This window comes from Mytilus californianus, unplaced genomic scaffold, assembly GCF_021869535.1.
Source record: "Mytilus californianus isolate M0D057914Y unplaced genomic scaffold, xbMytCali1.0.p SCAF_6, whole genome shotgun sequence".
In the NCBI taxonomy this organism is placed as follows: Eukaryota; Metazoa; Mollusca; class Bivalvia; order Mytilida; family Mytilidae; genus Mytilus; species Mytilus californianus.
Genome location: NW_026262712.1, coordinates 79,423,721 through 79,563,420, shown reverse-complemented (window position 1 = coordinate 79,563,420; position 139,700 = coordinate 79,423,721). Strand labels below are relative to the sequence as shown.

At 33.5% G+C, this 139,700-nt stretch overlaps 3 protein-coding genes and 2 long non-coding RNA genes across 8 annotated transcripts; 2 read left to right on the top strand and 3 right to left on the bottom strand.

Annotated features, from left to right (window-relative positions):
* The first annotated feature begins 2,481 nt into the window (after positions 1–2,481).
* On the top strand, positions 2,482–15,310 carry LOC127705413 (retinol dehydrogenase 13-like). Its single transcript, XM_052209717.1, has 7 exons — positions 2,482–2,642; positions 7,263–7,403; positions 10,013–10,204; positions 10,444–10,605; positions 12,442–12,564; positions 13,969–14,173; positions 15,001–15,310. The coding sequence occupies exons 1-7, from the start codon at positions 2,570–2,572 to the stop codon at positions 15,092–15,094; spliced, it is 990 nt and encodes a 329-aa protein (XP_052065677.1). The 5' UTR covers positions 2,482–2,569; the 3' UTR covers positions 15,095–15,310.
* Positions 15,311–70,300: 54,990 nt separating this feature from the next.
* On the bottom strand, positions 70,301–74,304 carry LOC127707002 (uncharacterized). The gene is made up of 2 exons (XR_007984691.1): positions 72,280–74,304; positions 70,301–72,109 (listed from the first exon to the last, which is right to left on the bottom strand). It is a non-coding gene; the product is annotated as an uncharacterized LOC127707002 (long non-coding RNA).
* A 2,160-nt stretch (positions 74,305–76,464) lies between these two features.
* LOC127707001 (RNA-binding protein RO60-like) lies at positions 76,465–117,190 on the bottom strand. Of its 4 annotated transcripts, XM_052211765.1 has the most exons (6): positions 117,145–117,190; positions 111,307–111,430; positions 105,071–105,194; positions 98,643–98,809; positions 84,691–84,957; positions 76,465–78,800 (listed from the first exon to the last, which is right to left on the bottom strand). In XM_052211765.1, exons 5-6 carry the CDS (start codon positions 84,921–84,923, stop codon positions 77,249–77,251), a joined length of 1,785 nt encoding a protein of 594 aa, XP_052067725.1. In that variant the 5' UTR covers positions 84,924–84,957; positions 98,643–98,809; positions 105,071–105,194; positions 111,307–111,430; positions 117,145–117,190; the 3' UTR covers positions 76,465–77,248. The 4 variants fall into 4 exon arrangements, with proteins under 4 accessions (XP_052067725.1, XP_052067728.1, XP_052067727.1 ...); XM_052211768.1 differs by lacking the exon at positions 105,071–105,194; XM_052211767.1 differs by lacking the exon at positions 111,307–111,430.
* Positions 117,191–119,576: 2,386 nt separating this feature from the next.
* Positions 119,577–125,812, top strand: LOC127706371 (RNA-binding protein RO60-like). The gene is made up of 2 exons (XM_052210948.1): positions 119,577–119,820; positions 123,993–125,812. The coding sequence occupies exons 1-2, from the start codon at positions 119,582–119,584 to the stop codon at positions 125,521–125,523; spliced, it is 1,770 nt and encodes a 589-aa protein (XP_052066908.1). The 5' UTR covers positions 119,577–119,581; the 3' UTR covers positions 125,524–125,812.
* Positions 125,813–131,042: 5,230 nt separating this feature from the next.
* LOC127706373 (uncharacterized) lies at positions 131,043–132,809 on the bottom strand. The gene is made up of 2 exons (XR_007984439.1): positions 132,598–132,809; positions 131,043–131,419 (listed from the first exon to the last, which is right to left on the bottom strand). It is a non-coding gene; the product is annotated as an uncharacterized LOC127706373 (long non-coding RNA).
* Positions 132,810–139,700: the final 6,891 nt, after the last annotated feature.

The following is a 139,700-nucleotide window of genomic DNA, read 5'->3' as shown; positions in this document are numbered from 1 at the left end:
CGTTAGTCCGATTATGTGTATCTAATTTACACCAAGACATAGTTAATACAAAACGATAGATTCCAATAATTCAGTAAAAAAGGGGGAAGCTTTCAGCAATTTGATCTTATTTTAAGAAAAAGTATGATGAATGCATGATATCCAATTATACTTGTGAAATGGCATATTGATATAAGTAGGTAAAAGTACTCGCTTTTTTAAACATTTAAAAAGCCTAGAAAGTTTTGTCTCACCGAAAAACTTGACTGACTAACAAAATTGTAGCAAATGCAGGATAACCAAGCTGGTAAAATCCACAAACAGGAACATTGCTCTTATTTGAATAAATAATTTCGACATCCCGTCATGCCAAATTTTAACTTGTGCAATTGTTAGACGTGATAATATACCGAAGGCTCAAATGTTTCCTGCAAGAATATTTGGTTTTAAAAGCTAATTTTGGGACGAATCTAGCTTGGTAATTCAATATTGCCTGTTTATCACTACCCCCAGTTCACTGCAGTTAGATGCATTGTTCGTAATACGTTGAAGGACTTCAGATATCAAATATAATACATTTACCCTATTTGAATAATTAAATAACAACACTCAGTTCCTATAAATACTTATGAAGGTATATATCGTGATATTATTTATTTTTTCGCTGTAAAAAATAACATGAATCGTGAATACTATTTACAGAATAAATATTCTGATTGACAATTTAAAAGGTATAATACTTGTAAAAAGTCTATGCATTTATCATATTTAATGCTCTATAAGAGGGCCGGGCTTCCTGCCCCTCCCCCCCAAAGAAAAATCCACCTCTGAACAATAGGTTTTTTGTGCAAGGTTCGTTATTCCCTTTATGTATTTCGTGGTTTAAATATCATACTTAATCGACAAAAGATCACATGCTGTCTAGTTTCTTTCAGATAGAATACTGAAGTAATTAAGGTAGAACGCATTCAAGGGGCCCTATTCAAGTAAGATAATCCATTATATCGCTTTTTAACGTAATGAACCAATTAAGGGCACTTGGAAGACATGATTACACACTTGATATATGTACATTCAGTAGACAAGGAGAGAGAGAGAGAGAGAGAGAGTAACCCACTGAAAAGTTTTTAATTTTATTTCATCAACCAAGTACAGATAAGATAAAGATAAGAATTTTATTAATCTAATCAAGAACCCATAAAGGGCATCATTTACAACAATATTAAGCACAATATGATTGGAAAAGAGAAAAACTAGATCCTAATATAATACTATCATATTATGGACAGGATCAGAGCCTTACACATCATGTGTCTTACATAACTATAACAATAATTTCATAATAATTAAATATTATTTTATATATTTTGTATCCACCTGGATCTTATTTCTAAACACTTAATTATATAATTGCCTAGGCACATAAGAGTTGGTAAATGCTCATTTGTGAACAGCCAGAAATATTTTTTATCCTTGGGTAATTCTTTAAAATTATTACAAAAACTGTTTACTTTATCCCATAATAATTTTCTCTGTTCGTTATATAAAGGACAACTTACTGTGAAATGGGTCTCATCTTCAATAGAATTTGGTCCATGTGATAGGCAGTGATGACATAGACGCTGACTTCTCTCTATGTATTTTTTACTATATCTATCTTTCTCAATTTTAAGATCATGTGCACTTATTCTCAATTTACATATAGCTCTTCTTATATTAAAATCTTTAATTGATAAATAAGCCTCCTTTACGAAGTCAGTCTTGAGGTTGAAATAATTTTCTAATTTACTATTACCTTGTGATAAGGTATCAGATCTTTTGACCACCCAAAATGTTTTAAAACTGTTACAAAGTTTACATTTTACAAATTTAATTAATTTATTGAGCTTTGTATTCAAATTTTGTATATCAAGTGATTGAAGGACATATCTCATAGATGAATACCAACAATTAATGTTTCCTGCATCTAAAATTTTATTACAAACATAAGCATCATAAAGTAACCCATCGTCCAATTTGTTAAGCCTGTGTACATATTTTACCATAGATATAATGACAGAAAAATAAAGAGGAAATCTTGCAACCTCTGATAACACTGCCAAATTTGAGGCTTTTTTATTTACACCAAGAATATATTTTAGATACCTGAAATGGGATTTTTCCAAATAATCATTTATGTAAATTAATTCAAATAGATAATCACTTTTTTTCTTGCAAGCAGCAGAGTTAATCTTAAAGGTACCCCAGATTTCACTACAATATAATAAAATTGGTTTTATTGTGTGATCATATAAATGGATTGCAGTATCAATACTTGGATTACAAGCTGACATGGATTTTTGTAGTTTAAATTTTGCCTTTAAGGACTTTTTGAATAGCTCTTCTTTCCCCTGATGAAAAGACCACTAGAAGTAAAGACTATCCCTAAATATTTATATCTGTTAACACATTCTATAGCCTCATTATCTAAACAAAGTGATTCCTTCAAAAATTTTCATGTATGTTAATCGTTTGCAGAACCCGGGTTATTCCCCTTTGCACAGTAACATAAATATATGTATAATGGTGTAAAACAGTCTTGTGTGTAGCAATGGATTACACGGAAGTTGTGCAAAACTTTGTTCTTGACCACAAAATAGGAATCAGTGTTGCATTAGGTGTTGGTGAGTTCAATTTGTTTTAAATTATTTCACATAGGAAGTTGTATTGTAATGTGTCATAGTTCAATAAGTATTAAGTTAATAACATAGTGAGTTTATTGATTTTTCAAGTGAACTATTACATTGTAATTTCTAGTAAACTTAAGTATTTAGAATATATAGTATTAAAGTTATGACCCTTCCCGACAATGCTAAAGACTACATGCAAGAAAGTATTGATGGAAAACAATTGTTTTATTTATGGAAGTACGATAAGAATAGAATAAGAATAAGAATAAGAATATTTATTGTTCCAATTATTTAATAAAGGACCCTTGATTGGCAGCATGACATACACACAAAACAATACACTAGGATTTTGTAAAAAAAAAATTTTTACATTGAAATGAAATATTAAATGTTCATATATTTATATATATAGTTCTAAACTACATATATTTCTTCATCTTATATAAATAATGTACATTTTATTCTAGGCAGGACCAGATCCATAAAATCATTACAATAATCATCGTTATTACATATATTACTTTACGTTTCGTCTAAAACTTAGTAACATAATTCCCTAAATATTTTAGGACAGACACAGTTTCATTATTAATTAACCAAACAAATTTTGCCTCATTTGAGAGATCTGAAAAGTTATGACAAATATTGTTTTATATCTCCTTGAAAACGTATCTCTCTATCATCATTGTATGCTGGACAACTAGTAATAAAATGTTGTTCATCTTCAACCGAATTAAGAGTACATTTCTTACAAAGCCTCTGATCTCTTTCTATATATAAAGTTTTATATCTGCCCCTTTCTATTTTGAGATCATGGGCACTGATTCTGATTTTACGAATATGGCACTTCTCAATCGAAAATTGTTTAAAGATATATAAATTCCTTTAGACAAAGAAGTTTTTAGTTTGAAATAAGTATCTAATTTGCTACTTTTTATATCTGTTCTTTTTGTTTTCCAAAGTTTTGTAAAACTATTACACAATTTTTGCTTAACTGACGATGAAAAAGTGAATCTTTAAATTTAAATTTTGAATATTCAGCTTTTTAAATCATAATGTATGGATGAATACCAGCATACGATATTGCAACTAAACATATTTTTGGTACACATATAGATATACAGTAAACCATGTTCCATATTTTTTATGCTAATAGATATAAGAAGATGTGGTATGAGTGCCAATGAGACAACTCTCCATCCAGGTCAAAATTTATAAAAGTAAACCAGTATAGGTCAAAGTACGGTCTTCAACACGGAGCCTTGGCTGACACCGAACAGCAAGCTATAAAGGGCCCCAAAAATTACTAGTGTAAAACCATTCAAACGAGAAAACCAACGGTCTAATCTATATAAAAACGAGAAACGAGAAACACTTATGAACCACATCAACAAACGACAACTACTGAACATCAGATTCCTGACTTAGGACAGGTGCAAACAATTGCAGCGGGTTTAAACGTTTTAATGGTACCAATATTTCACCATTAATAATACAACTGAAAAATATAAAGGGAATCTACCAAGTTCTCCTAGCACAGCTCAGTTGGAGGACCTTTTATTTATCTTCTTGGTCTTTTATCGCCCTTGAACATAGTATAGTGTCCCATGGATTCTCTTGGTAAATATTTGGGGTTTCTTACAATAATTAGCGATTCCATGGGAAATTTTTGACATTTTAAACCATTATGTCTGTTTGTTTTGCTCACACATGATTGTCAATATAATAAAATTATATGCGACTGTCATACAAGTGAGAAGTTTAGCTAGCCATAAAACCAGGTTTAATTTGGTATTTAATTACTACAAGTTTTCACTTCTTCGTACTATGAACATCAAAATTATTTCATTTTTCCTTAGATGCTGTTCTTGGACCTGTACAGGAAGTTTTATCTAGCACTAATTGTATATTTTTATTGTTGATATTCACCCCATATGTACCAAGTGTTTAACTTAGATTAGTTTTATTGATATTAAAGAAATTTCTTGGTATTCCTAAACGGAAGATTTTATACACACAGAAGAAGAAGTATACTTAACAACAAAATTATTTTCATTTACCTGTGTATAATATGACGCACGTTTCTTCAAAAGTGAAGATTTTCTATAAATTGTTTGAAATTTGTCAGTGATATCATACTTTTAACTTTGTTTAAACCTGTTTATTTACTTTTGACTTTAATTATTTATCCCTTGTAATTTTTTATTAACTGTGTATTTGCATTCAGGTGTCACAGGTCCAATTTATTCGTTCATTGTGTGTTAATTTACGTTTTTGATTGAGTTAAGCCTTCCAATTGATATTTTATAGTTTGTTTTTCTATGTTGTGATGTTATACTATTGTTTCAGAAAAGGGAGAAGGTTTGGTAACATTAAAACGTTTAATCCCGCTGCAAATGTTTGCACCTGTCCTAAGTCAGGAATCTGATTACAGTAGTTGTCGTCTGTTTATGTAGTTCATACGTGTTTCTCGTTTCTCGTTTTTATATAGATTAGACCGTTGGTTCTTCCGTTTGAATGGTTTTACACAAATAATTTTTTGGGGCCCTTTATAGCTTGCTGTTCGGTGTGAGCCAATGCTCCGTGTTGAAGGCCGTACCTTGACTTGTACTATGGTTTACTTTTATAATTTGTAACTTGGATGGAGAGTTGTCTCATTGGCATTCATACCACATCTTCCTATATCTAATTAATCCACCATTTTCTACATGAAGAAATACCTGTACCAAGTGAGGAATATGACAGTTGTTTTCCTTTTGTTTCATGTGTTTGAGCTTTTGATTTTGCAATCTGATAAGGGACTTTCCATTTTGAATATTCCTTGGAGTTCGGTATTTTTGTTATTTTACTTTTTATCATCCTAACATTATGAGGAAGAGGGGATCAATCTCCGGTCCTTCATAAACCTTATCCATAAAGATTAAAATGTAGTACCAAAGGGGGGGATTTATTTATATTATTGAGCATTATTAACAAACAACTTATCATAAACAGTCAGCGATAGTAATCTCTACGATATTTTTCGCCCATATGTTACCCATTTGGTACATTGTAACCATTAGCTTGAGAAAAATTTTATCTCATTAATGTTATATATAGTATTGCAATTTTGTGAGTGTGTTCTATGGCCGCGTTACCTTTTAATCATGTTAACGTGGAGGAGAAACAAACAGGTAAAACATATTTAACAGTTTTAAATTTAGTGTATGATTGTAAGGTTTGACAGGGTTTATCTAGATTTTCTCATATGGTGTTAGCTTGATAGTTAATAGGTCCACTAAACTGGGTTTTAGAATGGTTTAAAGAAGCCGGTGTACATGCCCGTCCAACAGGTTTCATTTAAACTTGACCCCCTTTTCATCATTCATTGGTCAATGTTAGTTTTTGTTATTGTATCTGTTTCTCAGATACAGTTAGTGATAGGTCACCTTTGTTGGATGTATAGAATGATTGTCTGATGTAGAGGACCGTTTGATAGAATTCATTTAACCGTAACCTTATTTTCATGGTTCTTTGGTTAGCGTTTAGGTATTGGATGACAAGGCCCGATACTTCAATACTATATTAATATGTCAACTGTATTCAGTGTATTGTACATGTTGTAGGTGTGCATATCCGTCTGACAGGGTTCATCTGACCTTCACCTCAGTTTCACTGATCATTCATTATGTTTGTTAATATTCTTTTATACTCATTTAAGACCACCATCGATCGTAAAGAATTTCAACATAAAATTCATTCATAATCAATAAGGCAGGCGAGACATTTCATCGTGTGCTCTCTTTATTCTGTTTTCATCTGCTAACGTTTTCTTTGACTAGCTAACTTCCTGTAGTTGCGAATCCATTTCCCCCTGCTTTCCAAGTTATGTACCGTCTTTTATTTCCTACTTTGTGATGGTAGTCCTTCTGTTGGTTGTTGGAATATGCAGGTTTTTTAGTTTAACGTTTACGACATATGATCGAGATAGGCAAAAAGAAAGGGGAGGGGTTGTGATCACTTCAATATGAAAATAAGTAGATGCGGAATGATTGCCAATGAGAGTACTTTCCACTAGAAACTTGTTAGACCCCCCACCACATTTTGTGGCTGTGCAAGTCAGGCTATCTGGACCATGTGTTGTATGTTGTTGTTTGTCTTTGTATGTACGTCTTTTGCGAAGGATTCCGGGTTGGTGGTTTGTGTGGTCGGTTCAATACTTTCAGTAATTGCTGTTACCCTTTTTTTTATGTTTTATTATATGAGTGGTGCTAATCAAGTTATATAAATGATAAAATCAAAAGAATCGTCACTATTTCAAATAGTCAAATTGTAATTGGCAAGGCAAAGATGGGGTTAGAGGACCCGATGGAGGCTTATAAAAAGTAAAGGTTAACGCATCGTCAATACTTAAACTTATATATTTCACTTTTAATGATATAAAAAGTGCTCACCACCCCTTTTCTAAATACTGGATCTGCCACTGTTGGGGCAAATTTACATAATGGAATGATGTAATAAGTTGGATGATATTTATTTTAACTTTTCACTAATATACAAAAAGTAGTGAATAATTGGTAATATTTCTTGTACAGTGCACTGAATTAATCTTAAATTTTCCGCATTTCATTTTAGGTGTTGTGTTATGGGGAATAAGGCGATATGTGAAGGGACCCAGATATTATGGGAAAAGGCGCATTGATGGTAAAACAGTAATAATTACTGGTGGAAATACAGGGATTGGTAAAGAAACAGCAATAGATCTGGCAAAACGAGGTAAAATGATAACATTTTTGGGGCAATTTTAAGCATACTATTTTATTAATTATAAATATCAAAATAAGAAATTTGGTATGATCGCCTATGAGACAAATTTACGAGCTCTTTAATAATATCACAGTAAAAATCAAGATGTGATATCCTGTTCGTAATGAGAATTCTTTAGGTACAGCTAAACTGTTTGGAATATACATACTGAGGAACACCACTGCCCCCTCCCCCCCCCCAAAAAAAAAGAATAAGCAACGAAACTTCGTCTCTGTTGTTATATATCTTTGTTTTAAGCATCCCGTGTGAAACTGACATATCCAAATCTAGAAAAGGGCACTATTGCTACATATATTAACTTTAAATTTATTTAAAGTAAGTTTCATAGGTTAAATTTCCGCCGGGTACGTTTTATTAAATTTATAATTTAAATGGAATCTAGACATATCTTTACTGTAATGTATTGCCGAAACGTACATATACGTTTTCAATTTTTGTCATCACAGTTACAGCGAGTGTAACACGCATCAGCGCAAAAATGCCAGATTGTGCCGACCTACTATGTGTAGATCGATAATACAAGAGATATAAATCGTTGTAGGTAGACTAGTCATGATAGTGATATTTATAATGGAGATTATATTTAGACAATTACAAGTATAGTTAAAGATCATATTAGTTAATTTAGAAGAAGCTTATTTTCAATATATGAAAATTTGTTACTTATATATAATATTAAGATAAGTAAATTGCAGTTTAACATGCTTGAACGATTAAAACCAGTTCGAGATTCGTATTTGTTAAACGGATTTTCGAAAGAAAAATCGCTTATTGATTTGGGGATGTACGGCGGACGGGCGGACGGGCGGGCGGGCGGCTGCCAAACAGTGTCCGTTCACTAACATGAAAACGCTTTGACGAAATCTTTTCAAATTTAGATATGTTGTTTCCTGTGACTAAATGAAGGTCAAGTTCAATTTTCACGATTTTAGGTGTTCTCGTTGTTGAGTTGTAGACCTTTCGGTTGCAAAAGTGATTCTTATTATATGATTTATTTATTTTGAGTTATTTTCCTTTGAATAGAAATGGTGTAATTAATAAGTAATTTCTATGTCATTTGGTCTCTTGTTTTTATTTTGAGTTATTTCCCTTTGAACAGAAATGGTGTAATTAATAATTATATAGATAGATAGTCTATCAACATGATCAATGATTGTATCTGTTCAATTGATTTTATTCAGGAGCTGTCAAACATTTCTTTATAACTATTTTTTTTAAAGTTGTGTGTTTTGAAGGTAGATGTCACGCCACAGTTGTTATGTGGTATTTTATTTTTGTTGTGATTGTTAATGTTTAATTTTAACTTGATCCTGTTTGGGGGTCCAGATTTGCAAATATCATTTTCATTAGATAATAATGTATTTTTATTCTTCCTATAAAGCTACACACAATTTGTATAATAGATTTTTACAATTAACTAAATACACACATTTATACATGTATGTGGATTAGGACAATGTATTTACTATTAATTTATTCATGCAATAATGTCCACCTTTTATCAAGATAACAAACATGTGGTAATTATCAACTAACAAAATTATAATTGTAGTGACAGATTTATTTTTGATTTTGGGCCCAGTTTTCAAGTTGGTCCAAATCGGGGTCCAAAATTAAACAGTTTTTTATTTCAACATAAATTAAATATATATAGGGTTCTTTCAAACGCTGAATCTAAACCTGTATTTAAATTTAGAATTTTTGGGCCCAGTTTTCAAGTTGGTCCAAATCAGGGTCCAAAATTAAACTTTGTTTGATTTCAACAAAAAATGAATTTATTGGGTTCTTTGAAATGCTGAACCTAACCATGTATTTAGAGATTTTGGATTTTGGGCTCCTTTATCATATTGGTCCACATTGAGGTCCAAAAGGTCCTAAATTAAACTTCGTTTTATTTCATAAAAAAATGAATTCTTGGGGTTCTTTGATATGCTGATTCTAACAATGTACTTAGATTTTGGATATTGGACCATAATAGGTAAATGTCCAATTTCAAATTTTTCAGTTCTTTGACCACATTCAATTTGTGTCACAAACCTATGCTATGTCAAATATTCAATCACAATCTAAATTGAGAGCTGTTTTAAGCTTAAATGTTGTGTCCATATTTGCTCAACTGTTCAGTATTCGACCTCTGCAGGAAAGTCCGGTTTGCTGTCACTCTGACAGCCTCTTGTTTTAAAATATGTTAACACATCCTACGATAATGCTGATGACGTTGCAATAATTTATTATAAACATATCAAAAGTAACAGCACTTTCTGGTATCTGTTGTTACAAAAGAAAAGGAATGATAATATTGTGTTGGCCATCATTAAGGGATAAGGAGCAACATAACAAGAAGTCGTAATGCATTATCAAAATTTGTAAAAATAAATATCCTTTTGTATTAACATCTACATGTCCCTTCTTCCATGTAATTTCCCACCTGAGGTGTTTAGCTAACAACCAGAATAAGATTTCTGGTTACGATGTTGTAAAAAAGAAGCAGTGTTAGCTTAGTATGAATATGTACAAGAACATTGTACTTGACCATTTTGAAACTGTTTACTTTTTAGGAGCCAAAGTTATAATTGCTTGTCGTGACATGACTAGGGGAAACAGCGCAGTTGATGATATTAAACGCATCAGTGGCAGCAAAAATATTTCTTTGGTACAGTTAGATCTGGCTTCACTGAAATCTGTCAGAAAATTTGCTGAGGAAATACACAGAACAGAGAAACGATTGGACATACTAATTAATAATGCTGGTAAGATTGGGTCTAAGTTTTTTTTCTGAATCAGTTGTGAATATAGTACATAATTATATTTTTATTCCATATGATGATAACTTGAAATGACGGTTGTGAAATACGACCACTATAATTGTAGTTAACAAATCGTTTAGTTGTAAAAGTATATTCGCAATACAGACATGACAGTATAAAAGCATCGGACTTACATCAATGAACCAATTACTTTATACTTACACGATTCTTAATGTATGCAGGCGTTATGGCTTGTCCTTACATGAAGACAGAAGACGGACTTGAAATGCAGTTTGGAGTCAACCACATTGGCCATTTCCTTTTGACCAACCTACTGTTAGATCTGATAAAGAAAGCAGCACCAAGTCGTATCGTTAACGTGTCATCCTTAGCACATGTCTTTAGTGAGTATTGATAATATATCATCATTAGCACATATCTTTAGTGAGTATTGATAATATATCATCATTAGCACATATCTTTAGTGAGTATAATATTGTTAAGGTGCTATCCTTACAGTACAATTGTAGCACATATCTTTACTGAGAACTTTTAACGTACGTGTCATCCTTAGCACATATCTTTAGTGAGTATTACTACATGTAACCTGTCCATCCATAGTACTGTACATATCTTTAATGAGTATTACTACATTTACGTGTCATCCTTAGCACATATCTTTAGTGAGTACTGCTACATGTAACGTGTTATCCTTATTACATATCTTTAGTGAGTATTGCTACATGTAAAGTTCCATCCTTAGCACATATCGTTAGTGAGTATTGCTACATGTAACGTGTCATCCTTATGACATGTCTTTAGTGAGTATTGCTACATGTAAAATGTCATCATTAGCACATATCTTTAGAGAGTATTGCTACATGTAGCCTTTCCATCCCAAGCACACATCTTCAGTGAGTATTGCTACATGTAAAGTTCCATCCTTAGCACATATCTTTGTTGAGAATAGCTACATGTAACGTGTCATCCATAGCACATATGTTTAGTGAGTATTGCTAAATGTAACGTATCATCTCTAGCTCATATCTTTAGTGAGTATTGCTACATGTAACGTGTCAACCATAACACATAACCTTAGTGAGTATTGCTACATGTAACGTGTCATCTTTATTACATATATTTAGTGAGTATTGCTACATGTAACGTGTCATCCATAATAACACATATCTTTGTTGAGTATTGCTACATATAACGTGTCATCCTTAGAACATAATTATCTTTAGTGAGTATTGCTACATGTAAAATGTCATCCTTAGCACATATCTTTAGAAAGTATTGCTACATGTAGCCTATCCATCCTTAGCACACATCTTCAGTGAGTATTGCTACATGTAAAGTTCCATCATGAGCACATATCTTCAGTGAGTATTGCTACATGTAACGTGTTATTCTTAGAACATATCTTTAGTGAGTATTGATACATGTAACATGTCATCCTTAGCACATATCTTTAGAGAGTATTGCTACATGTAGCCTGTCCATCCTTAGCAAACATCTTCAGTGAGTATTGCTACATGTAAAGTGTCATCCTTAGCACATATCTTTAGTATGTATTGCTACATGTAACATGTCATCCCTAGCACATATCTTTAGAGAGTATTGCTACATGTAGCCTGTCCATCCTTAGCACACATCTTCAGTGAGTTTTGCTACATGTAAAGTTCCATCCTTAGCACATATCTTCAGTGAGTATTGCTACACGTAAAGTGTCATCCTTAGCACATATCTTTAGTGAGTATTGCTACATGTAACATGTCATCCTTTGCACATATAAATAGTTCAAGTATTGTTAACGTGTCATCTTTAGCACATGTCTTTAGCGAGAATTGTTAACGTGTCATCCTTAGCACATGTCTTAAGCGAGAATTGTTAACGTGTCATCCTTAGCACATATCTTTAGTGAGTATTGCTAACGTGTCATCCTTAATATACATATCTTTGTAGGTATTGTAAATGTGCAATCCTTAGCACATAGCATTAGTAGATATTTATAACATGTAATTCTTAGCAAATACCTTAGTACTATATATTGTTAACGTGTCATCTTTTAAGTTAGCAAACATCTTGTTTCTATGTGGTGTTTGGTTGGTATAGTTTGTTTTACTGTCCAATACATTGGAATTCTTGTTAATATCCAGTGTATACATGTAAATAATCAGTCATTAAAATATCTTATAGTTCGTTAAATTTATGTTTTGTTTATTTCACTTTATGTATAGCTGGTCCACTGAATTTTGCTGACATTGCCAAAAGGGAAAAATATTATAATGCGGAAGAAGCTTATACACAGAGCAAACTTTGTAATATACTATTTACGAAAGAATTGGCATCCCGCTTAGCAGGTAAGAAGTTTAGCGAAACAGACTTAATATGATCATTAAAATCGGAACATTGGTTTTTTCGTTTGAATTGTTTCAGATTTTGTCATGTCGAGGTCTTTTATAGGTTACTCTACGGTATTGGTTTTGCTCATTGTTGCAGGCCCTACGGTGACCTATAGTTGCTTACACCCACGTTATTTGGACTCTGGTGGATAGCTGTCTCATTGACAATCAGACCACATCATCTAATTTTGACATATAACTACAAACAATTTAATAAAAATTTCAGTCGATAGTTTTGTGTTTCTTTTTAAGACAACCTTGCTTAGTCTTGATTATAGAATGGTAGATACTTTTGTTAAGTTAACTTGTAGAACTATGCAATTGATAAGGAATCTTTTCAAACGAGATATGGACATAATTATTTTGAAAAGAGTAGTCCTTGAGATGCACGAAGCTGTTGATTTGAATTCATCGTAAAATCTTTCTATTTTTATTGTTTATTTGCGGTTCTGGCAGCAATATTTCAAAACATTTGATCAGATCTGAATTCTTAAAAACTGCAATTTAATTCTGAAGATGTCTACTCTCATTCTCGGATTTCACTATCGAGGAAAAAGGACAGGATTGTGGTTATTACAATTGGAACATATCCGTGACACGAATATTTCATAAGAGTCAATCAATCCATAAACTTTCGAAAAGAAAGGGGAAAGATTTCAAAGGGATATTCAAACTCATAAGTCGAAAAAAAACTGACAACGCCATGGGAAAAACGAAAACCGACGAAAAAAACCAAACAACAGTAACACAAAACACAACATAGAAAACCAAAGCAGCACGTACGGAACTAAAACTGAGGGTGATTTCATGTGCTCCGAAAGGGTAGGCAAACCCATACTCCACATGTGAATGATCTCAAATTTACAACATGGAACCCTTGGTTAAATAGCTTCCTTGAAAGCAGCAACCCTCAATCAGGGACAAACAATGAGAAAAAAGTAGTAAAAATCAGTTGGAAAGAGTTTTACTCATAAGATCGGCACAAAGCAAAGAGTACTCGCAGTTACAGAAAGCTAGTGCAAGAAGTGCATGTTGGTCTTGAGGGTTTAAGAGTTGTTAATGAAGGGGAACTTAAAAAAGTGTTTCAAACGAACCAAATTTTGAAAAAAAGTGTTGTTCCCATTTTCAAACAAATCAAAATGTTGTCTTAGTAAAATTTGTATTTTCTTTATACCTTGACTATCTTTGTGGAGTTATGTTTCTTTGAAGAAAAACCAAAAATTATTTACCACAAATGAAATATGTTTCTTGTTAGTATCAACACTAATGGACCGAATCTGTTAAAAGTTCGTAAGAATGTGTATAAGTAGACATGTATTTATCATTGATATGTTACTATTAAAAATGTCTTTATAACTGTAGGTACAGGAGTCACAACGTATTCTTTACATCCCGGTGCTATTGACACAGAGTTAGGAAGGCATTGGAGAAGTAAACAGAGGCTTATTAGAGAACCGATTTATTTTATATATTCTCTCTTTACCAAAACTCCATATGAAGGAGCTCAAACTAATATCTACTGTGCAGTTGAAGAATCCTTGGATAAGGAAACAGGGAAATATTACAGGTATAAGATATATAATATATAGATATAGATAATGTCTGAAGCTTTTAATAGAGGCAGCTAATGCACTGTTAGAAAATGAAAGTTCAAACATGTCAAGGCCAAGACAACAGACCACTAGTACAGACTGATGGATGGAGACTTTTGATAAAATATAACTTGTTGATATCAGATTGGACAGTATATAGTCAAAATTCGTATTTTGGGACACCAGCGCCTACACGGATTGATTTTATATAATCTTATTCAATTTCCACTATAGGTTTCCATCAGGCACCATCAGTTTGTAGACTTTAACACCCACCGGACATTAAGCAAGCACCAATCAATCAATCAATGTAGACTTGAACTCTTTCGAAGTGATTTTTATCTGTTTAAAATTATTACCATTTACCGGAACATACTATGTTCGTTAGATAAATGAATGTAAGTTGCATAGAGTTTTAATTGGGTGGTGTACATCAAGATGATGACAGCATATCGACAAATGTTTGAAGGTAACAACAGATGCAGACCACATGTTAAAACACATACAAGCATTTTAATGAGTTGAAGGTTACCCCAAATCTACCCAAGCTATCCGGAAAAGATAACTGCATTAACAAACTAAACAGAATGTAGCAAACTGCCTTGTGAAATACTTATTACCATTTGAACTCTAAGATTCTTTTAATTGTAAAATGGAAATATACCATCTACAGTCAATACAATTTTGAATTATAGATATGTCGCCTTGTACTCAAAGACTGAAAGCATTCATTCAAACATGACTTTTTTGTGTATACATTTTTTAACATTATGATTAATGTGAACTGGTTTCATTGTTTCAGTGACTGTGCAGAAAAGGCTCCTTCCAAACCAGCTTTAGATGAAGGGGCTGCTAAGAAGTTATGGGAATTCTCAGAAAAACTTGTTGGTCTTTAACTGTAGAAAATCGATGGTGTAAATAGATACCTAGTAACCAATCTCTGGCACAAGAAGAAATGGAAAACAAGTGCATATAATAATGAACATACTGCTGAAATACCTCAATGGAAAAAAATAATAACTTTTATTAGCAATTTGCTAAGTAGGTCATAATAACATTAATTGATTTAATAATTTGTTGTGTTTTTTATAAACATAAAAAAGGATTTAGACTTTCCTTTTATATGTAATAAAACTCCTGTAGCACCTACATATATGAAAGATGCATGCCCTGTTTCCTCAACAAAAAACTCGATAAGTTTGATTGCATTATTTTTACTGTAATCTGTATGGCTCAGCGTAAGCTCTGGAATTATAACCTGCGTCCCTCTGTCTCATTTTTGTCTAATTCACCGAGTGGCACTTTATTTTCAGCATGTCTTGTCTGTTGTGTTATTGAACGACAACTTTGTCGTCTTACATAAAAATAATTTCTAGAAGTTGACTATCGAACGAGGCTTTTGAATTAAGTTTCTTAAACGACGAAAAGTTAGTTCTGTCCTGTTTTTTGTTGAGTAGTGTAGTAACTGTACGTCCTAACTACTCTAAGTGTGGTAGTTTATTATTGCTTAGTGACTAGTTGAGTACAGCGTATCTTGTTAAAGGGGTATTCACTGTGAATCACCGCCACCGGAAATTGGGTACCAACTAAGCGGAGATTAAGGAGAAAAAAAAATAAAGAAGGGAGACTTTGCCCACAAGACATGATGAAAATGAATAACCTTCAGCACAAAACGCCGGAAACAAATGAGTAAAAAAGCGAAAACGTATTTTTCACGCGGATAAAAATAAGCAAATAAATGATCAATCCGAAAAAAAAAACAAAATCTCCTGCCCCAAAAGAAGCAATTTGCAATGTCTGGACTCGCTATAACATAACATACAAACAAAATAATCTTTTATTCGTAAGCAATACAACTTATAGAATATACATATTACAAATATTCAATTACATCAGTGAAATATATTTACATTTAAACAATTAGTCAAATAATCATATCAGTAAGTATACCCATATAACAGCACAGCAGAGTATGATAAAATATAACACATATTAAGCATTTATAAATGAATTTAATTACGTACCTTCTCGGCCAGATATAAAAACTTCCCTAAATTGTTAAGTTCCTTTACAGTATGAACAGATAGCAGTTGTACGAGTTTAAAATTCGAAGGTTTTCTCCAATAATATGGTTTGATAAATTTCTTTCGAAGTTCATTATACTTTTCACATACTAAAATAAAATGATATTCATCTTCAATAACTTGTTTATCACACATATTACAAAGTCTCAGATGTCTCTCAATATTATAAAATCGACCAGTTTCTATATTCAAACAGTGAGCAGATATGCGGTATTTACAAATAAATGGTTTATAAATTACAGCATGATCTAAATAAAATTGTAACATGTTGGGATCAAATACATATCTATACAACATACATTTTGGCGAATCTTCAAAAAATGAGTTCATTTCACTATGAAAGCTACCCTTTACTCTATCTTTGAATTCAATTAAAAACAAATCCATATTTTTAACACCCTGATGTAACCATACATCCTGGAACCCATACATGTATAATATGTCTCTAATTCGACAGGCCCAGTTATATTTGTCGTTTGGTTTTTTATTACATCTCTCAAGCATTTCTTCATAACAGCATTTAAGGATACAGTTATCAGTACATAATAACTTAAACCAATATTTTAACATTCGACAATATCTTTCTATAAACATAGGGTATCGTCTCAACTCACAATAAAACATATAATTAACAGTAGATGCTTTCACCTTTAGTATACGTTTTAAGAATTTCATTTGAACTTGTTCGATATCATCACATTTGTGATTTCCCCAAACTTCACAACTATAATTCAAAATACTTGCTACATACGTGTCAAACAATGACAGCATAGTTTCAAAATTAAAACAGTCATCCTGCAATTTACTATACAAACTAAATAATGCTTTACGACCTTGGTTTGCTAATGATTTTTGGGTATATGTAAAATAACCATTATATCTAAATAAAATACCCAGATATACAAATTCATCACACATATCTATTGAATTTCCATTTAGATACCATCTCTCATTTGCTTTAACTTGACCTCTGTTTCTGAATACAACAATTTTTGTTTTTAAGCAATTAATAAATAAATTGTACTTATTAGAATAGACATTTAAACAATTAATCATCTTTTGTAAATCTTCAATATTTTCGCTGAACAATACTGTGTCATCTGCATACATAAGTAAATACAAGTTCAACATTTTTAACTCATAAGGTTGACATCCTTGACTAATAAGCTCTATTTCCATGTCATTTACGTACAATGAATATAAAAATGGGGATAATGATTCCCCCTGCATTAAACCAACATTACTATTAAAGAAATTTGAGAAACTACCATCAAATTTTACACAACATTTAAGTTTTGAATACATAGATTTTAATACATTTAATAGTTTACCAGTTACACCTAATCTAATAAGTCGTAACCATAATTTCATATGTGTGACAATGTCAAACGCCGTTTTATAGTCTACAAAACAACAATAAAATCTTTTACCAGATCTCAAAGATTTAGAAATTAAAGAATTGAGAGCGAAGATGGCATCAGTAGTACCATAACCAGGTCGGAAGCCAAACTGGGCATCTGTTATACATAAATATAAATGTAAATACACAGACAAGCATGTGTTATAGTAAAATGACGATTTTTCCAGGTCTGTTTGATTTCATGTCACAGATTAAAAAAATATGAAAATCATCTGTATAAGAATATTTTTTTGTAGATAGAATCAGTCAACGCAATGGTTTTTCCCTGTGGCTCTCTAGTTTTACTTTTCAATTTTGTCATTCCTTTCGTTTTAATATCATGCTAAGCACATGCGTCATCCATCTCAGCTAAGGATCAAATTGAAGATTGCATGAAGACGAATTCCAACTAGGATTAATTATTGTCTTGCAAGCCAATAATTTCATCAACGATGGTTTTTGTTTAGCTTCTTGTGACAAAATTGAACGAAACCGACTACTAATAGCGAAATATTGACAAATGAAACATCAACATTTTGTGATAAAATAGAATTTATCTCAAAATGCAACACTGCCGATCATTTTACTTACACGTACAAATCAAGCAGATGTTTTCATTTAATTAAGTTATCGATGGATTGATTATTGGTGTTTTGACGCCACTCTCAGTGTTATTGGCTTTATCGTGGATGTAAGTTTTTATTGGTGGAGGATGCAGGAGTGACTGGAGAGATCCACCGACCTTGGGCAGGAAACCTGACAATCTTAGTCAACAAAGTTGGTATACTAGTCACCAAAAGTGACGATACATAAGTTTGAACTCCAATTTATCATAAAATATAATAAATAGGAAAACTGTTAAATTATCCATTGAAAAACATTCATTTGCAATCTAGCAAATGCATATGATTAAAAGAATCTTACCAAATTGGAAAGTGAGAAAATACCGTGTTATTGAACACAGGGGTCAAATTTATTTTGCGGAAAATGATGACAAAAGTCGGCACTTAATTTCGAAAATGAGAATTAAGTATTCAAATATCTGCAAAAGCATTCAAAATTTTAAGCAGACCATGTTTAAGTTTAAAGTTTTAAGTTCTAACATCGATTTTTGAATTTTTTGGTGAAAATACGATTTTTGAAATAACAAAAATTGCAACAACAAAAATTCGCGTATTAATTGTCTTAAATAAATGGTTTTGATAAGAAAATAACACTCTGTAAATATTAGACCAATTGGGCAATTATTTACCTTGGTACAGTGTATCCATGCAATTTCATTATATATGGAAAATACATTGCCTTGTATTGTTTCTTTTGTTGACTAGTATAATAAGGTTGGAAAATTGAGAAGAATTTATTTGCTTTTAAGAACATAAATGCCTATTCAACCTGTACAATCTAAACTACTGAGTATGTATATCTTTCTGTCATTAAACAAGATCGGGCCATTGTTTGTTTGAAATGTCATACAATTTTTAAGGTGTCATTTTATGTTGATGTCAAACATTCAATGTTTTCTCTTGTATAACCATTATTTTCATATCGCACGGGAAGAAAACAACTTGTAGAGACCCGATTTATCATGTTAAATCAGATGAAAACTTGTATTTAAAGGCATCTTCATCTACAAACTAAGGAGATAAACGTGACTTGAACTACGTTTTACAAGTGAATAAATATAGCCTGAATGCATGGTAACACATGAATTACAGGAACTCCATCCAACAATGACTTATATACCAACAAAAACAGTTAAGAAAAAATCATAACAAATCATGTTCATGAACTTTTACTACGATAGAATACAGCCTTTGTTTCAAGGTTAGTAAACACGTAATATCCTAAGATATATCTACCAATTTTCAATGTAACTACGTCTTTTTGTACCTGTCCATTGTCCTTTTTCATTTTTTTTCCGTCTTGGTTTGACACAAAACCCACACACACTGAATTCAAACTTTGAAACACCACTGTAATACTTAAACAATGATAACTGTTCATGATTTGTTAATATTCCCGTGCCTACTATTTCATCAGAAAATGTTTGAAGTGGAATTAAAGGAATCCTAACTTGGAATAACAACTGGCCAAGTTCCTGTCTTTTTTCCTCTCCGTTTGGAGTTTTGTTTTTTAATTCACATTGAACGCTAGCCCATTTACCTAACGTTTTGAAGAGGGTAAGTTCATCAATCAAAATAGAATCAGCTTTCTGAAGAAAAAGTGTTAATTCTTCTGCCGTAAGTGACATAAAATTATTTTCTTTAACTACAGTTTCAAATTCAGTAGCTATTATAGACAAAGTTGTATTGTACACATATTTTAGCTGAAGTTGTTTCGAGTACCTAAAAACTTCAATGTAGTTAAACGGACGCTGTATACAGTCTTGTATTTCCCGTTTACATTGGTCCGCTAATTGTACAACCCCGTATTTTTCGGCACACTGAAAGATGTCCATTCGAGAAAACAACGACTCTTCTTTCCATTGTATGTTGTCAAGATATATAAACCTGGCAAGAAGGAATTTATTTGAATATAAAAAATATAGAATTACAAAGTCTTACTAAACATTGATTCAATTTTGAGATTAACAAAACAATGTGTGAGTGATAAAACGAAAGCATTTAAAATTTAATACAGTTATGTCATATGTTATAGATATTTCATATCTTTTGGATAGTTTTGCGGTGTTTCGTAAATTATACCATAGCTTTTGTTGAAACTCCCGGCAATAACCTCACGAGACGAAGTCGAGTGAGGTTGCCGAGAGGTTACAACAAAAAACTATGGTATAATTTACGATACACCGAAAAATTATCCCAAAAAATATGGAATATCAGTTTTAACCTATAGCATCTTTTGCTGTTCAAAATTGTATATTTCATATATTTTTGTTTTATTTACTTTAAAAATAGTTTCAGAATCATTTAAGTAACCCCTTTCGGGCCTTACACATAAAGCTCCGCCTACTTTCTAAAATAGGCAGGGGCTTCTGAAACAACGGGAAAAATCAGTTAGACGCAATTATTCGGCAGCGATGGATGCACATTTACATTGGTGACGGATAACGTTACAGACAAAAACATTTTGAAGGAATTAGATGTTCTGGATATAGACGCAAGAGACTTCAGATTTCTGATATTTTGAAAGATTTCTAGGATCCCAAATAAAAAGTTGAACTACAAAGGGTTATTTTTTTTTTAATTTTATCAAAATGTTTTAACTTTTTAATATCAATTTATAATTCTGAGGAAATTAATTTCACAAGAATCTTTATGAGAGTTTGGATGAACTATTCCACATTTTAATTTGTACCAGAAGCCCATGCAAGTCGTACATTATTTAAAAGGCATGTTGACTAGATAATTTAAACAAAAAATTAAGCTTCATTTAGAGTAACCAGACGCCATCTAATTTTAATGGTCCAACATCATTGTTGTTACTTAAGCAACTTCTTTAAAGTCTAGATGTCAGCAGTGTAAAACAAATCGGTAGCGGATCCATGATTTTGAAAGGGGGATCTAGCAAACCAACATTTGGAGTACTACAATGGAAAAGTCTATGCATTTACTATATATGAAGCTCCTCAAAAGGGGCGTGATAGCTATGGTATAATTTTCGGTTAGTGACATTTATACTCGGGTTGCATTCTCATAGGTTCCATTGTTCAGCTATAGGTTAAATACTACATAGTATATACCCCCCAAAATATGTACAATTAGACATATCCCAAACGACATAAGTCTTTTGCTCTTACTTCTTAACGCTGCGTTCATAGCAAAGAAGCAGCACAATGTCAATCAACAATTTTGGTACGACCTAAGAGAACAAAATCCGAAACAGCGACGACGTTGCTTTGCTTAACTTTCAATTCATAAATCAGCGTAGCGTAGCAAGACGACGCTACCACTTTTTCTGAGTTCGGATCGTGAATTGAACAAAGGACCTCAAGCGTTCGGATAAACACAATACCGTGAGATAGCCGTGGCTTTTACTTCTATCAACAATAGCGATGCCGTCGATAGCAAAGACGACACCGACAATAATTACAATTATTAAAACGTTAAAATCCATAGCCTCTCAATTGATTTGTAAAGATTGATTTATGTGTTTTGCAATAATTAGGTCTTTCCACTTTTCTGTGGAAAGACCTATTGTATTTGTTTTGATTATTAATTTTTTCTTCCGCCAAATTTTGTTCTCGCGTAAAATTTTTGTTTCGCAATATGTCGCTAAGATATTTCTTATATAGTAGCATACAGTTTAATCGCTTTTTATTTTCACACATTCTAAGCCGAACAATTTTCTTTGTAAGAGTTATCTCCCTATTCACTGTTTATCAAGTGTGTGCATCTCCTTGGAAACAAAAAAAGATATCGACAAAATTCTTTTTCTAAATTGTTCATCCTCAGAATGTTTTGGCTAATTTGGATCGAAGCGATCCAATGAGATCTTATAGGAGTTATCTACCTTTACCAAATAAATTTGTCGTTATGTTTTTGAAACACATAAACCGTAAGCCGTACAAAAAGAAATTGACCAAAATGTTAGTCGCGACATGATATAACTGGAAAGTTTTTGTCGAAATGGTACGCGTCATTGATTTAGGGGTTCCATGCCACTGAAACGGTAAAATGAACTAAATTGACTAAGTATAGCTTCAAACTTTGCAGCTATCATGATGTTTACATGCATCTTATCTTAATTTATCATCCTCGACCCCCCCCCCCCCCTTTTTGATTTTTTTTTTTTTTTTTTTTTTTTTTTTTTGAGGAATCCCATTTTGCCTTGAAGTTCAGTCCCGAACATTTTACTGTAAAAATGCAATCCCTCTTCTGTACAAACTTCTGAAATAGAAATCCATCCCTGCAAAAATCTGCTCCAATTCATGTATTTTCTGAAATTAATCGATAAACGTTTTGTTAAAATACTATAACAACAGCTTATTAGACAATAGCTTCCCTGTAAAATGAATGAAGAAAATATATTCCGTTAGACACGTGCGGTCCGCTTGATTGAGAAATCAAAATCAATGATGTAGAAATGGCTCCCAAGTTCGTAGATATTACTGAAATCCTACAATCAAATTTCTAAACATGCATTAAAATACAAATCTGTGCTCCCGTAAACATGTGTACGTAAAATGCATGCATGATCCGACATCAATGACCTGTAAATAATAAAACCAATAGTGATCGTGTTCGTCCGATCAATACACATGTGCTCTGTTCAACGGTATCCAGACATATATATTTGAGCGTCACGTGACTTCACAAACACCACCGCGCGCGCGGACCTAAAATTAGAATAAAACATTCCATATCCAAATATAGAAAGAGAAACTTCCGAGACAAAATGTTACTCAGTTTTTTCCTACAAGTTCAAACAAAATGCACACACAACACATAAAAGAAACTATGAAGTACGAGTTCCAGTAGAAAATAGAGAAATAAAAAAAAAAAAGAAGATGTAAGGATTTTGATTCATTAGGAAATCCTATGGCTGTCCGTTTGAGGGTGTGGGATGTCTAAGTACGCAGCCACGTCGTCGGTCAGAATATGGACGTTAGTCCGAGGCCTCGCATAGAGAGAGTGTCATGCAAACTTTCAATCAATCAATCAATCAATCAATCAATCAATCAATCAATCAATCAATCAATCAATCAATCAATCAACCAATCAAACAACCAACCAACTAATCAATCAATCTGATTAATACGGGGTCCAAGATCGCATTTGTTTCTTTTTCGCTTGTTCCAAGAGACCCTATCCCATGTGTTTAACTAGTATATCAGCCAACCAACCAACCAACCAACTAACCAACCAACCAACCAACCAACCAATCAATCAATCAATCAATCAATCAATCAATCAATCAATCAATCAATCAATAAAAAAAATCAATTAATCAAGTTTCGGAGAGGAAAGACCATTTAACAATTGTTTTTAAAACAATTGATTTATATTTCATGTGTTTTGCAATAAAAAAATGTCAATGACCAAAAAAACATATGAAATTAAAAACCAATTGTTCAGAGAACAATTGAAAGTCTTTCCACATCAATTTTCAAAGTTATTGAAAAGAAGCTAGTTCCGGTTTACTCAAAGTTAAAATTGGCATCCAATCATAAGTTTCTTCATACTGATGCGATAAATAAATGGTTTCTGTATACTTTTGAGTGAAATATGGGAGATAATGTATTACTTCCGGTGAAGTAAATGTCACTTCCGGTCTCATATGATAGCTTCTTTCACACTTATTCCAAAAATATATAGTTTCTATATACTTTTGCATGTAAAACAGGAGATAATTGGCCACTTCCGGTTTATCAAAAGTGACTTCTGGTCTTAAGTGATAAATTTATGTATTTATATTACAAAATATATGGATTCCGAGTACTTTTTCACGAAAAAAGTGCAAAATGGCTACTTCCGGTTTTCTCAAGGTCACTTCCGGTTAACATTTTCAAGGTCATATGCCACCCAACCTTTTGTATAAGGTCATATGGCTTTATAATGAACCAAGTTGAAGTAATAATCAATTAACCTTATAATTAGACATTTCAGGGGCACTAACTCTTTACTCATTAGATAGTTTTAAACCAATTGTAGCATATCTTCATTACAATAAAGCAAACATTTTGCACTTGTTCTTTCATATATATCTTTAAAAGTGTTGGAGAAATGCAAAAACAAGGAAAAGTCAAAATTGAGAACTTGACCTTGACCTTTGACCTTGACCTCATTTTCTAAGTTAGGACCCAGGGACCTAAAATAAAAAGATTCCAGGGTTATACGGTTTACGGTTTATGAGTTAAAAAACATACCGACAAATTTATTTGGTAAAAGTAGATAACTCCTTTAAAATTTCATCGAATCGCTTCGATCCAAATTAGCCAATAATTCCTGAGGATGTAACAAACAATTTAGAAAAAGAATTTTGTCGATATCTTTTTTTGTTACGAAGGAGATGCACACTAGATAAACAGTGAATAGGGAGATAAAGAAAAGAAAATTGTTCGGCTTAGAATGTGTGAAAATAAAAAGCGCATAAACTGTATGATACTATATAAGAAATATCTTAGCGACATATTGCGAAACAAAAATTTTACGCGATAACAAAATTTGGCGGAAGAAAAAAAAAAAATAATCAGAACAAATACAATAGGTCTTTCCACAGAAAAGTGGAAAGACCTAATAAATAATTAAATGAATAACAAATAAAAATACAATTAAAGTAAATAGAGAATAGATATATAAATAAATTAAAGCTGCTCAAACCAATTAAGCCATTTTCAAAGTTTCACTCACCACCAATTAAAAATAATAAAACAAATCGACAGACACATTTAATGTGATTAGTTTATATTAGTTTTTTTTAAATCTTTTTATCTCGATAAATGGTTTAATAATACACAGTTCAACCATTCAAAAACAATAAAATTAGTCTTCAAATAGATAACTATTGTTTGTAACTCTCGCCAATAACCATAACTTGATCATGCTAAATTATTAATAAGAAACGAGAGAAGTAATAGGGAAATGTTAAAAAGTTTTTATTTATATTTTATTACATTTTTGTCAAACAAATGGAAATTTTTAAATAACTTTAAACACACGTGTGCACGTGTTATGTCGAAGTGTTTGATAGGATGGTATAGTCTGTTAATATGGATAATTATATCTGTACATTTGCCCTTCCAAATATTCCAGTCATATTACAATTTCAATGAATTCTAAAATTTCCATTTGTTTGACAAAAATGTAATAAAATATAAATAAAAACTTAAATTATATATAGTCATGTTACATATACCTGACTCACACACTTGTGTAGTAACCGCACCACATATTCTTAATATGCATGTCCCAAGTGAGGAGCATGTAATTCATATTTTGTCGTTGATTTCTGTCTATCATATTTATGTTTACCTACGTCGCTGAAAGTGATATCCGCTTGACTCTCGTCTGTCTGTCCGTCCGAAAGACTATAGATATAAAACTTTCGTCAAAGTTTTCTTGTCTTCTATAAAATGGTTTAATAGTTGGTCTGCAGCTTGATAACGTTGAGTTAAAGCAAGTACGCAATTTTTACATCTGCCGTGCAGCCACTTCCTGTTTGCCGATCGTTTGAAATTTTACAGCACTCATTGTACAAGGACAATGTTTATTAAACATTTCTTGGCTCGTACTGATGGGAATATTGTTTTTGTGTCTGCAGCTTGATAATGTTAAGTTTTAACGAGTAAGCAATTTGTATATCCGCCATGCAGCCACTTCCTGTTTGCCGATATTTAGAAATTTTACAACAATCATTGTACGTCATCTTTTTGGGGTCTTTAATGAAAGGAAATGATCAGTTATGCTTCAGTATACATGTTATCTCAACCAATTGCATGCAGCGATGCAGGTCCAGACCTGGTTATTGTCTTGTTCGTTAATTGTTTTGTTATAAATCTTGCCGTTATTTTTCTCGTGTGAGCCATACAGTATCCTATAGTTACTTACTGTACATCGACGCCTGGTCCTTGGTTGATATTTGTCTGATTGGCAATTATACCACATCTCTTTTTCATATTATATATATAAAACATTTGGATATTTTGAATAAATAAATAAATAAATCAATAAATACCTCAAGAGTAACTTAAAAATGCTCGGTGAGCAATTCGTAATTTCAACTCGCAGTTCATTATTTTCGAATGGTCCTTTCAGCAGACTTTCTAGAAAATTGCTGGCGGTCGCAATTATAACTATATGTCCATGAAGTTCCAAATAATCATTCTCAGGAAACACAAATATTACATCAGAAAATTTGTTTTGTAAATATAACTTTCCTATCCGTTCTTTTACAGCCATATTTGATAATTGCTGTTTTCAAATGCAGTTAGTGATTGAAAATTGTGATCGATAGTAACTAGGAGATCAAAGCTAAAACATGCCTTTATCATATCGATTTGAAGCACTTGTCAACTATTTTAGACATGTGTTTATTTAAAAAGAAAATGGATAGATTCGGTATATATTCGGACTGGCCTGTAGATACTATGAACACTCGGCTTTCCAGAATTTGTGCAACTGACGAATTTGCAGATATACATTTTAGATTTAAACAGGGAATCGCAGAAAGGAGTTTACCTGGGCATAAGTTATTATTGGCCATTAGAAGCAATGTATTCAAAGCTATGTTTTATGGACCGATGGCTGAAAATGTAGATGTAGTTGATATAACGGACATAGAATATGATTGTTTTAGGACAATGCTGCGGTAAGAACGTGTTTACTTTTAGTATCTATTCTTGCTGTTTATCGAAGCATATCGACATGCCTTTCTGACCAGACCAGTTTTGTAACGGGTCTTTATTCCAAATAACCAAGAATCACTGTACTCAATGAGCCTGAATATATACTGTAGTAACTGGTTCTATCAAATGTTATGGTTGTTTGCACAAAAGTAAAAAGAGACCAAAGTGGTAATCAAAACCATAAATCAAAGAAGAGTAAACAGCCACATGACTGTAAGGTAAAAAAGGTGAAAAGACAAACATCAGTCCACAAACCACAACACAGAAAATTAATCAGAGATTGAGCATACTAAACCTGGAAATACCATGGCAAAACATGAAAGACGACGAAAAGATAAACAAGTCCATAAACACTTCAAGAACTGGGGGTAGCAGATCCTGCTTCACTTATGGTACCTGTATTGTTGCTCATGGTTATAAAAACATGTGGTAATGAGTCTCATTCTTTGATGTCGATGGAAATAGGACATGCCTGTGGTTACGACAATTTGAACACACCCGTGGTCATCTGTGACACATATTTCATAATGGTCAACCAAACTCGTAATGTTGTCTTTTCGAAAGGATGAACAACTTTTCCACTCTGAATCCTTGGTTCAATTGGATTACTTGTAAAGCAACAAACCTCTATCAAAGAAACCATGAAAGTGATAGCAAGCTGTGGAATGTATCAACTGGTAGATATATGCTTCGTATTCAGGCGCTGCTGGACTGTTGCTACAAAGAAATAGAAAGTTCACAATTGGAAAGCTACAATCATCCCTTTTTGTCGTAGAGTTTTATTATAAACCGACCCTCATTGTCCACTTTTAGATGTCAGTCAATATATTTGGCAGACTTACCTGTATCTGTGGTATCCTTTATTAGAAGTTCGATGGATAGATCCGTTCAACATAGTTTCCAAATTTTGAATTATTTAGTGAAAGGACATTATGATTTATATAGCAGAACGTGAAGTCAAAGGATAATGTTAGGAACATGGTTGGTTTCCGTAGGAATGCTCATTATTTGCTAAAAAACACTTCCTTCAAACGTATCAAATATACTGTCAAAAATTATCATTTTGATGATGAAAGTCACGGAGATTTTTGTGTGTGTTTGAATCAGAATGGTTTTTAATAGTGTGACTTATCCCTTTCTAAAACAAGATATTTGTATGAAGGTTTGGTCGTTCACGTTGTTTGCAATCAAGTAGGGCTGTCTTAAGTTTAGAATGGGGAATACTATTGATAAGGGTAGAGAATTCAACTGTTTTTATATATACTGTTGCAAGAGGAGAGACATTTAAATTGTATATACGCAAACAGATCTTTGGTATTTTTTAGTATCCACACCTGATTCACACCTCCTCTAGACAGATAGTTTCACAGTAACTCTGCGGCCCGGCTTTGGTTACTGATAAAATTGATGTTAGCAGTATTGAAAGTAAAGACATACGTGATTATGTACTTCTGGTATCCAATACAGTGAAGAAAGATCAAGTTCTTCATCTTTGGTTCCAACGGAACATACAATGTACAACAGACATAATTATGCGTGTTCAATATTTCCTCTTTTGTAAGTGTCGTGGTAGTTTTTGTTGAGTTTCCAAGTGAATTATCAATACCTTATTCCCTTATTAAGTAGTTTATGTTATACGATTTACACACATGTAAATGAATGTTGTTTGGAGCTTTATCTGTGAGTACAACATAGTAGTTTTCAATTAAGGTAGGATAGGGGATCAGCAAAGTTTAGGTCTTGAAATAGATGTCGCATGAGTTTTCATAGACCCAATAAGTTTGCTTTAATTCTAACTTGTATCAACGAATTTTAAAGTTGTGTTTCGAATTTTTTAACAAAGGCTCACGATATTTTGGTCTTTTCATTAGCACATTACGCAGAGAAGTATTAAGATCAGCAGTAATAACGTGGCTAGCCGGAATGGGAAACTAGGTGTAGACTTAATATAAAGTCGTCAACATTGAGGTCCTGCAACACGTGTTTATGATTGAACATTTGAATTGCAATAGGTGTGGTATAGGTATAAGATATGACATGAACAGTCTAATCTTTAAAAAAAGGAGGTATTTTCGATTGAACTTATTAATTATGAAGAATATTGCCTGAATTGATGACATCGAGACCTTTATAAAAATAGGGAGAGTTTTAGAAAAAAAAGTCGCCCCTCTGTTACATTGCTTTCGATGCAAACCGGTCTGAACAGTCCGTAACAGGCTATTTCCGATTTCACATTTTTTTTTGCTATGCCCGTGTTTGTAGGGATTTTTTAGATTTCAATGAACGTTATTTGTGTATTACTGGTAAATTATAAACTCAGGGATTTCCTTATCACAATTAATTAAACTTTTTACTAAATTCTTTCATAAATACAAAGATTGTGTTTGGAAATTCGGCTCAGTGTACCCGTAGAATTCTTATTTAAAGCGGGATACCACATCCTATTTTGTACTGTGACGTTGTTAAAATTTAACTGTAGAGAGTGGAGAAATATCGTAATACACGAGTTATTGTGGTGGAATCTGTTTCTCTAATGATTTTTATCCTTCCTTTTCAAAGATTTGCAGAAAGTTGTGTTCTCTGTATGTGACGTCATCAGGCATGGTCGCCTTTTTTCATGACGTCACAATAGGAAAACTCAGAAGAAACAAAAAAAAGTTGACGTCATAATTAAATTTCGACCAATCATTTGCCGAGAACAGATACTTCACTAGTCAGGAGAAATATTTTTCTCACACTGATCAATAAATGTGAAAATAGCACAAAAATTAGAGAAGTATACATCTAAACATGTGAAAACGTTATGACATACATTCTCCATCGGATAACCCATGGTTATACACACGGCTGTCAGTCGGTATATCGAGATCTGATCGTGAAAGAATACTAACGGTGGTCAAGCATTGCAATCGGATCTTGAAAGATCAGGTATTGGATCGTGAATGTAATTAATTGTAATTCTACTTCAAAATCTGTGGAAAATCTGCTGTATTTTCAAAACGCGGAACAAATCCGAAAAAAATTATGTCTGTCAAAATGATTCAACTCTGTCAATAACACTGTGCAATAAGATAAAGAAAATATGCAACACCTAATGAGAAAACACAAAAGGTGCAACACAAGTCTATGTGATTCATTAAAAAAACCACGTGTTTGTACCTATAATGGTTACATTCCAATATATAATGATATATTTCAAACTGAATCTTTGGTGTGTCAGATCGGACAGTAATATAAAAGGTTTTCTGCCCTTGAAACCGTTCATTTTGTTTTTATAAAACATTGAATTGTGTTGATTTTTTTATCCAAATTGATCGTAAAAGATCGGGCAACGCATTATCTTGATCGTGAAAGACAAGGCGTGACCAGACGGACGCAGCACGTTTGTCCTTTTTACCTGTTACACTAAAGGACATTTGCGTTTCAAACACTATGGACATTTGCGCTTTTAACTTTCATACACCTGAACAAAATTGACAAGACATTTGCGCTTTTTACCTATAACAGTTGTATACCTGTAATCTGTAGAAAATTTACCAAATTCATGGAAAGATTTTCACATATTCTTTGAAAGTTCTTCCGAACAAACGACACATTCAGAAATAAAATATTCGGGTAAACCAGACATATTATAAAAAAAATATAGTATACGTAAACGATCGAGAAAACAAAACTTTTATGGATAGAACATTTATTTTTTTGACTGAAATTCTTCAATTAGCTTTCTTATTAGTGGATTAAAATTGGAAACTATATTCCTCTTGTGGTTATTCTGTTGCATGAATAGTCAGAGGAACTGTACATCATAGTTTATCTAAGATTGTTTCAATTTGTGAAGAGCGAAATTTTATTTTTAAACCACCTGCTGTACCTGTTGAATTTTAGAAAGAGTCATCATGGTTGTTATAAGGAATTTACTCCCATCCACCCTCTTGGCGTGTTGTTGTTTTCATCTGACACAAGCATGATGGGAATAGCTTTTAGCTGTATATCAATGTATGAATGTTTTGTGTTTTTTTTTTATATTAAATGATTTTATATGTTATGTTGATAAAGCGAAAATTTCCTATTGAAAAGACGCAAATGTTTTTTTTTATTATTACTGCAAATGTCCTAAAAATTTAAGCGCAAAAAGTGCAAACGTCCCGCGCCGGACCAGACTTAATAATCAGAAAACAATATTTCTTTTACCAATTGATATATTTGCAACTAATTGAAGCGTGTAATTATTTAAATAATGTTAACGGACATTAATGCTTTCATTTTTTTCTCACTATTTTGTTAATTCAACACTTTTTCTTCTAAGTTATTAAAATAATTAAAACGTGTCTAGACCAGTAGATTTTCAAGATAAAAGGACCTGCAGGAGCCTAAATTTTTGAAAAGTAAAAGTATATATGTATCTGTAAGGCTTAATGCATCCGCCCTGGAAATGTATGCATGTGTATGCATTTTTTTGGTGTAAGGGAAGTTACCTTCAGTTATGAGGAGTGTCGTTCGTGCGTACATACTAGTATGATAATATTGGCTAATTTATTGTTTATTTCGTGGCTGTGCTGACATTAACTAATCAAAGTACTGAACTACTGAACATCGGATGAACGCAAGTTCTTGTGGATGGTCACAAGCACTTGTCTCAGAAAAAATCACATCTCTATCCCTGAAAGTGAGGTTAATGTACAGAGATATATTTTTTTCTGGACAAACTCGTGCGTGGATGATCAATAAATGACAGGGAATTCAACTTATATACTTATATATATGTTTCTAACGACAAAACATTTTCATATTATTAATTTATGCTCTAAAAAATATTTTTATGAGTATTTATTGAAGAAATGAATTTATAACAAGCGATAAGGAATGTTATTTTGCACTCGGTAATGTCCGCGTAGTTATAGATCTGTTAAAACACGAAAGTTACGTAAGTAGAAATCTCTGTGGCAACAATACATCGGAATGCCCTCACGGTCACCGCGATGTAAAAATGTACCAAGATAAAGTTATTTTTACTCGATTGTTTGATCAGTCTGTTCGCAATAGCTATACGTCATTGTACCAACTTAGTGGGGAAATTACCAATCAACATACCTCGCGATCGATTGTGCATGATGCCAAGCTTAAATTGTAATTAAGCCGACTAGGTTCTATTCTTAATCTTAAATTTGTATTATAAGATAATCAGATCCAATGGCATTGAACGATTAATGCCCTATTCACCAACAAAAGAGAACCGGAATGAGTTATGCAAATCCAATATTTGCTATACCAATTAAAAATATAAATTATCATATAATTGAATAATGTTTTGAAGTTTTCGTATTATCAGATCTTTCACGATCCTTTTCACGATCTTCAAAAAGCGGTACAGAGATCTTGCACGATCCAAAAAAATCATTGTTTTTGGAAATATTTTATTTTTTGAAAAATGTCTGATTATGCTAACACAAAATAACTTTAAGAACCATTTGATTTATTTAAAAAAATGGAATGACATTTTTCAAAGAAAACTTGTTTAGTTATTCGAATTATGAAAAAAATCTTGTTTGTTGACCTGTTTAATGTCATTGAAATGTCGAGGAGCAATCTGCCTTTTGTAGTTTTGTTAAAACGGTTCACATTTAAACTTTGATATTTCTCAGATACTGATCAGTAATAGTTATACACCGAGGGATAGGTGTGTCTGGATAAGAAACCCCGTCGGCCGGAGGCCGGAGGGGTTTCTTATCCAGACACGCCGTATCCCGAGGTGTATAACTAACTTACACCCCATTCTAAACTATATTTGTTAACATTGATTATTAAATAAAAAAACACGATAGCATATTTATTGACAATATCAAACCATAATTTATAAGAAAAACATTTTTTTTTACATGAAACCCCACTAGTAACCTTTCTTTGGGTATCTTCGTTCAAACTTTGACAAGTGAGTATATTTTACAAATGTCAAAGTTGTTTTGCATATTCCCGTTAAATCCATGTGCTAATATGGATCAGCAGGTCAAGGTTGACTGTTTCGTGTATTCTTATTACAAACAAAAAAATACATCATGCTCCTGGTATACAGTTGTCAATATGGACGGGTATAAGACGGACGACATTTTGAGTCAAGCGTTGGATTTGGTAGAAGAGACTACAGATAAAGGCAATGGTATAACCCAAAGTACTTACCTGTATCAGTCTAATAAAGGTAATCATAACTGTATTTTATATTTTACGATTTTATCAAAAACAAAAGCCCCCCCCCCCCTCCCTCTTCTCGAGAATAAACAAACATTCATATTCGAACATACTAAGGGATAGGTGTGTCTGCATTAGAAACCCGACTACCAGACATGCTCAACATACAATATTATATATAGAGGAACTCCCTTTAAGGGCAATCAGGGGCTGATCCAGCCGGGGGTTCCCAACTCAAGAGAAAAAGGGGGTGGGGGTTCCAACCATTCAAATGCATTGATCTTTTAAATAAAAGTCGGGTCCAACCCGCGAAAACCCCCAAACCCGGATCGGCCACTGGGTAACCAGGGGGGGGGGGGGGGTCCGGGAGTTAGAATCCCAATTTTTTTTTAAAGATCAATGCTTTAGAATAGAGAGATATGACTGGGATAAAAAAAAATTACCTTCGAGCAAAAGAGTATTTAAAGGATTATTTTTGTATTCCATATAGATGCTTATTGGAATTTCCTAAAATGTGTTTTTTCTTAATATCATGAAACAATTTGTAGTGAACCCTATTAGTAATTTCTTATGTTCATGCTATTTAAAAAATAATCAATTTCTATTGTTACGAATAACAATGGACTTTGTTTGCGGGATGTAGAAGCAGGGGTTTCCAGAAACCCCGCTCGTCACACCCTGTGGTCAAAATCCATTGTTATTCGTAACAATAGATCTATTCAATTTACACTTGTTTCAGAAATAGAAACTATGAAGTATAACAATAGAACTGGGGTGTAATAATGTTTACACCCCATTTCTATTGTTATACTTCATATTCAATCTGTATTTTTGTATGTTGAGCGTGTCCTGTCCTCAGATTTCTAATCCAGACACACCTATCCTCAGTATGTCCGAATATGAATGTTTGTTTATACTTGATAATAGAGGGGGGTTATAAAACCGTAACATAAAAAATACATTTATGATTACCTTCATTATACTGATACAGGTTAGTACTTTGGGTTATTATATTGCCTTTATCTTTTATTAGTCTCATCTACCAAATCCAACGCTTGACTCAAAATGTCGTCCGTCTTACACCCGTCCATATTGACAACTGCATACAAGGAGCATGATGTAATTTTTTTGTTATAAGAATGCACGAAACGGTCAACCTTGACCTGCTGATCCATATTAGCACAAGGATTTAACGGGAATATGCAAAACAGCATCTTTGACATTTGTAAAATCTACTCACTTGTCAAAGTTTGAACGAAGCTAGCCAAAGTAAGGTTACTAGTGGGGTTTCATGTAAAAAAAAAATCTTATAAATCATGGTTTGATATTGTAAATAAATAAGCTATCCATTCTTTTTCATTTAGTAATCAATGTTAAGAAATATAGGGTTTAGCATGGGGTGTAAGTTAGTTATACACCTCGGGATACGGCGTGTCTGGATGAGAAACACCTCCGGCCTCCGGCCGTCGGGGTTTCTTATCCAGACACACCTATCCCTCGGTGTATAACTATTACTGAACCATTTTGACAGACAGTTTTATTTTTTGTGAATTAGTTCGTATTATTCATTAAATTTGATTAGTAATTGACCTTGCATTATTATGTCTTCTCGATGAGTTTTGCTTCACGATCCTATACCAGAGCTTTCACGATCTAATCGCATTACTTGACATCCGTAAGGTATTCTTTCACGATCTTTTTTCTCGATATACCGAATGACACCGGTGATACAGGACTAACACCATAATATATATAAACGGTCTCAAATTTAGCCCAACAATGTCAGATCTGTAAATTTGCGTTATATATATATATACATGAAAGTCTAAAGATTTGCGGATATATGCATAAAATTAAGAAGATGTGGTATGATTGCCAATGAGACAAATCACCACCAGAGACAAGCTGACGTAGAACTTTACAACTATAGGTCGCCATACGGCCTTCTACAATGAGCAAAACCCATACCACATAGTAAGATATAAAAGGTCCCGAAATGACATAAAAATTATGTAAAATAACTCAAACGAGAAAGTAACGATCTGATTTTTTTAAAAACTATTTCATGATCCTACATCCTGTTGATACTGTGGACTCATTTATTTTCGTGGGTACCAATTTTCGTGGATTGAGGAAAACTTGCATTTTCCTAGATATTTAATTTCGTTGTTTTTGCAAAGTCTGCATACATTCCTTTAGAAAATGAATAATTCGTTGAACATTTAAATTCTTGGTTCTCATGTACCTACATGTACGAAATCCACGAAAATTATTATCCAACGAATAAGAATGAATCCACAGTACTGTATATTCATATTTTGAAATTGCAAAAGGTCATGCGTGTGTACTGGTTGATACTTTGGTCTGTTTTGTTTTATGTTAGTTTTTTTGTGTGCTTGTTACATGTTGTTATATGTTGAGCTAAGCAGTTTGCAACTGATGTTTAACGGTAATTCTAATGGTGTGCTGTAACACCACTGTCCCAGGTTAGGGGAGGGTTGAGCGCTGACAAACATGTTTAACCCCGCCACATTCTTTATGTGCCTAAGTCAGGAGCCTGCTGTACAGTGGTTGTCGTTGGTTCATATCTGTCATATTTCTTTTTTTAGTAGATTGAATTCTTATAAATTAGGCTGTTTCATTTCTTGTTTGAATTGTTTTCACATTTTTCATGCCGGGACCTTATATGTTTCTAATGGTTTTTTTTATTATTGAAGGCCGTAAGGTGACCTAGCTATCATTGCTTACATCCACGTCATCATATCTGGTGGATAGTTGTCTCATTAGCAATCATAACACGTCTACTTTTAAGCTCACTTGGCCCAAGGAGCAAATTTCACCAAACTTGGCCAGAATCATCATTAGAGAATTTCTAACTAGTTTAAAAATGTGTTCGATAACCCCGCCTCCAACCAACATGACTGCCATGACTAAAAATAGAACATAGGGGTAAAATGCAAGTTTTGTTTATTAACTTGAAAACCGCTATAAATAGAGAAAAATCTGATAAGCGACTTTTTATAGGAGTTATAATTGCCTTTTCTTGACTAATTTTAACCTTTTTCTAGAATTTTATTTATCTTGAAAATTGTAATAGATAGAGAGAAACATTAAATCGTAAAAATGATCAGCCTATCATCTTGTTTTTTTTTTCAATAAAAGATAGATAGACAATTTAAATAGAAAATAATATCAGCATGACAAGATTTACCAATAAGTCTATGGCCTAAAATGGTCAGACGACTCCTTTTCGGAGTTATGACCCCTTAGTGACGATTTTTACCCATTCCTAGTGATTTTGCCTATTAACTTGAAAAATAAAATAGATAGTTAGACACTTTAAATAGAAAAACTGATCAACAAGGCAAGATCTACAATAAATCAAATTTTAACAAAATCCTTAGTAGATGGGAGTGATTGATTATAAATGACAATGTTTTACCCTTTTCAATGTTTTGGCCAAAAACTAAAATAAAATAGAGAGAAACTGCAAACAGAAAAAATGATCAGCAACACAGATCAACCAAAAAAGAAAAGAGATTTTTGTCATGAATTCTATTCTAGTCCACAATGTTGGAGAGTTTCCATTGTTGAAGATGCACATAGACCTAGGTGAGCGACACAGGATATTTAGAGCCTCGCTCTAATTTTATTAAGCAATGTATGACGTGCAGTCTATAATGGCTGATATAGGATTAACAATCATATCTTTTTGCGGACTTTGATATAAAAAGTAATTTGTTATTTGGAAATGTGATTAAATACATAATCTTGACCTTTTTAAATTACAGTCCATTCAAAGAGTTATCACAGATCTTTTTTGGCTGGGTAATATTAGATATACACTCTTTTTAAATAACTCTTTATAATTTTCATGTTATAGGATAAAACAAGATAGGCTATTTATTAAGACTTAAACAAAGTAGTTAGATAGACATATTTTTTAAATAGTTAGATATCTATATTCAGATATTGCTTTGTTATGTTAAGACACTAAATTCTGACATCGGACTCAAGACTTCTTTTTAACTGAGTTTTACTGTGCGTATAGCTGTGTGTTTGTTTATTCTATATTGGCTAGAGGTACAGGGGAGGGTTGAGATCCCACAAATCAGGTTTAACCCCGCTGCATTTTTGCGTCTGTCCCAAGTCAGGAGCCTCTGGCCTTTGTTAGTCTTGTATTTTTTTTTAAATTTTAGTTCATTTAAAACCAGGTTTAATCTACCATTTTCTACATAAGAAAATGCCTGTACCAAGTGAGGAATATGACAGTTGTTATCCATTTGTTTGATGTGTTTGAGCTTTTGATTTTACCATTGATAAGGGAATTTCCTTTTAGAATTTTCCTCGGAGTTCAGTATTTTTGTGATTTTACTTTTTTTTTATATGTTTTGGAGTCTAGTGTGACGTCTATTTTCATTGAACTAGTACACACTTTTTTGTTTAGGGGCCAGCTCGGACCGCCTCCGGGTGCGGGATTTTCTAGCTGTGTTAAAGACCCATTGGTGGCCTTCGGCTGTTTTCTGCTCTTTGGTCGAGATGTTGTCTCTTTGACACATTCACCATTTCCATTCTCAATTTTTTTGGTTTCTTTTCTGAGTGTGTTTATGCCTTCTGTTATACCAAAATAATTAAAATGAGTGACTAAATTCTCGTTTGTTGATTTTATAAAACGTTTAAAACTGAACTTAATTCCTCTTCCATTTAACTATTAATAGATGAGTTTTAACCCACATGTTTATGTGTATGTGCAAAGCAAAGCATCTTGTCAGTGGTTGCCATTTCCTCGGTTAATTTGTAACTGGATATAAGTCGATTATGTTTTGAATTAAAAACTTACATATCCTCCTGGTAACCTAGTACAAAAAAAAATACGGATACTTTCCAATTCTATTAATTTGCTATTAGCATTTTCATTTATAATAAAAGAAAAAGTAAGGGGCAAAGGTATGTAGAAAATGTAAATAAACCATAACAAGAGGCTGTCAGAGTGACAGCAAATCGGATTTTTTAACATTTATTTGTGTCCTGGCATTTTTCAATATCACAAGGACCATACCTCCTGAACGGTAAAAGTGACAATCATCCATATTAAACTTGACTTCCATTTTGTCATCAGTAACAACATATTAAAATTTGAAAAGCTTTGGTTGAACGGTCCATGAGTTAAGCACGGACACGACTGGAAACACCATTTTTCAATCTTAAAAACCACAACTCCTGAACGGTGAAAGTCAAAATCGTCAATATCAAACTTGACCTCCATTTTGTCATTAGTAACAACATATTATAATTTGAAAAGCTTTGGTTAAACGGTTCATGAGTTACAGCACGGACACGACTGTAAACACCATTTTTCAATCTTTCAAGAACCATAATTCCTGAATGGTGAAAGCGAAAATCGTCATTATTGAACTTGACCTCCATTTTGTCATCAGTAACAACATATAAAAATTTGAAACGCTTTGGTTAAACGGTTCATGAGTTACAGTACGAACACGACTGGAAACACCATTTTTCAATCTTTCAAGAACCATAACTCCTGAACGGTGAAAGTGAAAATCGTCAATATTGAATAACTTGACCTCCATTTTGTCATCAGTAACAACATATTAAAATTTGAAAAGCTATGGTTGAACGGTTCATGAGTAAATGCACGGACACTGTTTGGCAGCCGCCCGCCCGGATGCCCGCCGTACATTCCCAAATAAATAACCGATTTTTACTTCGTAAATCCGGTTAAAAATGACAAATCTAACCACTGAAAATTGAGTTACAACTGTCAAATAGAAGCAGAAGAATTCGGTATTCATCAAAGATCACCGAAATATACGTTATAATGGGTAACACAATTATAACGAGTCACTCGTAAAAAGTTGATTAACAGATGTTTTTTGTTGATGTTGTTTGTGCTTTATTTAGACCCCTCTACCAAGAAATTTGTTTTACATGCACACGTATAAAAATTGCGGTTTTTATCCAACGCAATCATAGGTTTGAACGTTGTTTTCAATTTAGACTCATTTATATTTTTTCGTTTGGGCTTGTATTATATTTTCCTGAGTGTTTATATGATCGGTTCATCCTATTTCGACTTTTTAAAATTCAAGAGTCTATCCTAAATTGAGGTAAATAATATGGCCTTCCAAATACCGTTTCGATTCCTAACATCACTGGAGAGACATTAATTGTCGAAATCCGGATATGGTGTACAAATTTTTGCACCTCATGTTTGCGATATACCATCTTTTCCGCAAGTTTATTGTTTTCTGTTTGGTATTAAATTAATAATTAAGATCCATGTTACATCTGGTGATCAATTTATTTGGCAATCGCCAATGGCAGTCAGCAGGGTTTAAGAACATCAGTTGTTCGACCTGTTAGTCAAATGCGTTTTGTTAAAATATACTTTTCACTTTTTGGTCTTTTGGAAAATGTTGTTTGTGCTGTATTTAGACCCCTCTACCAAGAAATTTGTTTTACATGCACACGTATAAAAATTGCGGTTTTTATTCAACGCAATCCTAAGTTTGAACGTTGTTTTCAATTTAGACTTGTATATATACTGTTTTAGGGATGTGTATACAGATGACGTTATTATAACTGAAGCAAACTCTATTGATCTTCTAAAATCTGCACACAAATACGAATTTGAAGGTCTCCTGAGCAAATGTCAAAAATATCTACATCGAGAGACAAATATTGACAATTCTTGTTCAATATTTAGTTGGGGAAAGCATTTGGGGTTATCCAGCTTGACACAAAAAACTCTGGATTTCATTGTAGACAACGCTGACGATGTGTTTAAAACAGAAGGGTTTCTTAAACTGAGTAATGATAATTTGCACACGCTTCTATCAAGAGAGGACATCTGTGCCTTTGAAGAGGAAATAATAACAGCTGCATTACAGTGGGCGAAACAGCATTGTAAAGATAACAAGGAAGATATTAACGGACAAACCATGAGACAAGCGTTGGGTGCAGTGGTTTACACTTTACGTATACCTTTATTATCTCTAGAAAAATATACTGATATTGTTGTCAAGTCCACAATATTGAGTGAAGATGAGGAACTAGGTTTATACAAGTATTTTACTATGTCGAATAAAAACCTTGAAGATCTCTGTGGATTTGATAAAAGTCCTAGAAGCCGACTTTCGCTTTTCATTGAAGTAAATGACATTTTCAAAAAGAAGAAAGTAGAAAACATACATGTACTTGACTTCTCGCATATGGATATATCCAGACTACAAACCAAATATATAAGGCAAAATCCTACGAAAGGAGGACTATATCGTGACGGTATACCATCTACCTTAGAAATCAGAAAAATTCAAAAATTGTCGTTGCTTTCATCGGACACATTTTTCATAAATGCTGTCACAATTGTTTTGTCATCTTGGAGCTATTGGAAGGAAACAGTTCCAGAGGACATTGAAATATCCGGATCTATTCCAACGTGTAGAATTACAGTTAATGTTAACAAAGCTACACAGATCGATATCAATCGTCTTGTTGAAAAGAACGAAGAAATAGAAATATGTTTCTTGACCACCATTAACAAAGATGACTTTAAGAAAAGTGATTCAACTGGTTGGCGAGTGATTAAAATAGGATCGAACAAATCAGTTTTCATTAAGCTTGAAGGGAATTTTTCTATTGTTAATTCAATTGATATATCAGCTTCTAAGCTGGAATAAAGGGGTGAGATATATAAAGTAGTAATGTTGTAAACTTCTAACCAGTACTGTGTTTCTTCGTTAAAATTCGTGATTTCCAACAGGCTTAAAAATTAAAATTTATTTCAGCATTCACCACATTCTTTATGTTCTCAAATCTTTTAACGTTTTTACATACAATTTTGTAAGTATATGCTTTACAATTATAGACCAAATGAAATAAAAGTTAACAACTATTAGTCATCGTCCGGCCTTCAACAATAAGCAAAACTAACACCGCAAAATGAGGGCTATAAAAGGTTTCGAAATGACAAATGTAAAACAATTCAAACGAAAAAAACTAACGGCCTTATATATGTACGAAGCAATAAACGAAAAACAATTTTGATATACAGCAACAAACGACAACCACTGCATTACAGGCTCCTGACTTGGGACAGGCAAATACAGAATATGGAGTGGTCATAAACATGTTTCCTCTCACTAACCTGGGATGGTGGTGTAACAGTTCATTATAATAACAATATATAATAAACTGTTAACACAGAGATATGTCTCGCCTATTTGTTAAATGTTGAAATTAAAATTGCAATATTTTAACATGTTAGTTATGCAAATATTCAAAATCAATGAACCAGGACTGAAGGTACAGGGCTAAACAATCTCCATGGAAATGAGATGCGCTAATGCTAATACAACTGCATACCAAATACCTTTGACTTTTCATAAGTCGTTCCCTTTAAACAAACCTAAACACAAACATTAACTTGTAAACTATGTAAAAGTTTCAAAGTCGATGACTCATAATGAGGGGGTGGGGTTATATAATCTCCATGGAAATGAAACTTGTCAATGCAAATACATTTGCATACCAAATATCATTGACTTAACATTAGTGGTTCATCTTAAACTGACCTAATCACAAACTAATACATGAAAACTAAGCAAAAGTTTTAAAGTCAATAGACCATGACTGAGGGGTAAGGACCAAATATTCTCCATGGAAATGAGATGTGCTAATGCTTATACAACTGCATACCAATTATCATTGACCTACCACTTACGGTTCCCCTTAAACTGACCTAATCACAAACTAATACATAAAAACTAAGCAAAAGTTTCAAAGTCAATAGAGCATGACTGAGGGGGCTGGGCCAAATAATCTTCATGGAAATGAGATATGCCAATGCTTATACAACTGAATACAAAATATCATTGATCTACCACAAGTGGTTCCCCATAAACTGACATAATCACAAACTAATACATGAAAACTAAGCAAAAGTTTCAAAGTCAATAGAGCATGACTGAGGGGGCGGGGCCAAATAATCTCCTTGTAAATGAAATATGCCAATGTTTATACAAATGCATACCAAATATCATTGACCTACCAGTAGTGGTTCACCATAAACTAGACCTAATCACAAACTAATACATTATTGACGCCGCCGCCGTCGCCGACACCGGAAACAGCATACCTATGTCTCGCTTTTTGACAAAATTCAGTTGCAAAGGGTTTAACTCATCAGATCGATGCAAAGCACAAACAAATCCTAACAAAAACACAAAAGACACAAAGTAAAGATCTGAAATACTCGTAGTTACTGAAAGTTAGTTTAAAGCAAATAGCTTCTAATAAAACAGATAAAAAAACATGACATTGAGCAATGCCAAAATATAGGTACATGTATATATCGACAGATAGTATAACAGCATGAATCTCACTGAACCTCTAGAATAAATCGATATTCTCTGGAGTAACACGTTTTTCATCTCAGAATAAGATAATATAACACGTATCTTACTTCTGCAGTGAAATATGCAATACATATGTCTGGATTAACGACAGAATCATAATTAGAAACTCATAGCTTCACATTACGGGCATCATCTTGTCTAATGAAGTGTAGACCTTGAATTCAACAAGCTTGAGATACTTTGGGAAAGGAAAACAGCTATAAAAGCGCTGTTCCTTTTATTCTTTTGCGATTATTGTCTCGTGTATATTCATTAAAATTCCTTTTCCTGACCTTTTATAATTTGCAACATAAAGGTATGCTGTCGTAAGTAAAAACCTCCTAGTCAAGTAGTTACTGTACATATCCTGAACGGTTCATTTATCAAACATAGATTAATTATTTTTTTGGATGGACACAAAAGGATATGGTGCAATTCATTAAAAATATGACTACACGCACATAATGAAAACAACAGCAACAGCGCTTATATTGCTGTCCTTTATAAAAAAAAATCACAAGACGGCCTTCAATACTCAGGGGAAACTCTTAGGCCTTTTTAAATTTTACGATTCGAGCGTCACTGGTGAGTCTTTTGTAGGCAAAACGCATGTTTAAATCTGCTATCTATATTTAGTTGATGTAAAAGTTCAATACGACTAGTAGTACCGGTAAGAAATGAACTCTTTGCTGCATGAAGATATCTATCATGATACATGTGCCCCTTGAAGCTGCGGAGTATTATCAACACATTATAAAATAATGTCTGGCAAAGAAATCTATATATTTCAAGAGCTTGCAGCTGCTACTCAGACTTTGTAAAACGTCACCAGTGTCTGAGCAGAAAGTTGATGAACCAGCGGTATGTCAAAGAACGTCTCGTCCTTTTTCTAAAAAAGTTCATCGGAAGGTACAAAGACCTTGTTGATAAATATTCCATATCAACTTCACAAATAATACACGATGGTCTTGAAGTACAGATTTTGGTTACTGACGTTGTTTATCATCTTAATAACGAGTTATAGTATTTTTTTATTTGTCTATTTGAATATTACTTTAACTGTTTAGTCTATTGTTGGTGATATCCATTTGACGTGGCTCGGTACTTATACATCCCGTCATTGTGCTATGGTAAATTTTTGTATTCTTGTCTTTCAGTTTTGCTTATGTGCTTTGTCTATATGCCTTTTTGGGTTTCTTTGTTACATATTTGTTTGTTTTTATAGTGATTAAGATTATAACACAGTGTTGACTGTTGTACTCCTATTTTGACATTTTTACCTATTATGTCTGTTTGTTTTGTTCACACATCGTTGTCAATATAATGGAATTTTATGCGACTGTCATACAAGTGAGAGGTTTAGCTCGGTGCTTTGCTTTTGCGCCAATTGACATTTCATTTGCGCCAATAATACAGGTAAATAGTATAAAAAATAGTTTTATTCTAAAGAACAGTTTTTTATTGCATTTTAAAACATATTCCTCCAAAATTAGTCATCGTAACCATAATGAAAGCACTATGCACGTTCTTAATAAGAGACTTTTTATAATAATGTTAAAACACAGTTCTGTTATAAATTAACGAGATCATTTAACCTAAATGAAAGCACTATACACTGGAGTAAAACCAAAAGTTTGTTCTGACTCAAGACCTGTAAGCAAAGGCTCGGATGTACTCATGTACACTGGATAACCTATATATGTGATCATAAAAAAATACAGACTTATTTCCTCTATATAAAAATAAGGAGATGTGGTATGACAACTATCCATACCGTATAGTCGGCTTTAGACGGCCCCGACATAAAAAATATGAAACAATCCAATTCTGAGAAGACTCAAAATTGACAATGTCCGTCTTGACACCTCAAACATGTGAACACTATATAATTTTACACCTAAGTGACTCTCAGTTTTATATAAAAAAATGAGTTAGAACTTACTTAGACTCTTAAAAAACATTCTTATGCACGATGTAGCAATGAATATTCTAAAATTTTCCGCTAAATGTTACCTGTAAAATTGCACAAATGTAATTTTTATCTTTTGTCGCGAATGAAATAGCTAGCTTTAAAACCAGGTTTAATCCACCATTTCATACATAAGAAAATGCCTGTACCAGGTCAGGAATATGACAGTTGTTATCCATTCGTTTGATGTGTTTGAGCTTTTGATTTTGCCATTTGATTAGGGACTTTCCGTTTTGAATTTTCCTCGGAGTTCGGTATTTTTGTGATTTACTTTTTGTCAGTTATAACACAGCAATCTGACTGTTAAATACACAAACAAGTTGCTTTCTTTAAAAAAAGAAATGCAATCGTGAACCTAAATGCCTGTTTTGTGTATAAGATTAGGTAATTGTTAAATAAAGATGCATGATTTTACCTCATTTTTTATATAAGATGTAGATAAACTGACATGGATTCTTAATGAAACTTCTGTTGAATGTTGGGCATAATTTTCTTGTAACGAAGTCATTTCTCTATCCCTCCCATCCCTCCCTCTTCCGAAAATAACATTACAACATGCTAAAAAGGAGGCAACCACTGTATGTTCCATTCTGAAATGTTCTTTTGAAAATTAGAGGTAGTTTTCTGGCTAAAGTCGACATGTAAATGTAAAAACAGTCTTTGTTTTGAAGAAATTTAAAAAACTGAATCATGATTATTTGTTTTTGTAGCAAGTTTGAAAATAGTTCAAAACCCTAAGCTGTATTCTTATATGTTAATCCCGTACTAAAACCGTTCTGGAAAACCAATTACACGGGTTTATATGGTTTTGTCATTAGCTATCATATTCAAGATATGCTTGATTTCAATTTTAAAGGCAACAAACTCCAATCAGACATTTTGAGTAGAAACAATTTGAAGCCTCAACGTTATACTTGAATTAGTTTGTTCAAACAAATCTCACTTTTTCATTTCATAACATGTCCTTTTGTAAATTAGCCAAAATATAATGGAGTTGTTGATTTGTTGATTTTATACGATTGTGCGACAGACAGAGGAAAGCAGGAATAACAGTGCCAATTCAGTATAGATCATGTCCAGTACACAATTTATTCAAAGTACTGAAGTACTGAACATCGGATGACTGCAAGTTCTTGTGGATGGTCAAAAGCACTTGTCACAGAAAAAATCACATCTCTATACCTGAAACTGAGATTAATGTACAGAGATATATTCTTTTCTGAGACAATTTCGCACGTGGATGATGAATAAATGACAGGAAATTCAACCTCACCGTAATAACTATTATATTGTAGTGATACAACTCAGTATACACTGGTTTGTTGTTATATATTATATTAATATAACAGTTACATATATTATATATGATTTTCATCCATTTGTATATCATTCTATTATACTATTCATAAATAGTGCAGTACAAGTGCATGGTGGACACTCTTCTGTAAAAATTCGATTTTTCTAAAAGATTGGATATGAGTAGGCATTCATATTTTCCCGCAAAAACAATTACAGAGTTACCGGTCCTTGCCAGGATTGTCGCAAAACGTTCTTGAGATATTCTTCCGCATGCTTTAACACAATTTTTCGGTACGTGTGCATAGATATTATCAATGATTTTTTACTTATATATATATACATATATCTAACGACAAAACATTTTCATATTATTAACTTATGTTCTAAACAAAAATATTTTATCAGTATTCATTGAAGAGATGTATTTATAACAAACGATAAGGAATGTTAGTTTGCACTCGTTAATATCCGCGTATTTATCATGTTTATAGACCGGTTACAAACCCAAAACGAAAGTTACGTAATGGAAATCTAGGCAATATCAATACATCGAAATGCTCTCACGGTCATCGCGATGTAAAAATCCTGTTTTTGCAATCGCATGTCCGTTGAATACGAATATTGATAATAAGAAAAATAATTTGTTACTAAACATGCTAAAATGTGCATTTTTTTGCTTATGAATACAAACGTTTTTGTATCGCCTAATTTGTAAAGATATCGTTATATTTTTTCGCTAAAAACGCTCTAGGCCTCTTTGTTGATAGGGATGAGGGATGGATAAATACCCTGCCACGTCCGGTCTGTGTTTTTGTTTGATGTTTTTCTGCTTTGTATCGATCCGATGAGTGAAGCCTTTTTCAACTGATTTTTATAGTTTGTTCTTATTTTGTGCTGTTAATCCACTGTCCCAGGTAAGGGGGAGGGTTGAGCGCTCACAAACATGTTTTACCCCGCCACATTCTTTCTTTGCCTGTCCCAAGTCAGGAGTCTGTAGTTCAGTGGTTGCCGTTGGTTCATGTCTGTCATTATTGTTTTTTTTTTGTAAATGGTTTTGTTATAGGCCGTTAGTTTTCTCAATTTAATTGTTTCATATTTTTCATGTCGAGGCCTTTTATAGCCGACTATACGGTATGAGTTTTTATCATTTTTAAAGACCGTACTGTTGCCTATAATTTCTTACATCCTCTTATGTTTAACTTTGGTGGATAGTTGTCTCATTGGCAATCATACCACATCTCCTTATTTTTATATAGATCCTCTAAATTCGCCCATGAATACAGATTGTCTCAACTCCTTGAAAACAAATTGACGGAATTCCCAGAAACTTGCACTGATTCTTCTTCAGGTTGGACATTAGGTTGTGCACCTGCTACTTTAACTTTTAGTCTGATAGTTTGTGTTGGGAAGTGGTGGGGTGGGGGTCAAATACCACAAAGAATATCAATAGATGTGTCTTATCGTTTCATATCAATAGAATTATTCTAAGGACTCAAACGCATATTCATTTATGGACTGTTTCAATACTTTCTGCATTTAATAGGAACAATTTTAGAAACTCCTTGTTTGTTCGCAACTGTAAAAATTAATGCTTATACATATTCATTAGATCAATTAATTATCTATTACGCAGGCGGCCATAGAAAAGAACAGATGTATTTCGAAAAGACAGTAGGCATTTCCGGTATTCCGAAAGACTACAACATCATAGCCTGGGATCCTGGCTCACTGCTTGACCTATCGACGAAGTATTAGATTGGGTCAGGATGCCAGGCTATACAACATCAATTAATATATATGCGTGAACCCTTAGGGGTTCACGCAAAAATAATTAGGCAACCATAGTATATATCAAAATATGTGTTACAAGGAGACTACGTATGATTAGGGCAAGTAATTAGGATAGTTTGCATAACAATTTCAATAAAAGAAAAACTTTCTTTTCAAGAGCAAGAAAACAAAGTAACAAACAATAGAGACGCTCAATGAAAAATACGATATAACTTATTAACATATACAAGCATAACAAATACTGTAACATCTCAAGCGCGCAGAAAATATTAACATAACACAAGAGACAAACTTCGTTAATAAAACGAAAAAGAAAGGACACGCTGTGTCAATTCATGAAGAGAAAAAACACTACATTTTGTACATGCACGTCAAGAGAACCAAAACCAAAAGAACAGCGTTTTGTTTTGCCTTTCCTTCATCTCAGTCACAAAAAGATCTTCCAAAAAAAAAAACCATAACCCCCCTTGAAGTTAAATGGTTGTTCAGTATACTATAAATGTATTGTCCGCTGAAGTATTTAGTGGTAATCCTGATGTATTTTGATACATTCCCTAAGAGAGTCAGTTATTTTGTCTCCAATTTCATCTTTAAAGAGTAGTCTTGACAAAAAGATGTTTGTTGGCATCTGAAATATGAAATTAACAAATTTTCGTATGAAAATTCAATTACAGATAATGTAGATATATAACACATCGTAGTTAAGAAAAAAGTATAGAACGCCAAAACTGTCTTGTTATGCCCATTTACTTTATATGATGTGTACTTGTCATTATATGACGTGCAAACACTTTTATATGATGTGCAAATATCCTTATATGATGTGCAAATATACTTATATGATGTGCAAATATCCTTATATGATGTGCAAATGTACTTATATGATGTGCAAATATATATATAAATAATATAAGGGAAAATGCACATCATATAAGGATATTTGAACATAATATAAGTATGTTTGTACATCATATAAGTATATTTACACATCATATAAGGATATATTTGCACATCATATAAGTATATTTGCACATCATATTAGTACATTTGCACACCATATAAGTATATTTGCACATCATATAAGTATATTTGCACATCATATAAGTATATTTGCACATCATTTAAGGATGTTTGCACATCATATAAGGATATTTGCACATCATATAAAGGTGTTTACATATCATATAATGACAGGTGATATCATATAAAGGTAAATGCACATCATATAATGAAAATGGGCATAACAAGACAGTTTTGGCTCCATAAAAAGGCATAACATGTCAGTTTGCATATGTTTTGTATTGAAAACTTAAATTATTTGTGAAAAAAAAAGAATGCCTTCAAATGAAATAATTAAAAGAAATGATAACAAATTGTACTGAGAACTAAGAGTCAAGAAACAATGAATCTGAAAAAAGATTGTCGAAACTCTGAAGTCTATTTGAGATGTATGAAATTGAAAACTATTGAGATATAACCAAAACATCGTTCATGCATTAAACACAAATTATGTATAGTAGTATGCAAAAGAAAAAAAAATCGGGAATGGCCAATAACTTTATTTAGCGACCATGCAGGTTTACTAGTGTAGGCAAATTAAACATCCACATACAACATTTGAATTTTGTGATTATCTTGAGTACTTTGTTGTAGATATGGGCGTGTATACAGGGACAAAAATCCCTTAGAAATAAGAATACATCGCTGTCATATTGTTTTTATTAGAGTAGACGAGCAGTTATTCATCTTTACGCGTACGATGACTAGAATGTTCCCCCAGAGAAATGCTAGGTCCATTACGAGGAGGTTAATCAATAGATAGCACCTATTTTATTCAGTATGAAAATTAAATATTATTTCTATAGGGGTTAAGATACCAATCCGGATGCAGGTAAAACTCTGCGCGATGAATATAACATTAATAATATTGTCAATTTATAAATATGTCCACTTTAAATTATCCCGCAGGAGTTATACATGAAAATAAAATGCCATAGGTACTTAATCTAGTAATTTTACATTAATTTTTCAATATGATCGAGAAACGTTCAGAGGTCAGCTCAATGTCCTATTTTCACCTGCTGAGGTGCAACAAACTTCATGCTTGGTCGGTCTCTAAATGAGGATTTTTTTTAATCATAATGTTTTTATTGTTGTGTATTTTATCATTGTGTTCTGATTCTTATATGTATTCTGCCACAGACATAAAGCAGATTAAATATGACATATTTGAATCTAGACGATACGATCAATCCATTCGACCATCAAAAAACTTTTCGGAACCGACAGAAATTGATATCAAATTTTGTGTTCTTGGAATAAATGATATTGATGAGGTTACTCAAAAATTTGTGACCTCTGGCAAACTAGATATCGAATGGAAAGATGATTATTTAGATTGGAACATAACTGAATACAATAACATATCTTTCTTATCTGTACAACACGATTCTGTTTGGAGGCCTGATATCGCACTAAACAATGGACATTCGTCCACTGGAAATTTACACTTGTCAGAATTTGATATTATTATTTTCAATACGGGTCTGATCAAATGGACACCTTATAGTATTTTTGAGACAAAATGTGAAATAAATACTATGTATTTTCCGTTTGACAGACAATCTTGTGAAGTGGAATTTGTCTTGTGGACTGCATCTTCAATCGGATCACGTTTTAGAAAAGCTGAGGTGGAGGTTTCGACACTACATGTAGGGGGAGAATGGAATTTTGTCACTGTTGATGCGATTATTATAAACAAACGTTCGCTTCATAAGACTATCTTTAAATTCAACTTACAAAGAAAACCAGGAAAAGTAATTCTAGAATTTATTTTACCAGCAGTTATCATTTCTCTGATGGATTTAATGACCTTTTGTATTCCATGTGGAAGCGGAGAGAAAATATCGTTCACCACCACAATTTTCTTAGCATTTTCTGTCTACTCAACCGTGCTTACATCAATGCTTCCTGCAACCTCTTCTAACTGCATTCTAGGAATGTACCTTAAAGCACAGATGGTCATTGAGGCATGCATTGCAATTGTGGCGGCCTTACAGGTTCGACTGTTTCATTGTAAAAACGATGGTAAACTTTCAAAATGGATGTTAAACTTTTGTAATTTGTCGTCAAATCATAGAAGAAAACGTAAAATTCATGCAACTGACAGACGAGTATCGGTATATGAAAACAGGGAAGATAATTCTGGTAGTCAAGAGGAAAACAAATCCACTCTACACAATTTTAACTTTGAAGACGTTTGCCATCAAATTGACAGAGTTGCTGGTCTTGTTTTCTTCTGCATTTCATTTATTACATTCATTGCTTATTGTGTTATGATAGGTTTTGGAAATTGGCAAACATAGCTTTTATTAATAAAATTAAATAAATTGAACGACCGCTGAAATCAGTGAATGAAAACAATAGCATTATTAAAATATTAAATTATAACATGCAGACTGGCGAAGTAAGTGATTGTTAAACACGGTGAACCACGAATAACATATTATTACGTTACATGTATATGTTTCATTAGAATCTGTAAGTGCTATCGTGAAAAGGTTTTAAAAATGCATTGAAAAACAAATGAAAAGCTAGATATAACTCTTTAAATTTCATGGTTGTAGCATTAAAATGCAATTATAAGAATTGACTATTTCATTTTATAACTTTCTTGGGGTGTAAAAGCGTTGATCGAACCACATTTTGTATGAAGCACAGAAGCACTTCATTCTAAAAATGTGCACACGATCAAGGCTTCTACACCCCAATAAAATTATGAAAAGAAGCATTCAATTCTAAAATTAAAAACCAAATGTTCAAAGAACAATTGAAGGTCTTTCCACATCAATTTTCTAAATAATTGATAGGAAGCTACTTCTGGTTTACTCAAAGTTATTAATAGCGTTAAAGTATAGATTTCTTCATACTGATTCAATTAATAAATGGTTTCTATATACTTTTGCCTGAAATAAGGGAGATAATTGCCAACTTTCGTTTTAGAAAATGTCACTTCCGGTCTCATATGATAGCTTTATTCACATTGATTCCAAAAATATATAGTTTGTATATACTTATGCCTGTAATAAGGAAGATAATATGCTACTTCCGGTTTATAAAATGTCCATTCCGGTCTACTGGAAGTGTTTTACGACCTTGACTGGATATACATCCCTCGCACGGTCGGCTCAGTGCCCGAAGGCGTTTGGTGAGCGTTTAAATAATTTTGTGCCATCGGTCAGGAACTGGTGGAGGACGCCATTTTGGTAGGCCGCCATCTTGGTTTTGTGAGTTGTTTTGGTTTTTCTTTTGTTGACTATTTTGATGTTATGTCTTCACAACGGCTGCTTTCAGGGCCAGATTGGTCAGCTTGGCAGCCCGCTAACCTCGATGATGGAGTACTGGTAGATGAGTCTCGGACGTAGTATTAACGATGACAGGAAGCATTATCAGGACCAAAGTCGTGAGACAGTGAAATGGTGGTCCATCATCTAACACCTAGGATACAGCCCTCGGACGTCACTCGGCATACCACTCCCCCATCCAAAATGGGTTTTGGAGTGTATGTTGACGCGGGAATTAGCCCTACGCGGATTATAGCCTAACGTAGTCTGTACAGCGTTGGATTGGTTTCTGTCATCGAAAGAAGTAAGTCGTTGATCCATCCAACAGTAAACCCTCATCGAAGATAGCGGGTAAAGGAGAGCTGACCCAGCACGTCCGTTAAGTTGTAATGACTGAGACGTGACTCTTATCTTGAAGATTCCGGTCTCAAATGATAGGTTAACCTATGATCATTCAAAAAATATATGGTTTCTAGGTACTTTTCCATGAAATAAGTGCAAAAATACTACTTCCGGTTCACTCAAGTTCACTTCCGGTTTCCTTTTCAAGGTCATATGTCAGCCAACAGTTTGCAAAAGACCTTATGGCTTTATCATGTACCAAGTTGGAGTAATAATCAATTAACCTTAAATTGAATCATTTCAGGGACAATAACTCCTATTAGATATCATTGGATTGTTTCAGACCAAATGTATCATATCTTAATCACAATTAAGCAAACATTTTGCACTAGTTCTTTAATTTGTAATTTTAAAAGTGACAGAGGAGATCAAATAACAAGGAAAAGTCAAAATTTAGAATATGATCTTGACCTTTGACCTTGGCCTCAATTTCATTTAAATGAACCAAGGAACTCAAATCAATATACCTTAGGTCTCTATCACTTACCATTCATGCTATACATTTATATATCCCTTATGTAAAATACAGAAGGGGAAATAACTCTCATATGGAGTTTACGTATCGCTTCTGTCAAAATTGGACAAAACATCCTGAGGATATAACGAGCAATTTGGTAAAATAAATTTGTCGCTTTCTTTTACGGTTACGGAGGAGATGCATGCACAAGGAAAACAGTGTTCAGGGAAATAACTCCTACAAAGAAAAGTATTCGGTTAAGCAGGGTCAATTTCAAAGGCGCATAAACTGTTCGATATCATATACGAAACATCTAAGCGACATCTTGCGAAACAAAAATTTATCGCAAGAACAAAATTTGGCGGAAGAAAAAAAAATAAAAATTAAAAACCAATTGTTCAGAGAACAATTGAAAGTCTTTCCACCCATAAAGATCAATTTTGATATTGAAATATTAAAACTCAGTTAGATATATCATATCCAGCGTCAAATGATAGCTTATTGACACTGATTCCAAAAAGATATGGTTTCTATACATTTTTTTCTAAATAAGGGAGATAAATTGTTACTTCCGGTTTGAAAAATGTCACTTCCGGTTTTATTTGATAGTTTACTTGATACTGATTCCAAAAATATATGGTTCAATATACTTTTACATTAAATAAGTACAAAAAATAGCTACTTCCGGTTTACACCAGGTCACTTCCGGTTGGCTTTTTCATAGTCAAGTGGCTTGCCACGTAATGCAAAAAGTCCCATGGCTTTATCATGTATACATATGAGGTAAAAGCAAAGGTCAAAATCTAGAACGTCAATTTTACCTATGACCTTGAGCTCAATTTCAAGGTCATAAACCAAGGGCTTCAAATCAAAAGACTATAGGTCTTAATTATATATGGTTAATGAGTTAAATCACTATATGCTTAACTTTTAATAAAAGAGGGGAGAAAACTCCAATTTAATGTTAGCGTACCCTTTTAACCAAAATTTATGTGTTACGACATGTCGCAACTTACAATTTAGTAAAAATATGTTGTCGATATCTTATACGGTTTTTGAAAAGAATTGAAAATAAGCCAAAATCAAAATTTAAAATATGACCTTGACCTCTGACCTTGACCTAATTTTCTTATTTTTGGATCAAGGACCTCAAATCAAAAGATCCTAGGTCTCTATCACTTATGGTTTACAAGATAGAAATGCATATCACTTATATCAAATGCATAAGGGGAAATAACTCTCATATGGAATATTCATATCGCTTCGGTCAAAATAAGACAAATCATGCAAAGGATATAACGAGCAATTTTATAAAATAAATTTGTTGCTTTCTTTTACGGTTACGGAGGAGATGCAGTCACAAGGAAAACAGTGTTCGGGGAGATAACTCCTTCAAAGAAAATTGTTCGGCTTAGAATGGGTGAAAATAAAAAGCGAATAAACTATATGATACTATATAAGAAATATCTAAGCGACATCTTGCGAAACAAAAATTTTACGCGAGAACAAAATTTGGCGGAAGAAAATAATAATAATCAGAACAAATACAATAGGTCTTTCCACAGAAAAGTGGAAAGACCTAATAATCAGAAGAAAACCAATAGGTCTTTCCACAGAAAAGTGGAAAGACCTTATAATAACATGAATGATTTTATCGAATAAGCATGATAGTGGAAATATGAGTTTGCGAAGTTGTCTAATTTAATTATGCTAACCTACAGGCCTCTACAATAACTTTTTTGTCAACTTGTCCAGTAGGACAAGTACATACCAAAATTTACTTGTCCGAATGAAATTGTAACTTGTCCAAAAGAAATCTTAATAATAACCTTTTTTTGCATTTTAAGTTGATTCCAGGAACAAAATGAATTAAAACAATATAACAGAAGTTAGTTTTATATCTTTTGATATAATTTTCAAAAATATGAGTCGAGAACAACTGAATCTAGTCATGTAACAGGACTTTAAGGTTCTAGTTTTCATCAATGCCAAAGTCTCATCAGACTCTGCACATGAGGCACTGTCTGATAGGCCTGTCAATGTACACTCATTGGATTTGTATCCTGTTTTTAAGCTGAAAAAAAGTTTATTCAAATGCAATCAATAAAAACAAGAAGATGAGGTATGATTGCCAATAAGATAACTCTCTGCTAGAGACCAAATGACACAGAAATTAAAAACTATAGGTCACAGTATTGCAAGTATTGTTTTATTTTCTACATATGATCAAATCTGATTTTGTGAAATTTATGGTAAATAATTTCTTCATTTTTATTTAAAAAATATTTTTGTTAAAAAATTACTGGTTTGGTATTTATTATAAAGCAACAGAATCAAGGTAGGAAAACGAGGTACTGATTTGTCTTGGTCCCGAAATTTCTGTTGCCAAACTGTCTATTTATCATGTCTATTAAATATGTCTCCTACGGTGCCAAACTGTCTATTAAACTTGGAGCCGAATTGTTCAAAGCTGGAGACGAACTGTCTTGTAAAGTTATCCATCTACAAAGCGCATGGCTGATTCGGATCAGTAAGACTGGTTTCTGATAATAGTATGCCTTTTACCTGTTAAAAAGTACCTGACAAAGAACCAGTTTTCAATTATCGATTGCAAGTAAACATGTCAAATTAATACTTGTTTTTATCTTCTTTTTTTTGTTTTTTGTTTATAATTACTTTGTTCATCAAAGTTGGATTAAATTTATTTTATGCAGAATAAATTTACTTGTCCCATCGGACAAGCTTGATATAGCTTTTACTTGTCCGACCTTTTTTTCCTTCTTCTTCTTCTCTAAGTAAATTCCTCCGCTACGGAGCACCCGTGTAACACGGTAAAAAAAAAAGAAAAAAAGAAAGCCCTTATTTTCAATTAATATTGTTTAAAAACTTGGAACGGACTAGTTTAATATATATATACAATCCTTAAAAAACAAAATATATTGTTGTCCTAAAATCACGTAGTAATGTAAAATCTATTATAAAAATATTTACACCTACTATTTTATATACATTAAGGATAAAATATTGTTAGTTAAGATATCTTAAATGCACAGGTCTAAAAGGAGTGAAATAGATTTAATAGTAAAAACTAAAGGACATGCTTGAGTTTATTTATTTCTTGAGTAAAAAAAATAAAAAAAAATAATTAAAAAATAAAATAAATAAAAATATAGATTACTATTGAATGGTCTGGGATTTATCGTTACTATGTACACCACTAAAATTAATAATAACTATTATTTTGCTGTACATAATTTACATCGGTATTATTATATTATACCAGTTGTTCTACAGTTCAATATCCAAGTGGATTAAAGGAATCATAGAACATTTATAAAATCTAAAATATTTAATCTTCCACATTACCAATTTTGGCTTTTAAAAAACTAAAATATTGAATTTTCCTTTTTGTGTTACTTTTTCCATTTTAGTTTCCACTAAGTTTCCGTTTAAGATATTTATCTGATAATTAACTAACTTTATTTATTTTTAATTTCTAGTTTTTAGTCTTTGCACCCGGGGTCTTTTGCCTCAAACTGCCTTGCTACATCTATCCTTTTGTGTAATAATGTTCTTCCACAATGGAGGTCATAGCACAGTTTTCTGCTTATTCTTTCTATCTCTGTTGAAGTTTCTTCGTTGAGAATTAGAATATTTTCCCGTACTTTGCTTGAGTCAATAATTACTTGCATTAGTAATTCTTTGTTTCCATTGAAGTGTTCTTGCCACTTATTCTGGCCTATATTGCACATTATAGCTTGTTTAAGTGCAGGAAACACTTTTTGACGTTGTTCGTTTAATGCTGGGCATCTTAGTAGGAAATGTATTAAGTCTTCCTGTTCTATTTGACACAGCAGGCATTTTTGCTCATCACTATTTCCATTAAACCTTTGAATATGTTCTTGTAATAGGTATGTTCCTGTCAGAAACCTAGCTTTAATGTTCGCTTTTTTTTAACCTCGTATGTTACTGGAGGTAAGGTTCTCCATACGGGATGGGCTTCATGTATCTTAAGTATTTGGATGTTACAATGTTTCAGTGTGGATTTTTCTTCCATTTCTTTTTGTAAAAGGTTTGACTACTTATCTGCAATGCTCTTGTTAGTATCTTTTTTCCAACGGATTTTTGAGGGTAGATGTTCCTTGAATTCTGCTATTGATGGTAGATTGTAGAAATTCAGGATTTCTTGTGCTCTTGAAAAGAAGCTGTCAGAGTTCCCTGCATTTACGGTCATCTGTCGTTCCATTACATTTTTCAGCTTTGTGTTTTCTGATGCTAGTATGGAATACAAGAGACTCAACTGTCTTTTGTGCAACTCTGCCTCAATCGGAAGGGCTCCTAACAGCATATAAACTGCTGCACTAGATGTCCTAATTGGCAATGATTGGAAGCATCTGAGAGTTTTGAGGTGGAATTGCTTTAAATCTGACATTTGGGTGGCATTCAGTGATAGTACTTCTAATCCGTATAGCAGTCTTGGGAGCACATAAGCTTGATATATTTTGTATGCTGTTATAGGGTTTAGCCCTTCTTGTCCATTTAGTCCAACAGGAATTAAAGTATATAGTGTCCTCCTGGCTACACTGATATGTTCTTGTATATTCAGTTTTGTTTCATTCTTACTTGTTCTGATGATGCCAAGATGGGTTGTCTGTTGGTCTTCTTTTATTGGTTTTTCTCCCCGAGTTATAGAATGTTGTTGTTTGCTTGTTTTTATCCTCTCTGTTTTGATAAGTGTACTCTTTTCTGGATGAATATTGTAGCGATGCTGACAGGAAAATTTGTAGGCAATATTTAACATTGCTTGGATTTCTGTTTCATCTGTGGTCATTAATACAATATCATCAGCGCATAATGGACTTCCACAATATTCAAGACCTATATTTAATCCTAACCCTCTTCTTTCTAGCTCTTCAGGTAGTTCATTTATATATAATTTGTATAAATGGGTTGATAAAACTCCCCCTTGCCTTACTCCTTGGTTTATTGAAAATTGCTTGCTTAGATGACTGTTCCATTTAATTTTTGATGACATATTGCTGTATAAATCTTGAACCACTCTCCAGATGTCTGGTGGCAATTCATAAAAGAGTTTTTCCATAAGAATCATGTGGTGGACCACGTCAAAAGCTTTCTGACTGTCAAGTGTAGCTAGGAACATGTTCAGGTTTTGTTGCTTTGCATGGACTATGCCCTCTGAAACTATTAATGCTGCCATAATCGGAGATAGTCCTTGTGTAAATCCGAATTGTAGCTCTGATTGGTTGCTATTTAGATCTCTCATTTTGTCTAATAAGGCATATTCAAATACTTTCCCTAGGGCCGATGTAACAGTTATTCCCCTATAATTTGTTGGTAGGGTGGAGTCCTTTCCTTTTTTATGTACAGGTGTCAAAATTCCTGTTTTGAACACTTTAGGTATTTCTCATGTCTGCATAATGTTGTTAAATAGGGACACTATATTTGGGCTTATGCTTCTACCTGCATATATGAAATGTTTTGCTGTGAGTGAGTATTCGTCTGCTGTTTTTCCAGAGTTGAGCTTGTCTACTGCTTTTTTTTATTTCCTCCTCACTAAATATTGTGATGTTACATGTATCTATTTGATGTTCAATAATGTTGTTCATTAACTCTAGTCTGTTCTTGCTCTCCTGTAGGTAATCCTCGTCATAATGCTCCTCATTTGATGGAACTGCTAGCTTTTATAGTAGTCTGCAAATATACGTGACTGTTCTTCTGGATTCATGACTTCTTCTTCATTCCCATTCTTAATTACTTTGGAGTTTGCATCTTTGGGTTCATGCTTGTTTCTTCTGATCAGTCTATGAAAAGCTTTTGAATCAGGTTTATCCATCAGCTTGTTATAAAAGTTTTGTTTATCAATATGGTCTTCTTTTCTTATCTGTTTCCTCAGTTCTCTTTTATGTTTTTTCATTTCTTGATATTCTGTTTTTTCTTCATCCTTTGGTCGATCTTTTTGCTTCCATGCATAGAATGCTTTTTTGTTCTTTTCTATACATTCCTTTACTTTTGGCGAGGCTTTCCACTTTGGTCCTCGCAGGGCAACTATTTTCTTAACAACACTCAGTTCAGTAGCTTCCTGTAAAATGTCTATGATATTAATTGCTTGTTGTTCCACATCAGTTTCATTTGGTATTTCAGTCTTCTTCCTCACTTGATTTACTTTTTGTTGGTAATTTTCTATGTCTGTTTCTTCCCATTTCAGAATAGTTTTCTTTTTGCTTGTTGTGCTGATCATCTTTGTTTTCCCCTTAACGATCAGGTTGGTTTTTGCCTTTACTGGTACATGTGCTGAGCTGTTAATGGGATTTTGGTCCATAATTGTTGAACCCAGAAGATTACTGCCTCTGAAGTTCTCTAGGATGTAATCTATCAGCGAAGTGGAATTTCCATTATGGTGATAAAAAGTAGGTTTGTGAGCATTTCTAACTGTATGCTTTAGCTGATGTTGACTGCAGAAGTTCTTAAGCAGTTTGTCATGGTTATTATTTCTACTTTGCATGAGTGTTCCATTCAAATCCCCCACTATGAAGACATTGTGTGTTTGCTCATATTTATCAATCATTGATGAAATTTTATCCAGATGTTCTCTGTACTCTTTGTCTGATCCTGTTGCCATTGTTGGCATATAGCTATTAATTAGGATTACTTTAACTGGTTCAGATTGAATTTCTATGACTATTATTCTCTCTTCTTTTTCTAGCTTCCTGACCTTATGTGAGATTGTTTGAGGCCATATAGTTATTACTCCCCCTTTCCCCCTTCTTCTTTGTAGTTCCAAATCGATTAGATTATCATCAAAGCTTGATATATGATAGTCGCAGTCTGGCAAAATTTCTTTTAGTGCGACTGATTCATATCCGTGTAACCAATGTTCTTGCAAGCATAGAATTGAGTTTGTTTTTAAAAGTTCTTTCAGATATACCTTGTTACCTTTAATTCCCTCATTGTTCATTGAGACAATATCTAGCATTGTCTCAGTAGTATTTCGGTCTCCTGTCCTAGTTTTTGGATATCTGGTGGTTCCTTTGGTTGGCCTATTTTGCCTAAAAAATGCTGTTTTGGCTTTTCTTCTTCTGTTGAATGTTGAGGAGGGTTCATTGAAGGATGGTAAACATGTTGATTATTTGGAACTGTTATTTCAGTGTCAGGAGTTGCAGCAATTGTTGGTGTTTCTTTTAGGTTTTGTTCATCATTTAGCAGAGACTCTGGATTTGTAAGTTTATCAATTGCTTGGGTCAATTTAATTTCTGTTTCGGCATGCCTTAGAGGACTTAAGCTACCTTCTGAATTGGACTTTTCTTTTCTTTGCCCATTGTCGCTGTGTCTTTCCACTGATATTTTGTTGTGGTAACAGAGATTACTATTCTGTTGATAAGGTGGTGGTGGAGCTCTCAATAGTCCTTGTCTTATTAGATCATCTTGATGCACTGAGCTGTAGTGTTTTGGATCAATTTGACTGACTTGGTCTTGCCTTGAATGAAACTGGATTTGACCGTTTAAGTAAGATTGACCTTGCCCATTATCATAGGGATCATTTTGATGTTGACCTTTTCCAGAGTTGTACCCTCTGGTAACATTTTGCTGATGTTGTTCAGGGTTATTCCCCCTTTGATCATTTTGAAGATGTTGATTTTGTTCGGAGTAATACCCTCTTTGGTATTTTTGTTGTTGCAGATGTGGTCCAGAGTTAAATCTTCTCGGATGATTTTGGTGAATTTGATTTTGCCCTGAGTTATATGTATACCCTCTTGGATAATTTTGCTGATGTTGACTTTGCCAAGAGTTCAAACATCCTGGGTCATTTTGATGTTGTTTTTGCTTTTGTCCAGAGATAAACCCTCTTGGATCAGCTTGATGTTGGGTTTGTCCAGAGTTATACCCTCTTGGATCCATTTGATGTTGAATTTGTCCAAAGTTATACCCTCGTGGATCTGTTTGATGTTGATTTTTGTCCAGAGTCATACCATCTTGGATCATTTTGCTGATGTTGATTTTGCACAGAGTTATACCATCTTGGGTCATTTTGCTGTTGAGTTTGTCCAGAGTTATACCCTCTTGGATCATTTTGCTGATGTTGATTTTGCACAGAGTTATACCATCTTGGGTCATTTTGCTGTTGAGTGTGTCCAGAGTTATACCCTCTTGGATAGGTTAGATGTTGAATTTGTCCAGAGTTATACCCTCTTGGATCCGTTTGATGCTGATTTTGTCCATAGTCATATTCTCTCGGATCATTTTGACGTTTCTGGCATTGTTCAGGGTTGTGCAATCTTGTATCATTTTGATGAAATTGACTTGGCCTCAGTTCTTGATATATTCTAGCCTGTTCCATGGCATGATGATGTTGTAACTGGTTGTAATTATCAGTATGTCTTTCCCCTCTATGTGAATAAGTGGGATCTTTTTGAGACTGTATCATCATCTGAGTTGTGATGGATGTGTTAAGACACATGAATTGTACCATCTGACTTTCTAGCTGCTTTAGTCTCATATCAATCATTTGCCCATGCATTTCTTGTTTTATCTGTTTTTCAAGCTCATCTCTCATTTGATCTATATTGCTTCTATTCAGATTACCTTGTTCTATATTTGGTTGCCTATTCATGCTATAAATGTTATCTGTTGGCTGTCCATTACTTTGCATTATCTCCATGTTTTTCTTTAGTAAATCTATTGTTTTGTCTTGATTCTTAATGCGCTGTTCTAATGAGCTTATATAAGCTATCTGTTCTAATTCCAGTTTTCGGTTTTGCTGGTTTTTTGTGTTGGTTCTTTTACCCGTTTGTTTCTGGTTCTGTTTTTCTATATTTCTATTGTTCTCATATGCATTTAAAATAGCACCTTCCAATGGTTGTTTTACTGAGGTTTGCTCCTCCACAGGGTGCAGAAATTGTCTATTCGTTATGTCTGATTCTCCCTCAGGATGGTTACTATCCATTTGAATATGATTCTGTTCAAGGCTTGCTGCTCTCTGTTTTGTTTCTCTCTTGATATTATCCTCTTTCTTGTACAAGGCACTCTGAGTTCTCTCATCCTTGTCTAGTTCTATTATTGGTAAATCCAGGTTGGTTGTTTGTCGAGCTTCATTATTTTCACTCTTGTCTTCTATTACTATAGCATTTATGGGTTGCTGGTGTAACTTTACATATTTGGATGGTGGTTGGTTTATAGGAACTTGATGTTGATTGGAGTCTCTATCAGATTTCGTGATTGTGCTCCTAAAGAGAGCCTGGTCATTACACAGATCACAAATGTATGGTATGTCTGGATTAATCTTACGTATCTCCATTTCTGTAAGCTTTAGACAGGTGTAGTGGAACCATTCTTCACATTCGTCACAGGCTATTGTGTTATCTTCCGATTCTTCTCTGCATATTGGGCATTTGTAGCTATTCTCATTCTGTTGTTGTTGTTGGTCTTCACCTTCGTCAAATTCATCATCTTGTTGTTTTGGGTTCTTGTCAATTCCTTTATTGCTTGGTGCTGCTTTGTCTTTATGGTTTATAGCCTCTATTTCTCCATTCTGGACATTACAAGCATTTGTTATAGTTAGTCTCATAGTTTCAGCCATACTTCTGTTCAGCTCATCTAATGCAGGTTGTGTTTGCTGAATGAACTCTTGTATTGGCTCTAGTATGTGTTCTGTAAATATATTGATTTCAGAGCCATTGACTAAGATGGAATTATTTGTCCTGTATGAGTTTATAGTGCATTTTGATTGCTTCCCATAGGTTCCATCAGGCTTTTTTTTTGTATATCTTATAGATGTCTTCAACTTGCAGTCCCTTTTCTTCATGACTTTGGTGTAGTGTTGCATGGTATGCTTTATTAAAGGGGGTTGTAAATAGGTATGTCTTGAGTTTGGTTCTGAATACCTCGTATGCCGCTGTGCTGAGTTCTATATACAGATTTCCAGCTTTAAGATGCACTTCTAAGTGTTTTGACTTACATTTGTCTATCTTTTTGGAGAGAGCATGTTGTCTGTTAAGTTTATACCCTTTATTCGTTTCTTCTATTTCATGTTTATCTGGCGATGCCGGCCGTAATAAAGTTTTGGACCTTTCACTTCTACGTAGTGTTTTTGACAATTGTTTTTCATCTTGTATTGCCATGGCCATTTTATTCTCTTAACGTATGCTTTTTTAAGTTCAGGCTTCGTCGTAGAATGTAACTGCAAATGATCTATGCAAGTTATATTCTTGCTCGTACAGATTTTGTATAAGGATGTTTGTTATATCATGCCAGTTATACCCTTGCTATGATGGTATACTTTTGTGTTACTATTGGTCTAATGTTATTTATATATGACTGATCTAAGCTCACTATGGTATTACAAAGGCAAGTTATAATCTTGCTTTTCAAATATTGGTGTACTTGATTTGTCCTCTGGTACCGGACAATCGGACAAGCGTTATTGTCGAGCCCTGACCTATCGTTAATTTTGACTAAAAAAACTTGTAAGGACAGAAAGAAAAGATTTGGCAGAAGCTCAAATGGAACAAAGAATGTGTCAGGGAACAATCAGCAGGTGAGTGATTTTTTAATTCCAAACTGATGAAGTACACTTTAACATTTATTTGATAACCGCGCTCGATCGATAAACTCCCAACAAGTGGGGAAATTAAACCAGCACAATAAGAAAACTTTTGATAATCACAAATTGTAAAGCATTAATTGTATTTGTCATGTGTTACATTATTTGAATATTACTAATATGCATAAGTTGTAAAAATAAAAGAATTCATTATATTATTTTTTATAAGGACTCGAATGTCAATCAGACTGCTTTAATAATATTTATTGAAAAACAAACATTGTTCTCAAAAAGATATACGCACATCAAACAGTTCCAATGATTTAATAAAGATGAGACAATAATAATATTTCAGCCTTAATTAAGTTCGTGTTCTTCCAACAGTTACTAAACGTTAACATGTAGTATTGTCTGAAGAGCCGAGCTTACGATATAAAGCTCTTACATTTCTATAAAAGAGAGGCGGAAGATACCAAAGGAATATTCCAACTCTTAGTCGATGACAATACTCACAACGCCAGGGCGAAAACAAGAAAAAGAACAAAAGACAAACAACAGTATATAAAACACAACATAGAAAACTAAAGACTGGGCAAGACGAACCCAACCAAAACCAGGAGTGTTCTAAGATGCTCTGGAAAACTCAGAGGATATAAAACATACGATTTATATTGTGGTGTTCTGTTAAAATGTTGAATAGTAATTACTCAGTCTGTACCAAGGTGCGAGATAAGATACGATTTAAATGCGCATAAAAAACAACAACTTTTTTTATAAGTTTTGTCCATAAAATATTTCCACACCTTCGAGATACAATACAAACTTTTAAGTGGTTATTAATCAAACATGAATAAGTATTTAAATTAAATTGGTAATAACATAAATGTAAATTATGGCTATTTTACGAAATTTTCCTTTGATCTTGCTGACTGATAATTTCCGTTCTCAGCGGAGTCAAGTGATATGAAAACGGAGTCGAGTGATATGAAAATTATCGCTAGAAACTAAGGGAACACGTGCCGTTGTCAAGGAAATTAACAACGTCTTCATAAGTAAAATAGCGATAAACAGATTATCATTGGTCATCTCAACTCGATTGCTTTTCTCGCTTTCGCCGTACCGGCTCAAGCGAGAAAATCAATCTCGTTGAGATAACCAACGATAATCTATAATTATCATTGGTCATTAAAAATTTATCAGATATCTAATAGGGGGTTTTTAACGACCTTGCCTACCCATGAGGGTCTCGCATGGTCGGCATAAGTAAATAATCAAACCATCCGCTCTATTGAGACTACTTATTTATAATTTAACACCTATTTTCGATATTTAGGTTTGGTTTATAGATAAATAAAGTGATTATTCCTTAAATAATATATAATAGCAGAGATTGAAGATATAATACATTAAGTAATTAAATAAATATCTACTACTACTCCTCTCCCCATTTCTTTCATAAAAACGTGAAAAAAGATTATTTGACTTTTTGCAAATATGTATGTTTGCAATATCTTTTAAGCTTTAATTAAGTTTTAATATTTTAGTGTAAATTCATCAGACTGTTTGCACAAACAGGTTCAATACCTTTAGCTGTACATGTCTTCCAATGTTAAATTGCTTCACTAGGTTGTACATTTAAAACTATTTTCATTGTTTGCAGATTATAATGAGTTCATTGAATTATGAATCTACAATAATAAATTATTCACTAATGCATAGGAAAGTCTTTCATTTAGAAAACGGGAGATATGTTTTCATTGGACGAGAATGTGTGGGTACATTTGAAATGATATAAGAACATAATAAACAAAACTGTTCTCGTTCTAATAAGTTGACATTAAATTATGTTTATAAGAATAACTGATGGATTTAAAAAACAAAATACACATTTCGTATCAATTTCCGCCCACTTTATATGTAACAACTTTAAATGGAATTTTCACAATGTTGGCTGTTGAAAAGCACGACTTACATTTTTTTTCAAATTTCCAACACAATTCTATTTGTATCCAAAGAGGATGATCTGTGCCCTTTCCTGAACTTACAGATAGTATCCTTATGAATAGAAATACGATCTTTTCTTGCAAATCTATCTCTCGGATAACTGGACAGAAACCTGTGCGTCGACGGACTATGCTTTAAATTTCACAACGTCCTGGGTGACTCAGAAATCACAACATTCTTTTCAAAATTACCCATTCGATCACTTTGATCCATGATACAACTGAGTGGTGAATCAAAGACATGAATACACAATATCTATTTCAAGATAGAAGAAAACACCTTTCAGTAATACAATATCAAGACCTGAGTTGAACTAAGTTATTATGTGTTTCACCTAATTCTTAAAATCCATGTTCAATGGAAGACAGTTACTTTGAAATTAAGTGCGATGGTTTTTGATTGAAACATTTCTTTACTGAAAGGTAACAAATTTAAATGCAATTAGAGGATTAAATGGTCCGTCAATTATGTCTATGTCAAACTTTTAAAGCGAGATCTAGAAACAATCAAACAAAAAGACTTTAATCCAATAAACCCCTATGTCATGTATTTATACTCCTTCTATTTTTATAAGTTAAAACGCAAAATAAAACCAATTACAGTTGATTTGATACTTCTATGTACAATAACATGTACTTACTCTTTTATTATATAAAACAATCTGTCAGGTGGTGCTGAGTTGTGGTTAAAAACACCTTCATTATCATTGTGTTTCCTCATAACGTTGACATGTAATATTCCCTGAATTGTTATGATGAGACATATATCTCCACTATAAAGCCAAATGGTGTGTGCTGGTTGCAACTGTCAATAAAGCGATGTGTTTGAGAGTGTAAACCAATGAAACGAACAAAGATTGCGTGCTGATTGCAAATGATAATATAGCGTTGTGTGTGACAGAGTGTGAACCAATGGAATGGACAAATATTGTTTGTTGGTTGCAATTTGCAACGGACAATAAAGCTTTGTTTTCGAGAGTGTGTACAAATAGAATGGACAAATGGTGCATGTTGGTTGCAAATGACCGTACAGCGTTGTGAGTGAGAGAGTGTGTACCAATGGAATGGACAAATATTGTATGTTGGTTGCAACGGACAATAAAGCTTTGTTTTCGAGAATGTGTACAAATGGAATGGACAAAGGTTGCCTGTTGGTTGTAACTGAAAATAAAGCGTTGTATTTGCGAGTGTGTATCAATGGAAATAACAAAGCGTATGTGTTGGTTGCAGATGAAAATATAGCGTTGTATTTGAGAGTGTGTGCCAGTGGAATGGAAAACGGATGCGTATTGTTTGCAACTGTCACTATAGCGTTGTGCTCGAGTGTTTGAATGTACAAATGACAAAAATTTACGGACGACATCACGAGTTGGTTGATCGTTATGGAATATATGTTTCACAGATTAAGACGGATATGTTCCAATTGTCTAAACTACAATCCTGTCCTCTTTTCCTTGCATGTGATATACCGAGTTAGACTTATCACCGGGTTTGCACTTGCATGAGCAATACGACATTTGCCATATTTGGATCAGGATCTGCTTGCCACCCCCGGTTTTCGTTGGATACTGTTGCTCAGTCTTAAGTTTTCTATGTTGCGTTTAGAGTACTGTTGTTTGTCTTTTCGTCGTTTTTAGTTTTTTCCATGGCAATGCCAGTTTGCTTCCGACTTATGAGTTTTAATCATTTGACCCCTTTGGTATCTTTCGCCTCTCTTATGTAATGACACCAGATGACGTAAAAAAATGCCACAAGCAACTAAGTAGGTCCCTTTTCTGTAGATGGATGATGTTTACCTCAGTGGATTTGTAGTATGGGTTTCAAAAATAGAATAAAAGAACAGAGTTCCAATGTCCCCCGCGTTGCATATATTTTATCTATCCAAGGTACAAGCTAGGGCAATAACTAAAAAAAAGCACTTTTGTTTTGTTCTTTAAAACTTTTTATTAATATCTTAAGAGAAATGAAGACTTCAGAGCAAATGCAATGCGATTTCCATTACAATTAATATTTCCAAGGGGCATAACTCTTTAAAAACATTTGATCAGAACTTATTTTCGAAAGTGTCAGACATTGCTGATATAAACCTTTGATATAAGTTTCATAAAAATCTGGCAAGAATATTGAACACATGAGAGCGATAACATTGCAATTTTCCATATAATCAATATTTTCAAAGGGCATCACTCTTTTAAAATTAATTGATCGGCACTGATTTTTGAATTCTTCGAGAACATTGATGATATAAACCTATAATATAAATTTCATAAAAATCTGGCAAGAATTGTAGCTCATTAGGCAATTTTCCATATAATTTATATTTCCAAGGGTCATAACTTTAAAAAAAAATATTAATCGGCACTTATTTTTTAATTCATCCGAGACACAGCTAATGATTTAGGTTTCATAAAATTCTGGCAAGAATTGTACATATGAGAGCGTTATCGATGAAATTGTCCATAAAATGAATGTTTCCAATGGGCTTTTAAAAATTATTGATTGCCACTGATTTTCGAACTCGTCCAAGACATTGCTAATATAAACCTTTGATATAAGTTTCATAAAAATCTGGCAAGAATATTGTACAAATGAGAGCGCTATCGATGCAATTTTCCATATAATAAATGTTTCGAAGGGGCATAACTCTTTTAAAAATTATTGATTGGCACTGATTTTTGAACTCGTCCAAGACATTGCTAATATAAACCAGAGACATATATACACAGCGCTAACGATACAATTTTCCATAAAATTAATGTTTCCAATGGGCATAACTCTTTCAAAAAATATTGTATTTAGCAGATTTTATACAAGAGCTTCTCAAGAAGAGGGATAAGAAGCTATCATTATTCAATAGACTTATGCTATATAGGTGATGTTCTTTCACTGAAGAGCGCTAACAAGAGCGGACGGACGGACGCCCGGTATTTCCATGTCCCCGCAACGCGGGCGGGATACAATTAAATCAATCGGATAACTTCAGTAAAATGATGGAGGAAAATATAAAAGATAATCCAGAATACATACTTTAATCGTATCAAAGTAGACAGCACCGCCTACTTTATCGGACAGACGCATTGAGCAGAACTTGTACACGTGACATTGAAAGCTTAATGGGAATAGGAAGACTATAAACCAAACAGAAAGAAAGTAAACATAAAAATCTAGCAATATTGATGTCCTGTTCAATAACTTGAATCCTTTGGCACGTCATAGTTAATCTAAGTCTCTATCGCGTATTAGACATCTTATCTGCAACGTTTACCTGCTTAAATCCTACCACATTGTGTCGGCTTGTACCAAGTTAGCCTGTACCAAGTCAGGTTATCTAGACATTGTGTTGTTCTTTATTATGTGTCTTTGTTTGTATGCCTGTTGATTGGCATTTTTCACGAGTCGGGTGTTGGTGGTTGATGTGGTGTGTTGTACTGTGTGGTATTGTCGGTGATTCCTGCACCCTTTAAACCCACCTGGACCAGAGGGCCAAGTGAACTTTTCTTATCACTTGTTCGCCGTTGAAGGAGTAGACCCGGTAAGACCACTTTTTGGCCCCAAAATATAACATTTTTACAAATTTGTTAAAATGTAAACTTTTAGCTATTTATTGGAAAGTAGAATACTTCTGTTACATAGATATGGGCTGTTTCTGACAATACAATGCACATGCATCAGGTAATAGCATCATAAATTCATGTTATATTACTGAAATCTTCACAATTTTAGCATTAATTTGTGCTCATTTTAAGACGGTTTTTGTCTAAAATGGAAGTGGCCGCATTTGTGTTCAGTCATAATATTTAAATATATGTTGTATTTGATGATAATACATAACATATATAAAAGTTGAGACTGAACACGAATGCGGCCACTTACATTTTAGACAAAAAACATCTGAAAAGTGACGTTTTATGGCATATTTGATAAGATTTTTCATATTTAAGCTTGAATTTGAGCGTCTTTAATGACCAAATCAGTCCAAATCTTTAACATAAACTAATTGAATCGACTGTAGTAGACACATAAGTGTATAAAAAAAATGTCAAAAATCTTTCATTAGATGTACTTCGAATATTAGGCCAAAACTAGCCCTTACCGGACCAATATGAATCAAGTTTAATAAAACTTGACAAGTTTTACAAATCTGTCAGACGACCGCGCCTTTGTTTTGTTTTTCGTTTATATATTGTTTTGTACATAAATAAGTCCGTTATGCTCATTGTTAGAAGGCCATACAGTGACCTATTGAGTTGCTTATTTCTATGTCATTCGGTCTTTGGTGGAGAGTTGACTTATTGGCAATCATGCCATATCTTATTTTTTGTATGATAATGTCCAGTACGCCTCCTAAATGCAAATTATAACAAAACTGGTAAAAGAATTTGAAAAAAAAACATTGTTGACATACTGGGAAAGGAAGAATACACATACTTCGACGTTAAAGGTAGTTGACCCCTTGCACAAGTACTAGTATGTATATGAAGTGGTGCACTTTAAAGCATATTTACAGGTGCAGGTAAAATCAGGCTTTATATAATTACAGGAAGATTTTAGATGTGCTACGAGGTGTGTCTTGCATTCCTCCTAGTCATCAATGTCCCGTATATGTCCAGTGCCTGAAAAAATGAATTGGTACACAAGCGACGACAAGACAATACAATACAGAAAACAAAACATTGAGCAATACGAATCCCACTGAAATGGGTGAATTCCAGTACTAAGGAAGGGTCACGGATACTCTGGAAGGGTAGTCATTTTACTTCCACTGGTGTTACCCATCATGTTAAACATTTCAAGTAACATGTAGAATATGGTGGTAGGTTCCAGTCAGTGATGCTATAATCATTAAAAGAGGAAACGATTGTGACAAGACATGAACGATGTGAATGAAAACCCATTTGAATTTTTCAAAACTTTAATTAGATAGACATTAAAAAATTCTTATAATTGGAACAAATTTTAATTAGAAATGATCCAAAACACAAACCCTTAACAAAAGCAACTTTCTTTTAACAATTCATAATCTTTTATTGCATCATCTGAAAAATACAGCCATTTCAACAATTTGAAAGTAGTGTTATCATTTTAAGTTTTTATTAAGTAAAAAGTAAATATGTATCTGGGTATATTGATTTGATAGTTACAAATATATATTCTTCTTTTCAGGGGACGACAATTTGATTTTAAAAATGAATAATTTGGTCTGGTAAGAACTTCATATAAATGACTTTGCACAAGACAGGATAAAAATTAATATTCTGCAACATAAAACGCAGGATAGTTGATACAAGGGGGTGGGCGCAGGATGATATTGAAAATGATTAATTTGGCCTTGAAAGAACTGAAAATAAATGAATTTGCACAAAACAGGATAAAAATGAATACTCTGTATTCTGCAACATTAAATGCAGAATAGTTGAGTATACATATGTGTACAAAAGTTAAAAAAAATTTTGGCAAAGCAGAGCTGTGGGAAAAAAACTAGAGACTCTAAAGAGGCTGTGTCGCTCACCTGGGTCTATGTGCATCTTTCACAATGGACACTCTCCAACATTGTAGACTATAATAGAATTCAGGACAAAAATCTCTTGTCTTGTTAATCAATTTTGCTATATTAAGTGGTTATCATCTATCTATAATAGCTTTCAAGATAATCAGCAAAACAATAAAAATTGGTAAACATCGCCATTAAAGAACAATAATTCCAATAAGGAGTGAACTGCTTATTACTGCCAATAGACTTATCTTACCAAATCATATGTCTTGCTGATCATTGTTGCTTATTTAAGTTTCTTTAATATCGGCAATAACTGCAATAAGGGGTCGTCAAATGATTTCAACCGTATTCACTTATTTGTAGATCTTGTCTTGCTGATTACTTTTGTTATTGAAGTTTCTATCTATCTATTATAGTTTTCAGATATAAGACGTAAACACAAAAAATTGATAAAAATCTTCATTAAAGGGCAATAACTCCAATAAGGACTGATGATTTTTACCATGTTGACTAATATGTAGATCTTGTCTTGCTGATCATTCTTTCAATATCAAGTATCTCTCTATCTATTATAATTTTTAAGACAAAAGGGAATAAACTGTTAACACAGAGATATGTCTCGCCTTTTTGTTATTTTGATAATGCAAATGTTGAAATTAAAATAGCAATACTTTAACATGTAAGTTATGCAAATATTCAAAGTCAATGAACCATGACTGAAGGTACAGGGCTAAACAATCTCCATGGAAATGAGATGTGCCAATGCTAATACAACTGCAAACCAAATACCATTGACTTTTCATAAGTCGTTCCCTTTAAACAAACCTAAACACAAACATTATCTTGTAAACGATGTAAAAGTTTCAAAGTCAATGAACCATAATTAGGGGTGGGGTTACATAATCTCCATGGAAATGAAATTTGCAAATGCCAATACATTTGCATACCGAATATCATTGACTTAGCATTAGTGGTTCATCTTAAACTGACCTAATCACAAACTAATACATGTAAACTAAGTAAAAGTTTCAAAGTCAATAGACCATGACTGAGGGGTAAGTACCAAATATTCTCCATGGAAATGAGATGTGCTAATGCTTATACAACTGCATACCAATTATCATTGACCTACCACTAGTGGTTCCCCATAAACTGACCTAATCACAAACTAATACATGAAAACTAAGCAAAGTTTCAAAGTCAATAGACCTTGACTGAGGGAGGGGGCGGGGCCAAATAATCTCCATGGTAATGAGATGTGCCAATGCTAATACAACTGCATACCAAATATCATTGACCTACCACTAGTTGTTCCCCATAAACTGACCTAATCACAAACTAATACATGTAAACTAAGCAAAGTTTCGAAGTCAATAGACCTTGACTGAGAAGGCGGGGCCAAACAATCTCCACGGTAATGAGATGTTTCAATGCTAATACAACTGCAGACCAAATATCATTGATCTACCACTAGTGGTTCACCATGAACTAGACCTAATCACAAACTAATACATTGTTGATGCCGCCGTAGCCGCAGACGCCGGAAACAGCATACCTATGTCTCGCTTTTTGACTCTGTCAAGGCGAGACAAAAATGAAAAACAAAATTGTAAAATTTGTCATTTAATGGCAATAACTCCAGCAGGCAGTACACTAGATATCCCATTGATGATTGTGGCCAATTTTGGTTTAATTTGGACAGTAGTTTCAGAGGAGATGATCTTTGAAAAGTTAGCGGACGACAAAGACAGACACCGGATGCCAAGCGATGGGAAAAGCTTACATGGCCCTATGGGCCAAGTGAGCTAAAAAAAGGCATGCAACAGATTAAAATTAATGACCAATTCGGAAAAATCCTCCTTCAACCAACTCCCACTCAAATATAAAATGGTCATTCCCTTATTTCATAATCATTACAAAATTTTTGAAGAGCAATATTTAGTACAATGTTTGTATACAATTTTTCATCAAAAATTCTATATAATAATTAGAATGATTGTATTTGAAAATATTTGTAGTGTCAGCGTACTTTAGTATTAAGTTTATGTTTAATTAAAACAAGTCTAGGCAAATTATTAATTTTTGCTTGCACATGAATTGCTAAAAAAAAACTCTATCATGTAAAAAAAATAAATAATTAACAGTATGTTTGCTTGAATCATTATAATGTTTTATAATATATATATACAAGTTGATATACAAAGGAAAGCTGATCTGTTTTGAGCATTATGGATTAGTTTGTGCTCATAACATCCTTCTTCAAAAGAACAACATAAACAAGGAATATAAACATGATAAATGAATGCATGTTTGAATAACAATGAATAACAATAATAATATTTTTTTCAATTAAACGAATTCTACAAGATTCCATGAGAACTGCTTTACAATTTTTCTTCAAGTTTCAAAGAAGAGAGGAGAAAAATATGAGTCAATCTATCAGAATCATTTACTATGTATCTTCACTGGTGGTTATACATTTTTGTCTGATTGATTTAAAAGGAACACAGATCTCCAAACCTCGACTAGCCTCATCGTCTTTAGGACCACATACTACAAATCAGTGGTACACTGTAACAGTAAAAATTTGTTAGCTGTTGTTTTGCAGCAAACAATGTTGACCTCTGGATTTTTTACCATTTTTTTCTGAGCTCTTTTGTTTTCTTATATTTCTATGCAAAACAGAATTTACATTAAATATTTTTTTTGATGAAACATGCAGTGTTTTCTTTTATTGACTTATTTATTCTATCACATAATGCCTTTATCATTGTTTATCAGGTGTTCACGTTCATGAATTGAATGGAATTTAAACTATTAAACGTCTACATCTTACCTAAGGTAGTTTAAACATCTAAAGCAATAGACGACTATTAAATAATCAATTTCTTCAACCAAAGGTAATCAAATTTTTTTTTCTTCTTCAAAAAGCACGCATTCAGTTGAGTACAAATTTAAACTAGAGTATTTGATATATAAATAAACAGCTGTGCCACGAGTGCATGATACGCCCGTCGTCTTGTGTGTGAGGTTTTATGCAATAACCATAAATCGTTTCTGAGATACGGCGTGACATGTGAAAACCCCCCTTTTTTAATAAAAAAAATCAATAACTCTAAAATAAAATTTTGAATCATCACCAAAAAGTATACAGATCTTTAGATTAATATAATTAAGAAGTGTGTAAAGTTTTAATCAATAATCATAAATCGTTTTTGAGATACAGTGCGACATGTGAAACCCCCCCCTTTTTTACCAAAAAACTTGATAACTCTAAAATAAAATTTTGAATCATCACCAAAAAGTATACAGATCTTTAGATTAATATAATTAAGAAGTGTGTAAAGTTTTAAGCAATAATCATAAATTGTTTTTGAGATACAGTGCGACATGTGACCCCCCCCCCCCCCTTTTTTACAAAAAAACTCAATAACTCTAAAATAAAATTTTGAATCATCACCAAAAAGTGAAACCCCCCCCCCCCCCCCCCTGTTTTAGTTACAAAGTCCTGTAACTCAAAAAGTTTTAATCTTATTTTCACCAAAAAGTATACAGATCGTTTGACCATCATAAGAAACAACTAAAGTTTCATGAAATTTGGATAAGTCGTTCTCAAGTTACGGTGCAACATGTGGACACCGGACAGACAGACGGACAGACAGACAGACAGATGGACGCCAGACATTTGTATACCATAATACGTCCCCCCCGTCAAAATTTTGACGGGTGTTTAAAAACTGGGGAAAATGTTTTAACTATAAGACAATTTTGAAAAAAATTATTTTAAAGACAGTACATTTTTAAGGGATTCCCCTAGATCTATATCATGCGCTTTTCAAATCATCAGATTCACATAGATTTGTTTCTGTTTCTTATTTTTTTAAGTTGAATCTTATTTTTCTGTCATGTTATAGCTCAGATTATTTTGACCATAATTTATCAAATAATCTACAACATCCCTATCATTTTGCCAAAACAGTATGGACTTCTAGTAATCAATTGCGATCATCATTGTATCATTTAATATTTACACAACTGATTCTATATATAAACTATTGATGCGATTGTGAGCTATTATCCTACAATACATGTAGTTGTTACTACATTAGTTATTCATCAAGCTTTAACTAAATACTGGCATTCCATAAAAGAGAACACCACAACCATTTAGTCGAATACCAAGACCACCTTTTTATTTAATATTCTTGTCAAAATTGTCGGACCTACCCTATTTTATCGCACCTTGGATAAATTTGTGATACTATGATTGGTTTGAGGCCGTCAAATGGTGAAACTTAATGGTTCTGTATGGCGTAGAGGGTCAGTAGATTTCATAGGGGCATCATGGTGTCACATCTACTATTACAATGTATTATCATTATTGAATTTCATTGTTTAATTTTAACATTGTATACAAAACTTGGCACAAAAATTCCCCTGTGCGATAAATTCCTTATAAGGCTGGCCTACGGTCTCACTTCCGATGGATTTTACTAACCCTCTATGGATTTTTAGGGGGTCAGTAGCAAACCATGTAACTTTATATGTAAGGGTGTCAGGACCGACAGTTTCCGAGACCACTGATTGAAAGGTATTTTTATCAACCATTTCCCTTATATCATCAATTTGAATTCATAGCCTCACAACTATGAAAAAAAGTTAAACGTTCAAACAATGCAAGCAAAAGTGACGACAAAAATACAGTTATGAAAATGGTTCATGAATATGGTGAGCATCAAATCTGAAATTGGACAGTCAAGCTATAAAGTGGAAAATCTTACTAAAATAAAAAGTCTATTTATGGACATCATTGGCCAAACTCAGTTTACTTTTTAAAGATCTTATAATTACTTAGAAATGGGTTATTTCTGTTATTAACTTATAAATATGAGTCTCATACGGAAGACAAGTGTCGCCCTTCTTCATTTTTAATATTCTAACATTTTAGGTACATGTCTCAATTGCTGCAGTTGTTATTAAAAAAAAATGCCTAGAATTATTCAACAAATATTATGTTGCAAGTCTAAATTAACATATGGCATATAAGCCTTTTCAACAGATAAGGAATACAAATCCTTAGTAAAATGCAGAAAGTGGCAAAAGCTATACTTTAATTTTATCTAAAGATACCCTAAAAATAATTCTGTTTTTGCCCAAAAATTAAATTATAAAGATGGATAATGACAATAATTAATTAAGTTATTAGAATCTACTCGTGATCATTAATAAGTTGCAAATACATGTAACAAACAAAAAACATTTGCATATCACTTCTAGATCTGTAATTCCCAACTGATGGTTTCAAAGCCGAATAGTTCAGTTGGGATTTATGGCACTTTTAAATAAATTGCTTCGCTGAGCGCAGCTGGATACGACCCCAGAGGTCCAACCCTGAACAGTTGGGGCAAAAATGGACACAATATTTGAGCTTGATACAGGTCTGAATTTGGATTGTAATTAAATATTTGACACAGAATAACTGTAGTCAAAAAAATTAGAATTGGTTATATGATTTGAATTTGCTTTTGGGCAATACACTATGCTGTTGCAATTGACCCCCCACCCCCCCCAAAAAAAAAAAAAAAAAAAAAATTCTGAACCCTAAATGAAGAAAAAATTGCCCCCCCCCCTTTTTCCAAAAAAAAAAAATTCTTTCCCTCAAGATATGGTCATAATCTCAATTCAAATTTCCAATGGAGTTTGCAACCATAATTACCCATTTAAATACATCATAAAAGTCTTAAAATAGAAAATGACATACATAATCATGGCTAAAATTAATATATTAAATATTCCTTAATCAGCATTTTTAAAAAGTAACTAATAAAAATAAATTGACAGCTAATCACCTCAAGACAATACAATATTTCTTTATACATAAATTAAAAGCAGTGTAAGGGAGGTAGTCAAAACATAACATTGTACTTTTTTTAATTGTCCATTAACCAGGAAACCCTTGTTTTTCCCCCTTTTTTGCCCCTAATTCCTAAACGGTTTGAGCCATAACCCCCCAAAGCCAATCCTAACCATCCCTTTGTGGTACGGAAACTTGTGGTATAATTTCAGAGAGCTCCATACACCGTTCCACAAGTTATTGTCTGAAAACTAGAAAAATGCTTATTTGGGCCCCTTTTTGGCCCCTAATTCCTCAACTGTTAGGACTATAACCCCCAAAATCAATCCCAACCTTCCTTTTGTGGTTATAAACCTTGTGTTTAAATTTCATAGATTTCTATTTACATTTACTAAAGTTATTGTCCTGAAACCAAATGTCTTCGGAGGACGCTGACGACGACGTGATACCAATATACGACCGCAAATAAAAATGACAAATCTTCTCGTCACCCCTTAATGTATATCAATAAACAAGTCTTCATCAGCATGCAAAATAATGTCCCTATTCTCAATGTGTCTTTGTTGAGAATTTTCCACGAATTCCATGATTATTCCTGGTGTCATTGTATCAAATCCAACCACGTCGAGGTTGTGCACACTGTCCGGAGCAGCAACAGAGTATTTATCGCTGGTCATAGCAACGACCACAAATCGGTAGTCAGGGATTGCCATGTACTGTGTGTACTGTTTTAAAGCTTCTGCTGGGTGGATAAATCCACAACTTGTTATTGAATCAGTGAAAACCATGATTGCATCAAATTTCTTTCTCCCTTCTGCTGCCCACTTAAAAGCGACAGACAAGTCCTGCTTTGTATACTTTGATTCAGTTTCAGGTGGTCTTTGATATATCTTCTGCACAATAGATTGTAGGTCTTCTCCCCGATTAATTTTGGTGGTTAAAGCTTCTTCAATTTTGTTTGTGAACAGGATCACTTCTACATCTTCTGTTTGAATGGTTGAATACACCATGGCTGCTGCTGCTTCCCCAGCTGTTATCGTAGATCCACAAATACTTTTTTGCATATTCTCCCCTACAGATATAGCCATCAAATACTTCCTACCTTTTGGTTGTATTATTCTTGTATTTCTAATGAAAGCATTTTTCAGTGCCTCTGTGATCCTGTGAATAGGAGTCCATTCTATTTTATGATTTCTCTGTGCGCCCTGTTTGTAATGGTTCATAGCAATCAGTAGTGTCAACGGATGGATACGAGCACTAGCTAACTGCACATCATCACGAAGTCTGGTTTCTACAAGGCTCACCCAAAAGTCTGCTTCTGGTTTACCTTTGTGAATGTCTAAGCTCGTCATTTTGCCAAGATTTCGAATCATAGCTGTCATAGGCATCAACCGAAACAGGGTTTTCCAAACTTTCGCACTATATTTAAGAAACTGGTTTGGAACATGCTCCCAGCTCAGTTTATGAAGAACGATATATTCACATAACTTGTCTTCATCTTTCTCCAGGTGGCAATGTTTTGCATTATGTACTGCCATGAGAAAATTCCTTACCTCAGAAGCTTCTGTAGACATGGTAGAATCAGCATCTTCTACAGTTTTACCAAGCGCGTATTGCAAAGTCATCCGTATTGCTTTATTTCTCGATCGTACATGAGCTAGTCGTATGACATCTTTGTGGCTCCATTTGAATCGACGTCTGAACTTGGTTACAAGATAAGCAAGCTTCAATGGGTTTTTATGTCCATTACCATTTGCTTCACTGAAATGAGTATACCACTGACTGATTGCTTTACGATGTGCTCTTCCCCAACCAGACTCATGTCCGCTCATTTCTTCACAATATTTTATGAACTGAAACAAATGAGTAGGTATACGACAAACATCATTCAGTACACTGTAGGCAGCGTGCTTTGTACTAAGGTCATTTGATCTGGCACATACCGCTAATGCATACAATGTTGGGTTCTGTTTACATGCTCTATTTAGAACACTTACGTCCTTGATACATTTAACGACATCTCGACCTCGTCCAAGTTGGATCAATCTGAATCAGAATAAACCATTTGTAAAAAAATAAAATACTATTTAAAACAAACCATGTGATTATTATTTATATTTACGAGTGTAATGCAAATGTTCAACAATCCCCCCTTTTCCAATTAAAAACAACAAATAAATTGCTTTGCCGAGCATAGCTGGATACGACCGCAGAGGTCCAACCCTGAACAGTTGGGGCAAAAATGGACACAATATTCGCGCTTGATACAGGTCTGAATTGGGATTGTAATTCAATATTTGACACATAATAGGTTTCTGACACAGAATAACTGTAGTCAAAGAACTTAGAATTGGTTATATGATTTGAATTTATATTCAATTTTTTGCTTTTGTGCAATACGCTATGCTGTTGCAAATTGACCTACCCCCCACCCCCCCCCCACCCCTTTTTAAAAAAAAATAAAAATTTGAAGGATTTTCTTTTTGATTTCTGAAATCTTGAGGAGAAAAAATTGTCCCCCCCACCCCAATTTTTTTTAACCTCCCCCCCCCCCCCCCCCCTTTTTCCAAAAAAAAATTCTTTCCCTCAGTCAGGGTCATAATTTCAATTCTAATTTCCAATTAAGTTTGCAACCATAATAACCCATTTAAATACATCAAAAAAGTCTTAAAATAGAAAATGACATACATAATCATAGCTAAAACTAATTTACCTTAATCAGCATTTTTAAAATTATTAAAATAGTAACTTCTAAAAATGAAATGACAGCTAATCACCTCAAGACAATACAAAAATTCTTTATACATTAGTTTAAAGCAGTGTAAGGGAGGTAATTCAAAGTTGTGCTTGAATTACCTCCCTTACACTGTAATTTGTACTTAAGTAATTGTCCATTAACCAGGACACCCCTGTTTTTTCTCACTTTTTTGCCCCTAATTCCTAAATGGTTTGAGCCATAACCCCCAAAGCCAATCTTAACCATCCCTTTGTCTGTGGTATGGAAATGTGGTATAATTTCAGAGAGATCCATACACTGTTCCACAAGTTATTGTCATGAAACTAGAAAAATGCTTATTTGGGCCCCTTTTTGGCCCCTAATTCCTAAACTGTTGGGACCATAACCCCCAAAATCAATCCCAACCTTCCTTTTGTGGTTATAAACCGTATGTTTCAATTTCATAGATTTCTATTTACTAATACTAAAGTTATTGTCCGGCAACCAAATGTCTTCGGACGACGACGCCACAACGTGATACATGTACCAATATACAATTTTGCGGTCGTATAAAAACTGTATTATCTAAGCTTAAGCAACAACAGCTACAAAGAGGAGGTTGATTTTTTGCTTAATAACAAACTAGAGGCTTTAAGAAGTCAATAATTAGCACATTTCAAACCGATGGAAAAACTCATCAAAGATTATACAAGGCTTACAAATCAATACGCCAGTCGAGCATTTCTTCTAACTGAAGATCCATCAGTAGCTCAAGATTCAACACAGTTATAAATGAAAATCAATCGTGAAATGGAAGAGCTTAGAAAACCAAACATTTCAAAGGAAATGTGCCAATTAAATATGGCTATAAGGACATCTTTGCATAGGGAAAATAGCGATAAACAGATTATCATTGGTTACAATACTATGGATGGATAAGTAAAAATGATTAAGCCTCATTTCTAGCATATCTCATCAATATCTTAACCCTACCAAATAATCATCAATGCATTTTAAGATCACCTGGCCCACAGCACACCTTACAATTATTCCAACACAAAATATAGTTGACCTGATGCTTATGGTAATTATATTGAAAACAGACCAAAACACAAAACTTATCATTGACTAATAATTCTTATATGATTTGCGTATCTATAAATACTTGAATTGGATTGGTCTATTAGAATTTTTCTGTTGGTTTACACTTCAATACACCATGTTTCCGAAACTACTTTCGTAACCTTCACTGTGATATATTCATGCTCAATATACATGCATGCAGGGATCATGGGATTTTTTAAAATAAAAATACATATCAGTTGTTTCTATTCAAATTCATATATAACATAAAAGAAATATTGCATTAAAGCTTTGAAAATGTATAAAATTGAAATTCGTATGAAACTCCAGGAAATTTCACGAATGATTTGGCGAATTTACGTCATGGCAAAACACAACGTCATACGAATGAAAACTTTCAAGCGAAAGATTATTTCGTTACTTGTACGCTTCAAATTCAGATAATATCTAATTAAAATGAAGTTTTTGAGGTAGGTACTATTAGGTTTTAGATTTTGTTTCATTTATCAGACATTTATGTTTTTTAGAAAGTCAAGATGGCGGCTTACTCCTTAGTTACGACATGCCATTCTGCTTTTGATGGTAATTAAAGAAGCCATTAAACAAAAAATGATAATTAAAAATCACAAATGATTTGCTGAAGAATTATAAAGATAAAACACATTTTTTCTAGAGGTTATTGATGTGTAAACCGGGGCTCTTACTCACAAACTTAACATAAAAGTCCTTCTGACTTTTATTCAGTTTGTGAGTTAATCGCCCCAGTTTACACATCAATAACCTCTAGAAAAAATGTGTTTAATCCTATAATGAACCATGAAAATGAGATAAAGTTCAGATGATACTGACTAGACAGACATTGACATGATTGAGAAATGAAAAATAAAAATTCGTAAGGGTTCCACGGAACCCAGTGTCTCGCCTACTTTTTCTGTTAATCGCAGGCTTAACAAAAAATGAGGAAGTAAATCAATAAAAGTATTCCTCTTGATACTATCTTTTGATTGTAAGAAGCTTCTGTCCAAGTTTGGTAAAAATCCAGGATAGTTTATGAATCTAATAAATGTTTAAAAACTTTAACTGCAGACTGAATGTATTGTTAACTGGAAGAAAACAAAATTTCCTTCTAGATACTAGCATTTGATCATAAACAAGCTTCTGTCCAAGTTTGGTACAAATCCAAAATAGTATAAGAAAGTTTTTAAAATTTTAAAAACTTTAACCACAGAGTGAATATGTTGTTTCCTGGCAGAAAATCTAAGTCCATTTAAAAGTATAAAATATGGAAAAAAATGCATTTATTTTTTTACAAAATTTCCTTCTAGATACTAGCTTTTGATCATAAACAAGCTTCTGTTCAAGTTTGGTACAAATCCAAAATAGTATAAGAAAGTTATTAAAATTTTAAAAACATTAACCACAGAGTGAATGTGTTGTTTCCTGGCAGAAAATCTAAGTCCATTTAAAAGTAAAATAAGGAAAAAATGGATTTATTTTTTTACAAAATTTACTTCTAGATACTATCTCATGATCATAAACAAGCTTCTGTCCAAGTTTGGTACAAACCCAGGATAGTTTAAGAAAGTTATTAAAATTTTAAAAACTTTAACCACAGAGTGAATGTAATATTTCCCGGCAGAAAAACTAAGTCCATTTATAAGTAAAATACGGAAAAAATGGAATTTTATTTTTACAAAATTTACTTCTGGATACTATCTTATGATCATAAACAAGCTTCTGTCCAAGTTTGGTAGAAATCCAGGATAGTTTAAGAAAGTTATTAAAATTTCAAAAACTTTAACCACAGAGCGAATATTTGTGGACGGTGCCGATGGAATGTAGGATCGCTATGTCTTGCTTTCTCGACTTAAGTCGAAGGCTCGACAAAAATGAAGTCAATGTCAGATGAAACCCAGCTGACTGACATGTTGTACCCTTTACAATAATTCCATACACCACATACATGTATAGTTCACCTGGTGCTTATAAACTTATCTGAGAAACAGACATAATCATGTAACTTTAACCGTAATCAGTGATCCATGAAGTTATGAGAGGTCGAGGTCAGGTGAATCCTGTCTGACTAAAATGTAGAAGTTGCAAGGAAACCCAAACAGAAAATATATTAAACATAAGGTAGATCTTACATATGTTTGTCTCGCCTGTGATTTGAGACAAAGGGAATACTATCCAGCGGCAGCAGTGATGTAAACTTTTTGAATAAAGCTTTATATTTCAGAAGATAGAAGACCCGGATGTTTCATCCCGTATGATAATGCAGCTATTTTATGTTTGAAGTCCTTTGTCCTTGACCTCATCATCCTGGTTCAAGGACTACTTGAAAAAAAAATTATGGTGTGAATTTCTCACTTTTTATGAGTATTAGGATAAATATATATCAAGACTATCAGAATACTTCTTGTAGGAGTTATTTTACTGAAATGATGACTTTTATCAATTTTTTGCATTTTAGACTATCATCATGATTTCTATAATAGAAGAACTTTCTAAATAAATGGGGAAAGTGTCCAGGTGTCCGAGGGACACAGATGATGCCCCCGCTTGCATACATGTATCATATAAATTTATAAAGGGACATAACTAAAGAAAGGTAAAAGTGAAGCTAATTGATTTGAGTTTTGAAGTAATAAGTAATGTGTATAAGTTTCATAAAATTTGGTTGAGGTAAACTTTATAAGTTATAGAATGGAAAACAAAAATTCAGCAATTTTTCCTTTTTGTAAACATGGTAAAGGGGTTTAACTCTAGAACAGCTAAAGTGACACCACCAAAAATCAAACTTGATCTGTATTTTGTGGTAATAAGCATGTTGTTATTGTGTATAAGTTTCATAACATTTGGTGAAGACAAACTTAAGTATAGAACAGAAACGAAAAATTCAGCAATTTTTCCATTTGAAAACATGGAAAAGGAGCAAAACTATAGAACAGTTAAAGTGACACCACCAAAATTCAAACTTGATCTGTATTTTGTAGTAATGAGCATTGTGTATATTGTTCCATAACATTTGGTTGAGGCAAACGTAAGTAAGAGAATGGACACTTTTCGATTTGTAAAGGGGCATAACTCTAGAACTGTAAAGTGATGCCACCAAAATTTAAACTTGATCTGTGTTTTGTGGTAATAAGCATTGTGTATAAGTTTCAAATCATTTGGTTGAGGCAAACTAAAGTTAGAGAACGGAAACCAACTTTGGGACAGACATAAGTACCCTGTATGAATATACAGACAGACAAGGGTAAAACTTAATGCCCCAGCCCTTCCCTATGGCGGGGGCATAAAAATAATCACCATCAGAAATGGTCAGTTGTCCTCTAATTGGAATAATTGCTCTTTAATGAAGATTTTTACCTGTTTGATTGCATTTTTGCCCAGGTTTTTACATTTTCTATTTAAAGAGGTTAATCATGTTAATAGATTGAAATTGTTTACCTGAAAATGTGGTGCGAGTTGGTAGTCCTTAATTCAGAACAGTTTAATTCTGTTACTCATTAGCATGATTAGTGGGGCGAGTTGGAAGACTTTTAAACATAAATTGTTTGAAATTAAATAACTGCCCACCTACATTCCTACTGAGTCTTTGTTTGACAATAAAAATATTGTATTGTATTTGTGGGGCAATTGGGCATACCTTTCTGCAGCCATGTCAGCGGGAATTTACCAATACATTTTTCACAAGTCACAGTGGCGGATCCAGAAATTTTCATAAGAGGGGGCCCATTGACTGCCTAAGAGGGGGCCTGCTCCAGTCATGCTTCAGTGATTCCCTATATAATCAACCAAATTTTTCCCACAAAAGGGGGGGGGCCCGGGCCCCCTGAAACACCCTCTAAATCCGCCTCTGAGTCATGTAAGTGGGGAGAGTTGGCATACCTATATCAAACGGTATTTTACCTTTTTTTTCATAAGTGGGGCGATTATGAGTGGGGCGAGTTGTCATAGATTCATTTTTTGGAATAGTCCTAAAAACTGAACCAGCTATGAAAAGGGAGTTAATCGTAAAATTAAATACAATATAAAATAAGTAGAAATAAAAGACTAATAAACTTAAACCGATCAGCTTATTATTTCAACACTGATGTCTCTTGCTGATAATTTTATTAATGATATATATACCTGTCTATTGCTTGAACTTCTGATCTGGAAAACTTTCTGTGTATTGAATTAGCTTTGTAATACCCCAATTCAGTCCCAAGACATAGAAATCTTTTGAGTTTATCGATATCTGAAACCTCGAATACATATCCTCCAGCCACATTACGGATTTGTGAATATCCTGGCAGAGGTTCTGACTGGTCAGTAGGATCACCTTGCGGTTGTATCTGGGAATCTACCTCCATCTCGTCCATTTTGTTTTGTTTCCTTGAAGTCAACTGTCAAGACCTGTGAAAACGAAAGTAAAATATTAATTTTTATTGACATTTGAATTCAGCGATGTTTAAAAAAATATATAAAACAAACGTTGTTTTTTAAACAAACGAACAAACTAGACTATTTACGAAAAAGGTTGTACTTTAATTTAGATGTGATTGTGGGTATACGACAACTCGGTCCTAATCCATCTCGGACCAATTACTGTTAAAGTCTTATCTTTCCCGCAAATGTCTTTTCTTCTGTTAAATATATATATATATATGGAGACATATATGTATTTGTACTACATACATATCCCTGATATACATCATATATATATATATTATATATACATATATATAAACAAGTCTAAATTGAAAACAACGTTCAAACCTATGATTGCGTTGGATAAAAACCGCAATTTTTATACGTGTGCATGCAAAACAAATTTCTTTGTAGAGGGGTCTAAATACAGCACAAACAACATTTTCCAAAAGACCAAAAAAGTGAAAAAGTATATTTTAACAAAACGCATTTGACTAGCAGTTCGAACAACGGATGTTCTTAAACCCTGCTGACTGCCATGGCGATTGCCAAATAAACGGATCACAGATGTAACACAATGGATCTTAATTATATTAATTTAATACCAAACAGAAAACAATAAACTTGCGGAAAAGATGGTATACCGCATATATATATATATATATATATATATATATATATACCCGGCTGTCTATAATTGCTGGGTACATCACAAAGGGGCGGATCCAGCCATTTTCAAAAAAAAGGGAAAGGGGGGGGGGGGGGGGGGCTCCCAACCCAGGTTAAAAGGGGGGTTCCAATCATATGTCCCCAGTACCGACCGTGCGAGGGCTGTATAGCCAGTAAAGGTCATTCCGACACTGACAACTCGTACTCATTCAACTCGTACTCTTTTTATCGGTTCGTACTTTTACCAACTTGGATTAACTCGTACCCAATATTTTTCAGCATAATTGTGTTTCAATTATAAGTTATATTGAAAATCGTAATTACTATTTTCATTATTTAATTGATCTGCTGATATGATTTTTCTAAATGTTTTTGTTAAATCATACAGCAGAAGTCTTTAATTGTGAAGTAATGAATTCATTAGTTATCATGAACCCTTGTTGGTAAATAAAAATATACATTGTATAGAACATCATCTCAAGCATGAACTATCCATAGAATATTGGAAAAGCTGAGATATTTTTTTACTGATTTTCGGGTTAGTGGAAATAATTGCTTACATCCACTTCATCATATTCATATGAACCATGGCGGATAGTTGTCTTATTGACTGTGACAATCATAAACATTTGTACCTCATTTAAAGTTTATTCAAGTAATTGCACGACAAAGCGCTCACTCGCTACTAAAAGGTCTACAAGTCATCAATGATATAAGCTAAGGTCACTTTTTAAAATCAACCTGACCTTCATTAAGTCACAGAAAACAACATGTCATGATAAATTTGAAAAGGTTTCGTCAAATTGTTTTTAAGTTATTTCACGGACATCGCTATAAGTATCACTTGATGCACGGACACTGTTTGGCAGCCGGCCGTCCGCCCGCCAGCCGTACATCACCAAATTAATAAAAAAAAATCTGGTTAAAGTCATTCGAAATTTAATTGCTTAACTCATCAGTTCGATAAAAAGCAGTGAAAAAAACATCTAACAAAAACATACAACCGATGTGGCAGTGTATTTATACATGATCCCTCACAACTAAAAAGACCCAACTGAGATCAGAGAGTACTCGCAGTTACTGGTAGCTGTTTCGAAGTCAGAAACAACTAAATAAATCAATGTCTTGTATCTAAGACTTACATATCCATCAATACACAGCCAACATCCAATGGATATATAGGGAAAGACGTCGTTAACAGTCAAAGAAGAAATTTAGGTATTAACATATTGCAGTACCGTAAATGTCTCGCAAGTATCAGTGTATGTAATGTGCGAATCCAGAAATACCATTTTCACTGTATTAGCTATGAATTTCTGATGTAGAATGATAAATAAACAGACGACAAATTCATGATTTTTGAATAAAATACGAAATTATAAATAATATGTACTGTTTTTATAAATTCATGATATACATTGTAGGTAAGAGATGCGAATGAGTTTTCATCGCGCCTACATCCATCCAGGTGTAAAATTGATATACAAATAGATAAATATTAAGAATGGTTCACGAACAGAGCGTGCAAGAGATTTAAAAGCAGCAGTTAAGTTACATTTGCAAAAAAAAGTGTACCTTTTATCATTATTATTAATGTTGTATAACTTAAAACAGGTTTTATTACTTAGTTTGTTGATATTGATTTAAATTCCACTATGGCTGTTTTCGTTATGCGATTCATGTTTACTGTCGAATAATGATACTTGACTTTCATTTTCACTGTAGGGCGATTCTTTAAGTTGTATATGTAATGCATTTTCACAGAAGGAAATTAATTAATTTTCATCATATAAAGTCTTAATTCAGCCGATTCTCTGACAAAATGTATGAAGTCAGAAGGACTGATTATATATACATACTTTGTGAGTCCTATTAGCCTAATATTTTCACCAAAGACTAATTTAGTTTAAACATATTTTATTTGCTTAAATATGCAAAAGGGATGAGACACAAGTTAATCAAACTTATGAAGTCTTCTCCCATGAACAATTTATAACAATAGAATTTTTTACAAAGCATGCATGCAAACAATACATTGTATATATTGGATATGCAAAAGATGATGTGTGATGATGTGAATGGTTGTACACAATATACATGTATATGCACTTTAGTGTGCTGTATTACACAATTAGAAACCTCTTTGACTCTTTAATAAACTCATAAACATTCTTTAAAATTCTTTCATTTTCATCATTAGTTAATGACGAATCACCGGAGGTTAAGATGTTCAATTTAATAGAGAGTTCTCTGGTAACCAGTTCAGATCATTAGATAGTTTGATTCTTATATTCGTATAATTAGGACATTCAAAAAAGAAGTGAAATGAATCTTCACGCTTAGCACCACAGCTACAAGACAGATCTGAAATTATATTAACTCTGTTAAGATCATAATTCAAAAACGAGGCTGAGCATCTAAGTTGAGTCAAAATGATGTTGAGTTTACGATTGCCAAATTTATAATGTTTGGGTACTTGGGCTTTTGAATTCAGTTTAAGATTTTTTAATTCAGTTTTGAATTTACCTAAAGACTAATTAACGTACAGTACTGTTCAGTTAAGTATTCAATGTTTATGAAAACAAAGTTTTGTTCCTGACAGCATTGTTTATTTTTTATATTACATGAACACCCTGTGAATATTTTAAATAGACAGGTCTGTGAATTACTTGTAATCATCGCGAAACAACCATTATGTGTAACTCAAACTTGATTCAACTACGAATAAAGCATAATTGGTTGGCTCTTACACTAAATGCGACCGTGTATTTTGTGATTTGTTGTTGTTTAAAATACATAATGCGAATGAGAAACCCGTTGTTTTATTTTATTTGCAGACATTTAATTGAAAAACTGAACTCAAAATTTGGGCACTGTACGATATATTCTCATTGGTTTTTGTTTGCTTTCTTAAGTACCGTTCGTTGTAAATTCTTGTACTTTTCGTTGTGCGAAAGCCTATCAATATGCAAGGCAGAAATGTGTATGAAACGGCGGGACAAATTTTCAAAGCTTTTTCAAGAGAGTGCTTAACCTTTTCAAGGAAAATTCGTAATACAAATACGTTATTTTCATGGATGTTCTAATCTAGTATATTTTCGGATCAAATATTTGAATACGCAAGATATGAACGTGTATCACCTTAAAACGATGTGACGCATATCAACCGACCTTCGTGTGAGCTTGACCTTTGACTTCAACATCAAAATACTGAATTTTATTAGAAACATGATTGCAACCAGGCGCAATGAGTGGGCTTCTCTTGCTCTAGTAAGTTCTGTTTCACGTTAAACAAATACAAAACGTTTGTTGTTTTAATCTTCAATAGGAAATGTTAGAAATGTCAAATAGTTATAGTTGTTGCAAATGCTTGCTTACAATAATAAAAGATATGTATCTATACTACTGAAAGAAGAGACAGATTTTATTGCGCCGCAACTCCTCTAAAACCATACAAAGTCGGAAATATTTTTGATATGACGTATAAATGTAGTCAGTAATTTGTACTTCTGAGTTCCTGAATTTGTCTTTAAAACATGCAATCTTTTTTCCACAGAAAACGCTAATTTTTGAGAAAATATCCAGATTTGGAGATCGTTATCGATCCGTGTGTTATATCGGCGTCGAATTTTAGTCATTTCGTACCCTAACCATTTCGTACATACATGTAATTTCGTACCTCATGGAAGATTTATATGTGTTTCATTGATGTGCTATTTCGTACCTCGTGGAAGATTTATATATATATATACAATTTCGTACCTCATGGAAGGTTTGTATGTTCACCATTTCGTACCTCATGGAAGGTTTGTATGTATACTATTTCGTACTTGTTACTGTTAGTAACTATAACAAGAGTGCACACGCTGAAATGTCTCGCCTTCTTTACTAATCATTGATATTATGTTGATAGTCCTAAATATAAAGCTTTATTACAACTGTCACATAAACTTAACATTAACCAAGAAAACTAAACATTGACCAATGAACCATGAAAATGAGGTCAAGGTCAGATGAACCATGCTAGGCAGGCATGTACAGCTAACAATTCTTCCATACAACAAATATAGTTGACCTATTGCTTATAGTTTAAGAAAAACAGACGAAAACACAAAAACTTAACACTGAGCAATGAACCTTGAAAATGAGGTCAAGGTCAAATAAAACCTGCGTAACTGACATATAGATCATAAAATATTTCCATACACCAAATATAGTTGAACTATTGCATATAGTATTAGAAAAAAAGACCAAAACTCAAAAAATTAACTTTGACCACTGAACCATGAAAATGAGGTCAAGGTAAGATGACACCTGCCAGCTAGACATGTACACCTTACAATCATTCCATACACCAAATATAGATGACCTATTGCATGCAGTATTAGAAAGAAAGACCAAAACTCAAAAACTTAACTTTGACCACTGAACCATGAAAATGAGGTCAAGGTCAGATGACACCTGCCAGCTAGACATGTACACCTTACAATCATTCCATACACCAAATATAGTAGACCTATTGCATACAGTATAAGAAAAACAGACCAAAACACAAAAACTTAACTATAACCACTGAACCATGAAAATGAGGTCAAGGTCAGATGACACCTGCCAGTTGGACATGTACACCTTACAGTCCTTCCATACACCGAATATACTAGACCTATTGCTTATAGGATCTGAGATATGGACTTGACCACGAAAACTTAACCTTGTTCACTGATCCATGAAATGAGGTCGAGGTCAAGTGAAAACTGTCTGACGGGCATGAGGACCTTGCAAGGTACGCACATACCAAATATAGTTATCCTATTACTTATAATAAGAGAGAATTTAACATTACAAAAAATCTGAACTTTTTTTTCAAGTAGTCACTGAACCATGAAAATGAGGTCAAGGACATTGGACATGTGACTGACGGAAACTTCGTAACATGAGGCATCCATATACAAAGTATGAAGCATCCAGGTCTTCCATCTTCTAAAATATAAAGCTTTTAAGAAGTTAGCTAACGCCGCCGCCGCCGCCGCCGCCGCCGCCGCCGGATCGCTATCCCTATGTCGAGCTTTCTGCGACAAAAGTCGCAGGCTCGACAAAAACAGTTGCAGATAATTATTTCTTTGTTGGTTAATTAACCTCATATTTCTAGAGTTTAACAATTAATTAAGGACAAATCCTGCACACAAACAAAGTGTTATAATAACTATTAAAGTTTTCAATTGCTGCTTAATCAAACCAATCATCGGTCTTTATATTTTTTTTACGTCCAGATGCATAATTTTATTTATGTTATATTTAAAAAAAAAATTAAAATCATGAAAAACTTTACAAAGATATGATACGAAATAGTTAACATGTATTAAGTCCATGAGGTACGAAATGGTAGATGCATTTGGCCCATAGGGTACGAAATAGATATTATCTTGGTACAAAATGGTACATGTTGGGCACGAAATGGCAAATTTGGGTACGAAATGGCAGAGGTACGAAATGGTCAAGGTACGAAATGACTTGCTTCCTCGGCGTCACACATCAGCGTATAGCACCGACGTAGACCGGGCGTGGTAAAGAAAAACCATGTAGGCTGCCAATACGATAGTTTTGTACGCAGTCAACTTGTGAATCATATCTGTATCGTGTGCACAACGAGCTTTAAACGTGTTTAGGGCGTACGAGAAGCGTACATAAGCGTTTATCGAGCGTTGAAGTAACGTATGTTGACGTTTGTCTAACCTAGATGGAGCACGCAATGAAAGAAAAACGTCCCTTGAACGTATTTGAGACGTGTCCCGGTCGGACGATTATCCGTGCTTTCGGCATGTCTGGGATATGTAATTCTGCAGTGTTTGAACTATTTCTGGAAACACTTGGTCTTGTAAATTCACGGACATATGCCACTATAAATGTCAGAACAAGTTTTGTTAAATGTCAGAAAACGTTTTTAATACGCCAAGGGTGCGTTTTATACGTTCATGGAGCGCTGAAACTACGCCAGGCGTATATTACAAACACGCCCCTCATGCGTCCAAGTAAAAGTCGACCGATCTTGAGGCGTATACAACGTGCCCTAAACGTGTCTCAAACGTATCTGTAGCGTTTGGCAAAGCCCTTGTAACGTATGTAATACGTGTGTGTAGCGAACAGGTATGCGCTTGACAAACGCTACAGCTAGATGAATCTTTTTATGCTGCATAAAATTTAACTTGAGTTATAGCGTTCACCAAGCGTATACCTCTGCATTTCGACGTAATTCAAACTTATGCAACGCGCGTCTAACGATTGCTTAGACGTTGCGCACGATGTTGGTACTACTTAGCGTTACACGACGTTCCTCATGCATAATGAAGCAATTTCGACGATTTCAAAGAACGTTTCACTAAAGCGTTCAAGCTTATAATTGATGAGGTCAATTTACTGTTATGAATTTGGTAACCGATTTCGGTTTGTCTGAAAATGCATAGTTTAACAAATAAAACTCAAAGTGGTCTTACACATAATTTTTTTAATGAATATTCATTTTTAGGAGTTGTCAGTCTTTCAAGGCCATAATTGATAATTTTACTTTTGGCAGCAGTTCGCATTAATGAATCATACATTAATTTCCAAATTTATACAGATTTCTTTTTAATATAAATTATATTTTGAACTTATTTTCCCTTTTTATTGCATGTTTATACATACTCCTTTTGTTGCATTTCTTTCCGTTTCCGTTTCCTTTCTATATTTTATCATTTCCCGATGCTTTCTTTGTCGCAAAATTTCTAGGTAGTTAAACATTTTGGATTCATGTTTTTCTCATTTCTGTAATTTTGTGGCATTATGCATATCCTTTGTTTTGTTATAATTGCCAGCAATGGTTTTTCTCTATTTTATTTTATTAACAAAAAAATTATGCATACTGCTTTTGATGATATAAAACTTGCAGATAGACAATGTTCCTTGAAAAAAAACAAATGTCATGAATGTGCTGGAAAAAAAAACTAAGGTCCCGATATTTTTTATATCAATCTCATTTGGTCAACATTTGAATTTAAACTTAAACTTTTCCTTTATCATACATTGGTTATATTATAACTTATATTTTAATTTTCATTCGAATTAAACTGGATACAAATAATTATGATATAAAATTGAAAACCCGAGCATGACATTAATTACGTTTTGCGAACGTTGGGACAAAACGGCTAACATGAGGGTACCCAAATTGTACCTATTTTGACAGTTTTTTCATCTACGTTTTTTTATGATCTAGACAAAAGTTTCCATTCTGTGTTTATTTTGTAGACATATTATTACTTAATATATAGTTACACCAATATAATTTTGAATCTGTATTGAATCATTGAAAAATGGACTTGAACCGACCTCCAAACGATCCATGATTCTGTAATGAGGAGTACCCAAATTGCACCCATGCTTAAATTCACATCCTTAAAAATCGAATAACAGATGTTTTGTTCTATTTCTTCTAATATTTAGAACAATTTGACATTAGTCCATGCTTTATATTCATTTTTTTTTAGAAATGGATGCTTGTAACATATTTTATTTGCTCATTTTTAAAAGATGACTTTTTGTGAACGTCGCATGGCGACGTTTTCGTAAATTTTTCTTTTTCGGTGAATGGTTCATCTGTTGATATATTATAATACTGTGAACGTTTTGTGTATATTTAAATATATTTCCCTATGTTGAAAGACGTGTATAATGTCAAATCATAAAATTACAAATTGTTTAGTCCCAAAGAAAACTTGTAAGATTTCCCCAGCTATTTTTGTTGAATAGGTGCAATTTGGGTACTGTGACGTTATACTTTTTGAAACGATCTAAAAATCTTGTTGCCTATCGAAAAAATGTTAAACACTATATTGTTTAAAAAGAAAAAGAAAAAAACTTTTACCGCCTAGTTTTATTTTCTATGATCTAACTATGCTTATTTAATATACAGCCTGTAAAATACTCAATTGTAAAGAAAAGACAGCGTTTTTTTTCGTTGGGACAAGATGGCTATACTTTTTGAAGTCATTGCAATAGAAACTATACGTATGGTTTCGGCAAAAAAATATCATGAACCAGGAGAAAAATAAAAAAACTTTCAAAATATCATAAATATTTTTTCTCTCAGCTTTTCCAATTACACGGTATAAATGCACAAACCCGATATTATGCTTATCTTGCATATGCTTGGATATTTTTCAGACCGTTTTCAAAAATAACATTTTCCGGTTTACGGTTTCAGTGATATTGATTTTGCTTTAACAAGCAATTAACAACAACAATAGCAATACTCTTGTGAAGTTTTACGATGATCAGAAAAAAAAACCGTAGGAAAGAAACGGAACTCCGATCTTGTGCACACAAAATGTAATGTTGGACATTACGTTTTTGCGTAAAAATGGGATAATTAAGTGTTATAATTCTTGATATTTTAAATTTCGGTTCCTTTTTTTCTTAATTTTCAAGATTAATGTAATAAACTCAACCAGAAATCACTATATTTTTATCGAACTGACCAGTCTACGCATTTATTTTCATGCTAATCTATAGCAAAATGGAATTCGTACCAACATCGTGCGCAATGTCTTATCGTTCCTCTTGCATGCACCTAACGTATACGGACTTATTCAATTTTCTCTGTACGTCTGGTGCACGTCGGGCTATACGCCAATGTGTGACGCCGGAATAAGGCTTAGTCGACGTACTGAATTCAATCGCTGTCACATTGTTTCCTATTGTACTGTTTAATCAGCACGACCTTATAAGATGGCATTACGAATACTAAAAATCCAAACTTAAAATATTATAAGGCGTATAGGAACAGTTTACAATTTGTTAGCCGGCATGACAAACACTTATATTTTTGTAATATTTCTAAATCTTCGAATGATGGAGTTACACCTCCAGATTTACCACTTCGTACCCAACATAGCTTAGATATTGATGAAGTAACGGAGGATGAGATTAAAGACAAGTCATACTCAAATCTTTGGAAATTGGTAAAGCATCCCGTGAAGATTGTATTAGTCATCAAATGTTGAAATATACTGCTAATAGTGTGTGTGTACCTTTATCATATATATTTGATTGTTCAATGAGAACTTCAAAATTTCCAAGTTGCTGGAAAGTTGCTAATGTTTTAGCTTTTTTTAAAAAAGGGGATAAATCGGTGGTTTCAAACTATCGTCCTATTGCATTGTTAAGCTGTGTGGGTAAAGTTTTTGAAAGAATAGTTTATAAACATATTTTTAATTTCATTTTTGAACACAAGCTATTGTATAAATTCCAGTCAGGTTTCGTTCCTGGTCATTCAACATTTCGTCAAATGATTGAGATTTATCACAGAATTTGTTTAGCTATGGAAGATAAAGAAATTATGTGTATGATTTTTTGTGTTATCTCGAAGGCTTTTGACCGACTTTGGCATAAAGGTCTATTAGCAAAAATCAAAACTTATGGCATAAAAGGCAAATTATTGGTGTGGATTGAAAATTATTAATGTAATAGGAAACAGAAAGTGCTTCTAAAAAATTCAGAATCTGCATTTGGAACATTAAAAGCCGGTGTGCCCAAGGCTCAGTACTTTGGCCCATATTATTTCTTATGTTTATAAATGACATATCAGATGAAATTCAATGTTTAGTTAGACTTTTTGCCAATGATAGTTCACTTATGTATTCCTCGAATGATGCTATAGATATATTGAAAGGAGATTAAATATGGATCTAGAAACATTAAATGATTGGTCAAAACAATGGCTTGTAGATTTTAATCCTCAGAAAACAGAATATATGGTTTTTAATTTCCGTAAGGATTCCCAGCCTATCAATTTGAAATTCAATGGACAATTTATTAAAAAGGTTGATGACCACAAACATTTGGGTGTTACTTTTTCTAATAATTGCAAGTGGTCAGTACATATAGATAATATTTGCTGTAGTGCCTCTAAACAGATTTTTGTGCTGAGAAAATTGAAATATATTCTTAACAGAAACAATCTTAATAAGATATATCTTGCATACATACTTCCACTTTTAGAATATATATATGCATGCGAGTTATGGGATGGATGTTGTGTTAGAGATTCTGAAAAAATTGAGCGCTTGCAGCTTGAGGCAGCCAGAATTATTACTGAACTTCCGCAATTTTCAAGTAAAGAGTCACTACTTTTTGAAACTGGATGGGAAACTTTGAGTTCTAGAAGAAATAGACGTAAATTATGTTTATTTCATAAAATAAACAGCAATAATGTTCCAGAATATCTTATGGATTGTATCTCGGATTATACAGATGATAATTATTATAATACTAGAAACCGTTCTCACTATAGAGTACCGAGATGTAGATTGGACATATTTTCTAAATCTTTTTTCCCTTCTTCAATTCGTACATGGAATTTATTACCGTTAGATATTAGATCCATACAATCATCTCCAAATTTCAAAAACACATCCGGCGAAATGATATTTCATTTTTGGTACCTCAATATTATTTCATTGGAAACAGGATGAAAAATATACTGCATACAAAATTACGACATACATGTAGATGTAGTCCTTCAAAAGCTGATTTATACAGAGGTAATTTAGTAAATGACCCAAGTTGTGAATGTGGGTGTCCATTAGAAGATTCGATTCATTTTTTCTTAGAATGTCCACTCTACATAAATTTTAGAAATCAGCTCTTTGGATCCATTCAACACTTAGCTGCTATCTGCATAGAACATAATTTATTTGGAACAGACAAAATTGCTGTTGAACAAAACACAATCCTTTTCAGAAATGTACATAGTTATATACGCCATACAAAAAGATTCTTTGATTAATATTGCTGTATCTTAAAGTGTACTCGTATCCAACTGTAACTGTTTAAACATAATATATTTAGTGTATATATTTTTCATATTGTACTGAATTATATAATTGCTGTCATCTTGAAATTTTGTATATTGTACTTATTTGGAGAGGATTATCTTAAGTTGTTATAACTTGTATCCAATCCTATTGTATAATTAGACAATAAAATATGTTTAAACTAAACTAGACAAAAACGGTGAATAAAAGAATTCAACTATATATATAACTAATATAGAACAATGGTGTTGATTAAAAAATAAAACCATTCCAGGCCCTTTTGTTTTCCAAATAATTGATATTACAAGTAAGTAATAAGTTCCAGGTCGACGGGTTCAAACAGAAAGAGTTTGAAAGTAGAGAAGACCGTGTATCTTATAAACAACATGACTTTATCAGATGACATACGAAGACTAAAAATCCAGGCTAAAAATAAGGCTTACATATAATTAGATGTCGCGGGTGTTTTCTAGTTTCAATAGAAACAGCAAAATTATGTTCTCGATGTTTTACTAACGAACGGTGCAGAATTATAACGAAATCACGCAACGACCATACAGAAAAAAAATTCGACGAACGGTACACAACGCACAACGTCCGGAATCAACCATACGTTGGTTATACCCGTGTTTATTCAAGTAAGCATCTACGACTAGCTTCCATTTCAAATTGTAAATATCATCAATATTAAAGTCATTACTGAAAAGTCTATTTTCAGTTATTGCATGTAGAATTATCATATAAAACAACAATGAAAATTCATCGCACCTCCAAAAATTCCACATCAGAGATGATTGCACTTACAGTGATAATTCATCGCATATATAGTTAAAATGAATCGCATTCATTAATCAATATTATGGATTTTGTTGCTTTGATTACACTTTTTGGGACTTTAGTCCTGTTATTATACATTAAAAAGTTACATTCTAATGAAATTGTGTTAAAAAATACTTTCAAATAATTTAATATGTATTTTCAAAATGTAAACAAACACAGTTTTTCCCGTCATCCTTTATTCTACAATAGACATACTCGCATACGACAGTGAACATGAACTAACTGGATTCGCACTTTATATACACTGAGTATTGTTTTATAGTTTGTCTCATTTGCACACAGAAACACGTTCGGCTGGTCATTTTGCACCGCAAAAATGAAAGGTACTTTCAGCTTACAAGTATTTAAGTCCAATTTTATATTTTATTCTTACTTCACGAATATTTTATGGTTATTTCTAACTTTATCATATATTGCCCCGTCTACAATTATAGTGTAAGGCATTATCTTTTCCTGTCTGTTTGTCCGTTTTTCTGGTATTATTTTCAAGTTTTGGTTTCAGATAGTTTACAATACCTCAAAGTTGTTGTCACATCAACTAGAAACGTAGTACGCATGTTCGTTATGATTGCAAACTTTTAAAATTACAAGCAAAATAACAATTTTTACCCTGATTTCCAGGTCCAATGACCAAGTTGTAAGTTTTAGGTAGTTGGATTTACATCAACTTGAATCTTAATACACATATTCATAACGTAGTTGACTCTTTGACATATGGACACAAATTTCTGGATCCACTAAACGTTGAAATATGATCGTGAGTGCGGAGCATGTGTTCTATTGACATATATTCCTGATAAGGTTTAACGATCTCCGAAAGGAATTTTTACATGCGCTAGGAAATTAAGGACAAGGAGTAAAAATGTAGATCTCCGATTTCGTTATAGTTTGTACTTGAGCTCATATGTAGTACAACTAAATCAGAGATCTATATTTTAGTTAGATTAATAACTTCAGTTCTTCATACGCGCCTTTATTCTACACAAAATTAAACAGTTGGACCTAAATCAAAACAGTTTTAAAAATGGCAAAATCTGAAAATTGAGCATTGATAATCCGGAAAAAACCCCAAAAAGTTCCATTTATCCTCTATATCCTCAATTACCTGTAGGATTCGACCATTTCTCCGTCGACGAAGGTTCTCCCACAATTAGCTTTACATTAATTCTTACAGAGACAACAGATTTGAAGTACTAGTGATTCTAGCATATGTAAATGCGGTCACCAAATATTAATTGAAATACAGAAATACAGAATCTCGCATTTGTTGCAAAAAATAATTTAAACATTAAGACTATTTGAACAACCAACCTGTTATTATTTTAGTTTATCACTGTACTTCTCTATAGCTGTGATAAAAAGTGGAACTAGGAGTAGCTTGTTTCCGCATGGTTCAATTATGACCATCATCACGTGCACTGATCAATATATAATCAACGATCGTAGTTTAAAGTTGGCGTTTATCATATACGAAACACCTGAATGAGAAGAAGAAAAAAAAGCAATCAAATTACGGAAGCATTCTATATACTAAGTGATTTAATCGTGTCAAATATAATATGTACAATATTTGAAATGAAATGAACCCTTGCAATTTATCAAAACACGAAGTATTTTATTTCTTATCTTCACTCTGTTTTTTAGGGACTTGTGTTACTCACCCGTTAGTTCAGTTTTAAAAGTGTAAATTTCATATTGTAGCATTTTATTGACTGTTGTTTGTTTGTTCAGAATTTTCTTTTTGACCAATCTGTCATTCGTCTTAATTCTACTTTACTTAAGTTTTCGATTATAACCTTTATAGTAAGTATCTGCTCCTTTCTTCTGGTCGATATTTTGATAATAAAACTTGCCAACTTCAATGATTTGATAGCGTTAAATACTTTCTGGACTCTAAATATAAATATCGTTAATTTCAAATTACAGTGAATGAAAGTCCGTGAACTTGGTTAGGAGAGTTGTTTCTGCTTTTGATCATCGACAGTATTCAACCCAGAACTGTAGGCTACAGACACTGGCTTTTAAAATTATGTACCGTGTACCGTCTATTATTTCCATATGTAACTGAACAGTTGTCCTTTTGGTATCTGCACTGTGCCGAATGTTCATTGTTTTTTTTTAACTTTTACCACATATGGTGTCTGAGAATGCAATGGGTGAGGCTATGCACACATAAACTCGTCAAACAGGTCGTTCAAGCTATATGCACCATGTCTGGTATTTTCACTGTTTCTAAGTCATGAGTAGACAAGTATTGTCTGTGTGTGTATTTACTTTTGAGGAGTAGGTAGTTGATAGGTGTGTTGTGTTGCGCTGTCAAATATATTATTGTTATTCCTTGTTGTGTTTCATTCAAACCACGCGATCTAGGATTTTGTTATTTGACAAATTTGACCTTTCTTTATGTCAATTTTGGTCACATATAAATGAAGCTCCTAACGTTTTGACGTATATTTTTATATCATTGACATTCAAATGTTTAGGTTAAATAGAGCGTTCCTGATAAAGGGATGTAAACAATTTAAGAGCTTCTGACGCAGTTTTTGTTTATGAGTTTATGTTATTTTCATATTGAAGTTTTTAGTTATTTATACCCGTCTTAATAAGTCTTCCCACTGGCATAGTAGCCACTTTCTAATTTGGTACACATGCTCCTTGATTATTAGGCACACGACTGACAGTTCAATCAGTTCTTGAACTAGGGATTAAAACTACTGTAGTTTGCTTACAAGGTGTGACTCTTTGGGGTCTAAGCGTGATGCAGGATTGGCTAATTTTTTGTAAGCATGACATGTAAAAGTCAAATTATTAAGCGCGAAAACGAGAAACGAAATCAGGCGGGACACGTGAAATTACAAGCGTTTGCATGACTAAGATAAGTGGATTACGGGAATCTGACAAAACAACAAGCGGGATCCTTTATCAACCCCTCCCCTTTTTCAAATAAACCCATAAAAGTACACAATGTACATGTAATGGAAGGCCGTACGATGTCCTATAATAGTTAATTTCTGTGTCATTTGGTCTCGTGTGAAGAATTGTCTCATTGGCAATCATACCACATTTTTTTTTATATATCAATACCATGAGAGTTGTAAAACATTGCTGAAATAATCTCAAGGAATTAAAAGTTATGCCGACTGGTCACGCACGTAGTAATAATGGTGACAGGTACCGATTATCTGGTTGTCTGCATATTTATATTATAAAATATTAGCTGCTCGACACAACATGAAGCCTTTTTGAACGTGTTCGCTTCACTCACTCGACAAAAAGCTCGAAAAATATTCAAATGCTCACCAAACGCTTTCAGGCTTACCATCTAGTCAAGTTCATTGAAAACCACCAGTTAGTTGATAGCTAATGAGACATCTCTCCACAATAGACTAGAGACCAAATGACACAGACATTACATTACTTTTAAATGTATCCAAGTAGGAACTGTGATACAACTGCGACCACACTTACGATTTCATTAGTAAGTAAAGTCAGTTTATAAGAAGTTGCATCTGAATTATCGTAAGTTTGGTTTGAATTTTATCGAGTATGTCAAGAGCCTTGTCATAATATTTCAACAACCCGCGTATCAATTAGAGGTGTCCATCTAGTTTCTGCTACCGTTTTCAATGGTTAAACAGACCTTCTTCTAGATCATACATCAAATCAAGTCAGTCAACGGCGGCTTGGCCTTCTTTTATCATTACAAGTTTCATGATATTTTTATGCTTACTCGAAGCACTGATGAACCATTTAATTTTTTCTATAAATGTATAATTGTATTAAATACAGCAGATTGACAACTGTTACCAACGACTAGATTTGTACAGTGAATAGAATAGAAATATCAAACTTTAATGGAAAAATAAGGCCAACCCGACGTTGAAATTGATTTGGCGTATGACCAAAAAAAGGTCTATTCAAAAGTTAAACCATAATAAAAGGTTACTGCCAACGATAACAGAAACTAGATGGACATCACGAAATGATACATTACCTGGTTGTTAAAATACTATGACAAGGTTCTGGACATACTCGATGAAATCCAAAACCAAGTTGTCGTGTACCACAGTTCCTTCTAGGATACTTTAAAAGACCTTTGTCAACAGAACTTCAGTCTAAAAACTGTTCTTTCGTTGAAGCACACGTACAATCAAGTACACTAGCTAGTTTTTTTTCGAATTACGCAACATAAATCGAATGCAGCAGCTGAAAACGTATAACAGCATTTCTGGATAACCATTTTTATCCCACTTGTTGATCATATCACCAAACACCAAAATGACAGATTTCCAGACGACATTAAGCCAATATTTTATAGATTCTTCCTACTTCCATGGTATTTCTGAAATTTAACAGACGACATTCTAGACATCATTGTTGATAAATAATAAAATGACATCCCTGGTGACTACTCCAAGAGGTTCACAGGTTGAAAACTCTGAACACTTTAAAGGACATGAGACCAAGTTGTACCATAGAACAAGCGTTTACACATACGCAGTTCTACCAAAAGATAAGACAAATACTGTTGCTTCTGTAAGCATTGTCTTTCTGATCTTTCAGTTGTGAGCGATCGTTTCTGCACTGAGGCGACTAAAAATATGGCACAATCAACCGAAGGTAGACTGTGTGGTCTAGCTATGCTATATCAACCTAGAAATGACGATATTGGTCAGACCATAGAATATAATAGCCAGATATAATAGCCATATCTATGGCTATCATGTGGCTATTATATCTATGGTCAGACTGAATGTGTGGGAATTTTGAATAGTTGGGACTCATCAGGTCACAGAATAGTAAAAAGCCTTTGACAAATTATAATTAAAAACTACCATGCAATGATCATAATTAATTCATCAAATTTTTAAATGTGAATTTGAGATGAATATAAAATAATAATACAAATTATGTTGTGTATTTTTACTTTTTAAGTTAGAAAATGTTTCTTTGAAACCAAGTCAAAATATCTCAGTAATAATCTCCAAAAACGAGATAAATAATGAAAAAATTGCTAAGCTATTAACAAGACCCCCGCCTATAATCTACTGCCTGCTCTTAAACAATGTTTTAAAGACCAATTGACGGTCAACCTTTTGGATAAGTTTTCTTATAATTTACCATTAAAGTATTTTAAAAGACGTTACCTTGAATATATCATGTATGTACGTATTCCAATCTCTCTACATCAAATGAGTAACATACAATCAACTTGAGATTAGGAAATCCCACTTTCTAATTTTAGATAATATATGTTCTATTTTAAAAACAAAAATTACCGGCTATGATATAAATACGATATACAAGATTAATTTAAATAGAAACAGATATTCCAGTTTACAAACTGAAACGTGAAAGAATAACAGAAATTATTATGTGATAAGATATTCTATAATAATTAAATAAATTACATAGGCGGATCCAAAAGAGGGCTGGGGTGCCCAGCCCCCCCCCCCCCCCCCGTTTTGTGGAGAAAAAAATTGGTTGCTTATATAGGGAATAACTGAAGCTGCTCTTTTCAAATTACATTGTATGAAACTCCGTAAAACTGGTTAGGAGAGTTGATTCTGTTTTTGATCATCGACAGTATTCAACCGAGGGCTGACGAACCTAGCTTTCGAAATTATGTACCGTCTTTTATTTCCATATGTAGCTAAGCTGTTGTCTTTTAGGTATCTGCACTGTGCAGGATTTTACTTTTACCACATATGGTCTAATAATGCAATGGGGGAGGTTATGCACACGTACAACTCGTTAATCAGTTCATTCGTCATTCAAGCTATCAACACCATGTCCGTTATTTTCACTCTTTCTATAAGTCATGAGTTGTCAATTATTGTTTGCGTGTGTATTTACTTTGGAGGAGTCGGTTGTTGATTGGTGTGGTCCGTAAAATATATTTTTGTAATTCCTTGTTGTGTATCATTCAAGCCACTTGATCTCGGATTTTGTAATTTGTAGCAAATTCACGGTCTTGCATGCCGTTTTTTTTTTTTTTTTTACATCTTTTAAATTAATTTGGCGCACGGATTCTAGTGTGCTAAGTGTTTAAGTATCTTTAATTTATTCATCTGAAACTATAAGGCTTTAACTCTGAGGCAAAGTTGACCTTGCTTTATGTCAACTTTGGTCATATAAATGAAGCTCCTAACGTTTCTACGTATTTGTATATATATCCCTGGCTTTCAAATGTTTAGGTAAGAGCGTTCCTGACAAAGGAAAGTAAAAAGAAAAGTTTCGGATGCACGAAATATATAAAATACTATTTGTCATATTGTGTCTTTAATTGTTTTATATCCGTCTCAACAACTCCACCCACTGACACAGTAGCAACTTTCCCACTTGATTAACATGCTCCTTGATTATAAGGCACGTGACTGACAGTTCAATCAGTTCGCGAACTAGCGATCAAAGACTTTGCTTACTACTATATATAGTTGAAGGCTCAATACCATGAAAATCGTGACAATTTACTGAAAAACAATCTCAAGGAATCCAAAAGACTACAAAACAAATGAGCTAAACATGCTCTTGCAGGAATTGAATGGTTGTCGTTGTTTGCTGTATTTCATATTTGCTTTCCGTTAATTGTTTTGTATATAAATCAGGCGATTTTTCTTGTTTGAACTTTTTTTACATTTGTCATGTCGGGACCTTTCATAGTTTGCTATGCGGTATGGGTTTTGCTCATTGTTGAATGCCGTACAGTGACCTATTTTAAAAATAACATGTCATTTGATCTCTGATGGCAGTTTTTTTTTTGGCTTCTATGAAAATGAATTATTCTATAATTGTCTGCAGCCTGATAATAACGAGTTGTAGCATGCAAGCGATAATCATTTGTTACATTCGCCGTGCAACCACTTCATATAAAAATAAGAAGATGTGGTATGATTGCCAATGAGACAAATCTCCACAAGAGACCAGAGACCAAATGACACAGAAATTAACAACTATAGGTCACCGCACATCCTTCAACAATGAGTAAAACCATACCGCATAGTCAGCTATTAAAGACTACCGAAAGATAAATGTAAAACAATTCAAACGAAAAAACTAACGGCCTGATTTATATACAAAATATTAAACGAAAAACAAATGTGATATACAGCAACACACGACAACCTCTGATTTACAGGCTCTTTATCATGTTTGCAAACAGTTTAACTTTTTCAACACTCATTGTACAAGGAAATGTGTTTGTAAAAGTTTTCTTGGCTTCTATGTAAGTGAATGGTTTTATATTTGGTATGCAGCTTGATAAAACTGAGTTGTAGTGTGGAAGTAATTTTTAATTAAGAATTGAATGCTTCTTTTTGTAAATTCATTGGGGTGTAAAAGCGTTGACCGAAGTACATTTTGGATGAAGCGCGGAAGCGCTTCATTCTAAAAATGTGCGCACGGTCAACGCTTTTGCAACCCTATGAAATTACAAAAAGAAGCATTCAATACTTATAATTACATTTTTTTTAGCTAGGATCATGAAAACACGATTTCTATCAAGTTTTTATTTAATTTACCTGTGCACTTTATTGTGGGACCTAGAGTCATCATGAATGTTAAATTTCATTGTGTAATGAATGTCGATTTCAGAAAGACGCGAGATTGCTGTTAGCCAATCAAAAAATGCCGATAGATTGAAATTTTACAACACTCATTGTACAACAAAATTTTCTTCAAAGTTTCTTAGCTTCAATGATTTTAGGGAATGTTTAGTTGTGCTTCAGTATATATATTACCTTAATCAATTGCATGCAGCGAAGCAGGTCCAGACATGGTATTGGTATTGTTAGACGGTGATGTTCATTTGGTCCCTTCTTAGTACGATAAGTCTATTTCCTAACTCGTTCGCTATGCTCGTCTCTGTAATGACATTTTAGATTTGAATGAACTTAATCCATGTATAGAATTTAATCTACTAGTTTTATTCACCAAACGAGGGCCCAAAGAGGGCGGCCTAGAACACATAAATAACTGATAGATCAATTAATTGTTGGTGTTTAGCGCCACTTTCAGTTCTATTGACTATATCGTGGTGTTCAGTTTGTATTGCTTGAAGAACTCGGAGTATCCGGAGAGAACCACCAAGCTTCGACAGGAAAACTGACAATCCTATTTACTTGCAGGGTTCGGACGACATACTATTATGAACAGATATATCATGTTATGGAGGGGTATTTACGAAAAATACCAGTCAAGGGACTGGAAAATTTCCCAAGCCGCTGTTTAATTACACCGAATAGATTTTGATTGAAAATGTCTGTAAAAGTGAATGGAAATCGTAGTACCGTGGGAAGTATACATGTACTTATATACGCGTTTGTGCTTCTTTTTTTTTGTAAAGTCATGGTATCTATGTATATAAACGTCATTGTTTTTCCATCATTAAATCGTTCATTTGTATAGACGTCTTTTTTCACTTTATATGTATATAACTGACATTTTTGTTTGCAGTTTTCGGTTTAACCAACTCAATCACTAGTGCTTAACCTAAGTTGGTCCCCTCCGTAAAATATCTAGTATGCCTTTGGAATATACAAATATTAATGTCAAGAATTTCAATAACGGCCGGGAAACAGACTATGCTTAACCATGTTGTCTAAATAATCGGGATATATTAAGAAAGGTTCCATATAATTTTAGCGTGGAAGAGGCTCGCGAGGGTAAAAAAAGAATATCCAAAATGGCAAATACCACGGCAGATATGGGAATTTGAGGCAAATTCACCGGCAGTGGTGAAAAACAGGTAAATTCGTTTGAAATGAGGAAAAATTGTTAGAATATGCGAAAAATATACTGGCTAACAACCAACCAAAATCCGGCATTCTTAAAGAAGGTGTAATCATAAAATAAATATTATATTGACATTGAACCAACTGTACCAGAAAAGCGTTGTGTGACATTAAGTATTTACAGAAGGCATATATAATATATTAATTTGATGAATTAAAGTGAAGTTTCTACAAAATACTATTGAAAGCAAACATATCAGTACAACATGATGGAATATATGTCAATTTGTTCTTATTGGCGACAGTACATGCTCTGTTGAGCAGGCCATTAAATGCTTCATCTGCATTTTCAGGTATTTCTAAAAAAGATGTAGCTAGTGCGATAGCTCGATGGTGCACTTCAACGAAAGATCATAGATTTCAGACTGTAGTTCTGTGGACAAAGGTCTTCTTTTAAATGTATCCAAGTAGGAACTGCATGTGATACAACTGCGACCACAATTACAATTTCATTAGTAAGTAAAGTCAGTTTTATAAGAAGTTGCATCTGAGTTATCGTAAGTTTGGTTTGAATTTTATCGAGTATGTCAAGAGCCTTGTCATAATATTTCAACAACCCGCGTATCAATTAGAGATGTCCATCTAGTTTCTGCTTCCGTTTTCAATGGTTAAATAGACATTCTTCTAGATCATACATCAAATCAAGTCAGTCAACGGCGGCTTGGCCTTCTTTTTTCATTACAAGTTTCATGATATTTTTTACTTACTCGAAGCACTGATGAACCATTTATTTTTTTCTATAAATGTATAATTGTAATAAATATAGCAGACTGACAACTGTTTCCAACGACTAGATTTGTACAGTGAATAGAATAGAAATATCAAACTTTAATGGAAAATGAAGGCCAACCCGACGTTGAAGTTGATTTGACGTATGAACAAAAAAGGTCTATTCAAAAGTTAAACCATAATAAAAGGTTACTGCCAACGATAACAGAAACTAGATGGACATCATGAAATGATACATTACCTGGTTGTTAAAATACTATGACAAGGTTCTGGACATACTCGATGAAATCCAAAACCAAGCTGTCGTGTCCCACAGTTCCTTCTAGGATACTTTAAAAGACCTTTGTCGACAGAACTTCAGTCTAAAAACTGTTCTTTCGTTGAAGCACACGTACAATCAAGTACACTAGCTAGTTTTTTTTCGAAATACGCAGCATAAATCGAATGCAGCAGCTGAAAACGTATAACAGCATTTCTGGATAACCATTTTTATCCAACTTGTTGATCATATCACCAAACATCTAAAATGACAGATTTCCAGACGACATTAAGCCAATATTTCATAGATTCTGCTTACTTCCATGGTATTTTCGAAATTTAACAGACGACATTCTAGACATCATTGTTGATAAATATTAAAATGACATCCCTGGTGACTACTCAAAGAGGTTCACAGGTTGAAAACTCTGAACACTTTAAAGGACATGAGACCAAGTTGTACCATAGAACAAGCGATTACACATACGCAGTTCTACCAAAAGATAAGACAAATACTGTTGCTACTGTAAGCATTGTCTTTCTGATCTTTCAGTTGTGAGCGATCGTTTCTGCACTGAGGCAACTAAAAATATGACACAATCAACCGAAGGTAGACTGTGTGGTCTAGCTATGCTATATAAACCTAGAAATGACGATGTTTGTCAGACCATAGAATATAATAGCCAGATATAATATCCATATCTATGGCTATCATGTGGCTATTATATCTATGGTCAGACTGAATGTGTGGGAATTTTGAATCGTTGGAACTCATCAGGTCACAGAAAAGTAAAAATAGCCTTTGACAAATTATAATTAAAAACTACCATGCAATGATCATAATTAATTCATCAAATTTTTAAATGTGAATTTGAAATGAATATAAAATAATACTACCAATTATGTTGTGTATTTTTACTTTTTAAGTTAGAAAATGTTTCTTTGAAACCAAGTCAAAATATCTCAGTAAAAATCTCCAAAAAACGAGATAAATAATGAAAAAAATTGCTAAGCTTTTAACAAGACCCCCGCCTAATCTACTGCCTGCTCTTAAACAATGTTTTAAAGACCAATTGACGGTCAACCTTTTAGATACGTTTTCTTATAATTTACCATTAAAGTATTTTAAAAGACGTTACCTTGAATATATCATGTAAGTATTGCAGTCTCTCTACATCAAATGAGTAGCATACAATCAAGATTAGGAAATCCCACTTTCTAATTTTAGATAATATATGTTCTATTTAAAAAACAAAAATTACCGGCTTTGATATAAATACGATATACAAGATTAATTTAAATAGAAACAGATATTCCAGTTTACAAACTGAAACTAGAAATACCTGGGAAATAATAACTGAAATTATTATGTGATAATATATTCTATAATTAAATAAATTACATAGGCGGATCCAAAAGGGGGCTGGGTGCCCACCCCCCCCCCCCCACTCCGTTTTGTGGAAAAAAATTGCTTGCTTATATAGGGAATCACTGAAGCTGCTCTTTTCAAATTACATTGTATGAAACTCCGTAAAACTGGTTAGGAGAGTTGTTTCTGTTTTTGATCATCGACAGTATTCAACCGAGGGCTGTGACTGCAGAACCTAGCTTTCGAAATTATGTACCGTCTTTTATTCCCATATGTAGCTAAGCGGTTGTCTTTTAGGTATCTGCACTGTGCAGGATTTTACTTTTACCACATATGGTCTAATAATGCAATGGGGGAGGTTATGCACACGTACAACTCGTTAATCAGGTCATTCGTCATTGATCTCGGATTTTGTTATTTGTAGCAAATTCACGGTCTTGCATGCTGTATTTTTTTTTTATATCTTTTAAATTAATTTGGCGCACGGATTCTAGCGTGCTAAGTGTTTAAGTATCTTTAATTTATTCATCTGAAACTATAAGACTTTCAGTCTGAGGCAAAGTTAACCTTGCTTTTATGTCAACTTTGGTCATATAAATGAAACTCGTTTCTATGTACTTGTATATATATCCCTGGCTTTCAAATGTTTAGGTAAGAGCGTTCCTGACAAAGGAAAGTAGAAAGAAGAGTTTCGGATGCACGAAATATATAAAATACTATTTGTCATATTGAAGCTTTAATTGTTTTATATCCGTCTCAACAACTCCACCCACTGACACAGTAGCAACTTTCCCACTTGATTAACATGCTCCTTGATTATAAGGCACGTGACTGACCGTTCAATCAGTTTGCGAACTAGGGATCAAAGACTTTGCTTACTAGTATATGTAGTTGAAGGCTTAATACCATGAAAATCGTGACAATTTACTGAAAAACAATCTCAAGGAATTCAAAAGTCTACAAAACAAATGGGCTAAATTTAACATGCTCTTGCAGGAATTCAATGGTTGTCGTTGGTTGCTGTATTTCATATTTGCTTTCCGTTAATTGTTGTGTATATAAATCAGGCGATTTTTCTTGTTTGAACTTTTTTACATTTGTCATGTCGGGACCTTTCATAGTTTGCTATGCGGTATGGGTTTTGCTCATTGTTTAATGCCGTACGGTGACCTATTTTAAAAATAAAATGTAATTTGATCTCTGATTGCAGTTTTTTTGGCTTCTATGAAAGTGAATTATTCTATAATTGTCTGCAGCCTGATAATAACGAGTTGTAACATGTAAGCGATAATCATTTGTTACATTCGCCGTGCAACCACTTCATATAAAAATAAGAAGATGTGGTATGATTGCCAATGAGACAAATCTCCACAAGAGACCAAATGACACAGAAATTAACAACTATAGGTCACCGCACATCCTTCAACAATGAGTAAAACCCATACCGCATAGTCAGCTATAAAAGGCTATAAATGTAAAACAATTCAAACGAAAAAACTAACGGCCTGATTTATATACAAAATAATGAACGAATAAAATGCTTCGCCGAGCGCAGCCTGATACGACCGCAGAGGTTGAACCCTGAACAGTTGGGGCAAATTTGGACACAATATTCAAGCTTGATACTGTCTGAATTTGGATTGTGATCACATTTTTGACATAGTATATGTTTCTGACACAAAATAAATGTGGTCAAAGATCTTACGAATCTATTGAGCAATGAAACTTTTCAAAAATTTGAAATTTGAAAAATTTTGAAAAAAAATATGAACCCCTTAAAATAGTGGAAAAAAATTCCCCCCCCCCCCCATCTTTTTGAATCCCTTCTTAGAGCAATTACCCCCAAACTCAATCCCAGCCTTTCCTTTGTAGTATGGAACCTTGTAGTACAATTTCAGAGAGATCCATTCACTTAAACACAAGTTGTTGTCTGGAAACTAGAAAAATGTTTGTTTTTGGCCCTTTATTCCTCCATGTTTGGAGCAATTACCCCCAAACTCAATCCCAGACTTCCCTTTGTAATATGGAACCTTGTGGTGCAATGTCAGAGAGATCCATACACTCACATACAAGGTATTGTTTTTGGCCCCTTTTTGGCCCTTAATTCCTAAACTGTTGGCACCATAACCCCCAAAATGAATCCCAACCTTCTACTTGTGGTACTAAACATTGTGGTACAATGTTAGAGCAATCAAAATACTTATAACCAAGTTATTATCCTGAAACTAGTAAAATGCTTGTTTTGGGCCCCTTTTGGGCCCCTAATTCCAAATCGGTTGGGACCATCATCCCCAAAATCAAACCCAACCTTCCTTTTGTGGCATTGAACCATCTTAAAAAATTTCATAGAGATCCATTCACTTAAACTAAAGTTATTGTCCGCAAACCAAATGTGTCTTCGGACGACGACGCAGACGCAGACGACGACGCAGACGACGACGACATCATATACCATTATACGATCCCCAAAATTTTTTTGCGGTCGTATAAAAACAAATATGATATACAGCAACAAACGACAACCTCTGAATTACAGGCTCTTTATCATGTTTGCAAACAGTTTGATTTTTTCAACGCTCATTGTACAAGGAAATATGTTTGTATAATTTTTCTTGGCTTCTATGTAAGTGAATTGTTTTATATTTTGTATGCAGCTTGATGAAGTTGAGTTGTAGTGTGGAAGCATTTTCAATCAGCCGTGCAGGGAATTACGCACGGTATGCCGATAAATTTTACAACACTCATTGTACAACGAAAATTTTCTTCAAAGTTTCTTAGCTTCAATCATTTTAGGGAATGTTTAGTTGTGCTTCAGTATATATATTACCTTAATCAATTGCATGCAGCGAAGCAGGTCCAGACATGGTATTGGTATTGTTAGACGGTGATGTTCATTTGGTCCCTTCTTAGTACGATAAGTCTATTTCCTAACTCGTTCGCTATGCTCGTCTCTGTAATGACATTTTAGATTTGAATGAACTTAGTCCATGTATAGAATTTAACCTACTAGTTTTATTTACCAAACGAGGGCCCAAAGAGGGCGGCCTAGAACACATAAATAACTGACCGATCAATTAATTGTTGGTGTTTAACGCCACTTTCAGTTCTATTGACTATATCGTGGTGTTCAGTTTGTATTGCTTGAAGAACTCGGAGTATCCGAAGAGAACCACCAAGCTTCGACAGGAAAACTGACAATCCTATTTACTTGCAGGGTTCGGACGACATACTATTATGAACAGATATATCATGTTATGGAGGGGTATTTGCGAAAAATACCAGTCAAGAGACTGTGAAATTTCCCAAGCCGCTGTTTAATTACACCGAATAGATTTTGATTGAAACTGTCTGTACAAGTGAATGGAAATCGTAGTACCGTGGGAATTACACATGTACTTATATATACGCGTTGGTGTTATCTTTTTGTAACGTCATGGTCTCTTACGTGACGGTACCCAAATTGCACCTATTTTGACAGTTTTTTCACTTACGTTTATTTATGATCCAGGCAAAAGTTTCCATTCTGTGTTTATTTTGTAGATGTGTCATTATTTACTATAAACTCATCATATACAGTCCGCCAAAAGTTAAGCACCACCTATTTTTATTGCATCGAAATTTTTTTCATTTAAAAAAATCAGTCAATCCTCGAAAAAGAGAAAATGTTCATGTAGCAATTTTGCTAACATATACCATAAACAAACCATAGACTTAAGTTTGTTCACGTATGCAGGTTCTATGCATTTAAAATTTGCGTTCATAGAAATAGTGAAAATTACACAAATCAGAAATGGAATTTAAGTTTCACTGTGATTTTATTTTTTTACAACAATTAATTACCCAATATCATTAAAAGTCTCTACAAATAATCTTTGGTATGTTCGGCAAATTTAATGTCAATATTTGAGTCAATAGGATGTGTAACACCCTCTCTTCCGGTACAGATCCATAACAAGGAGTCTCAAACTCTGTACAAGCCTTCTGAACTTTAGTTGAGCAAATTTATTCCATTCAGCAACAATTGCGCTTCTTAAATCGCTAAGATTTTGCAAAGGTGGATCTCTGTGATTGAGATTTCTTCCAATGGCATCCCAGACATGTTCGATAGGGTTCATGTCTGAAGACACGGAAGGCCAAAAGATAGTGTCAATGGCTTCTTGCTCTTTGTACTCTTTGTACTCGGTTACAATCCTTGCCCTGTGTGGTCTAGCATTGTCGTACATGCGCAAGGGTCTTGAAGCAAGTGGAGGATTATCAAAATGAGGGACTACAATGTTTCTAAGCACCAAATCCCTGTATGTCTGTCCGTTCATGTTACCCTGCAGAATATGCATACCCACCTTACAACAGTATGAGAAGAAATCCCATACTGTAACACCACCAGCAACGTATGCAGTCGTTGGGCAAATGTTGTTTTGGTCATTTCCACGACAAACTCGTATTCTGCCGTCTATTGGTCGTAACAGAAACTGACTCTCATTTGACCAATGAACATTTTGCCAGCTTCTCATGTTCCAGCGTCGATGGTCATTAGCACTTTAAAACCTGATTATACGGTGCCTGGCTGTTAGGGCAGGTCTCTTGACAACACGACGTACTCTTAGGTAGCCTCTATGAAGTCGACGGACCAATATTCAAACACTAACATGACCACCTTGATGCCAGTGGTGTCTAAGTTGTGGGGCAGGAGTAAATGGGTTGGCTTTAGCACAACCAATAATGAGTCTGTCATCACGATCGGTAGTTAAACGGGGTCTTCCGGACCTTGGTCTATCATTTACAGTTCCTGTGTCAACATGACGTTGTAAAAATCTGACAATGCCGGTGTGTTTAACATTGAAATGGTTACCTATGCAACTAGTGCTCCTACCGGCATTTGACATGTCAATTGCTTGTCATGGTTTAGTCACATATAACTTACCCCTTGCCATATTTCACAGTAACTTGGTGAAGGTCAAATTTCACCTGTACGCGGGACAGTAGGAAGATGATTTAAAGGCATCGAAACAGTGTATTCGAAAAAGTGCAGATGACCTTTAATAAAAAATTGCCTGTCGTGTTTATCGGAGTTTATTTTTTTTGTCGTAATAAATTTTCTTAGTGTATGTTATAGGCAATTCATAACACCAAACATAAATATTGTTTTCGCAATAGTTAAAAAAATATTGCCAGTTATATTTAGGTGGTGCTTAACTTTTGGCGGACTGTATAGATACCAGGATTGAATTTTGTGTTTACGCCAGACGCGCGTTTCGTCTACAAAAGACTCATCAGTGACGCTCGAATCTATATGGTTCCACCAATATAATTTTGTATCTATATTGAATCCCAAATTGCAACCATGCTTAAATTCACATCCTTAAAAATCGAATAACAGATGTTTTGTTTTATTTCTTCAAATATTTAGAACAATTTGACATTAGTCCATGCTTACTTTTCATTTTTGAAGAAATGGATGCTTGTAACATATTTAAATTGCTCATTTTTTAAAGATGACATGCGACGTTTTCGTAGATTTACTCTTTCCAGTGAATGCTTAATCTGTTGATATGTACTGTGAACGTTTTGTGTATATTTAGATATATCTAATTTGTTGAAAGGCGTATATAGCTAAATGTCAAATCATAAAAATACAAATTATTTAGTCTCAAACAAAACTTGTAAGATTTCCGCAGCGATTTTTGTTTAATAGGTGCAATTTGGGTACTCGGCGCAATTTGGGTACTGTGACGTTATGTATAAACGTCATTGTTTTCCCATCATTAAATCGTTCATTTGTATAGACGTCTTTTTTTCACTTTATAAGTATATAACTAACATTTTTGTTTACAATTTACAGTTTTCGGTTTAACGCAATCACTAGTGCTTAACCTAGGTTGGTCCCCTACGAAAAATATCCAGTATGCCTTCGGAATATATAAATATTAATGTCAAGAATTTCAATAACGGCCGGGAAACAGACTATGCTTAAGGATGTTCGCTACTCTTGTTTTTCACTTTTTGTCAGATATCCTGAATCCTCTAGTTTTATCCATGTAGTGCCAATAAAAGTTTTGCCCACTGATCCTTACTTTTCTTTTCAGAATTTTATTGCATATAGTTTTAAAAGTAATTTTTGAAAATTTTATAAAATCCTTGTTATTTTTTCATAGTTTTTGAAAGGAAAAGTGTCAATGTTAAATGTATAAAAATCTAGAGAGAACTATTTCCCGCCAAATTTTCTATTGATTATATCTCGAAAACCAGAACACAGACCTAGTAATTTTTTTCTAATTTTTAAGTTTCCTTATTCATATTCTATCAATCTATAACAGTCTTTTAAAAACCTTGTTATTTTGAAACAGGGGAGCGAACATCCTTAACCATGTTGTCTTAATAATCGGGATAAATTAAGAAAGGTTCCGAATAATTTTGACGGGAAGAGGCTCGCGAGAGTAAAAAAGGAATATCCAAAATGGCAAATACCACGGCAGAGAGGGAATTTGAGGCAAATTCACCGGCAGTGGTGAAAAACAGGCAAATTCGTTTGAAATGAGGAAAAATTGTTAGAATATGCGAAAAATATACTGGCACTAACAACCAATCAAAATCCGGCATTCTTATATAAGGCGTAATCATAAAATAAATATTATGTTGACATTGAACCAACTGTACCAGAAAAGCGTTTTGTGACATTAAGTATTTACAGAAGGCATATGATTTTAATTTGATGAGTTAAAGTGAAGTTTCTACAAAATACTATTGAAAGTAAACATATCAGTACAACATGATGGAATATATGTCAATTTGTTCTTTTTGGCGACAGTACATGCTTTGTTGAGCAGGCCATTAAATGCTTCATCTGCATTTTCAGGTATTTCTAAAAAAAAAGATGTAGCTAGTGCGATAGCTCGAACGTGCACTTCAACGAATGATTACAAATTTCAGACTGTAGTTCTGTGGACAAAGGTCTTCTTTTAAATGTACCCAAGTAGGAACTGTGATACAACTGCGACCACACTTACGATTTAATTAGTAAGTACAGTCAGTTTATAAGAAGTTGCATCTGAGTTATCGTAAGTTTGGTTTGAATTTTAGCGAGTATGTCAAGAGCCTTGTCATAATATTTCAACAACCCGCGTATCAATTAGAGATGTCCATCCAGTTTCTGCTACCGGTTTCAATGGTTAAATAGACATTCTTCTAGATCATACATCAAATCAAGTCAGTCAACGGCGGCTTGGCCTTCTTTTTTCATTACAAGTTTCATGAAATTTTTTTGCTTACTCGAAGCACTGATGAACCATTTATTTTTTTCTATAAATGTATAATTGTAATAAATACAGCAGACTGACAACTGTTACAACGACTAGATTTGTACAGTGAATAGAATAGAAATATCAAACTTTAATGGAAAAAGAAGGTCAACCCGACGTTGACATTGATTTGACGTATGACCAAAAAAAGGTCTATTCAAAAGTTAAACCATAATAAAAGGTTACTGCCAACGATAACAGAAACTAGATGGACATCACGAAATGATACATTACCTGGTTGTTAAAATACTATGACAAGGTTCTGGACATACTCGATGAAATCCAAAACCAAGCTGTCGTGTCCCACAGTTCCTTCTAGGATACTTTAAAAGACCTTTGTCGACAGAACTTCAGCCTAAAAACTGTTCTTTCGTTGAAGCACACGTACAATCAAGTACACTAGCAAGTTTTTTTTTCGAAATACGCAGCATAAATCGAATGCAGCAGCTGAAAACGTATAACAGCATTTCTGGATAACCATTTTTATCCCACTTGTTGATCATATCGGCAAACACCTAAATGACAGTTTTCCAGACGACAATAAGCCAATATTTTATAGATTCTTCTTACTTCCATGGTATTTCCGAAATTTAACAGACGACATTCTAGACATCATTGTTGATAAATATTAAAATGACATCCCTTGTGACTACTCCAAGAGGTTCACAGGTTGAAAACTCTGAACACTTTAAAGGACATGAGACCAAGTTGTACCACAGAACAAGCGATTACACATACGCAGTTCTACCAAAAGATAAGACAAATACTGTTGCTTCTGTAAGCATTGTCTTTCTGATCTTTCAGTTGTGAGCGATCGTTTGTGCACTGAGGCGACTACAAATATGGCACAATCAACAGAAGGTACATGTAGACTGTGTGGTCTAGCTATGCTATATAAACCTAGAAATGACAATGTAATAGCCATATCTATGGCTATCATGTGGCTATTATATCTATGGTCAGACTGAATGTGTGGGAATTTTGAATCGTTGGGACTCATCAGGTCACAGAAAAGTAAAACTAGCCTTTGACAAATTATAACGAAAAACTACCAACATGACCAATGATCATAATTAATTCATCAAATTTTTAAATGTGAATCTGAAATGAATATAAAATAATACTACCAATTATGTTGTGTATTTTTACTTTTTAAGTTAGAAAATGTTTCTTTGAAACCAAGTCAAAATATCTCCGTAAAAATCTCCAAAAACGAGATAAATAATGAAAAAATTGCTAAGCTTTTAACAAGACCCCGCCTAATCTACTGCCTGCTCTTAAACAATGTTTTAAAGACCAATTGACGGTCAACCTTTTAGATACGTTTTCAAGCTTATAATTTACCATTAAAGTATTTTAAAAGACGTTACCTTGAATATATCATGTAAGTATTGCAGTCTTTCTACATCAAAAGAGTAGCATACAATCAAGATTAGGAAATCCCACTTTCTAATTTTAGATAATATATGTTCTATTTTAAAAACAAAAATTACCGGCTTTGATATAAATACGATATACAAGATTAATTTAAATAGAAACAGATATTCCAGTTTACAAACTCAAACTAGAAATAATAACAGAAATTATTATGTGATAACATATTCTATAATAAAATAAATAACATAGGCGGATCCAACCAGCCCCCCCCCCCTCCACCGTTTTGTGGAAAACATTTGGTTGCTTATATAGGGAATCACATGAGCGGACCCCCCTTTAGGTCAGTAAATGTCCCCCCTCCCTCTTATATAAAGTTCTGTTTCCACCACTGAATAATCTTTTATCTTAATATATCTAGCTCATATCGACATCAAATCAAATCAAATAATTGTATTTCCTAATTAAAGGGCCTCTATGGGCGCAACAATTACAAACAAGAAAACAGTAAAAAGACAAACATGTATATGTCGTGTACATTTTGTACAAGTAATTACTTGCATGGTGCCATCATACAAATTATAATTGTACAAATCATACAAGTTATAATTGTACAAATGCATTTTTTATTGGAAAAAGATAATAACTTGTACAAATATTATTCTACCCTGACCTATTTAAATCAATTATTCTATATTTTGAAGAGAATTTTTTTTTTCAAAATATAAATGAAACACTTTCAAAATATGATAAAAAAATTAAAATAACAAACCAAAAAAATTTCTAAAAAACATTTAACAAAATATTTACAGATTGACAATACATTGATGAAAAGTCGACCTACACTATCTATATACATATATTTTTGATATTTTGTACCAGAAAAGCTCAACAGGAAGTGCCAGTAAAAGAAATTTCTCGCTTAACCATTTGGTTCAGATTTGATAGTTTACCTGACGTGACAGCGTTTTTGGATAGAGCTGGTGCGATTTTTTAAAATTTGCATTATTTGTGTAAAAGAAATGCACTACGAAATAACTGTGTGATTTTCTAGGGCCAAATGATAGAAATGTCATAGAAACCGAAGTTTTTTAAGTAAATGTTTAAAATGTCGACCCCATTTATCTTTAAATTTAGCACATAATGGTATATCTTTTATTATATATTCGATTGGCAGTTGCGTAGCAAGGCATTTTATATAAAAATTTATGTTGTCTTTCTTTAGTTTTATGTACTGTTGTCTGTCTTTTATTAGTTTTTCGTCTTTTGTCATAACATGGTCAGTTTTTCTTCAACTGATTAGTTTGAATAACCCTTTGGTATCTTTATCTTTTAAATTTAGATTTAGGACTTTTTTCATGTTGATTTCATTGTGTTGATTTGTAATCTAAATGATCCTTTGTTTAAAAGAAAAATGTTCAAACCAGTTACTTTAGAATTGTTGGGTAAACAAATCTATCAACAAATAATCGAAACTTTATAAAAATAGTAAAAAAAAAGCAAGCTATATTAATCATTTTAACTTCATATAATTTTCACACCTTTTTACGGGAAAATTTCGTTAATGAACGCAGAGACATATAAATACATTTAGTATATCTATGTCTCTGATGAACGCATGAAATAATAAATTTTCATAAATGGTCAGGATAACATAAAAATCATATGATGACAAGAAAAGGTATTTTATTCCAGCAGATACTAAATTGCTTTATCTTCAATTACGAGTCAACAATAACGCATTACAATTGCACGTATGCTTTGAACAGTTCCTTTAATTTTTTTGGATAAAAATATTTTCCCCTCCTAAATTCATGTGCACGTCCGGGCGTTTTGACGTACAATCGTAGACAGCGCCTGATTGGACTATTATTTTGAAACCACTGTATTGACTTTTTGTATATATGTTTTGTAAATAGATGCATATTCATGTACATATTTTGCACTCTCTCTGTACCTATGTATCTGCAATGGTTATGAGAATATTAAATTAAAGATATTGAGTATTTGACTAGATGAAAAACAGCTTGTATATACAATTTTTAGTAAACAAATTATATAATTATACCGTGGGATCAAAACACAGAGTTATGCATATTTAGTGTTAGAGCCATAATTATGAAGTAATTTGTCAAAAAAAGTCGTACACTACACTTTAAAAAATGTTTTCTGATAGAACGGAACAGGAGCGATTTTTAAAAATTTAAACTTAATTTGATCTTTAATTATAATTGTCTAAAAATAATGCACTACAACATACCTGTTCTCGGCTTTGTGATTGTCGTATAAAGTAGGACTGTCGGACCCCATCATACAGATAGAGATATATCCATCCTTTTTGTCTATTGTATCCAGCAAACGAATTAAAAATAGAAAATTTTACTTTCGTTTTGTAAAACGGGTTGTCGCTCCTGACAAGGAAGCTAATTAGATATGGAAGGTGACGGAATGGAGGTAGATCCCCACATACAACCACAAGGTGATCCTATTCACCAGTCAGAACCTCTGCCAGGATATTCACAAATCCGTAATGAGGCTGGAGGATACGTATTCGAAGTTTCGGATATCGATAAACTCAAAAGATTTCTGTGTCTTGGGACTGAACTTGGGTATTACCAAGCAAATTCGCCTCACCGAAATTTTTCTAGAAAAGAAGTTCAAGCAATAGACAGGTAAAACTAGTTATTAAAATTTTGTGAAACTTCTATTGTTTTTATACGCCCGTTTACGGGACGTAACGGTATTATGGTATACCATTGTTCGTCCGTCCGTCGTCAACATGTCGGACATTAACTCAAAAACCCTTCAACCAATTTGCATGAAACTTTGGTGAATTGTTTATATATATTGTAGTGAGCTCCCTTTCGTTTTTTTATAAATTTTAGATTTGACGTTTCCGAGTTCTGGGGTTTAATTTATTCATTAAAAAAAGGGGGATTTTCCAGTTTTCTGACAACAAATCAAAATTTCACCAATTTGCAAGAAACTTTGGTGAATTGTTTATATATATTGACATGAGCTCCCTTTGGATTTTTATAAATTTTAGATTTTACGTTTCCGAGTTATGGGGTTTTATTCATAAAAAAGGGGGATTTTCCAGTTTTAGGACAATAACTCAAAAATGCATGAGCAGTTTTTATGAAACTTTGGTGAATTGTTTATATCAATTGATTTGTAAGCTCACTTTCGATTATTATAAATTTTAGATTTTACGTTTCGGAGTTATTTGATTTAATTCATGAAAAAGGAGGGATTTTCCAGTTTTCAGACAATGCTTTGACCAGTTATCATGAGACTTTGGTATGGCAAGCCGTTTTTATATTTATTCAATTTCAAGATATCTCATAGAGTAAATAAGATATCTTATAAAGTAAATAAGATATCTTATAAAGTAAATAAGATATCTTATAAAGTATATAAGATATCTTCTAATGTTTATAAGATATCTTATTTAATTTGAATCTAATAAGATATCTTATTTATTTTATAAGATATCTTATTAACTTTTAAAGATGTCTTGTATAGTTTATAAGATATCTTATATCTTTTTAAAGATATATTTTAAACAAATACTTTATGAGATATCTTGTATAGTTTATAAGATATCTTAAAAAGTATATAAGATATCTTATTAACTATATAAGATATCTTATTAGTTATACAAGATATCTTATATGATTGATTTATCAGATATCTTATTTAGTTAATAAGATATCTTATTTAGTTTAAAAGATATCTTATTAAGTTTATAAGATATCTTTATACGAAACTATATAAAAGATATCTTATATAGTTTATAAGATATCTTATAAACTTAATAAGATATCTTTTAAACTAAATAAGATATCTTATTAATTAAATAAGATATCTTATATGTTAAATAAGATATCTTTATAACCAGTTTAATAAGATATCTTATTTAATTATCAAGATATCTCAATTCATTTATAAGATATCTTATTTAATTATAAAGATAATCTGATTTACCTTAATAAGATATCTTGAAAGTGAATAAATATAAAAACGGCTTGCCACACTTTGGTGACTGGTTTATATCTATTAAGATAACCTCCATTTACTTTTTCTTGAATTTCTGATATGACATTGAGAAGTTATTGAACTTTATTCTTTGAAAAAGCGACGGGCGTATCATGCGCTCACGGCACAGTTGTTTATTATTTATGTGTCTATATTGAAGTAAAACGACTGATTAGCTCCCTTCAAGTCTCATGACTGAACAACATTGCAGTTGTAATCTGAGTTATATTGTACATATAGATTTTGTATATATGATAGACATAAAAAAAACCAACACGAAATAAAGAATTGAGAGTAATTTGATTTGATCGCAAACATAAATTGTTTGAACATAGAAGTCCCTAAAGGGACACGAAGAGCACGGGCCCACACATAGAGATTTAGCAATGAAATTTAAATATAAAAACTGGTCATTATTTATCTCCAAGGGGGGGGGGATGTAAATTTGAAATGATAAAATATAATTGCCCCCCTTGTTCAAAATGTGTTCACAAATTTGACCCCCCTCTCTCAACTACATATATAAACACTTTTGACCCCCTCTTTTTTATTATAATTGAAAGGTTTCAATTCAATCTTCATAATTCTTATTAACAGATAAAGTAGCTCAAAGGGAATGGAATTAAGGTATTTTAATAAACATATTTGTTATTCGTTCATTTTTTGTACATAAATTAGGCCGTTAGTTTTCTCGTTTGAATTGTTTTACATTTGTCATTTTCGGGCCTTTTATAGCTGACTATGCGGTATGGGCTTTGCTCATTGTTGAAGGCCGTACGGTGACCAATAGTTGTTAATTTCTGTGTCATTTGGTCTCTTGTGGAGAGTTGTCTCATTGGCAATTATACCACACCTTCTTTTTTATATACACTGAGAAATGCATTGAGGACAAAAACAACCGATAGAAGGATACCCTGATGTAACTTCACAGTCTTCAACAAGCCAAATGCCCATTGTTGAAGAAACACTTCCAAGAATTTGTGCCATAAATACAATGTACTACAGTATCAATAATAAGTTTATTTTGAAACATTGTTCTAAACAATCATTCTATAATAACCTCAAATCAGCATTATGATTGCTATTTTAAATCACAAATTTTGTTTATCAAAAACTTGGCCACAATCATTACTATGATTACTAAGGGTATATATTTCAAAAACATAATACCAATGACCTCGGCTGTCAAACAATATGGCCGACATGGCTTAACATAGAACATATGGGTAAAATGCAAGTTTTGCCTTTTATTTGGAAAATCGCTATGAATAGAGAAAATGATGAATTTTATTAATTTAACAAAATATGTGTGCCTATTATCTCGAAGATATTAATAATGTTGATAGAAACTTAAGAAATCAAAAATGATCAGCAAGACAAGATCTACAAATAAGTCAAACATTGTCAAATGACTGAAATAAACACTCGACTTCTTATGAGAGTTATCGCCCTTGAATGACGATTTTTACATTTTTTTTTGCGTTTTTGCCTCATATCTTAAATATTGAAATAGATAAAGAGAATCTTTAAAAGGCAAAAATGATCAGCACGACTGGATCTACAAAAAAATAAACATAGCTGAGATCTTCAATTATTGGCCTTTGATTTTTTTTATCTTTTTTTTTTCGTAAGTGCCTAATATCTTAAAAAAACTATAAATTCTATAATAGATAGATAGCAATTTTAAAAAGCAGAATTGATCAGCAAGACAATAACCGAGATCGTTACTCGACTTCATATCGTAGTTATAATTGCTCTTTTAATGACAATTTCCCCCAGTTTTGCCTATTATCTTGAAAACTGTAATAGACAGAGAGAAGCTTTAAATAGCACAAATTATGAACAAGACCAGATCTACTTATGTGCCAAAATCTTCAGTTGATTTGTTATTTGAGTTATTGCCCATGAAAAAAAACAACATTTTTATGAATATTTTGCCTATTATCTTGAAAACTACAATAGCTTAATAAAAACTTTAAGAAAGAAACATTATCAACAGGATAATCTCTACAAACATGTCAAAATGAATGAAATTGTCCTATAGAATGATTCCCCTTTTATGGTGATTTTTTTTAACTAAAAGTGGCTATTGTTGATGATTCAGGTGAGCAACACATGCTCTTCAGAGTCTCTAGTTAAGTCGACATAACACTTTTACACTTAAAGCTGCAATCGCTGGCTGTGTTTCACAGGGTTCAGCAGAACCCCTAACGAATTTTTATTTTTATGCCTTGGCATTGTCTGCTAGTTTTCGACTATAAGTTTTAATATCCCTTTGGTATTTTTCACTTTTGGCAGTTTCGTTTCCAACATACATTACACATTTGCTCATATTCTGAATCACACTGTCACATGAATATATATAAGAAGATGTGGTATGAGTGCCAATGAGACCACTCTCCTTCTAAGTCACAATGTATAAAAAGTTTACAATTATACGTCAAAGTACGTGCCTTCAACACGGAGCCTTAATTCATACCGAACAGTAAGCTACAAAGGGCCCAACAATGAATAGTGTAAAACAATTCCATCGGGAAAAGCAACGGTCTTATTATAAAAACGAAAAACACACAAATAGTTATAAGAAGATGAGGTATGAATGCCAATGAGACTTTCCATCCAAGTCACAATTTATAAAAGTACACCATTATAGGTCAAAGTACGGCTTTCAACACGGAGCCTTAGCTCACACCGAACAGCAAGCTATAAAGGGCCCCAAAAAATTACTAGTAAATACCCGAATTGTAATGACATTGTTTGTTTCAAAGCATGACCACTTTTTTAACACCACTTTATCTTGTTTCAGATTGATCCAGCAAGGACGCGGTAATGAAGTCGTTAAATGTATTAAGGACGTCAGTGTTCTAAATAGAGCATGTAAACAGAACCCAACATTGTATGCATTAGCAGTTTGTGCCAGATCAAACGACCTTAGTACAAAGCACGCTGCCTACAGTGTACTCAATGGTGTGTGTCGTGTACCTACTCATTTGTTTCAGTTCATAAAATATTGTGAAGAAATGAGCGAACATGAGACTGGTTGGGGAAGAGCACATCGTATAGCCATTAGCCAATGGTATAAACAATTCGTTGAAGTAGGTCCAAATGCTCGTAAAACCCCATTGAAACTTGCTTATCTTGTTACCAAGTTCCGGTGTCGATGTAAATTGCGCCACAAAGATGTCATACGACTAGCTCATGTCCGGTCGAGAAATAAAGCGATAAGGATAACTTTGCAATACGCCCTTGGCAAGACAATGGAAGTTGATGATTCTACGGAATCTATTGAGGTAAAGAATTTTCTCGCGGCAGTTCAAGAAGCAAAACGTTGCATCCCAGTGAACGATGAAGAAAAAATATGTGAATTAATCGGTATTCATCAGCTGAGCTGGGAGCATGTTCCAAACCGGTTTCTCAAACATAGTGTTAAAGTTTGGGACTCTCTTTGTCGGTTGATGCCAATGACAGCTATGATTAGAAATCTTGGGAAAATGACGAGTTTAGGCATGCACGCAGATAGACCAGGAAACGAATTTTGGGTGAATCATGTAGTAGAGAAACTTGATGACGATATACAGTTAGCACGTGCTCGTATCCATCCGTTGACACTACTGATTGCAATGAAACATTACGAACAGGGGGCTAATAGAAATAAAAAAATATTATGGACTCCTAATCCTAGAATCATAGATGCACTAAACAACGCTTTCATCAGGAGTACAAAAATAATGCAACCGCAAGGAAGGAAGTATTTGATGGCTATATCTGTTGGGGAGGATATGCGAAAACGTATTTGTGGATCTACGATAACAGCTGGGGAAGCAGCAGCAGCAATGGTGTATTCAACCATTCAAACAGAAGATGTGGAAGTGATTCTGTTCACAAACAGAATTGATGACGCTTCTACTGCAACTATTAAAAGGGAAGACAATCTTCAAAATATAAAAGAGAAAATATTTCAAATACCAATAGAAACAAGATCTGATTACATCAAGCAAGACTTATCAGTCCCCTTTATATGGGCGGCATCAAGGAAAAAGAAATTCGATGCCATTATGGTTTTCACAGATTCAATGACAAGTTGTGGATTTATCCATCCGACAGAAGCTTTAAAGCAATACGTACAGTACATGACAATTCCTGACTACCGATTTGTTGTTGTGACTATGACCAGCAATAAATACTCGGTTGCTGCTCCTGACAGTGTGCACAACCTGGACGTTGTTGGATTTGATACAATGACACCAGGCCTTATCATGGAATTCGTAGAAAATTCTGGACAAAGTCACATTGTGAACGATGACATTATTTTGCATGCTGATGAGGACAGATTTTAAGTTCATATCAAACCCCTTTTTGTCCAATATGGAAGCATTTACAATTTGAAAATTTTTCTGTGAACAAACAATCCAGTGCTATAGTGAACGTTTTAATGTACAAATGTAAGACCATGATGACCGCAATATATTCTAAGTTGAAATTGATATTAATGACATAAAACTAAAGTTAAAAAATAGAAATTAATTTACAGAAAGCTATATGAAAATTGTTTTATGAATTAAGCAAATCCATTAAAAAACTTAGCTAATTTTGTCAATCTATAAATAAATAAATCAAATTACTGAATCAGATGTACTTGGATATATATGCCTAATCTAACCGTGTTTTTACATTTTGGATATTAAATCACAATCCAAGTTCAGATATTTGAAAATATTTAAATGTCAAGTTATTTTTTTTCAAAGTATGCATTTATTGTATGTGGCATGCCTAAATAACGTCCATATGGATTGTTATTCAAGATTTCACTTGCCCTAACTAAGACCTAAAACTACATCAGGTCAGCTTGTGTTTGCAGTATAAACTATAACTTATACATGTTATATATAGGTATATCTTTAAAAAATTAGCATTAGATTTTCAAACTAACATACTGGAATTAATTCCATATATGATTATGAAAAACTATTAGCAAATAGTCATTACTTATACTCGTTTGATTAATTTGCACGTCATGCTAGCTGAATCTAAATAACTTAAAATGAGACCATGTTATTGTCATATAGAATAATAACTGATGACATGCATTGTGCTGAAATTTGCACTTCATAATGTTTCAAATGTATGAAAGAAATGAAAAGAAAAAGACTATTAAGATGAGTGATTTGTAAGTATAAAACCAATACCGCAGATACATAATTTATTGATGCCAACAACATTTAACTTCATGAACTGGTAGTTCTTTTTCATGTGATGCTTTATAATAATATCTATAATACTAAAAATAACGAGGTCCAATTTGTTAGCCGTCATGGGGTAAAACGACAAATCAAAGAATTCAACTGTATATATAGCTAATATAGGACAATGGTGTTGATTAAAAATTACACCATTCCAGACCCTTTTGTTTTCCACATAATTAATATTACAAAAATTAACAAGTTCCGGGTCGAACCCGATACCGATACCAAAAGTATATTCACCTGTTACATATAACCTTATCTGTACGTTCCGCATCTGACAGGCGAACCACCAAACGGTGTATTTAGGATTTGCTATATACACGGGTCATAATCACAGGGTTGACACTACTAAATTCAATCATTGTCACATTGTTTCCTATTGTAGTATTGTAATCAGCATGAATTTATAAGATGACAATACGAATACTAAAAAGACTTAAAATACGATGGGTGCCTCTAGTGGAACGGTTTACTCTTCTGGAGCAATTAAGTTCACCCAAGGTAGGCGCAACACGATGGGTACCTCTAGTGGAGCTACCTACCCGTATGGAGCAGCTTAGTTCTCCCTAGGTGGGAGCAACACAATGGGTACCTCTAGTAGAGTTGCTTACCCTTCTGGAACAGCTCAGTTCACACTAGGTAGGAGCAACGAGATCGTTACCCCGAGTGAAGCTGCTTACCCTAGATAGTTGCATAATGATTTGTACCTCTAGTAGAGCTGCTACCCTTCTGGAGCAGCTTAATTCACCCTGGGTAGGAGCAACACAATGGGTTTCTCTAGTGGCGCTGCTTTTCCTTCTAGAGCACCTTAGTTCAGTTCCGACTAGGTAGGAACAACACGATGGGTATCTCTAGTGAAGCTGTTTTTCGTTTCTGGGCAGCTCCATAGGTAGGAGCACCACCCAGGGTACCTCCAGTGGAGCTGCTTTCCCACCTAGAGCATTTTAGTCTCTTTGTCGTAACAACACGATGGGTACCTCTAGTGAAGCTGAAGTCGAGCTTGTGATGCTCAATCTTTAATTTTATGTTCAACCCCCCTCACATTATGAGTCATTGCCATATATAAAAGCTCTTCATCAACGTCTATAAATGTAATAAGAATCTTATATTTTGTAAGTATTTGTTAAGGAATTTGAAATTGCAGAATTTTAGCGAACAAAGCGTCCACGGGTGTCTAAAAATGACGATGACAAATTCATATTTGTGGAGACATTTACATGTGTCGTTTGATTTCTATCTCCTTGAAATATACCCGCAATCTTGTTTTATTGATTCAAACAAAATGAACATTCCATTCTCAATTTTACTTATACTAGCTAAATGTAGTCTTTTCGTTTTTAGTATCTGATGGTTCCTATCTCATTAACGTATATCGAACACATATTTCTTTTATTCACGGCTGACACCTTGGATGATTTATTCCTTATTGGTATCCGATTCTTCGGTTGTTCTATCTGAATTATCCGTAGTACAATATTGGAATGCAGATAGATTGACTTTATAGATCTAGATTTAGTAAAATCACATTAGGGAATTTGAACTAAAGAATTACAGCCTTATACCCGGTATGATTTTTTTCTTTCGTTTATTGAATAAACAGACCGTTTGTTCCTCCAGTATGAAGAAACCATGACTTAGTGGAGCATTGTACATATTAGTATTCAAAGAATCTGTCATTTGATTAATAAAAATCAAAAAGTAAGACCAATATATGAATATAACAATGAACAAATTGTTATCATTTTAGGTTACCATTATACACGTCTGTATCTTTGATATAAAGTTGTTGTAAGTGTAGCTTCTCGCATGGTTAAAGAATGACAACCACCACCTTTCACTGTGCATTCAATGATCGTGGTTCGAACTTGGCAACTATCATATACTAATCACACGTACAATGTATGAAAAGAAAAAATATAAGTACAGATATATTATGAAACCATTCTATAGTGATTTTGATAGCGGCGAACATACTACATGTACGTACAATATATAAACTGAAAGGAACCCTTGCAATTAATGAAATCGGGAAGCATTTTAATTCTATTTAGAGGAATGTGTGTTACTCGCCCGTTAGTTAAGATAAAGAAGCATTGTAGTGTTTTCTAGACTGTTATTTGATTTATCATTCATAATTATTTTCTTTATACCAATTTGTCATTCGTCTTTTGTACTCTCATGCTTTTCGTTTGTAACCTTGGTATGTATATATAAGAAGATGTGTTATGAGTGCCAATGAGACAACTCTCCATCCAAGTCATAATTTGTAAAAGTAAACCATTATAGGTCAAAGTACGGTCTTCAACATGGAGCCTTGACTCACACCGAACAGCAAGCTATAAAGGGCCCCCAAAAAATGACTAGTGTAAAACCATTCAAACGGGAAAACCAACGGTCTAAACTATATAAAAAACGAGAAACACTTATGAACCATATCATCAACAAACGAAAACTACTGAACATCAGATTCCTGACTTAGGACAGGTGCAAACAAATGCAGCGGGTTTAAACGTTTTCATAGATACCAATCTTCACCCTTATCTGAAACAATAGTGTAACATCACAACATAGAAAGACATACTATAAAATATCAATTGAAATGGCTTAACTCAATTAAAAGACATATTAACACTAGTGAACATATATGTTCCCTTTTTCACTCGTTGTTTTGTTAATGAAACCTGTTAACTTCTATGGTCTGATAACTTTAAATACTCTCTATCCTGTCACAAATACTGGCCATTTCATATAGATTTTAATATGAAAACTAACGAAACAGGAGTTTTTTTTTTTATTTGTTTTGCTTGGTTATCTGTACTAATCAGCCAGCTGCTGTTGCTGCACAAGCTAGCATCTTTTAGAAGCCAGCACATTTTGTTTTTCTTTTTTCAACGTTAAGTATCGTCAGTTGTTTTTATGTTTAACTAGCTATACATGCAGCTATAGAGGGTTATCATTTTGGTATCTGAACTGTGCATACTTTATATTGTGTGTTCTACTGTTACGACACAATCTTTTGATAGGCAAAAGGGTGCCTTTGCGCACGTTAAACGTTAAAAGTGCAATCGTTTTATGTACATGTGCCAAGTCAAGATTTTGGACCACATGTTCTCTTTGTGCATTCTCATCGAAAGAGTCAGTTGTGATCTGATGTTGATTGTTGAACTGCCGAATATTGTTTGTTGTTATTAAAGCACTTGACTCTCACTTTTTTATGTGTAGCAAACATTTCACAATAGTGTCTAGCAAGTTCTTATGCAACTGATTTTTACAGTTTTTTTCTATTTTGTGCTATATGAGCGCACACAATATGCGTTTAAACCCCGCCACATTCTTTTTGTGTCTGTCCGAAGAGGCTGTAGGATCAGTTGTTGTCAATGGTTTATATTTGTCATATTTGTTTTTCGCAATTTTGTTGATAATAAATTAGACCGTTTGATAGTTTTCTAATTTGAATTATTTCACAGTTTTCAACTCTGGGACATTGTAGCCAGCTCTGCGGTATTAGTTTTATTCATTTTTGAAGGTCATATGGTTGCCTATAGTTGCTTACACTCACTACATTTGAGTAGTTTTAGTTGTCTCATTGGAAATTGTGATTTTGATTGTGCGATAATGCGCCAGAGGAGCCCTGCACAGTATAGAAAGAAGAAATCATGTCACATCTCCTTATTTTCAATCTATACTTGCAATTGCTATTTTTTAATGACTTAACCGATGTTCTGAGTTTGTCAGTTCCTATGTATTTGAAAATATAAGAGACCAGAACATACATTGTCTACACAGTAGCTATATAGAATATCAACGTCTCTTGAAGATTTAAGTTTTTTTTTTATTCCAGTCTTAACAACTAACTGAAACATTATAGCCACTATAACCATGTTATTTCATGTATTTAGGTACAATACTGAAAGATTAATCAAGTCGTCATACTGCATGTAATGTGCTTATTTATGAAAATCGTAACATTGTTACACTACTGGAACAATGCCCCGTAGATAGGCAGTGAAAATATCCGTAAAAATGCTGGTGATTTTTACAGTGTTTGTCACGGTTAATTTACAGTGGGCCGTGAAACTTATCCGTGACAATGCCGTGGAATGACTGTCGTGAAAAGGCTGTGAATAGTTTGTGAAAAGGCCGTGAAGAGGTGCCACCTGAAAACTTGGGTGAAAAGACCGTAGAAACCCTGTGAAAAAAAAAAATGTACACTGTGAAAAAGTCGTGATAATGCATTATGTGCCCATTGTGAAAAGACCGTGAAATGTAGATATAGTACAGTATATGCCTTTATTTGTCGTGAAAAGGTGCCAACTGAAAACTTGGGTAAAGAGACCGTAGAAACCCTGTGAAAACAAAAATGTACACCGTGAAATAGTCGTGATAAATTATGTGCCCATTGTGAAAAGACCGTGAAATGTACATGTACTACTGTGATAAACAGCCATTCACTGATTGTGAAAACTACTGTAAAATGTTAAATGTATTTTTCAGGCCATAGTTTAACAAAAAATTTAAATACTGTTTCAATCAAGTAAAGTGAAATGCCTGAAAACCTAGTGTAAACATCTACAGACAACTTATTCAAGTACAATGCAAGTGAGACTATGAAAAACCATATTAAAATGCTGTATTTTTTTTAGTAATAATTGTGACAAAGAATAAAAATATTAATTTTAATAGAACTGTAGTAATTATGTAAAGAAAACATAAAAGCACACAAATGTCAATGTGATTAAGTAGCTAAAGTCAGCTGTAACATGTATTGTAGAAATTTTGTACATCTCTTGGGTCTGATTTTACCACTTCAGCAATATTTGTCTAATGTAATCCTTCACTTCACTGCCCCTTTGAATAACTATTCCAGAAAAACATTTATAGAAGTTCCTGTTAATTCCCAGGAAATACTTTTAACTGAAAAGCTCTTCTTTCCAACTGGATTCCTGAATTATTTTATATAAAGACTGCTATATCCTTTTGCTCTTCATTCCTAGAATAAATAAAGAAACATTACATATATTATACATGTATATAAAAAAAACTATTAATATATTCAAATTAATTTTTGGCATTTACATGTATGTACATACATGTACTTAAAACAGCTACAATATTACTCCATGCAATACAGGACTTCACGGTTAATGACCCCATATTGAATAGGGGCAGATTTTCATACTGGAGGTGAAAATGGTATGAAAAATACTAAAAAACATCATTGAAACAGAACAGCCACTTGGAAACATGCATAGGTTTTCCCATATTTTCATACCATTTTCCAGAAAATCTGCCCCCTATCCAATATATATGGCATCATTAGTTAACGAAGTTCTGTATTGTTAACTTATTGTTTTGTATTATTTAATTTTTTTTTAGATTTTTTTAAAGACTAAAGACACTTTTAAGACAAACTATTAAATTTAAATGTTTCTTTGAAGTAATAATATGTATGGCTAAAGCCAAACTTGACTAGACTAAGTGGCCGTAATGAGTCACAGCTATTTATTTTACATGGGGCCAGGGGTGTAGCAACTTTTACTGCAGGCACGTTCGCCATACCAATTATTTTTTAAACACCTCATTGCCATACCAATTATTCTTATGATATGGCACAAACCCTTCTAGAAAGGACATTTTGCCGTACAAATATTAAATACTTTCCCTGCTACGCCTCTGATTAATCCCTTTTGAACTCTGTGTCCCGACGGCAAAGTAAGAAAATACTTAGCTCCCGACACATTCAAAGGGGGTTACGCCTCTGATTATCAGAGTGAACTCCATTTCAGAGATACTTACTGCTTTTATAATCATTTCCAATTATATATGTCTATGTCTACGTAGTGTACTGTACATAAATGTCATTTTTTTTTATGTGGCCAGTGTGGGGAAAAAGGACCCCCCCTTTTTTCCACAAATACATAAACAAAACAAAACCGTAATCGTATTTAAAGGATCCGGTAAGTCTTAGAAAACATTAACCGAAATGATTAAAGGAATCAAGTGCAACAGACTCAAATATAAGTGAATATATCACATGCATGTTTGCGCGGTTTCTGCAATATATTCAGTCAAAATCAGTTCAATGGATTCCAGGAAATGCTCACAAACGTCATCAACATTTTGGTGATATGATGCATAAAAGAATAAAATATTAATAACTTAACTTACCTCAAACTTGCTGTCCCTCGTCTTGCATCTATAAAGTAAATATTAATCGACCTTCGGCGTCTTTCAAATTTCCAACGTAAGTGCGGAAATGTTACAATTACTCTAAAAGAAACACGAATCCGGATACGGTCTGATATTCCGGGAAGTTCTCGTTTTTACATGTTTCGGTTCCAATTAAAATTAATGTTTCATTGTTTATAATAATGTACAGACGAGAAGCAAAATACTTTCCTTTAAATACAAAATATTTATTGGCACAAAGTCATTAATTATAACAATGAATGGTTCCATCTAAAAGTCAGTCCTGTACAGTAGTATTGCATATAATAATATTTAAACAGACATATATTTATAATGAAACGTTTATAGGATATTTAGAAAAATGTGAGTGGAAATAATTAGACCATATTACAATAATCACATGGGATGTTTTAAATCTGAATTAGGATAAGAAAAAAATGACATGAAAAAATATCACGGCCTTTTCACTGGTTTCAACAACCAGTGAAAAGGCCGTGATATTTTTTATTAAGCATGAAAGGACAAGTTATCACGGCCTTTTCACGGGATATTGAAATTTCACGGCCTTTTTCTAACATCAAATATTTTTCACGGCCTTTAGAAATATTTTTTTTACAAAAGTCACGGGGTATTTTCACGGGGTTTTCACGGCCCTGTGATATTTCACAGACATTTCACGGCCTTTTCATGGGCTGTTGTTACAGTAGTGTTAGGCAGCACAACCGAAAACATTTCAAAAGTCTACAAAATAAGTGGCTTAAATAATATCTTTAAATGACGACAAATTGTTCAAAAAAATTAATCCGTCCATACCGATTAATATTGCAAAATTAAAAAAGGGTCTTTTGTTGTATTTGAATAATGTCCAACATTATTTGGTTTGCTTCTGTAATTCTTTAGTGTGAATGCTATACGTTTGTGAAAAGCTACAAAAACTATCCGCCAAGGCACAAATGTAGAATAATGTGTATCTCAAACGAATTATTTTCATCGAGTTCTAAAATAATATTGAAACGCTGTCTCCTGGTGCTAGAGTCGGCCACTAGAGAACAGAGGGTCACAAAGAAAAAGAGAGTAAAAGGATCTATAAAGTGTAAGGTTCGACGTCCACTGTTTACAGTCGGACCAAAACACGTTACAGAAAGGGAAATCGTATACTTGTGTTTATATATATATTCTCAGTTGTGAAATAAAATATCTGAATAGAATAAAGTTTCATATTTTATTAATATCAAAAATAATCCACGACGCAGAGAATGGGTCTTGCAGGCTCTGTCACTGGTCTGGTCAGGTCCCCGGTAATGGTTGGTCTTACATAGACAAACAAAACTAGTATATAATTCAACAATCAAGTAACAAGGTTGTCACTTATTTAGAATCCTTAAATAATCCCAATTTAAGGATATAATCACCATTCCACAGAATACAACATCAACTTATCATCATAAAAACAACTAAAACAAATATTAGGCACTCCCGGTTCTGTTGTTGCTTTTGCTTTTATACTCCCGACTGACCAATGACAGAGCTTGTTACATATTGTTTACCAATCGGCAACCATGGATCACATAAGGGAAATTCCCGTAATGTTGATATTGTTGGTAAACATGGATTGATCTTCATCAATAAAGATGGGTTTTGACTTTAAATTTATTAGTAGATCATTAGAAGAGTTTTATTTGAGTTTATAGTCTAACAAGGTAATTACCCGGGAAAACATGGAATCAGTACGTGAAATAAAACTTCCTAACATACACAAATCTGTCGTATCCTTGAAACAACAGCCAAAATAACAAATTACAGGTATTATATTATTTTCAACATTGGACATCTCACTAACATCTATCGTTTATCCTCAATAATTTCCAGAAACTATACAGACATAGATTTACTATAAAAAGGGGGGAAGGCCGGCATTACATTGAACACCAAAATAGTCAACAAAAGAAAAACAAAAACAAGTCACAAAACCAAGATGGCGGCCTACCAAAATGGCGTCCTCCACCTGTTCCTGACCGATGGCACAAAATTATTTAAACGCTCACCAAACGCCTCCGGGCACCGAGCCGACCGTGCGAGGGATGTATATCCAGTCAAGGTCGTTAAAAACTTCCATTTGTTGTATTACATTGCCCCCACCTTTAAGGATTTGGTCCCCAAATACATTCGTCTGTAAGGTTTAATTCAACTAGAACCAATTCATTATTTTTTTTAAGCTGACGAACATACAAAAAAAAAATACACGAATACGTTTATTCATGTTAACCACCTACACCTACATAACTTTTGTACTTTGATTTTTGTCAACTCTGGTTTCAGGTTTTTACTTTCATTCTGATATTCAGGCTTGCAAACATTTTGAAATGCTTCTCTAGCAAAGTCGTTTATCATTCTTTGCTCCATAAACACTGACCAGTAGTTAGGTCACTCATGTGTCTATCTCTATTGAGCAAATTTGTCGTTCCTATCTATTCTTAAATAATAATTTTTTTTTCTGCTCTTAGTTATTTTACAGCCCTATCTTGTATCACATACTTATTTCACTCATTATATTCATATTCTGGCTTGCAAATATTGTGAAATATTTCTTAAGCAAACCCGCTTTTACTAAGCTTTACTCCATAAACATCGACCAATGATCTGGTCAATCTCGTGTTTATCTCTATTGAGCAATTTTCTCTTTCTATCAACTTATTATTCTTTATTATTTATTCTTCCAGTTTTGACAACATTATTTGACATTGCTTAGAATTATTCCCACTTTTATACTCATATCCAGGCTTGCAAACATTGTGAAACGTTTCTCTAGCAAATCCGTTCTGTCATTCTTTGCTCCATAAACACTGACCAGAAATTAGGTCAAACATGTGTCAATCTCTTTTGAGCAATCAACAACATTCAGTTACTATCCGATCTGGGGAATATTTCATGTACACGCAGCCTTTTTCGGAAGGTGCCTCGTTGTGTACCTCTCGTTATTTACTGATCAATATCTACTATATTCTTACTGATCAACTCTCAAGAATCATACCTTCAAGGTATATATTTGACTGGCCAGGCCAAAATATATACATTTCAGTATTAAACTGAGACAGTCTTGTCATTTATTGAGCTTTCATCATCTAGCTCAACTCTACATCATATACTCTTCTATTATCATTTTTTATATTTTACTCTATTTACGAGTTTTGAGAACAATTCTCGTGATAGGGCCTCCGACTAAGAGCGTAATCATCTATTACCATCCTGCTAGTGTGCTGAACAATTGTATATATATATAGCACTACCTATAACCAGAGTTTCTAACCATATTACCAGTTGACCTTCTATATATATTTTTTTCTAAACCAGAAGTGACCAATACAGATCAGTATATTCACCAAAAGTGTTCATAAGTTTTAAACAAATTGCAACACAAAAGTATTTAGCGCCACTGCAGGCCTTGCATTTATTAATCATTTATATCTAGAGTGGAACTTCTGCAATCTCTGTTACAGATATTTTACAGCAAGAGGCATTACCTCTGATTTTGAGACAAGGGATAACCTCATCTTTAATTATTAAACAATCCTTAGTGAAAGGAAATCAACATGATATTTATACATATAAGATCTGTTTCGGTATAATAATTGTCCAAAACAAATCTGTCTTCAATATAAACACTAGCCCAACTAAAACGAGTGTAGGAACTTTTAATTATATTTAATATATAAATCTATAGTAGCCAAAACAAAACAACCGTTTTGCTGGCACAATATAATATCAAAATAATAGTATTTATAGTGTCCAGAATTCATTCTCGCTCCCGACATCATGGACATTTGTCCGGTTTCCTAACCACGAAATGCCCCTCTATTGTTAAAATTTCTATTGAAATTATTCTGATTTTTTTCTGTAATTATTATCCTCTTTGAATTGCTGACCATTTTGATTTTTGATAATAATTACTTCACTCGTCAAATATTCAATGCTTTGTTTAATTTCATTTATTTCCCGTTTCAGCTCATGGTCTTGAACGGTTTCAGCATCGACCATGCGAACATTTCGACCTTTCTGTATATCAGCAACTCGTAATGCTTCGAGTCCAACGGCAGTATTCTCTGCCTCATTAATTAATTTTGATCCAACTTCCCTCAGCCTGAGTCGTACTTCTGTCTCGTGTATTGCATCAATAAAATAATCTAGAGCTAATGTGTCCCTGACAAATGGAGAGGTGCCAGGATAAGCCCGACGTGTTAGTTTCTTGATAGCCTGAGCTAATACAGGCAGACTTTCGTTTTTAAATCGTACTCGTGTTTGCAATTCTGCTCTAAACACTACAGCTGTATTGACTGAACCAAACCGATTTTAAGAGACGTGACCAAACTGTCAAAATCGTGACGATCGACTTCCGTGATTTCATTAAGAATTGCCCGTGCTACGCCAGACAAACTACTAGCCAATAACAAAGCTTTTGTTTTTGAGTTCCAATTGTGCAATTCTGCTAACAAATTAAATTGAGTTAAATACTCTTCTAAATCATAATTACCGTCATAAACTTGGGGTTTTATTTTACAACTCAATTCATATTTGCCATTTGACCTATCGCTATCAACTAAATTACTGTTATTACTTATATCATTTCTTTCTTTAGAAAGTGTTACGGAACTTACTACGTCCCTACTACTATTTTCGGAAGGTTTACATGAGATTGTAGAGACAAGTCTCGTTTCAAAATTTGAGAACATTTCTTGCATTCTTTTAGTGAAATCTGACATACATTGGTCCAAAAACCTTCTCATTTCCAGTCTAGCCTCTGCAATCATTCTATCCGTTGCTCCTTCACTTCTAGACATTCTAACAGGGGAACTTTCAAAATAATTTTCAGGTAGTGTTTCTTCATCGTCTTCCTTATTGTCTAGATGGGGCTTGAACGAAATAACATCCGAATTGTCCATATTTTCCTAAATATAAGCCTGATATAAACAAGCTGTATCAATTCCAACTTTCAACACGACTCTAGTATTAAATCCCACCGCTGCCACCAAATTGAAACGCTGTCTCCCTGGTGCTAGAGTCGGCCACCAGGGAACACAGGTTCACAAAGTAAAAGAGAGTAAAAGGATCTATAAAGGGTAAGGTTCGACGTCCACTGTTTACCGTCGGACCAAAACACGTTACAGAAAGGGAAATCGTATACTTGTGTTTATATATATATTCTCAGTTGTGAAATGAAATATCTGAATAGAATAAAGTTTCATATTTTATTAATATCAAAAATAATCCACGACGCAGAGAATGGGTCTTGCAGGCTCTGTCACTGGTCTGGTCAGGTCCCCGGTAATGGTTGGTCTTACATAGACAAACAAAACTAGTATACAATTCAACAGTCAAGTAACAAGGTTGTCACTTATTTAGAATCTTTCAATAATCCCAATTTAAGGATATTATCACCATTCTACAGTATACAACATCAACTTATCATCATAAAAACAACTAAAACAAATAATAGGCACATAAAGCAACAATTTTACCACCGTCACTAACAACTATGCTTAGGACTGTCATTAACCACCTTAACACCGTCCTCCACAACTTTATTTATTACTATCACTAACAAACTTAACCGGTGTAGTGTAATTGCCCTGTAGTTCTAGGGGGTTTCCCCAGCCTGTCACGAGGGTACTGGTACAGCACCGAGGGATCCGAAGGGACACATGACACAAGGGTAACAGTTGGGTACTTCCAGTCTCTACTTCGAGTGCATGTTTCTCTGGCCGCGGAACGAGAAAGGCATGGCGCCTGATATCTGGGACCTGACGAGGTTAGCTGGGACTGACACCTAGTAGGAAGGTAAGGGCACTCTAACACTAAGCATAGCTTGCATTAGCCCCTGGGGTAACCGTAGAGCTCAGCGAGACAGGCCAAATAACACTTTACTGGTAGTTGCGGGTGGTTTTAAATTTTGGTCTTGCAGGGGCTGGGACGCCATTTTGGGCATCACTCCAAAATTTTGAGTGCCTTCGGTCAACCCTGAGAATTGGTATTTCGTCCTAGAGAGTCATACCAGGTCCCGTGTTTTACTTTCTGGGTGAAAGTAGGGAAAATTACATCGTAATTGAATAGTTTTTGGGCCCGGAAAAACTTTTTTAAAGGTTGCTATAGTTTGATAGCGAGGTCACGCGAGGTTTTTGCTGCGAGATTTGGGCGCCATCTTGAATTCCTGAGTTACGGATGTAAACAAACACGGTGTTTTTGTGCATACTGTATAACGGTGTATAAATTTTTATATTGATTTTTTTATTTTGAATAAAGATTTATTGTTGCTTTTATTACATTGAATATTAATTATTGCTTTGTAATTTATATTGAAATAAAGTAAAATAAATTAAATATTATAAGTCATTTTGGAGAGAGAGAGGAAGAGGGTACACTATAAAGATAAACACCTGTCCTGAGGTGGTACTGAAGTGTATGCCTGGCATAGGGGATGCCATAGGAAACCGGATAATGGATATCAGGAACAAGGGGATCCACATTGATAGGGAGGTGTTAGAGCAAATCCCCTATCTGAGAGTAACTGAGGGTCTCCTGGGAATGATTGATTTTGAACCTAGCCCAACTAGGGAGAATGCTGGTGCAGGGCACGCCAGTTTTCCAGTAGTGGACAAGGACAGGTAGTCAATGCCTATTTTTAGCCCGTTATGTGTGGAGACACATGAGGATAGAGACGCGCCTTTGCGCAAAGAATGTTCTGACCCAGATGTGGGCAGATCAGAGGCATATGGAGATTCACCATATTTTAGGCCTATTCCTGCTCATTAACATGAGGAGAACAAGCATAAGATTGCAGAGATGTGCAATTTTGGTAATAAGGTCAGTAATTGGATTGAAGAACACCATGCTAATAGGGACACCACACACACAGGTTCCTATAAGGTCAAACCACACCTGAAATCGATTGAACAGCCTGATTTCAGACAAACAATCTCACCTATTGCAATGCAATCAGTCCTTGAGTCCGAGATAGAGAAGGTGTCTGGTGAAATAGATAGTTTGCTCGGTGAGCTGGAACATCTCAGTGATGTGTCGGATAGGGATAG

Bases quoted from the DNA above. Each gene is read 5' to 3' on its own strand.
- LOC127705413 (XM_052209717.1), top strand. From the start codon at position 2,570: ATGGATTACACGGAAGTTGTGCAAAACTTTGTTCTTGACCACAAAATA. The intron at 2,643-7,262 runs GTGAGTTCAATT...ATTTCATTTTAG, and splicing joins CAGTGTTGCATTAGGTGTTG to GTGTTGTGTTATGGGGAATA. The intron at 14,174-15,000 runs GTATAAGATATA...TCATTGTTTCAG, and splicing joins GAAACAGGGAAATATTACAG to TGACTGTGCAGAAAAGGCTC.
- LOC127707001 (XM_052211765.1), bottom strand. From the start codon at position 84,923: ATGGACGAGATGGAGGTAGATTCCCAGATACAACCGCAAGGTGATCCT. The intron at 78,801-84,690 runs GTATATATATCA...ATTCTGATTCAG, and splicing joins GAAGTTCAAGCAATAGACAG to ATTGATCCAACTTGGACGAG.
- LOC127706371 (XM_052210948.1), top strand. From the start codon at position 119,582: ATGGAAGGTGACGGAATGGAGGTAGATCCCCACATACAACCACAAGGT. The intron at 119,821-123,992 runs GTAAAACTAGTT...ATCTTGTTTCAG, and splicing joins GAAGTTCAAGCAATAGACAG to ATTGATCCAGCAAGGACGCG.